The sequence below is a fragment of the Coregonus lavaretus genome, assembly GCF_964263955.1.
Source record: "Coregonus lavaretus genome assembly, chromosome: 34".
Taxonomy (NCBI): Eukaryota; Metazoa; Chordata; class Actinopteri; order Salmoniformes; family Salmonidae; genus Coregonus; species Coregonus lavaretus.
This window is the reverse complement of record NC_140021.1, coordinates 22685556-22829734: the sequence shown is the minus strand read 5'-3', so window position 1 is coordinate 22829734 and position 144179 is coordinate 22685556. Positions and strand designations below refer to the sequence as shown.

The 144179-nt window shown below is 43.8% G+C and overlaps 2 protein-coding genes across 3 annotated transcripts; both read left to right on the top strand.

Moving 5' to 3' along the window:
* Positions 1-18811: 18811 nt before the first annotated feature.
* Positions 18812-51869, top strand: LOC311109370 (kinesin-1 heavy chain-like). The gene is made up of 25 exons (XM_084152223.1): positions 18812-19298; positions 25982-26069; positions 26194-26267; positions 26532-26636; positions 26832-26880; positions 35281-35336; positions 35792-35879; positions 36398-36522; positions 39185-39289; positions 39750-39895; positions 41096-41244; positions 42557-42747; positions 42950-43018; positions 44122-44328; positions 45190-45333; positions 45635-45823; positions 46061-46178; positions 48254-48309; positions 48609-48718; positions 48845-48946; positions 49145-49277; positions 50249-50353; positions 50922-51138; positions 51406-51535; positions 51781-51869. Exons 1-24 carry the CDS (start codon positions 19173-19175, stop codon positions 51522-51524), a joined length of 2871 nt encoding a protein of 956 aa, XP_084008349.1. The 5' UTR covers positions 18812-19172; the 3' UTR covers positions 51525-51535; positions 51781-51869.
* Positions 51870-55544: 3675 nt separating this feature from the next.
* LOC311109447 (rho GTPase-activating protein 12-like) lies at positions 55545-142348 on the top strand. Of its 2 annotated transcripts, XM_084152346.1 has the most exons (17): positions 55545-55766; positions 67725-68582; positions 119842-120114; positions 123788-123931; positions 124231-124311; positions 126336-126461; positions 127019-127096; positions 132926-132987; positions 135542-135623; positions 137112-137315; positions 137648-137750; positions 137890-138009; positions 138155-138253; positions 138460-138537; positions 138756-138890; positions 140415-140520; positions 140827-142348. In XM_084152346.1, exons 2-17 carry the CDS (start codon positions 67770-67772, stop codon positions 140999-141001), a joined length of 2679 nt encoding a protein of 892 aa, XP_084008472.1. In that variant the 5' UTR covers positions 55545-55766; positions 67725-67769; the 3' UTR covers positions 141002-142348. The 2 variants fall into 2 exon arrangements, with proteins under 2 accessions (XP_084008472.1, XP_084008473.1); XM_084152347.1 differs by lacking the exon at positions 127019-127096 and having other exon boundaries at positions 55593-55766.
* Positions 142349-144179: the final 1831 nt, after the last annotated feature.

Sequence of the window (144179 nt, the reverse complement as noted above, 5' to 3'; positions counted from 1 at the left end):
TCTTGCTCTCTCTATCTGCATTTAAAGCACTGACTAAGACCAACAAAGAGGGCTTTTTACTGTTGAGTTTAAATCCAAAAGCATCTCTATAATATCTGCTAGGTAAGCTACTTCCTCCCACCAGTGGTTTTTGAGGTTGTCTGTCTCCCCGTTCATAAAATGCCACCTGCATGCTGCCATTATCTAACATCTCTACACAGGCTCCACTAGTCTACTAGAGATGGCATCTACTTCCCTTTTCCTGAAAAAAGACACAGTTCTTTAAGCCAGACACACTGGTGGTTGGACGTTCTTTCTGTGAAATCCACTTTGCTTCCTCCTCTTAGGAAATCATTGAAGGATAAAAGAAAAGAAAACATGGGAAAAGGTTGAAAAGCAATTTTCTACAAGGACACACGTTTCTCCCCGTCAATGGTCAATCGATGGTACATCATCTTGAAATACAGCATGCAGGTTGAACATAATAATTACCATGATTGCATTGGTGTCACGATCGTCGTAATGAGTGGACCAAGGCGCAGCGTGAAATGCGTACATCTTTTATTGAGTACTATAACAATAACAAAATAACAAAACGAAACGTGAAGTCCTCGGTCATAAACACAAACCTACACGGAACAAGATCCCACAAATGACAAGTGCACAACAGGCTGCCTAAGTATGGTTTCCAATCAGAGACAACAAGACACAGCTGCCTCCGATTGGGAACCACCCCGGCCAACACAGAAACACACGATCTAGAAAGGAACACATAGAAAACAAAACATAGACACTACACATATAAACTAACACCCTGGCTCAACATATAAGAGTCCCCAGAGCCAGGGCGTGACAGTACCCCCCCCCCCCAAAGGCGCGGACTGCGACCGCGCCAACTAAACCCAACAGGGGAGGGGCCGGGTGGGCATTCCGCCTCGGAGGCGGATCCGGCTCCGGGCGTGACCACCACCCTCTAACTACCCCCCCGTAGGGCCCCTGGTCTGGTCTGGCCCCGCTGGCTGGAGCTGGACTGGACATCGGTGGAGCGGATTGCTTAGGCTCCGGTATGGAGCAGCTGACCGGTACCTGACCAGGCACCGGTGAAACAGGCACGGGCTGTGCCGGACTGACGACGCGCACCACTGGCTTGGTGCGGGTAGCAGGAACAGGCCGGACCGGGCTGGCGACGCGCACCACTGGCTTGGTGCGGGGAGCAGGAACAGGCCGGACCGGTCTGGCGACGCGCACCACAGGCTTGGTGCGAGGGGCAGGAACAGGCCGGGCCGGGCAGGCGATGCGCACCACAGGCTTGGTGCGAGGGGCAGGAACAGGCCGGGCCGGGTTGGCGACGCGCACCACAGGCTTGGTGCGAGGGGCAGGAACAGGCCGGGCCGGGCTGGCGACGCGCACCCCAGGCTTGGTGCGAGGGGCAGGAACAGGCCGGGCCGGGCTGGCGACGCGCACCACAGGCTTGGTGCGAGGGGCAGGAACAGGCCGGGCCGGGCTGGCGACGCGCACCACAGGCTTGGTGCGAGGGGCAGGAACAGGCCAGGCCGGGCTGGCGACGCGCATCACAGGCTTGGTGCGAGGGACAGGAACAGGCCGGACCGTACTGGGAACACACACCACTGGCCTTGTGCGGGGATCAGGAACGGGCCGGACCGGACTGGTAACACACCCCAGTACCTCTCGCCGTGCCTCTACACTCTCCTTCCCTCTAATTACCAATGGCCCCCGTAACCTGGTGGCCTTCTCTCCTAGTCCACAATCTCGCCCTGTAGCTGCCTCCAGCAGCCCCGTCGTCCATGCCGTGTGCCCCCCCAATTTTTTTTATTGGGGTTGCCTCTCGCCTGTCCGACGACGGCCCGGTTGGCGCCGCTTCTCCTCTCCTGCCTGGGTCTCCCCCTTCATCGCCCTCCGGTAACGGACGGCCTCCTCCTCCGTTATCCTCCCCCAACCGAGGAGGACATCTACCAACGTTACCTCCGGCGTTTGCTCCTGGAAACGCTGCTTGGTCCTGTTTTGGTGGGATCTGTCACGATCGTTTACTGAAGCGGACCAAGGCGCAGCGTGATAGGCGTACATACTTTTATTGTACTGAATACACGATCTAAATAAAACAAACGATACGTGAAGTCCTAGGTTAATACAAAGCATACCTTACGGAACAAGATCCCACAATACAAAAGTGCCAACAGGCTGCCTAAGTATGGTTCCCAATCAGAGGCAGCTGATTCTCGTTTTCTCTGATTGGGAACCATACTTAGGCAGCCTGTTGGCACTTTTGTATTGTGGGATCTTGTTCCGTAAGGTTTGCTTTGTATTAACCTAGGACTTCACGTATCGTTTGTTTTGTTTAGATCGTGTATTCAGTACAATAAAAGTATGTACGCCTATCACGCTGCGCCTTGGTCCGCTTCAGTAAACGATCGTGACAATTGGTTTATCTGCTGTCTTTGCTGCCAATTTCTTTTTCTTTTGCCTACAAATATTGTAAAGTGCTTTGCATCACCTGTTTATCATCCTGTTCAAGAGTCCTTACATACTTTAACAATAAAACTAAAATCAAAGCAAACTCCGATATATCTAATCCCACTGTATACACTGTACATAAATCAGACTACTTGGGCTCAGCCGAAACTCTGGATACCTGATATAAGATGTGTTCCTATTCACTATGTAGTGCACAAATTCTGACCTATGGTATGGACAGTAAATAGGCAATAGGGTTGTCATTTGTGACGCTTTGATACGTTTCTGTGAAGGTGGTGGACCATGGCATGTGGCATCATGCAGGGAAGAAAGAGCCATTAGAACACATCTGGGGCATGGTATGTGACTACACATGCAGGCACGTGTCAAGCAGGTTGACGTTTATTGTCATGAGTCTTGTTCTGGAGGCAGAACTGAGTGCTTTCCCCTTGTAGGATTAATTGCATGGCCATCTAGCAACAATATCATATTTAGAGTTAGCAAATCTGTTTTGAGTTCCCACTTCCACAGGTGCTAAATATCCTAGGCCAACAGCACAAAAAACATGTAGGCAAATTAATCTCTAAAGAGTCAAAAATAAATGTTGCACATCATAATATATCCATCATGCATTCTCTGAACTAATAGATGAAATAGCTAACTTCCTTCATGTCTTACTTGGCACTGGAAAAAGTCAGTCTAGAGCCCTACCGCTTAGCTACCTTGCTTCAAAGTATAGCCATCTGATATCTGATTCAATGAATGAGGGAATTATTTTATTAGACATTTTGGTTGTAGTCCAATGTCATAGCATAATACCTCCAGGAGAGCTACTGGGTGTGTAGACTTTTGTTCCAGCCCCACTCTAACACACCAGATTCTACAAATCAACTGCTACTTTTTGCCAATATGAGCTCATTTCTGGAGGGGAATATTAGCAGGTGTGTAGCGCACAGACCTCAAAATATGTATTAAATTGCATTCTAAGTGGCATTAGAAAGGTCTTAAAAAGTCTTAAATTCAACTTCATGGAACCTGCAGATACCCTGTAGATTGCCCAGCTGCAAAGTCTAAATTGTAAAAATTCATAAAAACAAAAACTAGCTTTATGGTCTTAATTAAGGGTAGGGTTTGGTATTAGTGTTTGCAGTGTGGTTAGGGTGAGGTTTAAAATCAGATTGTATGACTTTGTGGCAGTGCCAGCTAGTGACCACTCTGCAGAGCTGCCTCCAGTACATGACGTAAAACACTAACCTGCACGTGTCGACAAGGACCACCTAGTCTGTGGTCCTCCAAAGGTCATTGTAACACAGATACACTCAGATCATTAAGGTTACAAAGGTTTCACTGTTCTGCTTGGTTATTTCAGTCAATGTTCTTCAAATCATCATAGACCTAACTGAATAGTAAAAATCAGAAGGCCATTCAATGTAACTTTTATATCTATGAAGCGGTTTGGTGCTGTTGCCAATAAGCAATGAACAGCAGAAATAAATAGGCAGCTTAAGTCAAAAGTATGCATTTTGCCAAACTGCCTCAAAATGTACACAGAAATGCTATTCATAGATTGTGACACAAAGGTTTTGTATGTGTGTTTGTAACACCGGTGCAGCGTGTGTGTGTGTGTGTGTGTGTTTGTGTGTCTGTGTGTGTGTTACACCCACGCAGTTTGGCACAGAAGCTGAGGAGTGCTTGTCCCATATAACCTACTGCTGTGTGACTAAACCTCTCTGGCTTCACTCATCATTCTGTTCTATTCCTTCACAAGATTCTATTCTATTTCCTCTATTTCTTATGCATATTTACTGACAGCTATTTTTTTTAAATAACACCATGGCTGTTCTATTAGTTATTTATGTGATGCATCCCTTACAGAATAATCACATGACATTCACGTGATCTTATTTGAAGTTAATGTGATAACATGTGACAATATGTAAAAGCAACATGTGATAATATGAAACTACACATGTGAAATTATGATCTCATGTGAAATAAAGGTGACAACATGTGATACTATGAAACTACAATTTTGAGAACGTGAAAACATGATCTTGTGAAATAAATAAATGTGACAACATGGGGATGCAAAATTTCACATGTGAAAGTGCATATTCGATTTTCACATGTGAAGGTTTTCACATATGAAAATGCAATTCCACATGTGAGAGTTAAAAACTCTTCTCAACATGGGAAAACAGCTATTTCACATATAAAACTCAGTCACTGACAGACATGGTTGTGTAGCAGGAAGATTGGAATGCTGTGAACTAAGAGGTTGTGAGTTAAAATACCAGGTGAGGACGGGTTGAATAATAATGACTGTTTAAATAAACATACACAATGTAATCATGTATGTCGAAGTGCGAAAAAATGTATGTTGAAAACACTGTATGTTCAAAGCACTGTTTGTGCGCATCCTAACGACTAATCTTTGTTTGCAGGTCATCACCTGTGAATTCTCATGTGAAGAATATTCACATGTGAAAATTTGAATCCACATGTGAAAGGTTATGGGATCACATGTGAAAATATAATCACCTGAAGTGTTCCAAAAACACATGGTTTCACATGATTTCACATGTGGAAATTCATATGTGAAATAAAATGTCACGTGCAAAACGTGGAAATTCACATGGACACATACAAACCAGCTGTGTGTATATCTAATGATCGCTGTAGTGTGTGTGGTTACTGACGTGTAACTAGGATTGCCTGTAGTCCTGGGGGAGAATCCCCCCTTCAACACACACACACGCACGCACACACACACTCCACACACTGCCAGCTGGTGCATCTCACACTCGCATAATCTCTCCTCAATTTGTCACCCCTCCAAATGGCGTTCAGCTGGCTTCCTATCCATTGTGTGTGGTGGGTTGTTTACACAACTCTCCTCTCTCCAGTAGAGTTGATGTCTCTGTCTAAACCCCTGGTCTCTCAGGAGGATGACATTTATTCATGAGCAGCCCATGTGCTGTTCGTAGCTATTATTTGGAGTGATTGTTGGGGTTTGTGTGAGGGTGGGGTAACCAAGAAAAATAGGATTTGGATTTTAAAAATAGAAACACAAATAATAATATGCCATTTAGCAGACGCTTTTATCCAAAGCGACTTACAGTCATGCGTGCATACATTTTTGTGTATGGGTGGTCCCGGGAATCGAACCCACTACCTTGGCGTTACAAGCGCCGTGCTCTACCAGCTGAGCTACAGAGGACCACAAGCCTCATGGTAACACACAACACAGGGATGGCCGAGGCAAGGTGGCTGGTTGGATGATCTACAGTACCAGTCGAAAGTTTGGACACACCTACCCATTCCAGGGTTTTTCTTAATTTTTTCTATTTTCTACATTGTAGTATAATAGTGAAGACATCAAAACTATGAAATAACACATATGGAATCATGTAGTAACCCAAAAAGTGTTAAACAAATCTAAATATATTTTATATTTGAGATTCTTCAAAGTAGCCACATGACAGCTTTGCACACTCTTTGCATTCTCTCAACCAGCTTCATGAGGTAGTCACCTGGAATACGTTTAAATTAACAGGTATGCCTTGTTAAAAGTTATTTTGTGGAATTCCTTTCCTTCTTAATGCGTTTCAGCCAATCAGTTGTGTTGTGACAAGGTAGGGGGGGGGGGGGGGGTATACAGAATATAGCCCTATTTGGTAAAAGACCAAGTCCATATTATGGCAAGAACAGCTCAAATAAGCAAAGAGAAACGACAGTCCATCATTACTTTAAGACATGAAGGTCAGTCAATCCGGAAAGTTTCTTCAAGTGCAGTCGCAAAAACCATCAAGCACTGTGATGAAACTGGCTCTCATTAGGACCACCATAGGAAAGGAAGACCCAGAGTTACCTCTGCTACAGAGGATAAGTTCATTGGAGTTAACTGCACCTCAGATTGCAGCCCAAATAAATGCTTCACAGAGTTCAAGTAACAGACACATCTCAACATCAACTGTTCAGAGGAGACTGCGTGAATCATGCCTTCATGGTCGAATTATTGCAAAGAAACCACTACTAAAGGACACCAATAAAAAGAAGAGACTTGCTTGGGCCAAGAAACATGAGCAATGGACATTAGACCGGTGGAAATATGTCCTTTGGTATGATGAGTCCAAATTTGAGATTTTTGGTTCCAACCTTTGTGAGACGCAGAGTAGGTGAATGGATGATCTCTGCATGTGCGGTTCCCACCGTGAAGCATGGAGGAGGAGGTGTGATGGTGTGGGGGTGCTTTGCTGGTGTGACACTCTCTGTGATTTATTTAGAATTCAAGGCACACTTAACCAGCATGGCTACCACAGCATTCTGCAGTTATACGCCATCCCATCTGGTTTGTGTTTAGTGGGACTATAATTTGTTTTTCAACAGGACAATGACCCAACACACCTCCAGGCTGTGTAAGGGCTATTTGACCAAGAAGGAGAGTGATGGAGTGCTGCATCAGATGACCTGGCCTCCACAATCACCCGACCTCAACCCAATTGAGATGGTTTGGGATGAATCAGACCGCAGAGTGAAGGAAAAGCAGCCAACAAGTGCTCAGCATATCTGGCAACTCCTTCAAGACTGTTGGAAAAGCATTCCAAATGAAGCTGGTTGAGAGAATGCCAAGAGTGTGCAAAGCTGTCATCAAGGCAAAGGGTGGCTACTTCGAAGAATCTAAAATATAACATATATTTTGATTTGTTAAAAAAAAAATTGGTTACTACATGATTCCATGAATGAGTAGGTGTCCAAACTTTAAACTGGTACTGTATGTGTTATGAATGACCGAAGGTGTCTCACTTCAAACTAAGTGTTACAGGACACTACATAAAGTGTCAATAAATAGGTTATTAATGTTCTGCTGATTTATGAAGGTTCTCTCATGATCCACAGGTTACTGTAGGGTGTGAGAGGTATTTAAATGGGTTGATGGACCAGCAAAGCTTGCGTTTGTGTGTGTGTGTCAGAATGTGGTCCTCTGTAGCTCAACTGGTAGAGCACGGCGCTTGTAACGCCAAGGTAGTGGGTTTGATCCCCGGGACCACCCATACACAAAAATGTATGCACGCATGACTGTAAATCGCTTTGGATAAAAGCGTCTGCTAAATGGCATATTATATTATATTATTTGGAGTAGTCCAACCTGAGACTACCGTACCAGGTATTCCTCTTCTGTTCCCATGCTGGAGACCAGGGGTTGATTACAACCTGTTACAATGGTGACAACATTTTGTGGCTGATTTTTTAGCGGGGGACTGGGTGAATGTGTCAAAGACCTGACTGGGCCCAGCAGCGCGCGGTATGGCTCATTTTGGTTGTGTGCATGTTTGAGTACTGAGGAACATGTAACTTGGTTTCAGAAGAAAGACAATTTCAATTTCTTTAGGTTGATTCCATATGTGTTATTTCATAGTTTTGATGTCTTCACTATTATTCTACAATGTAGAATATAGTATAAAATAAAGAAAACCCTTGAATGAGTAGGTGTGTCCAAACTTTTGACTGGTACTGTAGGTATCACAGTCCCTGATCGCCCCTCGCTTTGGTTTGGATGTTTGGCGCCCCCTACGAGGAAGTAACACTCAAGACATGAGAGTGAGGAAACTGACTGAAAGTCACACAATAGCTTGTGTCCAATATTCAACCAAGTTATTGGTAAAGCTATTAGAAGACTGTTGTATTAGTAGCAAGGGGTCTTCTTGTGCGATTCAGTTCAAGCATTTGTGGAATACATCAATCTCCTCTGCCTGCACAGTGCTTGTTGTGTTGGCCAATCAGGTTTTACCACTGAGTAAAGTACATTTTAATCCGTTAACCAATGTCTTAACAAACCACTTAGCGCTAGTCTGGAGCTACCTTATGCTAACCGTGCTAAACTAGACTAGGGCACTAGTACAAATTAGGGCCTGACCAACACTCTAGGCCTCAGCGTCCAATGACCCAGACCTGCACGGAGATTAGGCGTGACCTCTGTTGACCTTTTACCAGATTACACCTGGTTAGCCCATTCAGAAAAGAAGATTGACAAATGACCAATCTGGTTCGCTATTGTTATTACGTGCAGCCCTCATACTTAGAGTCACAGTATCTTGAGGATAGATTACATGAATAAAATGTGCCTTTTCATGGATTGAGCCACATTCAAAGACAGTGTACACAGTCCCATCGATTTTATAGTCTTATTTTACATAGTTCCTAATGACAATGAGCAAGTCTGGGCGAGTTAGAGTGGATCCCCAATCCATGTTGTGATTGTAAACTGATTATTGATCCATCCTGAGATTGAGTGTTTATCTGAACCATTCACTTCACTGGCTACATCTCATGCATATCTCTTAATGAAAAAAAAAACTGTCACCCAATCCAAAAGCTTCTCTTCCAGAATATGTTGTCAAACCCTGATCTGTTTCACCTGTCTTTGTGATTGTCTCCACCCCCCTCCAGGTGTCGCCCATCTTCCCCATTATCCCCAGTGTATTTATACCTGTGTTCTCTGTTTGTCTGTTACCAGTTCGTTTTGTTTCGTCAAGCCTACCAGCGGTTTTCCCCATGCGCCTTTCTTTTTCAAGTTCCTGTTTTCTACTTTTCCTGGTTTTGACCATTCTGCCTGCCCTGAGACTGCCTGCCGTTCTGTACCTTGTCACACCACCCTGGATTATTGACCTCTGCCTGCCCTGACCCTGAGACTGCCTGCCGTTCTGTACCTTTTGGACTCTGATCTAGATTACTGACCTCTGCCTGCCCTTGACCTGTTGTTTGCCTGCCCCCTGTTTTTGTAATAAACTTTTGTTACTTCGACACTGTCTGGGTCTTCTCCTGAAACGTGAAATATGTAGATTGTTTGGTTCTGGAGTCATGTGTCCCCATATTACAGTGGCACGGTTGTCATAATCTTCACATCATAGCTTGTTTAGAAAGGAGTGGTGTTATATTTAACCTGTGTACTGCGTCAAAGTGGGTTAGTAGCCTAGTGGTTAAAAAGGCAAGCCAGCAACAGTTCAAATCCTGCGTCCGACAGGAAGAATCTGCCGGGAAGTGAGCCGGTATCAAATCCTAGATGCCCTTGTGCAAGGCACTTAACCTCCCCACACACAACAGCTCCCTGGGCGTCCAGTGTGACAGACCCTGCACTTCTCCAAAATCGGTGTGTTTTCTGGAGGGGTTGGGTTGAAAGTGGATGTAACAGTTCAGTTGGACCTTGTGTGCAATTGACCAATAAAGTAATCTTTGTGCTGGTGCTTTTTTGCCCGTTTTTGGGATTATGTGTGAACTGATAACGACGAAAGCTGAAATGGAGAGTAACACCATCTTCCTCCCCCATAGTTGAATGTGTTCCCCTTTAAAAAAAAATAAGGATCTGTATCATATGATAGCACAGTTACGTAAAACATTTTTTTATTTGGAGTCCATGTTTCCTTTTCCCTGTGCACAAAAAAGGAACAAAAAGAAGAGTGAGTGAGATGTGGGAATGATGTGAGTCTCACTGTAAATAATATTACTTTCCTACTAGCTACTACCATTGCTTTAAGGCAGGGCTGCCCAACCCTCTTCCTAGAGATCTACCGTCCTGTGGGTTTTCAGTCCAACCCTAACTTAACACACCTGATTCTACTTATTAGCTGCTCTACAAGACCTTAACTAGCTGAATCAGATACGCTAAATTAGGGTTGGACTGAAGACCTACAGGACAGTAGATCTCCAGGAAGAGGGTTGGGCAGCCCTGCTTTAGGGCAATTTGATGGGGAGCATGTTGAAGGAAGCATTGATGAAATGGCCATCCTGAATGAATGGCAGTAATACAAGGCCAACACACATCACATTTATTTCGTACCAATTCAATTTATGTTTTATCCTGCTACAGTATATTCCTTCCTTTTTGGTTGTGATTGAATGGTTTGTGTGGGTGAGGGCTGAGTTCATTCATACTCTCTCTCGCGTTCTCTCTAACACTCTATTCAGAAGGACTGTATGAGCACTGGAGTGTGGTCCTCTGTAACCCTTTGACCCTCATCTCTTTGTATCCTATCCATCCTTCTGAGAGTGAATGTGTGTGTGATTTCCAGCACCATGTGTAACCATTGCCAAGGAAAGAAGTCAGTGTAAGGTCAATGCTCATTAGTGGATCCAGTCTCAACATCACCCTAGGTGCTGTGGCTCGACGTGTATGTGGCTCAGAGACAGTGATTAAGAGAAGAGAAGAGAAGAGAAGAGAAGAGGCTCCACCGGGATGGTCAGCTCTGTGCTGGACCAGAAACCACACCACGCGCAAACACACACATACACAGAAGATCCCCATCTTCTCCATCATAATGCACACCTATGGGTCTCACTTTGGTTGCTGCATCGCTTCATCCAAACTCCCTTAGCTCAGAAATGATACTGTGACAGCATGGCATAAATGTCGCCGTAGCCTGTATGTTATTATTGGCCTTTGCAGTTTTGGTTTGCTGTCTCTTTTCTGTTCTCGTTAATTGTTTCATTGTAGTTCTCTCCTCCTTGTTGGTCACCATGGCAACCGGCACGCATGGGAGCTGCCACACCTGAGCCTGATGAGCTTAACGAGGCTGTGCACCATATAAAAAGGAGCGCCCAGCTCACTTCTGGCTTCTACAGAAGCAACATTGATAGGAGAGGGGGAACTTGGGGCTGGAGAGCTTTAGAAAATGGTGTCCCTTGAGAGGGCAAGAACGAGATGTATGTCAGGAGAAGTGCAATATTATCATAAGGAGATGTATACTTGGAATACGGAGGAGGAATGGCGGGAAAAATATAGGCGGAGGAGGTCAAAGAGAGTGAGGGAGGTAGAGGGTGAGCTTGAATCGGTTCAAGATGGCAGAAAAAAGGGAGATGGTTTGTCGAAGAAGAATGGTAGAAAGTGTAAACAGAGTGAGCCGTATGACAGATCGCGGTCTGGAGGCTAAATAGAATTGAATGAGGGCGAATTATCTGAGACTGCAGGTGTGGTGAGGTTCTCGGAGCCCGAAGCTTGCACCGATGGTCAGGATAAAGATGAGTCTGTGACGGTAAGAGTGACATTTTTGGAGAAAGTGGACCCCTGCCTTTTGGCTGATCCATATATGATTTCAGGGTGGGTAAAAACGGAGTTGGGTGCTGTGGAATCGGTGAAGGTAACCCGAAGTGGTCTTGTGATAAAAGTTTGTTTCTGCTGGTCAGCGGGAGCAGGCGCCAAACTAATGGAGACAAGCTGTGACGTGTTTTGCTCTCAAGAAAAGGGCGCCGTTGAAAAGGAGTGATTACTGGGGTAGCTGTAAATGTGAAAGTGGACCAACCGAAGGGGAAGATTCCTGGTGTTTGTGATGCTTGTCATTTGGTGTGACGCAGACAGGGTGGCGTGAGTGGTGAAACAGTCACTGTCTGTTTTGAGTTTTGATGTTGAGTCTTTGCCCAACAATGTGATGTTAAGATATTTCAGTTATCCCGTACGTGCGTTTGTGCCAAATCCATTACGTTGTTACAGGTGTCAAGCTTATGGTCATGTGGCAGCATTGTGTAGGAGGGAGGTTCCTAGGTGTGAGAAGTGTGCAGAAGGGCATGAGATAAAGGAATGTGTAGTATTGGGGAGAGAAGCGGTATGTGTTAATTGTAGGGGTGCCCATGGGGCTGGGAATCAGAAGTGTCCGGTGCGAGAGAGGCAGGTTGAGGTTACCAGGGTTAGAGTAGTGCAAAGGGTGTTGTATGGTGAGGCAGTGAAGAACGTAGAGGAAGACGGGTCAAGGAGGAGGGATCCTGAGAGGATTCATGTGAGTAGTAGATCTGTGCCAGTACAGAGGGATAGGCCAACGAGTGATATATGCTTCAGTAATATTGGCTTTTTAGCGTTCATAGCAATGGTTATTAACTGTACTGCAGGGATGGAATATAAGTCGCGGGAACATAAAGGTTGTGGTGGCAGCTGCAGAGAAGTATTTGGGTGTACGAGCGTTGACGTCAGAAGAGTTACAGGGTGTGTTGAGCGGTGGTGTCCCATCCTCCCAGGCCGTGAATGTAGGTTTAGATGGCAGGGTATTTTTATTTTTTATTTTTCATGTAAAGTATAAGAGATTTATACCCCAGACTAGTTGGTGGCGCTAATGCAACATTTATTGGTACCAACTGCCGTTAAACCTCATCAAAGACGAATTCTGCATCTGCTGCTGGTGAGAACATCGACCACGACTGGATGTGAGGCCGCCATGCTACTAATCTGCAACCGAGCCATGCTGCCGCCTGGAGGGGGATGGAGGACAGGGCCGAACGATGAGTGCTACGATGCACACCGCCTGCTATTGACCAGATAAGTGACGGTCAATTTCCTGGACTGAGTGAGTGTGTGTTTCTGAGATTGCCCCCCCCCCCGCCTGCTGCTCTGTTCTTTCCCCCTGTGCCAGTTGCGAGGCAGCATGTGCCAACGGTGGCCCAACAAGCGACCGGATGGGTAACCTACGGATGGGCAACCTACTGGCGGCAGCCATCTTGTTCACCTCACCAGCAGCTGGGACTTAATCTTGGGACTGAGTTTTATCTTGTTTGGAGTTTTCAATGTTTGTAACTTTCCCAAGTCTTAAAGTAAAAATGGTTGCCTTTTTAAACTCTCTGTGTGGTGGCCTGGGATCCGTAGAACCTGTTGGGACATAAAACTGTTCTAAATGGGCTGGTAATTACTGTAGACCCAGGCAGAGCGGGTGGGTTAAAGAATGAGATGGCCCTAGTCAAAGGAGGTAAAACACTGATTGATTTCAGCCAAACAGACTTTGGTGTGTGTTTTAAAGGGTTGGCAGAAGACATTTTCTCAGAACCTGATTTCAAGGAATGAGAATAAGAGTCATAGTTCAATTTATAATATTGTTACTAGACTTCAATGATACATTCAGTGTAAATCAATAGAGCTTGCTTGTTCACAATAACACAAAAAAGCAAAAAATTGTACAATTCTGCCTGATACTAATTGAGATGATTTTATACAGTTCTACATAATACTGCAGGGTCTGGGTCAAAGATTGTTAATCTGACAGTAAGGGTTACATAGACTTGTAAACCTGCCCAGCATCCTCAGGCTAGAGCTCCATATGCCATCTAGTGGCCAAAAGGAATACGTTGTACTATTCAAGAGGATGATATAAAAGTATTACTTTTCTGACACAATGTTTGCCTATGGCTATGCTTAATACTCAGTATTATTTTTAGACATCTCCAATCATAATGTTCTTTCACTGACATTTGTATTTGTATTTTAACTTCCATTGACAAGCATTAACTAAGCAAATGTTAATTCTTTGAGAGGTGAAAAGATTGCAATGTGTTCTTCACGATTCTAATAGACACCAGGCAGTCCCAGACAGACAAGTGTAGTTGCATCGTGGCTGTCAGTCATGCTGCTGAGGGTCTGATACCCTTTAGGTCAAGTAATTAACCTACAACAAATTGGAAGCAACAGTAGAATTCCAAGAACACCACAGCCACCATTACCATAGAAACTTTAGATTAATTCAATGGCCGCTGATGCTGTGTGGTACGTGATGCCCACATATTCTCATTTTCTGCGTGTGTGGGTGGTGGGTTGTTCCTTGCGAATGTACAAAACTAAAAATACATTAGGCATACACAAGTCTCCAAACTAAATTCCATTGTACATATAGAATATAATACAATGCAATAAAGTACAATACAATTCAGGTGACAAACTCCCTCTTGTAGACTATCATCTTGTAGTTAGCTGGAAGCTGATTCTTGGAGGACTCAAAATAAACCGTTAAAAATGACAGTGACCAGCAGAGCCTACCCCATTGTTGGGGTTCTGAGATGTACAGTATGTTCTCTGAACTTGTAAAACCAGAATGACTCATCTCTCAGACATACTCTTTTAGTCCTCCAACTGTGATGATGAACCTCTTTAGATGAAAGTCTAGAACATTCTCAATGCCATCTTCTATTATATTAATAGCAAGGTGACTGTCTACCATACCTCTTTGAATCATCCTGTTCAATCATCAGCACATTCTGTTTTCATCCTTTGAAATATTGTGAATTAAAAAATAAAAAAGCGAGTATTTGTGTGCAGCCAGTGTAATGACAGCATGCGTTTGTGTTGTAGTCATTATCAGTGTAGTTTGTATAATTAAGACCAGTGGGACTGCTACACTAATTGGCTGCTGCAGAGGCCCCCCATAATTAAGAGGCTGTTCTGCTAGGAGACGGACAGGATGGCATTCTCACAGACAGGGAGTGTGTGTTTTGGTACAAGCTGGACTGAAGCACATTTGGGTACGTTTTCATTCTAGAATGTGTGTCTGTGTATGTGTGCGTGCGGGCGTGTGTGTGTGTAAATTAAACAATCAACATAAGAATGTCATAATTTCATACCAAATGTAGGTTTCAACTGGGTGGCCCTCAATCTCATTACCATACCTCAGTGAAGGACTGATCCTAACCACAAGGAGGCAGTGTTTGATAATCCTGGTTTGTGTGTTGACAATATATTTCCCATGGGGTTTACCTGGATTCTATATCAGTCAATCTCCAGAACAGACAGTTTAAAAACCCATTTCACCTTCCCAAAGTGATTCCAAATATCCCTAAGGTGAAATCTCCTATAATCCCCACTCATCTCTCTCTGTTGCAGCAGGAAGCAGCTCTCGCCAAGAAAGCCATGGGATACATCCCAATTGTCACCCTATTCCCTACATAGTGCCTTACTTTTGCCCAGATCCCATAGGATTAATATAGGGAATAGGATGCCATTTAGGACAGAACCATGGTTGAAAGCAGTATCTATCTGGGTACGGGGACCACCTGTTCAGTTGGGCCGGTGCCCAAACCCATGTCAACATAGGGCTGGGCACACACTTCAGAGGTGTCAGATGAGAGGGATGCTAATCTAGCTCTCAGATAACAACTGGCTCCATTGATCTTTTCTTAGACTCTCTTTTGTTACCTAAACATTAACATGCCCCTCGAGAAGTTGTCTTTGGACAGCCGCACTGTGTGTGTAAAGGTGTACTGGACAAATCTGGGGTGTACAGAGACAGTGTACAGCACATGGCTTGATGTGTAGAATGTCTTCTTGGCAGTACATTCTTCCATTACCTTCAAAGAGCAGGCCCAGAGCCAGGTTTGTATGTCAGCCATCTCTGTCTAAGGTACTGTGTACAACGTCATCTCTGCACACAGAACCAAACGAGAGACTACAGTGTAGGTAACATGTCTATGCTTTTATATCACCAAGTAAAGCCACTGGAATTAATATTTTAGGTCTGTAGCTGGTATATTACTTGAGAAATAGACACACAAACATAGGCACACATGCATTTACACACACACAAGCATGCAAGCGCACACATCACATACACACATTGGCGTGCACACTCCCACACAAACACAAGCATGCCAGCGGCTGATTGACGAGGGCTGCATTTTCTGAGCTAAACTGACCAAGACTCACCTAAAACAACAACACATAAAACCTCACATAATTCTGCCCAAAAACAATGACAATTTCTCTCAACCAGTGGCATGTGGGCTTTTTAGGTGAGCGCTGATGCCGCCCTGTGATAAGCAGTGCCCACTTTGTCAAAGGCAGGGGCGTCTCTCCAACAGCCACCAACAACAAAAAATCACCTAACATAAATCACGTAGCAGATATAAGATATGGTAGAAAGAAAATGTGGCCTTTTCTGTAGCCTACAGGCTGGAGATAAATTGTATGATAATGTAATGAGACGGACACTTATTACATCATGCAGGTTTCTCCGATCAAACAGCCTAACCTAAATGGCGCTCAATCCCAAAAAAAATGCGCTGTCATGTTAACATACAACATATCCTAAAAACAGGACAGTTCAAAGTAAAATGGACAATATGAAATGGACAATCACAACTGTTGTCCAGGAGTTTCACCCCATTGTCATGATCAGTGGTTTCAAGTTGGTATCGTCAATTTTTGACAAGCTGATCATAGCGAAAAAGAAAACATTTCTGCATTTCCTGCTGTGTAAACACATTGCAAATAGGCTCACGATAACTCCTGATAAAGTTGGGTAGCTGATGTTCAGAGCTTAAATAGCCAAATTGATTAGTCACAGGAATCAGGACTAATAAAGCCAATGCAATGGCCTGTTTTACAAACGGTGGGCCTACCACATGGATGGGCATTCATAAAATTCCATTGCAGGCCATATGGTAGGCTACACCCCAGTAAGCACGAGCCGACGTCTTTTGGGCGTCTTTTTTTGGTCCTGGACAGACGTCTTTTTTGTGTGTTTTACAAACCGTAGGCTTACCACATAGATGGGCATTCATAAAATTCAATTTCAGGCAACACTGTAGGCTACACCCCAGTAAGCATGGACCGACGCCTTTTTGACTTTTTTTTTGGTGCAGTTTCAGACAGGCCTTGATTTCCACATCCACAGACTTTGGTTTTTGGTCTGGTCCGGACCAAATCTGAACCAATCATAGACGTCTATGTTTGGTTCAGATTTGGTGTGGTCCAGACCGGCCTTGATTTAAGGCCACGGACATACATTTTTGGTCTGGTCCGGATTTGGCCCAAACGTAGACCTCTATAAATGACTTACTTTCAACTTTCATTCAGAACCAAAAACGAGCCTGATTTTTTTTGGTCTTGCCTAGGGCGGCAGAACGGCAAGGACCTACCCTGCAGTCTTGTATAACTAACCTTGTGGGGACACACAATTCAGTCACATTCAAAATCCTATTTTCCCTCCTTGTACCTCAGCTGGTAGAGCATGGCGCTTGCAACGCCAGGGTTGTGGGTTCGATTCTCACGGGGGCCAGTATGAAAATGTATGCACTCACTAACTGTAAGTCGCCCTGGATAAGAGCGTCTGCTAAATGACTAAAAACTAAAAAAAAAAAAAATTGCCCTAAACCTAACACTCATCCTTGCCCTAACCCTAAACATAACCCCAAAACATGACCTTAACCCTAAAACTAACCCTAGCTCCTAACCCTCAACCTAATTCTAATTCTAACCCTAACACTAATTCTAACTTGAACCGTAAACCACCTAGAAATAGCATTTGACCAGTTGGTCAAATTTTCGTTCGTTTACTGTTCTTGTTGGGAATTCTGGTGCCCGCAAGTATAGTTAAACACCTCCACACACACCACACACAGTGAGTAAAACAGGTTTTTCGTTTCATTAGTCATAGAGATGTTTGCTCTTCTCTGTGCTTTGTCAAGGGCCACACTGATAATTTGGACATCCCAGACAAACAAGGGTGGATACTCAAATTAAAAACCAGTGTCGTTTTTTTGTGTCATATGAAGGAGTATTTGCATAGGCAAATCCCATTGGAATCTGATTATATATCCTACCCCAGTGGATTAGAGTTTGGCCCCTCTGAAGTCTGGCCTGCCTATCACAGTTGTGATAAGCATTCCTACATCTTGAAATCTGTTCAGCGTGACCACTTGTCTGAGTGTGGTAGTAGCCTACAGTCTTGTAGGACTCGAATAGATTGCATGTAAAGGAAATAATCCAGTATAGTCAGTGACACTGTCCAAATTAGGAATATCAATTAATTAATGGTGGCATGTTCTACAAATTGATACTGACAAAACCTATTGGTTGTAGTTTGTTGATAATTTATGCCGCGTTCATGTGCTAGTCGGAACTAGGAAACTAGGAAAATTCCGACATGCTAAGTGGTTGTAGTTATACACGTGTTGCGTTCAACAAATCAGCAAGTCGGAAATTTACAAGTTTCCTAGTTCCGAATAGTATATGAACGCCGCATAACTGCAGAGGTGACGTCACCGGGTTATTCAGACCACAGATTATCCATTACATTGACCAGATACTCTAGTGCCGCTCTAACAACGAAAATACCATGCATCCACAAATGGAACGCAGTCGAGAGGAGGCAAGATCAGGTGGGACCATTTTAGCCAATGAGAGTGCAGATACGTGAACAACAGGCACAACAGTTTCCACAGTCAATCTTGGTTATATCGTACAAATTACAAACACTTCCTTTTTGGTGTTAATTAGGCAGAAGGTTAGCAGTGTGGATAGGGTTATGTTTAAAATCACATTTAAGAAGATACATTTTAGAAATAGGCGGGGTTTATGACTGTGGCTGCGGTAATAGTGATGACCATGCACAACTCCGATATAAAGTGTTTTTTCTCAAAGTTGCCGGGATGTCACGTGTCCTACTTATATTAATACACTGGTAACAACCGAATCCTTACGAAACTTATATTCGATCAAATAAGATACACGTAGCAAATAAGCCATTTATTTTTTTGTTAACCAAATTCGACACTCATTGACCGCCACACAAAAACTTCTCGCTTGGTGAGCGGAAAAACGCCACCTGCTGGATAAGACAGATTTGGGTGTAGTTATACCTCTCGCTTCGCTTCTTCCTCTCTGTTCAGACCCGCAGACACAGGGGTCCCTCCCGACTCGAAGAGCAAGTCAGAGTACTGTACTGTACAGCGGGGTCGTCAACATGACTTCCATCTTTTGAATGGATGTCCTTTTAAATTAATATTACTGATGAATAGTCAACTTGCTACGTTTTACGAGGAGGGAAGAGATTGACCAAACTCAAGCAGCATTCACTGGGTGCGGCCTCTCTTTGCTTCCAACAGGGCGATCGGGCGCTTCTCCTGTGGTAGCAGTTAGCTAGCTAGCAGCCGCAGGATCTTGTCTGGTGTGACTCCATTCATTCACAGCGGCCGCGAAGATGGTGGACCCGGCGGAGTGCACCATCAAAGTGATGTGCCGTTTTAGGCCATTGAACAAGTCAGAGGTGGAGAGAGGGGATAAATACATACCGAAGTTTACAGGCGAGGATCAAGTGTCTATCTCGGTAAGTTGGCGTTCAAACATTGGCCTACGAAAACAGTCCCCCGGCCTTTGTAATGCTAGCTAGGCTAACGTTAACTAGCTAAGCTTAGCACTAACTAACTAGCTAACGTTAGCTTGCAAAGCTACACCAGCCAAGGGCAAGGGCACTTTATTGTTTTCTCCTTCTCATAATAGCGTTAGCTAGCTATATTGATTTATTACTATCACGTTCAAATAGCTACCATTTCGCATGAATCTCGAATCGATTCACAACACATGACGCCCGCAACACCCTTGCGTGTCAGCTAACTTTAGCCAGCTAACGTTAACTCAGCTAGCTATCTACTGTTTTGCTGTCTAAATTGAACTAGCAGCTAACCAGTTAACTAATGTAATACACGTCCACGGCCTACTTTTATTAATTGACGTGAGCTTAAAGAAGTCTAACTAGTTTGGGAGGGGATGGCCGAACAACTGATTTTGCTATCAATCCTGTATCTTAACTCAGCCCTATTTTCGAAGTTGGCTAGTTAGCTAGTTATGATCGCACAAATGTGGCTAGGTAGCTAACTATCAGTCCCTTGTGCGGTATTGAAATAGTAGCTAGTTACTAACGTTAGCTACCTAGGGATAGCCACGTCGCAGATACTATCGCCTCATTGACAGCTGTCCTTTTTTGGGCGTATTGAATGGGGAATTGTTTAACTAACTAGGCCCGACAATAACTTACTGCAAATTAATTTTTCCATAACTGACTTCAGAGATGGTGGTATAGAGCCGGGGCTTTGTTCTGGAAAACCATTTTGGGTGTAATACTAGGATAGAAAACTTGGAGTCAGGTGATCTCACCTGCTCAGTACACTACCCCACCCCTTCATTGGCCTTGTAAAAAAGGTAAATGACAGCGATCATAACTGCTGGGACAAACTTTATGGACTTCCAAGTTACAAGAATTTACCACAATAAAACCCCAAACAGGTCCCTCAATTCTGTAGCCTAATGATGTTCCTTTTGTAAATGATAAACCGTTTTTGAACAATTCCCAAAGAGATGTGGGTGAATGGAGTTGGAAAACTGGAGGAAAAAGTCCCTACACAGTACCAACAAAGGTGTCAACTGTACTTTAGAAGCCAAGGGTGTGGCATCTGGTCATGGTGACTGGATACATGTCTGTTATGTCATGTGGTTAGGAGGAAAACTCTTGGCCCCAAGCATAACATATGATCCACAGCAGCTTCACTTTTTCTTTGAGAGATAAATTGTCGGCCTTCTTCATACTAAACTAAGAAATGATGAACATTTTCCTTGTCTCTCTCCTATCTCTCTGGAAGTGGAAACTATGTGTCCCAATGACACCCTATTCCCTATATAGTGCACTACTTGTGACCAGGGCCATACCCTATATAGTGCACTATATAGAGAATAGGGTGCCGGGCGCAATTCATGTGTCCCTCAACATTCCTCCCTATGAGAGAGACTTATGTTGTCATTGGCACATTCTATTTTACAGTGTAACTGGGAACAGTTGGATGGATGGATGAGGGGTGTGGCGTTTTTATGGGGGAGGGATATCATGTCATTTGAGTGGGCAGTGAGTACTGGAAACATTTCTTTGTCCAGATTTGTCTTTTAATAGAAGCTCACTATGCTTAGTTCACTTCCTAGTACACCCACCCAGACCTCAGGGCATGAGGCCCAAATGGCGCACTATTCCCTATGAAGTGCACTACTTTTGACCGGGGCTCTGGTCAAAAGTAGGGTTAGACCCACTAGTAGCATTAGCGAGGGTGGAAATCCCTGGGAAGGATACATCATTTGTTGGTGTTGGCCAGTCTCTGCTTTTGCGTTCATTTGAATAACGTTGGCCTCTTTAACCTTTGGTGAGATGTCCAGCTACTGCCTAATCCCATTGGCAACCCTAGTGTTACCCATGGCAACAGACTACCCAAATACTGTACATCAGACATGGCCCATAGACTGACCCAGATGTGCTGGAAGATTGTGGCGTGTGTGTGTGGGGGGGGCTTGCCTAAAACCTGGCATTCCACCTGTTTCTACCAGTCAGCATCATGCTCATTCTAGTTCAACAACCCTTACTCTTCTCCGCTAGGAGCAATGGACTGTGCTTTTCAGAGAAGCAGGTACACAGAGACAAATTGGCCAGTTTATAGTCCAGTAATGGAGGACAACAGAGAGACTGTGGTATAGTATTAGGTCCACAGTCTAAGAGGTTGGTTGGCTGCAGGCACTGGCAGGGTTCAAAACAGTGGAATAGGTTGTGTCACAAATGGCACCGTATTCCCTACATAGTGCACTACTTATGACCAGAGCCAGAGGGATAGGGTGCCATTTGGGACGCTGACATATAAAAGCCTGAGTCAGTCTGATGATGAAGTCATTTCCTTTATGGGTCGTTCCATGTCATTTCAGCAAGCCATGACACCCACCATATCAGATTGTTCTGAAATCATTTCTGTAGTTAGAAATGGATAAGATTAGCATTCCTGCAACATTGTTTTGTTGAACTATAATTTGATCTCTGAGAAATTAAGCTACTTGATTGCACCCAAATTGGCCATTTTTAATTCATAGGATTCATATAATATTACCTAACAGCCGATTTGGACCATCCTACATCCTGATAGTTCCAGGTTCTGAGCACTAGATGGTGCTGTTCCTGCTAATAGGTGCTCTTTTTTTTAAAGAATCCCCCACCCTCAATGTTAAAGGGATAGTTCACCCAAATTACAAAATGACATTTGTTTCCTTAACCTCTAAGCAGTTTATGGACAAGGTATGACAGCAACCCAGGCTTTGGTTTTGTTTACCTGGCCACTGTTTCACAAATCAAAAATGTGGTTTCTATATTAGCATTTTCGTGCTTCATATCCAAATCCTCTATAAGTATCATCATTGACTTACACAATACATATTTAGATAGTTTAGGATAATTTGGACATGAAGCGTCAAAATGCTAATATAGATACCATTGACTTGCATTGGATTTTTGCCACAAATGCTACCAAGTTAGCATTTGAAATGGTGGACAACAAAACCAAAGCATGGATTGCTGTCATACCTTGTCCATAGACTGCTTACAGGGTAAGCAAACCAACATGTAATTTGGGTGAACTATCCTTTTAACATGGGGGGGGGGGACTTAAAAAAATTACCTCACCATCTAGTGGTCAGAACCTGGTAATATCATGATGTTGGATGAGACATAAACCAAACAACTTAAATTACCGATTTCTCTGAGCAGATAAAAACAAAAAAATACAAATTCTCTGGGAATACATTTCTGGGAATGCATACAAGCGGCGGTGGTGGAAAAAGTACCCAATTGTCATACTTTACTAAAAGTAAAGATACCTTAATAGAAAATGACTCAAGTAAAAGTGAGGAATGCTAGTCTTATCTGTTTCTAAGAACGGAAACTATTTCAGAACAATCTGAGACGGTGGGTGTCAATCCTTTTTGAGGTGTTACGACCCTTTATGAGAATGGGCCTGGCGTTCTATCTACTGTTTGGTGCCAGCCCAGTAGGATCAAGTGAGCGTCCCAAATGGCATCCTATTCCTTATGTAGTGCACTATGGGCCCTGGTCAAAGTAGTACACTACATAGGGAATAGGGTGCCATTTGGGAGACCACCAAGGCTTCCTAATAGAATGGCGCAACCCATCACTACTACCATATAAGCCTAGTCCTTGGCTGCCATTTTGTCTGTGCTCACAGGCACATAATCAGAGTGATCATTCAGAATGAGAACACCCCACATTAGTGACAGCAGAAGCATAGATAAGGAGGACTATTTTGGAAGTGCTCAGTAATGGACAGTCCACAGCAGCACAACAAAGGCTGTGTCCCGATTCTCCACCCTTCTCCAGAAGTGTGCCTTTGCACACTTTCCGTCATGGATTTAAAAGCATTGGATTGGTTAAAGCATTGGCTGGGGGCAGTTTCCACCATTGTTAGTCCATGTGAGAAAGTGTACAAGTGCACACTTCGGGAAAAGGGGGAGAATCAGGATGCAGACAAAGATTAAGATCGAGGTAGTCAGACTATTGCCAGGGTTGTAGATGCAGGAACTGTAGTGAATCATTTAGACCTCTACTCCCAGACTAGTCTCATAGACTATACGTAACATAGTAAATGTAAATCCGAGACACTCAAATTAGGATGATATGTTACGTTTGGTATGGTTACATAAGACAGAAGGTTACTTAAGGCAAAAACCAAAGTAGGATGGCTGGTCGGGGTGGGCGTATAATGTGAATGTCTAGCAACCCAAAGGATGCGTGTTCGATCTCATCACAGACAATTTTTGCTACTTTGCAACTACTTGCTACATTTTAACTACTTTGCAACTATTTAGCAGGTTAGCTAACCCTTCTCCTAACCTTGACCCTTTAAGCTAACCCATTAACATAACTCCTAACATTAACCCCTAACACCTAAAGCTAGCTAACGTTAGCATTAGCCACCAAGCCAATGTTAGCAACAACAAATTGGAATTTGTAACATATCATACAGTTTGCAAATTCGTAACATTGTACGTTTTGCAAATTCGTAACATATTGTACGAATTGCAATTCCTAACATATTGTACAAATTGTAATTCCTAACATATAATATGAGATTAATTAATACGTACCATACGAAACGTAACATATCATATTAAATGGAGTGTCTCGGATTTACTTAAAGAATAATATGAAATGCTCTGAGACCACGTTGTTACTCTAACACCATCAAATCATAGCACTTTTTTTTTTGTCACGTGCCGAATACAACAGGTGTAGACCTTACCATGAAATGCTTACTTAGCTCAGCTGGTAGAGCACGGCGCTTGTAACGCCAAGCTAGTGGGTTCGATCCCCGGGACCACCCATACGTAAAAATGTATGCACGCATGACTGTAAGTCGCTTTGGATAAAAGCGTCTGCTAAATGGCATATTATTATTATATTATTACAAGCCCTTAACCAACAATGCAGTTCAAGAAAGAGTTAAGAAAATATTTACTAAATAAACTAAGGTTTAAAAAAAAAAAGTATCACAATAAAATGACAATAACGAGGCTACATACAGGGGGTTCCGGTACCGAGTCAATGTGCGGGGGTACAGGTTAGTCGAGGTAATTTCTACATGTAGGTGTCTATGCATAGATAATAAACAGCGAGTAGCAGCAGTGTAAAAACAAAAAGGGGGGGTGTCAATGTAAATAGTCCGGGTGGCCATTTGATTAATTGTCCAGCAGTCTTATTGCTTGGGGGTAGAAGCTGTTAAGGAGCCTTTTGGTCCTCGACTTGGCGCTCCGGTACCGCTTGTCGTGCGGTAGCAGAGAGAACAGTCTATGACTAGAGTCTTCAACAATTTTTTGGGCCTTCCTCTGACACTGCCGATTATATAGGTCCTGGATGGCAGGAAGCTTGGCCCCAGTGATGTACTGGGCCGAACGGACTACCCTCTGTAGCGCCTTACGGTCGGATGCCGAGCAGTTGCCATACCAGGCGGTGATATAACCGGTCAGGATGCTCTTGATGGTGTAGCTGTAGAACTTTTTGAGGATCTGGGGACCCATGCCAAATCTTTTCAGTCGCCCTGATGGGGGAAAAAGTGTTGTCGAATGTCAGCAGCACAAAACTTTCCACCAAAATAACCTTACAAGTCGCTTTCATTCATGCTGCCAGATAGCCTATGAAAATAATGTTACCCACAAGGACAGCTTCTGTAGGTTTTGATTCCCAGACTGTGTTTTAGCTACTGCGCTGTAGTTTATGTATTTCATTTTATTTCCCCAACTTTTTAATGACTTTCTTTTGACCAGGGAAAGTAGACATTTTCTCATACAGTGTATAGGCTAACTCAACAAAAACAATAGTTCACAACAAAGGGAACATAGGCCTATACAATGATAGAGCGAACGCTGTATCATCCTAAAGAACTCCCTCTAATGTAAGCTGTAGGGATTGATATTGGCGGCTGCTGTCAGATGAATAGCCTGAAGTGCCCTGCTGATCTGTTGTCAGTAAATAAAGCCTTTGCATCTTCCAGAGACACAGAGGGAGGATGTAGATTTTTCCGAGCTGTCTCTGGCCCTTAGTCACACTGAGAAGGGAAGGGAAAGGCCAGGGCTACATCCCAAATGGCACATTATTCCCTATACAGTGCGCTACTTTAGACCAGTTCCCATCAAGTGCACTATATAAGGAATAGGGTGCCATTTGGGACACATCCTTGGTCTAGTGTGCAATGGATCTCTTTACAATACAGCCCATTAGTGGACACAAATTAATTATGAAAGGCTGTGTTTGGACTGAGTTGGTCTAGTGGTGAATACCGTATACTGTAGTGTTTCTCATTGACCTGCTGGACGGCTAATGTCATCTCTTGTGCCTGTTTTGAATACCTGTCTACCGGTATTTCAATTGTTTGTTGATTTGTTAATTATAGAATAATGGTAATTGGTCAAGTATTAAAATGGAGTGTCTAATATATAGGCCTGGCTAGTAGGTTAGGCTATATCAGTCGGCCTATGCTACCACAGAAAATAGGCCTCATGTAAATGTCAACATTTAGAACAAGTGACAGTAATTGTTTCTGTTTGAATATTTTCCCCTATCACTTTTCTTGTCGTTCTTGTAACAAGATACTCTAGGTATCCTTTGTTGCTGATTCACTTTTACCTATTGTCTTACAGGGTAAACCGTTCATGTTTGACCGAGTGTTCGGGTCCAATACGACACAGGAGCAGATGTACAAAGCCTCTGCTCAAATGATTGTTAAAGGTAAGGAAGGATGGATGCAGCGAGCCCAGGTAACTAGCTCTGGTGCTATACCAGCAGTGGAAACCTTTTGGCAGTTTAAAGTCATGGTTTAATAAGTTCTCCATGTCTTTTCCTCTATACACAGATGTGCTTGATGGCTACAATGGGACTATATTTGCCTTTGGGCAGACATCGTCTGGAAAAACGCACACCATGGAGGTGAGAGAGGCCTATACAATACATCCTTCTTAATGCGTTTGGTCAAATGCTTTCAACCAGCGTTGGGGTCAATTCCATTTCAATTCAGTCAATGCAGGAAGGAAACTGAAATTCCAATTCCACATTTTTCTCATAAAAAGGCATTAAGTAATATTGGAATTTAAGTTTACTTCTGGAATTGACGGAATTGAAATTGAATTGACTCCAACCCTGCTTTCAACTCTTGTTCTATGGTTGACGGGAACCTGTCTCTGTCCTGTAAAGGGTAGCCTCCATGACCCGGATGGTATGGGGATCATCCCCAGAATAGTCCAGGACATCTTCAACTACATCTACTCCATGGACGAGAACCTGGAGTTCCATATCAAGGTATGGAGCACTTCAACCACACAGCTGGCCTCAAGTGCTTCTGTTGCGAATTGGAAAAACTTATGACAGAGTATATTCTGTCCGTCCGTCCCTCACTGGGCGCTGACTAGCTAGTTATTCCACATCGGCTACATAATCTTAATAAAAAACACAGCACAGCAGGATTGTTTCTAATCAGAGGTATCTCTGTTGCAGGTTTCATATTTTGAGATTTACCTGGACAGGATCAAGGACCTACTGGATGGTATGTACTGTATGCTGCGGCACAGCAGGCATCCTCATTTGACCATTCTGGAGATATACAGTGCCTTCAGGAAGTATTCATACCCCTTGACTTATTCCACATTTTGTTGTGTTACAGCCTGAATTCTAAATTTGGATTTGAAATACTGAAATGTATTCACACCCTTAAGTCAATACTTTGTAGAAGCACCTTTGGTGGCTATTACAGCTTTGAGTCGTCTTGGGTATGTCTGTATCGGCTTTGCACATCTGGATTTGGGGATTTTCTCAAGCTCTGTTAAGATAGATGGGAAGCGGTGGTGAACAGCAATCTTCAAGTCTTTCCACAGATTTTCAATGGGATTCAAGTCTGGGCTTTGGCTGGGCCACTCAAGGACTTTCACATTTTTGTTCTGAAGCTGTTTCAGCATTGCTTTGGCTGTATGCCTGGGGTCATTGTCCTCTTGGAATGTAAATCTTCACCCCCATTCTAAGGTCATTTGCATTACATTTTACATTACATTTACGTCATTTAGCAGACGCTCTTATCCAGAGCGACTTACAAATTGGTGCATTCACCCTATAGCCAGTGGGATAACCACTTTACAATGTTTATTTTTTTATTTTTATTATTTTTTTATTTTTTTTTGGGGGGGGGGGTAGAAGGATTACTTTATCCTATCCCAGGTATTCCTTAAAGAGGTGGGGTTTCAAATGTCTCCGGAAGGTGGTGAGTGACTCCGCTGTCCTGGCGTCGTGAGGGAGCTTGTTCCACCATTGGGGTGCCAGAGCAGCGAACAGTTTTGACTGGGCTGAGCGGGAACTATGCTTCCGCAGAGGAAGGGGAGCCAGCAGGCCAGAGGTGGATGAACGCAGTGCCCTCGTTTGGGTGTAGGGACTGATCAGAGCCTGAAGGTACGGAGGTGCCGTTCCCCTCACGGCTCCATAGGCAAGCACCATGGTCTTGTAACAGATGCGAGCTTCAACTGGAAGCCAGTGGAGTGTGCGGAGGAGCGGGGTGACGTGAGAGAACTTGGGAAGGTTGAACACCAGACGGGCTGCGGCATTCTGGATGAGTTGTAGGGGTTTAATGGCACAGGCAGGGAGCCCAGCCAACAGCGAGTTGCAGTAATCCAGACGGGAGATGACAAGTGCCTGGATTAGGACCTGTGCCGCTTCCTGTGTAAGGCAGGGTCGTACTCTCCGAATGTTGTAGAGCATGAACCTGCAGGATCGGGTCACCGCCTTGATGTTAGCGGAGAACGACAGGGTGTTGTCCAGGGTCACGCCAAGGCTCTTCGCACTCTGGGAGGAGGACACAACGGAGTTGTCAACCGTGATGGCGAGATCATGGAACGGGCAGTCCTTCCCCGGGAGGAAGAGCAGCTCCGTCTTGCCAAGGTTCAGCTTGAGGTGGTGATCCGTCATCCATACTGATATGTCTGCCAGACATGCAGAGATGCGATTCGCCACCTGGTTATCAGAAGGGGGAAAGGAGAAGATTAGTTGTGTATCGTCTGCGTAGCAATGATAGGAGAGGCCATGTGAGGATATGACAGAGCCAAGTGACTTGGTGTATAGCGAGAATAGGAGAGGGCCTAGAACTGAGCCCTGGGGGACACCAGTGGTGAGAGCACGTGGTGCGGAGACAGCTTCTCGCCACGCCACTTGGTAGGAGCGACCGGTCAGGTAGGACGCAATCCAAGAGTGAGCCGCGCCGGAGATGCCCAGCTCGGAGAGGGTGGAGAGGAGGATCTGATTGTTCACAGTATCAAAGGCAGCAGACAGGTCTAGAAGGACAAGAGCAGAGGAGAGAGAGTTAGCTTTAGCAGTGCGGAGAGCCTCTGTGACACAGAGAAGAGCAGTCTCAGTTGAATGACCAGTCCTGAAACCTGACTGGTTTGGATCAAGAAGGTCATTCTGAGAGAGATAGCAAGAGAGTTGGCTAAAGACGGCACGCTCAATAGTTTTGGAAAGAAAAGAAAGAAGGGATACTGGTCTGTAGTTGTTGACATCAGAGGGATCGAGTGTTGGTTTTTTGAGAAGGGGTGCAACTCTCGCTCTCTTGAAGACGGAAGGGACATAGCCAGCGGTCAGGGATGAGTTGATCAGCGAGGAGAGGTAGGGGAGAAGGTCACCGGAGATGGTCTGGAGAAGAGAGGAGGGGATGGGGTCAAGCGGGCAGGTTGTTGGGCGGCCTGCAGTCACAAGTCGCGAGATTTTATCTGGAGAGAGAGGGGAGAAAGAAGTCAAAGCATAGGGTAGGGCAGTGTGAGCAGGACCAGCAGTGTCATTAGACTTAACAAACGAGGATCGGATGTCGTCAACCTTCTTTTCAAAGTGGTTGACGAAGTCATCCACAGAGAGGGGGGGAAGGGGGGGGGGGGGGATTCAGCAGGGAGGAGAATGTGGCAAAGAGCTTCCTAGGGTTAGAGGCAGATGCTTGGAATTTAGAGTGGTAGAAAGTGGCCTTAGCAGCAGAAACAGATGAAGAAAATGTAGAGAGGAGGGAGTGAAAAGATGCCAGGTCGGCAGGGAGTCTAGTTTTCTTCCATTTCCGCTCAGCTGCCCGGAGCTCTGTTCTGTGAGCTCGCAATGAGTCATCAAGCAACGGAGCTGGAGGGGAGGACCGAGCCGGCCGGGAGGATAGGGGACACAGAGAGTCAAAGGATGCAGAAAGGGAGGAGAGGAGGGTTGAGGAGGCAGAATCAGGAGATTGGAGGGAGAAGGATTGAGCAGAGGGAAGAGATGATAGGATGGAAGAGGAGAGAGTAGTGGGAGAGAGAGAGCGAAGGTTGCGGCAGCGCATTACCATCTGTGTAGGGGCAGAGTGAGTAGTGTTGGAGGAGAGCGAGAGAGAAAAGGATACAAAGTAGTGGTCTGAGACATGGAGGGGAGTTGCAGTGAGATTAGTAGAAGAGCAGCATCTAGTGAAGATGAGGTCAAGCGTATTGCCTGCCTTGTGAGTAGGGGGGGACGGTGAGAGGGTGAGGTCAAAAGAGGAGAGGAGAGGAGTGGAAAGAAGGAGGCAGAGAGAAATGAGTCAAATGTAGACGTAGGGAGGTTTAAATCCCCCAAAACTGTGAGGGGTGAGCCATCCTCAGGAAAGGAGCTTATCAAGGCGTCAAGCTCATTGATGAACTCTCCAAGGGAACCTGGAGGGCGATAGATGACAAGGATATTAAGCTTAAATGGGCTAGTGACTGTGACAGCATGGAATTCAAATGATGAGATAGACAGATGGGTTAGGGGAAAAATTGAGAATGTCCACTTGGGAGAGATGAGGATTCCTGTGCCACCACCCCTCTGACCAGATGCTCTCGGGGTATGCGAGAACACATGGTCAGACGAGGAGAGAGCAGTAGGAGTAGCAGTGTTTTCAGTGGTAATCCATGTTTCCGTCAGCGCCAGGAAGTCGAGGGACTGGAGGGTAGCATAGGCTGGGATGAAGTCAGCCTTGTTGGCAGCAGAACGGCAGTTCCAGAGGCTGCCTGAGACCTGGAACTCCAGGTGTGTGGTGCGTGCAGGGACCACCAGGTTAGAGAGGCAGCAGCCACGCGGTGTGAGGCGTTTGTGTAGCCTGTGCGGAGAGGAGAGAACAGGGATAGGCAGAGGCATAGTTGACAGGCTGTAGCAAATGGCTACAATAATGCAGAGGAGATCGGAATGAAATGAACTAAACATCAGGGAAAGGAGAGAGCGGGCCTCCCTCACCACAACTCCCAAATATAACTCTCCCAACTTCCACCTCAGAGACTATAATTGTTTCACTGAAACACCCAAATAAAACTCTCCCAACATCCACTTTAGAAATTAGAATTGTTGTAAACTACAGCGGTTCAATGTTTCAAGGAATAGACTCAACTTACTTTATTCAGCTAGCTAACTATGACGCCATAGCTAACTAGCATGCTAGCATCCAATAACACACGGTTTAGCACCAATACTTGGTTACAACAAACTACCAATAGTGTGTTAACACACTAAACAGATAATTTGTGTCCGTGTCTAGTTCCTTTCATAACGCAGCAAGAATTAAACGTTGGCTAGCTAGCACAACGATATTGTATTTAGCTGCTACAGTACTGCTACAGTACTGCTAGCTGGTAGTGTTGGCTAGCTAGCAATGGCTGCGGTGTTGACTTTGTTTGAAAAACGGCGTCGCTGCGAACGAATGTAGCTGGCTAGCTAACCTCGATAGTTACTCTATACTACACCTTTATCTTTGATACAAATACAACTATGTAGCTAGCCAACATTACACTAATCAAATCGTTCCATTGTAATGTAATGTGTCATATTACCTGCGGAGCGAAGTACAGCATGACTACTCACCTCGCCTCACCTCGCCCAAATCTGCATTCTGAAGCAGGTTCCCATTAGGGATTTGCCTGTTTTTGGCTCCGTTCATTGTTCGCTTTATCCTTACCAGTCACCCCGTCCCTGCCGCTGAAAAGCATCCCCATAGCATGCTGCTGCCATCACCATGCTTCACGGTAGGAATGGTGTTAGACGGGTGATGAGCTGTGCCTGGTTTTCTCATTCAGGCCAAATATAATTTTTTTGTCTCATCAGACCACAGAATCCTTTGCCTTATGCTCTGTCTTTCACATGCCTTTTTGCAAACTCCAGGCTTGCTGTTGTGCATTTTTCTCAGGAGTGGCTTCCGTCTGGCCACTCTCCCATAAAGCCCAGATTGGTGAAGTGCTGTAGAGACTGTTGTCCTTCTGGCAGGTTCTCCCGGCTCAGCCAAGGAACTCTGTAGTTCTGTCAGAGTGGTCATTGGGTTCTTGGTCATCTCCCTGACCAAAGTCCTTCTTGCCCTTTTGCACAGTTTGGTTGGATGGCCAGCTCTAGGCAGAATATGGGTAGTTCCATATTTTTTCAATTTACCAATGATGGAGACTTTCGAACTTTAAACACTGTAGAAATTGTTTTATACCTTTCCTCAGATATATGCCTCATCAAAATTCTATCTCGGAGATCTACGGACAGTTCCTTGGACTTCATGGTATAGTTTTTCTGCTCTGACATGCACTGTCAACTGTGGGACCTTTATATAGACGGGTGTGTTTCTTTCTAAATCATGTCCAAACAATTGAATTGGCCACAGGTGGACTCCAATCAAATTGTAGTGATATCTCAAGGAAGATCAAAGGAAATTGGATGCACCTGAGCTAGGGCTGTGGCGGTCATGACATGTCAGCCGGTTATTGTCATGCAAAAGACTGCCGATCTCACGGTAATTGACCGTTCATTAACATACATTTACATTTACGTCATTTAGCAGACGCTCTTATCCAGAGCGACTTACAAATTGGTGCATTCACCTTATAGCCAGTGGGATAACCACTTTACAAAAAAAATGTGGGTGGGGTAAGGGGGGGTTAGAAGGATTACTTTATCCTATCCCAGGTGTTCCTTAAAGAGGTGGGGTTTCAAATGTCTCCGGGAGGAGGTGAGTGACTCCGCTGTCCTGGCGTCGTGAGGGAGCTTGTTCCACCATTGGGGTGCCAGGGCAGCGAACAGTTTTGACTGGGCTGAGCGGGAACTGTGCTTCAGCAGAGGTAGGGGAGCCAGCAGGCCAGAGGTGGATGAACGCAATGCCCTCGTTTGGGTGTAGGGACTGATCAGAGCCTGAAGGTACGGAGGTGCCGTTCCCCTCACAGCTCCGTAGGCAAGCACCATGGTCTTGTAGCAGATGTGAGCTTCAACTGGAAGCCAGTGTAGTGTGCGGAGGAGCGGGGTGACGTGAGAGAACTTGGGAAGGTTGAACACCAGACGGGCTGCGGCATTCTGGATGAGTTGTAGGGGTTTAATGGCACAGGCAGGGAGCCCAGCCAACAGCGAGTTGCAGTAATCCAGACGGGAGATGACAAGTGCCTGGATTAGGACCTGTGCCGCTTCCTGTGTAAGGCAGGGTCGTACTCTCCGAATGTTGTAGAGCATGAACTTACAGGATCGGGTCACCGCCTTGATGTTAGCGGAGAACGACAGGGTGTTGTCCAGGGTCACGCCAAGGCTCTTCACACTCTGGGAGGAGGACACAACGGAGTTGTCAACCGTGATGGCGAGATCATGGAACGGGCAGTCCTTCCCCGGGAGGAAGAGCAGCTCCGTCTTGCCAAGGTTCAGCTTGAGGTGGTGATCCGTCATCCATACTGATATGTCTGCCAGACATGCAGAGATGCGATTCGCCACATGGTTATCAGAAGGGGGAAAGGAGAAGATTAGTTGTGTGTCGTCTGCGTAGCAATGATAGGAGAGGCCATGTGAGGATATGACAGAGCCAAGTGACTTGGTGTATAGCGAGAATAGAAGAGGGCCTAGAACTGAGCCCTGGGGGACACCAGTGGTGAGAGCACGTGGTGCAGAGACAGCTTCTCGCCACGCCACTTGGTAGGAGCGACCGGTCAGGTAGGACGCAATCCAAGAGTGAGCCGCGCAGGAGATGCCCAGCTCGGAAAGGGTGGAGAGGAGGATCTGATGGTTCACAGTATCAACGGCAGCAGACAGGTCTAGAAGGACAAGAGCAGAGGAGAGAGAGTTAGCTTTAGCAGTGCGGAGAGCCTCCGTGACACAGAGAAGAGCAGTCTCAGTTGAATGACCAGTCTTGAAACCTGACTGGTTTGGATCAAGAAGGTCATTCTGAGAGAGATAGCAAGAGAGTTGGCTAAAGACGGCACGCTCAATAGTTTTGGAGAGAAAAGAAAGAAGGGATACTGGTCTGTAGTTGTTGACATCAGAGGGATCTAGTGTTGGTTTTTTGAGAAGGGGTGCAACTCTCGCTCTCTTGAAGACGGAAGGGACATAGCCAGCGGTCAAGGATGAGTTGATCAGCGAGGTGAGGTAAGGGAGAAGGTCACCGGAGATGGTCTGGAGAAGAGAGGAGGGGATAGGGTCAAGCGGGCAGGTTGTTGGGCGGCCGGCCGTCACAAGTCGCAAGATTTTATCTGGAGAGAGAGGGGAGAAAGAAGTCAAAGCATAGGGTAGGGCAGTGTGAGCAGGACCAGCAGTGTCATTTGACTTAACAAACGAGGATCGGATGTCGTCAACCTTCTTTTCAAAATGGTTGACGAAGTCATCCACAGAGAGGGAGGAGGGGGGCGGAGAGGGAGGAGGATTCAGCAGGGAGGAGAAGGTGGCAAAGAGCTTCCTAGGGTTAGAGGCAGATGCTTGGAATTTACATCTCCGGGCCTCCACGCAATCAAGCTGCATGCAAGCCGCTGATGCGCACCTTTTAACATCATCATTTAAAAAAAAGTATAATAAATCCATTTCATATACACAATCACAGTAAACCCATTCTTTATTTTAGTTAGGTCTAAAGAAACAATATGATATGAAGAAAATGTATTTCAGTTGAAGAGAATGAGTTGGCTACTGTATGTTATCTGGCTATGCTCCATGCCATAGTCTGTAGGCTTGTTCATTTAGCTGACCAGATGTGCCATTATTTAATATTATCTGATTTTATAGTGAGAAGAATATAATTGAACTTTTGGATATTTTTCCCATTCCGGTGCCAGTGCGCACATGAAGTGGCTATGTTGAGTGTAAATGTGATCATTTGAAACAGGTCCTATATGTTAGATTTTAGAGTTATTTGGCAACTTCAGTTGTGAATGATACAAACCTTAGAATGTTTTAGAAATCAAAACGTATATGGGCTGCATGATGCAACTATAGGCTGTTGATGATTTGAGAAAGTCGCTCTGTTCCTTGCCTGAGGCTGCACAGCTGTTCTCTGAGCAAGTGATTATATTTTCACCCATCATACTATTCTCAATAAAATGTTGTCTTTACTAATATCTAAAATTAGTTTAGATTTAGAATGGCCCATAATCAAATGTGCAGGGCAGGGGGGAAAAAGACACGTCATCTGGATGCACTCGAATAGCGAATGGAGGCTGCACGCTTTCCCACTGTAAATCTGTTATTTCACTCCGCACATCAACCACTGTTTGAGGAGCTGCGTGACAGGTGATATTCCGCCCAAAATCTGTATGGCACTTATCTACTTCCCCAGAGCCAGATGAACTTGTGGATACAATTTTTATGTCTCTGTGTCCAATATGGAGGAAGTTAGAGGTAGTTTCGCGAGCCAATGGTAACTAGCATTAGCACAATAATGGAAGTTTATGCTAGCAGATACCCATAGACTTCCAGTCATTGCGCTAGTGCTAGTTAGCATTTGCGCTGGCGCTAGTTAGCAACTTCCTTCAAACTGCACGCAGAGACATAAAAATGGTATCCATGAGTTCATTGGACTCTGCGGAAGTAGATAAAGGGCCTCCAACACCAAAATCCCAAAGTATCCCTTTAAATGCAGAGCTTGATGATTCCTTGTTACTATGGTGATCAACAACCTGTAATAACTGCAATAATAAAATAACCTTGGTTTTGTTTTTTTCCTCTGCAGTAACAAAGAACAACCTGTCTGTACATGAGGATAAGAACAGGGTGCCCTATGTCAAGGTGAGGCACAGGTTTATTTATGGTCAAGTGAACCAAACATCTATAATGGTACCATAGATTAGATAGATAGATAGATTGATTGATGAACGTTTGGTCAGGGGGATGAATCGATAGAAGACAGATCAGTAGATGTAGATAATGATGGATTGCCTATAGATCAATAGGGAGACTGGTTGTGGGTCACATGGCACGCAATTCCCTTTGTAGTGCACTACTTTTGATATATGGGCGCTAGTCAAATGTAGTGCACTATAGGAAATAGGGTGCTATTTCGGATGCATCCTCTGTGTTGGTTGGAGAAAGTTAAAGAGCTTACAATACCGATCTAACTTCCTGATTGTCCCAGACTTTAATGCCAATGTTATCAAAAAATGTATTCATAATCGCCTCTTTGTCTATGAACGTCTACCATGTCAAATGAAAAGTGGTTCCTTGGTTCTTTGTGTGTCCCCCAGGGGTGTACCGAGCGCTTTGTGTGCAGCCCCGATGAGGTCATGGATACTATTGACGAGGGCAAATCCAACCGGCACGTTGCCGTCACAAGTGAGTCAGTCCAACACTGGGTCTGTTTCAGTCCCTCCTGCTTCTCATGGGTTCATCCTCACAGGCTGGCCTCACAGGATCTCCTGATCAACCAAGACAATCTCACACAGCAGTCCCAGGCTATGTCCTAAATGGCACCCTATTCCCTTGATAGGGACTACTTTTGACCAGGGCCCATAGGGGAATAGGGTACCATTTGGGATGCAAATATAGGGAATAGGATGCAATTACACATCATTACATAATTAGGACCAGGAGTTTTTCTGACCAGGAACCAGGAAAAACTATAGACCCAAGTTATGCTACAGTAAAAGTTTTCTCAAGACAGAGAAATGTAAACATTTGCTGAGCGGTCCAACTGAAAGTGAAACATTACGACACTGATGCTAGTTATCAAAGATGTTCTTGATGGTGACATTTTTTAATGAATAAATGTTGCTTAATTCATAATGGCCATCAAGATCTCTGTTTCTGTTGGCATTAGATGTATTATGTGTTAACGCTCGTGTCTGTTCCAGACATGAACGAGCACAGCTCCAGAAGTCACAGCATCTTCCAGATCAACGTGAAGCAGGAGAACACTGCTACAGAGCAGAAACTCAGCGGCAAGCTCTACCTCGTCGATTTGGCCGGGAGTGAAAAAGTATGTCTCCGTCTTTTATTTTTCTCTCTGTGCCTTCCTTCCTGTGTCCCGATCATTCACCCTTTTTCAGAAGTATTTTTTGCATGGATTTTACAATGGCGGTAACACACTCCAGCCAGTGCTTACGCCAATCCTATGCTTTTAAATGCATGACGGTGAGATTGCATGGTCACACTTCTGGAAAAGGGGTGGGAAATCAGGACGTAGCTTAAGCCAGGGATCATCAACTATATTCAGTCACAGGGTGTTTTTTTCTTTTTTCTTGAGTGGATGTTCAGGGTGCCGGAACATAATTACAAATAATTTGTAGACTACAAATTGACAGCAAGAAACCCAAACAGATATAATACCTGACTAAAACATAATCATTTCAAACCTTGCTTACATTTGTATACAATCATATACAGTATATCTCTCTATTATGCGTGGGAATATAACTTTTTTTTAACTTGTGGGGCCAAATAAAAACGCCCGCGGGCTTCCAGTTGGGGAACCCTGGCATAAGCCTTTCTTTCTTTCTGTCTACTTCTCCTCTGTTTCCTCCCTTTCCCTTCTCCGTCTTAGTGTTTAAGTTCATCACATTCACTTCTGCACAATGCCTGCTTTCTCCTACTGGCACTGTACTGTAGATATAGCCTAACACGCTGCTATTGATTTGAACATTTGGTCACAATTAACAAACTAGCCTACCACATCGAAGGCCATGGATTAGCATCCTGTCCAGGGGGTGTGCTTGTACCTCAAGCTGCCTCACGCTACAGAAACGGGTGATAGGCTTCTGCCCTATAGGCTGTTCTGGCTCGGACAAGGCTACTTACTTGTACCACCACATCTTGGATCGCCTCGAGTCTTTAGCACATCTGTTGTTACTCATTACTCACACGACAACAGCAGTAATCGGTGTATTATTAATCTGATGATAATCCACAGGATGGCATTAAGATCAAGCAAAGCCATTAACATGCTTTGTGGCCCTCTTTCATAATCCGTTTTTGTTACATCAATGTTTGTTGTGGTCTCCTGTATCTTCTTTGTTAAGACTTTAGTGTGTTTTGGCAGCATTATCTACCTTAATCAGGTATGGGCTGTGTACCAAAATGGCACTGTATCCCCTACATAGTGCACATGGCACCCTCAGTGTTTCCCCTAGGATTTTTTTCAGCAGCGGCGGTAAAGGTACCGCAGGGTACCTTTTTAGTAGAAGGTGACTTTTTTTAACAGGACATTCTACTCAAATGCATGAAAATGTAATTATGTTGACACCATCTGAAATATAAGTGATGGGCGCCGCTGCACTATAGGGAGATGAGGAGCAAGCGGTGGCTGTACGCTCGTGGCCCTTATTTGCGCCACTGCTCGCTCATTTTGCAACAAATATACGTTTTAACTTGTCACTCTGACCTTAAAGGAATAGTGTGAGATTTTGGCAATCAAGCTGTTTTTTTTCTGCTTTCCCAGAGTCAGATGAACTCATGGTAACCATTTATTTGGGGTGGCAGGTAGCGTTGGGCCAGTAAAGGTCACTGGTTCGAATCCCCGAGCCAACTAGTTGAAACATCTGTCTGTACCCTTGAGCAAGGCACTTATCCCTAATTAGTCCTGTAAGTCGCTCTGGATAAGAGCGTCTGTTAAATGACTGAAATGCAAATGTGAAAATATTATGTCTGCATGCAGTTTGAAGGTAGTTTCGCAAGCCATTGCTAACTAGCGTTAGCGCAATGACTGGAAGTCTATGGATTCAGCTAGCATGCTAACTGTTCACATGGACTTCCAGTCATTGCGCTAATGCTAGTTAGGACATTTGCTAACGCTTTCTTCAAACTGCACGCAGACATACAAATTGGATCTATGCGTTCATCTGACTTGTGTAAGTAAAGGGGCTTAATTGCTGAAATCAAGCACTAAAAGCACATCTGGCAGAAATAATTAAAGGGGCAGTGCAGTTAAACCTGATATCCTTTTTTTAATGATATTTCCACACAGGTCAAAATAACACTGAAATTGTGAAAATGATAATGCCCTTTTTGTGTAAGAGCTGTTTGAAAAAAAATACTGGAATTTCAGCTTGTTCAGGTGGAATCAAACTTTTTGTCCCTCATCATGACGTCACAATGTGATCTGATTATAATAGACCAATGACTGTTCATCTTGGTAAGGGGGTGGGCTCTACACATCCTATCAGCCAATCAGGGCTGTGTATGTAAATATCTTCAAACTTGTTCAAACGCCCACACGATCAGACTGAGCATTTGAAGGGCCAAAGGAGGCTCAGGGAAATAAATGATCAAATATATTTTAGATTTATTTTCATTAAATAAAAAGTGATTTATTAGACATACAGTGATTTAAACATACAATTACGATGACTGCATGGGGGATATTTGTTTTGTGTGTGGTGGCAACGATTTAGCAGTGGCGGGCACTGCTGCTAAATGAATATAGGGGAAACACTGGCACTCTTTTCCCTATATAGTGTACTACTTTTTACAACAGTAGTGCACTAAATCGGGAATAGGGTGCCATTTAGGATGCAGTCATGTTTATCTTAGAATTTTCAGATCTAATGTGATCTCAAGTGATATGATCTTGTACTAGTGTTGTCATGAGAGCATGTGTGGTTTATTGTGATCTCCTAAAATTGTGTGTGTGTGTGTGTGTGTAGGTGGGTAAAACTGGAGCGGAAGGTGCGGTGCTGGAAGAAGCTAAAAACATCAACAAGTCTCTGTCTGCACTGGGCAACGTCATCTCTGCTCTGGCTGAAGGCTCGGTGAGATGACCGTAACACTCCACTCTGCTCCCTTGGTGCTGGGGAGAATGATTGCGTCCCGAATGGCACCCCTATCCCTTATGTAGTGTACTTTTGAAAAGTAGTGCAGTATGTAGAGAATAGGTGCCATTTGGGACTCAGATGTCAACAAACAGCTGTTCTAGCAATAGGGGAGGAGATGGGGTACATATTGGGAAAAATACATATTTTTCTAACGAGGACATTTTGGACTTATGGGGGGGGGATATGGTAAAATATGCATGTCAAGCACAAAAGCACCACACATCTTACCATAAGTCAAAGATGCGGCAAACGCTTATAAAATGTACGTTTTCAGTGAGTTGGCTAGATTGCACACACAGATCTGGGACCAGGCTTTCATTTATTACCCTCCAGGACAAAGTGATTAGTGTTGTAGATTGACTGTGAAGCTCATGTCCCTCTCCCCTCCTCTCTTCAGACCTATGTCCCATACAGAGACAGTAAGATGACCCGTATCCTGCAGGACTCTCTGGGTGGTAACTGTAGGACCACCATGGTCATCTGTGCCTCGCCCTCCGCCTACAATGAGGCTGAGACCAAGTCCACACTGATGTTCGGACAGAGGTACGCTCTCAGCACCTGGACTGTATATTAGTGGTTCTCAACCTTTTTTGGTTACTGTACCCCCAATAACATTTTAATCTGCCCAAAGTACCCCCTCTATACAACTGATCATTAGGCCTATGTTCTTCGGTCATGGCTAGAAGGGATCCAGCTTTTGTCAAATTAACGTCAGATTTGACTTTTCGTAGCAGGTTAGGTGAACTTATGCTGCAGGTTAGGATAATTAATGAGCGAATTAATGAGTTGCCCTTCGTGCCCGCTCCCATACCCTATAATTCTGTATCTCTTTGTGACTAATTTGTATACAGGAAGACCAGAAAAGCCACATCCCTGATTGGCAGATGGGTGGCAACCCTGATTAGAAGCACCTGCTGCTCATCTGTTCTTTACAAATGCTGTTTTGAATTAAATAAAATTGTACCTACACACTGAAGGCTGTAAAGCCGAAACGTCTGTGTACGCTATCGCTGATGCAGTAAAAAAGTTTAAAACATTGAATAATGAAGTAAACTTTATGCGACATCTTTTTGAGTGCGAACCCATTACACCTCTTTGTTTAGGATAATTAATGTAGCAGGTTAGGAGAATTAGGTTAGTGTTAGCTAAAATGCAAAAAAGAATTGACTTTTGCTGTTAATTTGGCAAAAGCTGGATACCATCTAGCCATGACCATGTTCTTCTGAGTCTTCCCAAGTACCCTGGTGTGGATCGGCCAGGTACCCCCATTTCTACTATTAACTCTGAGTTGAGAAACAATGCTGTAAATGACCCAGAACCAAGAGTGTCCCCGTGTAGCTCAGTTGGTAGAGCATGGCGCTTGCAACGCCAGGGTTGTGGGTTCGTTTCCCACGGGGGGGCCAGTATGAAAAATGTATGCACTCACTAACTGTAAGTCGCTCTGGATAAGAGCGTCTGCTAAATGACTAAAATGTAAATGTAAAAATGTGTTAAAGTCAGTCAGTGGACGGAAGTGTTATAAATGTCAATTGAATGAAGGTACCACAGAATTAAATAGAACGGGTGAATTATTGGTTCTCTATGCTTAGTATGTTAGCCATGGCTGTGATAGCATGAATGTACTGCAGTGAAGTCTGTATGCTTTATGAGTGGTCGGAAGTGGTTGCCTTGCCAAACACACTCCCACTCTGAAAGGTAACCGTTGTTGCTGTAACTTTTGTTGCTGTTGTTGTGTTACCTCAGAGCAAAGACCATTAAGAACACAGTGTGTCTGAATGTGGAGCTGACGGCAGAACAGTGGAAGAAGAAGTATGAAAGAGAAAAGGTGAAGAACACGACCCTGAGGAGCACCGTCACCTGGCTGGAGAACGAACTCAACCGCTGGAGAAACGGTGAGAGAAGAAATACGTAATTATTCAGTTGGTGTTCTAGGATAATTGATTATATCATGAATAACGCTCGTGTACTATTTTAGGATTAAACAGGGTCGCGGAAACCGCGTTTAGAGTAAACCGTTTCCGTTGCAAAATAGTTTGTGACGGTGTGCACTAATAAATACGACCCAGAAAAGTGTTGTGTAGATACCACAGAAGCTGACTTTCTTCTCTAACCAGGGCCTAAAATGAACTTTTATGTCCACCAGCCACTGTGGCAGGTAGATGAAAAAATCTGATTTTTTTTAACAGCCAAAATATTTGTTTGCCATAATTACATTTAAAAATAAACTAAACGGATGATCATGTTTTGTAATGTTTCTAAAACAAGACAAGTAATGTGGTATATTGTTCAATTTTATAAAAATGTTTGTGATCTAAGTCTCTTTAACAAAATGTTCAGATGTCCCTTTAAGGGCGGGAGGTTACTGTGGTAACAGGGCCACTTGAGTCGTGTCATCTGTGACTGTGAGATTTAGGATCTGACTAGGGCGTCTCTTCGCTACCAGTTGAAGCAGCACAATCAAACTAACGTTGAAAAACAACCATACTTGTGAACAAAACGATGTAAATAGCCAAGAAACATGAGGACAAAGTCTCACTTTGTAGACTTTATAGTAAATTAGACCAACTTTTATGCCTGTGCACAGCACCTCCAAAAATGAATCTATCAGCACTTCACTCAGAGCGCACAGCTCTCCCGCCAGGCAGTGTTGCTGCCTGAGGTGGGATGTAGGATTCATATTTCTTTGTGCGATTAGCAGCTTTGAAACAAAACAGCAGAAATACTTTGAAAAAGGCTACTGCAGCATTTTTCTACAATGGATAGCAACTCGCACGTGCTCATACTTAACTTTTGACTATTTTTATTTGCGAATGTAATGCTCGCATTGTAGAGCACTGCAAATTGACCACCTGCCAACGTGTCTTGTAAAATAGACATTCTTACCCGCCAATGCCTAAATCTACCCACATTTGGCGGGTGTTAATTTTATGCCCTGTCTCTAACCCTGTCTGCCTGTGTCCTTGTCTCCCTCCCTCAATCCCCCCCTCCATCCTTGCCCCTCCATCCTTGCCCCTCCATCCCTTCCCCTCCCCTCCCTCCATCCCTTCCCCTCCCCTCCCTCCATCCCTTCCACTCCCCTCCCTCCATCCCTTCCACTCCCCTCCCTCCATCCCTTCCACTCCCCTCCCTCCATCCCTTCCACCCCTCCACCATCCCTGCCACCCCACCCCTCCCTCCCTCATCCCTCTGTGCTGCCTCCTGTAGGTGAGAGTGTGCCGGTGGAGGAGCAGTTTGACAAGGAGAAGGCTAATGCTGAGGTCCAAGCTCTAGACAACGTGGTGAACAATGAGAAGATGGCCCCCTCGCCCAGCATCCCAGGGGTTAAACTGACCGATGCAGAGAAGGAGAAGTGTGAGGCTGAGCTGTCTAAACTCTACAAGCAGCTGGATGATAAGGTAAGGGAGCAGAGCTTAACACTGCAACTCCCTAGATTCTATCTAGACAGTGACGTTGTACACACTGAGGTGCCACAGAGATTTCCATGAGGTAGTCATTTAAAATATTATGTTTTATTGAGGATTTTGGTTTCCCTTGACAACAACACTTTGGTCTCAACAACACCCTTACCATCTCTCTCTCTCTCGCTCTCTCCATCAGGATGATGAGATCAACCAGCAGAGCCAGCTGGCAGAGAAACTGAAGCAGCAGATGCTGGACCAGGAGGAGGTGAGCCCCCCCTACTGCCACACACAGACCCCTGCCGTGCCTCTACTGCCCCCTTGCCGGGCCATTCTGTTAACTAGGCCATCAGTCTGCCTGGACAGGCTCATCAGGGCCAAGAGAGGGGGGTCAGACTGTTAACCCAGACACAGCCGGGTTAAAAAGGCCCCTATCAGCCTACTGCGAGAGCCTGGGGAGAATCGGACATCTAAAGCATGAAACACCGATAGGTACTTATCACAGTGGGAGGCCCTTCCTTCTCTTGCTAGAACAAAAGCGGTACCTGCTGCATGCTGACCCGGTGGAGACGAACCTACCGTTTCTACTTGTCAGTTGCCAACATCTTGACTTTGAGTCAATCAGAGAGCACAAACCCCCACGTGGGGGTGCTGACAAAATAGGGGATTTTCTCCGTACATCCACGGATGAGCTAGTCACACTAAATATGCAATGTAGGCTATGGAATGGTAGCTAGCTAAGTGCACAGATGCAAAGCACAAAACACTAAATACTTCCTCCAAGCTCGCTAACCACTGTAGCTAGTATTGACATAATTAAATCACAATGGATTAGCTAGTTTCCATGAAACAGCTGCCTGTGTTAGCTGCCGAGTTAGTGCAGTGTCCTTAGCTAGCTAGCTTTCTACAAAATAGCAACATTGGCGCAGATAGCTTGGAATCCAGACCAAAAGCGATACGCACGGATAAACATTGCCAAACAACGCTAGTGCCACCTTCTAGTTTGGAGTATTTTAACAAGGCTGAGTGGCTGACGACTTCCAAGGTCTTTGTGGTGTGAACACAAAAGAGATTGACTGCCGACACTCAAACACTTGACAATCCTACAGTGTATCTGAGCTTTAACACTGTCTCTGTCTCAACTCAGCCTTCAGTAGACTGGATTTTAATTACAGATGAATATTCAGAATGAGTAGGGACTTATTAATGGCTACCCCCAGCCCTGGGTTGTGTTCAGTAGGGCACAACGTAGCATAATGTTCTGCAACAAAGCATACATCTTCTTATTAGACAAGATCAGGTAATACCTCCCACCTACCTGTTTCGAAACATTTTCTCCCTACTGAACACCACCCTGTGTTCCTTCTCCAGCTGCTGGCCTCGTCACGTCGTGACCATGACAACTTGCAGGTAGAGCTGAACCGTCTGCAGTCTGAGAACGAGGCGTCCAAGGAGGAGGTGAAGGAGGTGCTGCAGGCCCTGGAGGAGCTGGCTGTTAACTACGACCAGAAGAGCCAGGAGGTGGAGGACAAGACCAAGGAGTTTGAGGCTCTCAGTGAGGAGCTCAACCAGAAATCGGTTGGTTTTATTTTCAGTTACGTGTTACACAATGTTACATGTTGGAAATTTGATACAACTTTCATTTAAAGAAGGAGAAAACAAATTCCTTCACAAACTAAACTCACCTTGGTTGATGACTATGTGCCAACTTTCGCAGGTAGAGCATAAATAGATATGGAGAATAATGAATGACAATATGATATGAACGGAATATATGAAATTATATGAATTTGACGTTTGTACCTGTAACACCCCATAACCCCCCCCCCCCCCCCCCCCCCATTAACCACAGCCACAAAGTCAAAATGGATTATATTGTAAAAATTAATGAAAACAAAAAATCAGAAGAACATTTTTGAAATAGGTGGGGTTTATGACTTTGTGGCTGTGGTAACTAGTGACAACCAGGCACAACTCTGATATAAAGTGTTTTTTGTCAAAGTTACCGGGATGTCTTCTGTCCTACTTCTATCAGTACACACAGCCTAATCATTACCAAACTGCTATTCAATTTTTTTCTTCATCAAATTCGACACTCAATGACCTCCATACATCCAGCTACCTGCTGGAGAAAGATTTTGGGCGTAGTTATCCCTCTTGCTTCTTCCTCTTTGGTCATTCACAAACTTAACTCACCTTGGTTGATCACTATGTGCCAACTATCACAACCTAAGGGGGGGGGGGGAGTACTGCTGGTTTTCTTTGCTCCCTGATTAATTAAAAATGTAAAATGTAATTAATTGATTGTCACTGATTTAGCTAGAGTGTACACAGCTAGTGTCTGAGGTCGGCTGTTGAATCATTAAGTCCCTGATTTAGAAGAAAGTAACGATACCCAGAAGTGTTTTGAAATCAACCTGTACTGTTTGTCCTCCTCAGAGTATCCTGGTGTCCATTGACTCTGAGCTGCAGAAGCTGAAGGAGATGACCAACCACCAGAAGAAGAGGGTCACTGAGATGATGTCATCGCTGCTCAAAGACCTGGTAGAGATCGGCATTGCCGTGGGCAGCAACGACATCAAGGTACGCATCATCATTCAGTGCCACGCCAGCCAGTCATGGAAGGGAAGCCTAGAATTGGGATACTTTTTGGGGATTCCAGGGAAGAGGGGGAGCCTGTGTGGCTCTTATAAGTATCATTTAACCTCATCCCAAACCATACGTAACCTCATCTCAAACCATACATAACCTCATCCCAAACATACGTAACCTCCTCCTAAACTATGCATTAGTTACATTGTCTGATGCATGTCTTTTGCACGGTGACATTTGAGTCTAACATTTGTGCCTTTACCTCGTCTCCTCCCCCTTTCCCGCCTCCCAGCAACACGAGGGCAGTGGTCTGATAGACGAGGAGTTCACGGTGGCTCGTCTGTACATCAGTAAGATGAAGTCAGAGGTGAAGACCATGGTGAAACGCAGCAAGCAGCTGGAGAGCACCCAGGCCGAGAGCAACCAGAAGATGGACGAGAACGAGAAGGAGCTGGCCGCCTGTCAGCTACGCATCTCCCAGGTAACCAACGTCACCTGGAACAAGAGGGCTCGGGAGAGGGTGTCACAGGGTGGCTGTCACTCAAATTAAAATCGAATCACTTCTATTTCAATTCAGTGAATGAAAAGCAATGAGTAACATTTGGATAGAGAATGGGGTTACAGTTTACCTCCTGAATTCACTGAATTGAAATTAAATCTACCCCAACCCTGGTTCCATGTATTGCTCCATTTTCACTTTCTCTCTCTCCCCCTCAAGCACGAGGCTAAGATCAAGTCCCTGACAGAGTACCTTCAGAACGTGGAGCAGAAGAAGAGACAGCTGGAGGAGAACGTAGACTCTCTGAATGAGGAGCTGGTCAAGATCAGCACTCAGGGTGACTACAACCGCTTTAATTTATAATTTATTCATCCTTTATTCAAATAGGAAGACCTGTCCCCAAGAAGGCACATCACACATTCGTTATTGAAATGTGTATTTTTATATATTATTTTTACAAACCGATGGACACATTTGGCTACAGGTTGACACCCAGCTTTTCAACAGCAGGGCTCGACATTCAGGTACATTTTCCAGTGGTACATGGGTCAGTGCCAACTGAAAGCTACTGGCCCGATAATTATTTTAATAATACCGGCCCGGGTCCAGATCTGACTGGAAAGCGAATGGTGTACATCATTTCAATAGCAGGTGATTTTGTCTTTCATTTGTGGGCTGAGCAAGTAGGCTATACAGGGTTCATACAGACATTGGTAAGTCAAATTCAAGGACTTTCAATACATTTTTCAAGTACTTAATTGTAATTTTCAAGGACCTACATTTTATATGTAATTGTTGTAATAGCCTATAGAAAAAAAGTATGCATTACCACTTTAAGAATAATTAATATTTTTATAGGCCTACCCAATGGCATTATGCATTGACGTTCACGTTATTTAAAAATTCTAAAATATGTCAGAATGTGGGCAATGCCTGGCTAAATAGACAGCATGCTCCCGACACAAACACTCTATGAAGCCTGTCCATGTGGTAGCTAGTCAGTCTTGCCATTTGAGATGTTGAAGAGTTATTGAGGGGTTATTGTATCATGTTTTAAAATGAGAAAGCGACCCCAAAAAACGTGTTCCCTTTGTAATAGAACGCTTTGTATGGAAAACCAAGTTGAAGCCAACATTTGACGTCGTCTTGCTCATAATAACTGCAACAGGTTAGCGCAACACCCTTCAATTGAAACGGCGGAAAACAAATGAAAACGGCTACATCTCGCCGTTGAGCCCTGAAATGAAATCACAGAATAGTTATACTGAACAAAAATATAAACGCAACATTCAACGGTTTTACTGAGTTACAGTTCATTTAAGGAAATCAGTCAATTTAAATACATTCCTTAGGCCCTAATCTATGGTTTTCACATAACTGGGCAGAGGCGCAGCCATGGGTGGGCCAGGGAGAGCATAGGCACACACACTGGGAAGCCAGGCCCAGCCAATCAGAATAAGTTTTTCCCCACAAAAGGGCTTTATTACAGACCGAACTACTCCTCAATTTCATCAGCTGTCCAGGTGGCAGGTGAAAAAGCCGGATGTGAAGGTCCTGGCGTGGTTACACATGGTCTGCGTTTCTCTAAAACAAAGTTGGAGGCGGCTTATGGTAGAGAAATTAACATTAATTCTCTGGCAACAGCTCTGGTGGACATTCCTGCAGTCAGCATGCCAATTACATGCTCCCTCAAAACATGAGACATCTGTGGCATTGTGTTGTGACAAAACTGCACATTTTAGAGGGGCCTTTTATTGTCCCCAGCACAAGGTGCACCTGTGTAATGATCATGCTGTTTAATCAGCTTCTTGATATGCCACACTTGTCAGGTGGATGGATTATCTTGGCAAAGGAGAAATGCTCACTAACAGCGATCTTAACAAAATTGTGCACCAAATTTGAGAGAAATATGCTTTTTGTGCGTATGGAAAATGTCTGATCTTTTTATTTCAGCTCATGAAACATGGGATCAACACTTTACATGTTGCGTTTATATTTTTATTCAGTATATTTTGGAGCTGTAGAACTTCTAAATCGGCTACCATAACTTCAATGTCTTTTCAAGGACCCAAATAGCCTAGAGAAAATGTCAGATTTTTAAGGTAGGCTATTCCAAGATTCAACCAATATTTTTTACTTTTTAAATACCTGGTTTGCATACCCATTCTTGCCTTAGTATTTACTGGTAGATATCATAACTTGGAACATCTTTTGAATCAATTTTATATCTTAGATTACAAAACAAAAATCACTGGCCCGAGCGTGCCAAGGACTGGGATGATCGATTGACCCGGAGGGTTTCCAAAACCTCCCCGGGCCAGCGGGCAGCCCTGTATGTCGAGCCCTGAACAGTATAGTGCTATCTAGTGGTGAAATGATTGCTGACACACATCTACTTTTCTCCCCTCACAGAGAAAGTCCAGGCTATGGAGAAGGAGAATGAGGTCCAAACTGCAACTGAAGTAAAGGTAATGACCAACAGTGGATTTCTCCTGACAGGCTATTCTTTCCTCACTTGATAACTGATAATTCCGATTATTCAAACTTTATGTGTTGGTAATCAGTTGTATTTGTGTACAAGATTCTCCATGATTGTATGTTTGAATCCTGTATGGGCCAAATATACTCAATATATATCTTTGTCAAAGGTTACTGCTATGAAAGTCCCTTTAGATAAGTGTCTGCTAAAAATACTATTATTTTGTGTTGGTACTCAGTTTTCATATATTTGTTGGTCACTAGTTGTATATGTGTCCGTTGATCCTAGGAGGCGGTTGAGCATCAGATCCAGTCTCACCGTGAGGCCCATCAGAAACAGATCAGCAGCCTGAGAGACGAGCTGGACAACAAGGAGAAACTCATCACTGAGCTCCAGGAGTAAGGGAACACACGCACAATCATTCCTTGAGGCTCATCGGACACAAAAATGACGTATGGAACAACTGTTCTTTTGTAGTTAGTTGCCGTCTCTGTCTCACTACGTCTGGATCTGTCTCTCTCCAGTCTGAACCAGGAGATCATGCTGGAACAGGAGCGTCTGAGGGTGGAGCACGAGAAGCTCAAGTCCACCGACCAGGAGAAGAGCCGCAAGCTGCACGAGCTCACGTACGTAAACACACATCCAGTTGCCATCGTACACACACAATCGATATTCACACGCTATCAAAAAACAAAAAAAAAGGTGTCCTTAGCTGATTTGCCTGCATAAATAAGAAGAAATACATGACTAATGTCTGCAGCCATATGAACAGCTGTGACGTGGCAATGGGGAATCACTGATCTGGTTTTGTGTGTGTGTTACAGGGTGATGCAGGACAGGAGAGAGCAGGCCAGACAAGACTTGAAGGGGCTGGAGGAGACTGTGGCTAAGGAGCTTCAGACGCTACACAACCTCAGAAAGCTGTTTGTTCAGGACCTGGCTACCAGAGTCAAGAAGGTAAAACGCACTGAGTTAGCTTTTTACAAGCCAGAGATGCACCTTTCCCCCCCCTCATTATCATTTTAGAAAGACCAAGAAGGAACCATATGAATCAGTTACTTTATCAGCCCTGTAATGCACAACGTTCACATATTGCCATTACATTGCAAGAGCGACCGTACCATCATCACCTGGACCGGGACAGTGCGGGACACACATCCTCGTTCAAATCAAATTTGATGTTTCATGTGCCGAATACAACCGGTGTAGACTTTTCCGTTAAATAAAACTGTTCCCTTAACCCTGGCCTGAAGCGCCCCACTTTAGTGTTACCCTGTTGAATGTTTAATGAACCTCCTCAGCAGACAAAAGAGGGAGGCATTGGTAACTAGGTCAGCCTGTAGTTCTCTTCTTCAAAGGTAAAGATTTAAATAAGATGCTGACTGTGTCCCAAATGGCACCCTGTTCTCGTTATAGTGGACTACTTTTGACCAGGGCTCATAGGGTCCAAAGTAGTGCACTATATAGGGAATAGGGTGCCGTTTAGGACGCATCCGCTGTGCTGCTGTGATTCAGATCCTCAGTGACTAGTATGAGGTTCTTCACCAACCCTCGGGCTCCAGGCTCTAGCTGGCTCACATAGATAAGATGGAGAGGAGAGAACGGGTGACCCTGGATCACTGCAATAAGTTAGATTAAAAGTCTCTTATCAGCTCTGAGTCACAAATGTGATATTTGTGGTATTTTATATTTGTTATAAGCTTGTGGTACCACAATTCCACCTTGAAAGTATATGGATCAGTGAAAGGCACAATGTGGTATATTAATTTACTGCTTCCCAGTGATCATTTCAAACTCTTAGCTTGTGGCTTTAATGGAGCCTTTCACAGAAAATGGAGAAGCGTGTGTCTCATAAATGATAAATAAATGGAGTGATTGATAAATGTGCTATAAAAGTAAATGTTCTGTAAAATGTATGTTTTCTGCAGAGCGCTGAGATGGACTCAGATGATACAGGGGGCAGTGCTGCTCAGAAACAGAAGATCTCCTTTCTGGAGAACAACCTGGAACAGCTTACAAAGGTCCACAAACAGGTAAACAAACAAAGAAACACGCACAAATACATCTGATGTTATGAGGTCTTCCATGGCAGAGAAGTATCCTGCTTTGATGGAATGGTATGGTTCACTAAAGTCAGTAAGCAGGTACAGACCATAGAATTAGAATGGTATGGTTCACTAAAGTCAGTAAGCAGGTACAGACCATAGAATTAGAATGGTATGGTTCACTAAAGTCAGTAAGCAGGTACAGACCATAGAATTAGAATCGTATGGTTCACTAAAGTCAGTAAGCAGGTACAGACCATAGAATTAGACTGAGTAGAATGCACGTCCCCATTCATTTCAATGACGCCATAATGGGTTCTATGCCTGTTCATTCCGTGGTACAGATCAGAGCCCTGTATTGTAATGGAAGGCTCTGTTACAGACATGCCAAATTACTCCAAGATACAGGTACTCTTCTGTCAACACAAATGTTCTTCACACATCAAAAAGATACCAAGGACAACTGCAATGTGACTGAAAGAAAGACCAAATTAATTAGTGTGAAACCTGTATGATTGGTCACAGTCTCTGTCTATTCCTCCCTCCCCTCCTCTAGCTGGTGCGTGATAATGCAGACCTGCGCTGTGAGCTTCCTAAACTGGAGAAGCGCCTGCGTGCTACAGCTGAGCGAGTCAAGGCCCTGGAGTCGGCCCTGAAGGAGGCCAAAGAGAACGCCGCACGCGACCGCAAACGCTACCAGCAGGAGGTGGACCGCATCAAAGAGGCCGTCAGGGCCAAGAACATGGCCAGGAGGGGCCACTCTGCTCAGATTGGTGAGGAGAGAGGACACACATAGGCATAAACACACACATATTCATACACACGCAGTCATTAATATTCACACACACACTGATTTAAGAGTTGAATGCTTGCTTTTTATTCCGAAAGATCTGTCCTCTGTTCTGCCTGACATAATGTTTTTGTCTATAATACTGTAAATACATTTACATTACATTTTGGTCTTTTCAGACGCTAAATAGTGATGCCATTAGTGTTCCTTTGATGGTATGTAACCTGTGCTGTGCCTCTGTCCTCCCCAGCCAAACCCATCCGGCCTGGCCAGCCCCCTGTGGCGTCCCCCACCCACCCCAACGTCAACCGGACTGGGCTCTTAAACAACCAGCCCACCGCCATCAGAGGAGGAGGGGCCAAGCAATGAGGGAACAAGAAGTAAGTCGAGGCCTCTCAGAAGACTTTACTGAGCCAGTCTGATGTTCGGTTGGGTAGAAAACGTTTCGAAACCGGGAGGCACTACCTGAATTTGTCCAATAAGAACACAGATACTCGTTTTCCGTGGCATTAATTACTACTGAACACGACCCTGTTTTATAGACAAGCCAGAGATGGCAGCAGAGCTCAAACAAGTCTTGCTTTACCTCCACTCATTTTGTCTTCTTGCTCTCTTTTTCCTTCAGTTGCTGAAGAAGAAGATAAACATAATCACAGAAGATGCAAAGATCACCCACAGGAGCTGGCATTCCACTACACAGAACTTGTCACGTGACATGGGACGATTCTTCCAGTATCAACGTTTATATATATATATATATGACTATATATATGTAAGAAATAGACACAGGCTGTACAGTTCTTTTTCCTGATCCTTTTGTTTTAATGTATGAATGAAATTGATTTCCTTACAAAACAAAACAAAAGACAGAGATCAAACAATAGAATAAAAGTGCAATCTTGGCGCCTGGCGAAATTAACAACAACATGTAACTAATAACGCATACTCGTAGCTCGTCCATTTTATCTATCGCACAGCAGTTTGTCCATTAATGTCCTAATAGGTTTTAGTCTGCACTGTGCCAAGTTGAATGTATGTCGTCGCAGGTTCTCCGAAAAATAAAAATAAGACAAAGTTTGGAAGATCCGCTGAGAAGCATCCTAGCCTGATTATCCATGTACAGTATATCATCAAATTAACCCTCCTGTCTAGATTGATAAAGCTTATTTTAAAGGTATAAAAACACTACTGTCCTCTATTGTACAGTTAGGATGAGCACTAACATATTTTTTTCTTTAACGTTTGTTTCTTACGGAGCTAAAATGCTGTAGTAGAACACATCTTCAGGACCATGCACCTGCGATTGACAGAAAAGGACTCCCAAATGGCATCCTATTCCCTTTATAATGCACTACAAGAGCTTGGTCAAAAGTAGTGCACTAAATAGGGAATAGGGTGCCATTTGAGACGCACCCTGTTGGATAGAACAACTGAGGAGAATGGCAGACATGCAAAAAGAGTGAGATTTTGTCACATTAGAAAATGAAGCTGCTTCAATGTCACGCCTAAGTCCAAGATATCCAGTGGATGTTAATGTACTGTATGATGACATTATAATGGTTGAACTGCAATGTTCCCTAGTACTGTATGTATATCAATATCAGCATATGCAAGCGCTGCATATCCCGTTTGGTAAAATTGAAGAAATGTAACATCTTGGCCTACTGATGTCAATGTTATCACTGAAGAGAAAAGTATGTCAGTGGAAAGATTACTTCTTGGACCACAAAAAAATTGTTCTAGATGCTTGACTATTCTGATCATTGACTGTCCTGATGAATTTGTAAAGTTTATGATGTGTCACTATGCCAGCTATCCCTCCACTCCACCTATCATAAGAAAATATGAAAACGCTCTATTTGGAAGATGACGTTTAAACAAATGTCCTCTGATGAAATTATAGAAATGGGTTGACTTTATTTTCCATTGGTTAGTGTGTAATAGTTTGTGAGAGAACTTGTATGAGCCCCTCACTTTAGACTATGAGTGTCATTGTTTCTTGATGTGTGCACATTTTGTTTCTGTGCCTACTGCCTATGCGTAGTTGTGTGGTTTGGGCATACATTGGAGTGATTCTGTTTTTCTCTTTATTCAACTTTTTTTTCTTCATCTGTGTGTCTGAATCTGTCAACAAAAGTCTTCAGCAGCCCAACTTTTTCATTTTATGACACTGCACACTTGCCTCTTGTATGCAGGCTAACAAGGCAGGGGTTTGCTTGGGGGAGTGGTGAATTGGGATCTGCGTCTACACTCACATGTCCAAACTAGCCAATGCATTGCTTCATTCTAAGTAACCTTGTCTCCTTCTAATAGTGTCTAGTGAACAAGATTACATGCTAATGTGGATATAGGAACGGTGCCTGTCTTGTCCAAGCAGTCACCAATCTTCATAACACCATCCTCCCCTAGCTACAGTCGATAGATGGCATCTGAGTTATTTATTGCTGTGTCAGCAGGATAAACGCTTTAGACGCTGTAATTTTTTTAACTTCCTAAATGGGTTTTTTCTTTTTTTGTTTACCTTTATTGATTTGACTATTTGTATCCATCTCTATCAGAAAATGAAATGATTCAAAACGTTGTCCTTCCTTCCCCTTAATGAGTGTAAAACTCTGAAGCATCTGCAAAGAAAAGACTGTGTTATAGCCCAGTGCTGTACATACCTGACTATTATGAGTGCAATATGGATCAGTTATTGTGAAGAAGGTTTAACAACACAAGGATTAAGTGAGGGAGTGGGACCTGCATTTAAAGCAAATTAAAACAAACAAAAGTCTCCTGACTTTTGGTTGATCATTATCATGATGCGTGATTGGGTTCGATCCCCGGGACCACCCATACGTAAAAATGTATGGGCACATGACTGTAAGTCGCTTTGGATAAAAGCGTCTGCTAAATGGCATATTATTATTATATTTGAAGTTGAAATTTAGCCTGAAGCACTTTTGAAATGTATCTTGGATTATAACTGTAGCTGTCGTAACTGTACCTACCATAAAGGACCGCTCAAATACCGATTCTGCTCTTTTTCTGCAAAAGAAAAACAAACAAGCAAAGCATAACCGGACTTGTTCTGTCTTTGGGTTGTAAACTTAAGTAATCATAATGAAATGATTGTCCGAGAACTCGTGGTCTGGCCAGGTTAGGACGGCCTGCACTGTCTGTGTAAGATGCAAATTGTGTGTGTGTATATTATATAACGGAGATCAAATTGCAGTGAACTGCACATCGTTATCCTCAAGTGCTTTCTGTAGCCTTGTTTCCCAAGATTTTACCCTAGAGATTAAACCAATAAAGTCTCAAAGAGAGAAGTCAGTGCACTACTTACTCGTTTATCGTGGTCAACTTTTTTTCATCAGGAAAGGGAAGGAAACACTCCAACCTTGCTTTCAACGGTCAATGAATTAAGCAGCGAAGTGAAGGAAATTCGGAGGCCAGTGGAAATTGATAAACATTTACATTTACCTGCTTCTTTATTAAAAGTGAATGTTTCCTCTTTGTGGTTTGAGTTTTTACTCACAGAAGGGAGATGCTTGTATTACATGGAAAGTATGGGATCCATATATCATACTGATTGGGTCACGACAACACCCTTGTCTGATAGAATAGTCCACGTAGTTGAAAAATGCTTGTTGCTCATGGCAACGATTGCCCAGCCCTACCAGTAGATTACATGCGTTCAATGGGCCGTAGGATGCACTGGCCCATTCACACCAGCAGAGCGCGCTATGGTACTGTCACACGCTATCAAATAACGGAATCTGATCAGTGAAAGGCAAGCTATTGTACATTTTGGTGATATGGTTTCAGTAATTGTTTTACTTAGCTTTGCCAGGACTGGCTTTTCTTACAAAGAATAGTGATTTATTTTTGGTGAGGATAATTTGGCAAATCCTAATGTGGCAACTCCAAATCCCCCATAATCTATTATTAAATAATTAGATCATTGTGGGGCCGTCTTGAATAGTCTGTCACAGATTTGGTTTGAGATGGTAACCGATGGTGCCTCAAGAAACCGAGACGGTAAATTATGAGCTCTTTCTTTATGGAGCTCAGTCTTGATGATCACCAGACCGGTGATTTGAATTGGTATTTGTATCATCATCACCGGTATTTGAATTGTCAGATTATCATTGCAACTAAAAGATACCCATATCAACCCCATCACGTTACACATGGGATATAGTAGCCTATAGGCTAAACCAATAAACCACATTTGTTACAAATTAAACTGTAATTCGGAACAAATAACATATTTTCAAAATTAAGACTGGTAGAACAGCTTTCAAAGAAAGCCAGTGGTAGCCTATACCCACTGACTATTGACCACGAGAGGGCATGCCAGGAAGCCTATCGTCCATCATAGTTGGCAGACAAACAGACTGGCAGGGTGGGAGAACCGACCAACCCAACGCTCACAAGCGATAGCACCACCGCAGAGTGAAAACGAGGCGGGGGATTGTGAATACTGAATACAGAGTTAGCGTACTCGAGTCGCATACTATCTAGGAGCAGTTTAGACCAATGATATATCTGGAGGAAAAGTTCCGCTGAAAACAACCGCCGTTCGCCAGCTTATTCTTTGAAGAGAAAGAAGATACCGTTAACAAGGTGTGTAGGCTACATCATTCATCGCAAGACCGCGGATAGCTATTGGTTACTTCCAGAGTTACCTTGTTGTAATGCATTGTTGCAAAACGACTGGCTACTTTTGATTCTTCGACCTCGAATTCCTTTACAGAGGGCTGCATTAGAACCTACTGTTGTTGTGGTGTAGTAACATATAACTATATCTATAAACGTGAGCTCTGTGATATTTACGCTACAACGCACACAATCATGGCAAAGGAGGCGGGGGATTGTTTTGTCTCTGGGTGATATTGGGGTGCCAATATTGTTTTGGTTGTACGTGGTTTTCACGTGATACATTGGCTGCATTTTTGTACAACGCATTGGTTTCTTAGCATAGGTAGCCTGCAATTGGTAGGCAAATTATTCCTAACACGTCTAATAGTTCGATATTAATCACATCTGTGTCCAAAATGTTTCATTAAGGGATCATTTTTCCTCAGCTTTGCCTGCACCACTACTAACGTTAATGGCACTTGCCAGACTTTTGTGGTTTCGGGGTCTTTTGTTGACATTGAATATGGATTAAACTCCTTTTGTTGTATTTCAATGGTGCTTTTCCATCTAGACTTACCCCCACACCAGCGGGTCGCCAGTGTTTTATGTTAATTTTAGCTCTAGCGTTATTGTTTCCATCAGGAGTGATGGATAAAAAGACTTGTGGCGAGCAGAATCAACAACCTGCATCATTCAAGACTGTTGCTTTGTGAGACGGTGTTAAAGTTCACAGTTAGCCATTGTTATGTAAATGCAAGCTGAAAAGTACCCAGGACCTTGCCTTGGCTCTAAATCAGAGCAGGTCTGCTAGAGCCTAGTTACATGCTTTTTGGTGTCCATTACTGGGCATTACAGGAAAGCCCATTACAAACCACCGCCATAGATTTTTCAACTAACCTTTTTTTCTTGGCGATACATTATTTCTTCGTTTTTGATTCGGTGAAATGTCCGTTTCCGGTTGCAGGTGGTTCTACAAAAACCAGCGAAAACTCAGATATTTAATCCATGTTTTTGCCTTGCAAAGTTGTTGAATGGAATGCTTCTTTGCACCATTACTTATCCCCATTCACACACGAATTTACAACTAAAATTGATAACATTTGAACAGCAGTAGGCATATATGCACATGTTGTTGGCTACCGCACAGCCTTGGTGACATATGTTATTCTGTTTCCAATAGAACCACTGCGACAAAGGCATGTAGAATCTGTGTTTTGGTGCTTGCGTGGCCAGCGATGCGCAGATGTGTGAAAATAAAAGCATAGTTAATGTTACTTACATAATGATAATCCACCCATCATCGTCAGACCTTAGGAGGGGTCCCCCAGTTTGCAGATTTTTTTCTTTCTAATAATAGGACATATTTTTCTACATAATAATTTTCAGTAATCCATTTAGTGTGTGGCTGTGGATGTATGGAGAGATCATCACAATAAGCAGATGCTTTAGATCAGGGGTGTCAAACAAATTTTGCCCCTGGGGCCGCATTCACTCTTCAACGAGGTCCGGAGGGCTGCACTGAAAACGGGTTATTTTTTCCATCCCCTTCAAAATTTGGAACAATTGTATTTTAGCCATCGTTTTTCGAATTTTCGATTCTCCCTGACTGTCTAGCATTCATTTCGGTGATTATTAGCGAGCTCTGGACACAGTCAATAAACTGTATGAATGTATGCCCCATGGGCCATATGTTTGACACCCCTGCTTTAGATCTTATCATGGGGCGCATATATATCTTATTGGTGCATAGCCTACAGGTGAACTGAACATCAAGATAAGCATGAATAATTCCCTATTATATGCGGTATAAAAGAGGGTAATCAACAAGTAGCCTAGTATTTTGGAGCTCATTCAATAGGGTGAGACCTCCCAAAGGTGAGCCATTGCCATTTTGAAAGGCATTTTTACTTGTCTGCCACGTTTTGATTTTGATCAATAACAGAGCAACAAGTTGGCTCAGTGCCTATTGCTTGAGGACTGACTGTATTTTGTTCTTCTTAGAGCAGAGAGTTTATCTGAGATGGATTTTATTTCCTTGGTTCACAACCAGGCAGCCTGCCACAGAAATTAACGACACATCAGTCGGAGGTTGTGTCCCAAATTGCACCCTATTCCCTGTATACTGCACTACTTTTGACCAGGGCCCATAGGGTAAATAGGGTGCTATTTGGGATGCAGACAGAGAGAGGGGAGTCAGTAGGTTAAAGCCTTCAAAAACACTGTTACTCAAGCTGTCAGTTTGATTGTTTCTCAGAAGTCGGACGTATTTACAGTTAGCTGTAGTTTAGAATGGGGTGATTTATGTGTCGGAAGTAATGCTGTGGCTCTATCACCAGAGTTTTCTTATCTGGGTTTTGAGGTTTGTTGTGGGTTTGATTGACCCCTCTTCCATTGAAGTCATCCATTGGTTCAATTGAGTTGCCAATTGAGTTTTTATAAGAAACATTAATGTGTTGAAAATCCCTAATTGTTTGCATAGTCAACTTACACACAGCTCTGACACACACACTTACCCCACCAGACATGCCACCAGGGGTCTTTTCACAGTCCCCAAATCCAGAACAAATTCAAGAAAGCATACAGTATTATATAGAGCCATTATTGCATGGAACTCAGTTCCATCTCATATTGCTCAAATAAACAGCAAACCTTGTTTCAAAAAACAGATAACGCCTCTTCTCTATGTGACCTAGATAGTTTGTGTGTATGAATTGATATGTAGGCTACGTGTGCCTTTAAAATTGTTTTATGTAGTTCTGTCCTTGAGCTGTTCTTGTCTATTAATGTTCTGTATTTCATGTTTTGTGTCAACCCCAGGAAGAGTAGCTGCTGCTTTTGCAACAGCTAATGGGGATCCTAATAAAATACCAAATACCATGGAAATCTCAGACTAGGAATATTACTGAGAACAACATTTTTGCAACCTTTTGTTACAACTATAGATTAGTTATAAACATAATATTAACATTCACAAGGTCTTTAGATATCTTGACACTGCCTCCTTGGGGAATAGGAGCCTACAGTTGAAGTCGGAAGTTTACATACACTTAGGTTGGAGTCATTAAAACTCGTTTTTCAACCACTCCACAAATTTCTTGTTAACAAACTATACTTTTGGCAAGTCGGTTAGGACATCTACTTTGTGCATGAGACAAGTAATTTTTCCAACAATTGTTTACAGACAGATTATTTCACTTATAATTCACTGTATCACAATTCCAGTGGGGTCAGAAGTTGACATACACTAAGTTGACTGTGCCTTTAAACAACTTGGAAAATTCCAGAAAATGATGTCATGGCTTTAGAAGCTTCTGATAGGCTAATTGACATCATTTGAGTCAATTGGAGGTGTACCTGTGGATATATTTCAAGGACTACCTTCAAACTCAGTGCCTCTTTGCTTGACATCATGGGGAAATCAGCCAAGACCTCAGAAGAAAAATTGTAGACCTCCACAAGTCTGGTTCATTCTTGGGAGCAATTTCCAAACGCCTGAAGGTACCACGTTCATCTGTACAAACAAAAGTTTGCAAGTATAAACACCATGGGACCACGCAGCCATCATACCGCTCAGGAAGGAGACGCGTTCTGTCTCCTAGAGATGAACGTACTTTGGTGCGAAAAGTGCAAATAAATCCCAGAACAGCAGCAAAGGACCTTGTGAAGATGCTGGAGGAAACAGGTACAAAAGTATCTATATCCACAGTAAAACGAGTCCTATATCGACATAACCTGAAAGGCCGCTTAGCAAGGAAGAAGCCACTGCTCCAAAACTGCCATAAAAAAGCCAGACTACGGTTTGCAACTGCACATGGGGACAAAGATCTTACTTTTTGGAGAAATGTCCTCTGGTCTGATGAAACAAAAATAGAACTGTTTGGCCATAATGACCATCGTTATGTCTGTAGCTCAGCTGGTAGAGCACGGCGCTTGTAACGCCAAGGTAGTGGGTTCGATCCCCGGGACCACCCATACACAAAAAATTTATGCACGCATGACTGTAAGTCGCTTTGGATAAAAGCGTCTGCTAAATGGCATATTATTATTATTATTATTATCTCAAGACATCAGTCAGGAAGTTAGAGCTTGGTTGCAAATGGGTCTTCCAAATGGACAATGACCCCAAGCATACTTCCAAAGTTGTGGCAAAATGGCTTAAGGACAACAAAGTCATGGTATTAGAGTGGCCATCACAAGCCCTGACCTCAATCCTATAGAACATTTGTGGGCAGAACTGAAAAAGCGTGTGCAAGCAAGGAGGCCTACAAACCTGACTCAGTTATACCAGCTCTGTCAGGAGGAATGGGCCAAAATTCACCCAACGTATTGTGGGAAGCTTGTGGAAGGCTATCTGAAACGTTTGACCCAAGTTAAACAATTTAAAGGCAACGCTACCAAATACTAATTGAGTGTATATAAACTTCTGACCCACTGGGAATGTGATGAAATAAATAAAAGCTGAAATAAATCATTCTCTCTACTATTATTCTGACATTTCACATTCTTAAAATAAAGTGGTGATCCTAAAACGGGGCATTTTTACTAGGATTAAATGTCATGAATTGTGAAAAACTGAGTTCAAATGTATTTGGCTAAGGTATATGTAAACTTCCGACTTCAACTGTATGTGTAACTCCCTGGAAGGAAGCTGAGGAGAAGTACGCCCGACACAAGGTCCTTGTAAGGGTGTGAAGGAAGAAGCCACTGGGAGACTCAACAGATGGTGCTCCATTCTGCACATAGTACAAAGGAGTATTATATACGGTCATATCATACAGACAATGTGTCACCGTGTGGTGGCGAAGTTGTCAGTCACTTACCAACACTTTGTCCTTTATCGTAGAAACATAATGCCTCGTCCCATTCTCTGTCTACTCTAACCAACACTTACTGTATATCATGCAATACATTACAAGGAACAATATACAAGTTGTCTACAATGCGTACCGTATGGGACGAGGCTACAGAATGCCCAAACAAAATGATTCATCCATCTTAGGAGATGGTGGCATGATGAAAAGCTATGTGAGCCTGTTAGGGAGTGATTGCTGTGGGTATGCAGCACCACTCGTGTTGCGCTTATCTGTAATATGTCTCCAGTCCCACCTCTTTACACCGTATGTGTCTGTCAGTGAGTCAGTCAGGCTCCCCTCTTCACACCCCTAGATGTGCTGGGTAGTGTAAGCTGAAGAGGGAGAGCTCTGGTTCCTGTGTGTGACACGAGAGTACGTGTGACAGAAGTACACATACACTTAAGGCGTCCGCATGCTTCCCAGCCGGAACAGTTTGTGCATACAGTGGGGAGAACAAGTATTACATACACTGCCGATTTTGCAGGTTTTCCTACTTACAAAGCATGTAGAGGTCTGTAATTTTTATCATAGGTACACTTCAGCTGTGAGAGACGGAATCTAAAACAAAAATCCAGAAAATCACATTGTATGATTTTTAAGTAATTAATTTGCATTTCATTGCATGACATAAGTATTTGATACATCAGAAAAGCATAACTTAATATTTGGTACAGAAACCTTTGTTTGCAATTACAGAGATCATGCGTTTCCTGCAGGTCTTGACCAGGTTTGCACACACTGCAGCAGGGATTTTGGCCCACTCCTCCATACAGACCTTCTCCAGATCCTTCAGGTTTCGGGGCTGTCGCTGGGCAATACGGACTTTCAGCTCCCTCCAAAGATTTTCTATTGGGTTCAGGTCTGGAGACTGGCTAGGCCACTCCAGGACCTTGAGATGCTTCTTACGGAGCCACTCCTTAGTTGCCCTGGCTGTGTGTTTCGGGTCGTTGTCATGCTGGAAGACCCAGCCACGACCCATCTTCAATGCTCTTACTGAGGGAAGGAGGTTGTTGGCCAAGATCTTGCGATACATGGCCCCATCCATCCTCCCCTCAATACGGTGCAGTCGTCCTGTCCCCTTTGCAGAAAAGCATCCCCAAAGAATGATGTTTCCATCTCCATGCTTCACGGTTGGGATGGTGTTCTTGGGGTTGTACTCATCCTTCTTCTTCCTCCAAACACGGCGAGTGGAGTTTAGACCAAAAAGCTATATTTTTGTCTCATCAGACCACATGACCTTCTCCCATTCCTCCTCTGGATCATCCAGATGGTCATTGGCAAACTTCAGACGGGCCTGGACATGCGCTGGCTTGAGCAGGGGGACCTTGCGTGCGCTGCAGGATTTTAATCCATGACGGCGTAGTGTGTTACTAATGGTTTTCTTTGAGACTGTGGTCCCAGCTCTCTTCAGGTCATTGACCAGGTCCTGCCGTGTAGTTCTGGGCTGATCCCTCACCTTCCTCATGATCATTGATGCCCCACGAGGTGAGATCTTGCATGGAGCCCCAGACCGAGGATGATTGACCGTCATCTTGAACTTCTTCCATTTTCTAATAATTGCGCCAACAGTTGTTGCCTTCTCACCAAGCTGCTTGCCTATTGTCCTGTAGCCCATCCCAGCCTTGTGCAGGTCTACAATTGTATCCCTGATGTCCTTACACAGCTCTCTGGTCTTGGCCATTGTGGAGAGGTTGGAGTCTGTTTGATTGAGTGTGTGGACAGGTGTCTTTTATACAGGTAACGAGTTCAGACAGGTGCAGTTAATACAGGTAATGAGTGGAGAACAGGAGGGCTTCTTAAAGAAAAACTAACAGGTCTGTGAGAGCCGGAATTCTTACTGGTTGGTAGGTGATCAAATACTTATGTCATGCAATAAAATGCATTTTTTTTTTTTTAAATCATACAATGTTATTTTCTGGATTTTTGTTTTAGATTCCGTCTCTCACAGTTGAAGTGTAGCTATGATAAAAATTACAGACCTCTACATGCTTTGTAAGTAGGAAAGATCTCCTCTGCAAAGACGTCAACATTAATAACCAATTTTTTGAGTTATCTTAGATTAATTCGGACTATTTTGAGGATGTGTATACTGGCTACGGCGTCTCAAAACGGACAAAAAGTACTATTGCTGCTTTTTTCTCATTTTTCAAGTGAAGGTCATTTAAGGGAGTGTGTGAGCACACTCGTTCGGTTCGCCTAGCCGACTTCGGCTAGCCAGCCGAACTGAAGCAGGGCTGGAGCAAAAGCCTGCATCCCCAGTAGCTCTCGTGGACTCTCCAGGAGGATGGTTGACCACCCTGAAACATTACAATTAGAGCCAAATACTTTTTATGTCTTTATAAAATAATTCCCTCATTCAATGAACCAGGGATAAAAAAATATATGCTTGTCCATTCAGACAACTTAAATGTAAAATCTGCTTGTCCAACGATTTTAATATCGAGCCCTGACCTACCAATTAGTTATAGTGATTTTACTGATATACATTTTGTTTTTGAATTAGTAAGTAATTTAAACTCGTGTTCCGTTACCAAATTGGTCATTGCGGGGGTTGCGGGTGTGCGTAGCTGCGTGCTATGCCACTGCTTATAACTAGAAGTTAAGTATAATTATAAGAAATCTAAGATGTGTCAAATAAATTATATCCAGCTCAGGGCTCCAGCTATGCATTTGGTTTGCTAACTTGTAGCTAAGTGGCTAGATGTCAAGATCAAGCTTTTGGTTACAGCAAACCCTGTTGCCTAAATTGTTTTGTGCGTATAATAAAATACAAATATTTTTTTTATTAGAAATAGTGCCCCTTGTGTGCACATTCGGTAATACTGTATACCCCGGTATGGTACAGAAACTGTATGACGGAATGAAGATCTGGATACCGCCCAACCCTACTGTCTCTCTTCTCTCTCCAGTTAATATCACCTCTCAACAGCTTGAGTTTAGAGTTTCAATAAACCGGTAGACCATATATGGCTAAGCTTCCAGGTGACGAACTTAACCATTACATCAGTTTTGTTGACATGAGACCACAGATACAAGTAGCTTGTTAGTGGCTGGAGTGTACAACAGGTCTTTCTCTCTTGACCTTGGGAGGAAACCTTCCCTAACTTAGACTCAATTGATTCTTACAAATATTTAATTAGTTTCAGAAACCACCTGCAGGATGACCCCATATTCTATGATAAGTCAGAGAAGTATTTTGTTTTTTGAAGGCCTGTTGGACATCACTGCTCACTGTCCATTTGAGCTTACAAATGAAACACACAGAGGCATATTTGTATATGTTGGGAATGACAAATCATTGTGGTCTACTGCTACAGTGAGGGGAAAAAAGTATTTGATCCCCTGCTGATTTTGTACGTTTGCCCACTGACAAAGACATGATCAGTCTATAATTTTAATGGTAGATTTATTTGAACAGTGAGAGACAGAATAACAACAACAAAATCCAGAAAAACAAAACATGACTTAGTACTTGGTGGCAAAACCCTTGTTGGCAATCACAGAGGTCAGACATTTCTTGTAGTTGGCCACCAGGTTTTTTATACAGGTAACAAACTGAGATTAGGAGCACTCCCTTTAAGAGTGTGTTCCTAATCTCAGCTCGTTACCTGTATAAAAGACACCTGGGAGCCAGAAATCTTTCTGATTGCGAGGGGGTCAAATACGTATTTCCCTCATTAAAATGCAAATCAATTTATAACATTTTTGACATGCGTTTTTCTGGATGTTTTTGATGTTTTCTGTCTCTCACTGTTCAAATAAACCTACCATAAAAATTATAGACTGATCATTTCTTTGTCAGTGGGCCAAACGTACAAAATCAGCAGGGGATCAAATACTTTTTTCCCTCACTGTATATGTCTATTGCTAATGCAAATCACTATGACCCCTCCTCTATGTCTAAGCCTTTATTATTCAATGGCAGCTGGGGCACCAAACTGACCTATTACTTTTCCAGACCCTTTACTATCATAGACGTACAGTGTGTTTCACAAGTTTGGACAGTACAGTACACTACTGAGTACAGTACATTACAGTACAGTGATTAGAGTACAGTACAATAGTACAGAAAAGTAGAGTATATTGTACTGTACTATAATTACATTTTACATTTTAGTCATTTAGCAGACGCTCTTATCCAGAGCGACTTACAGGAGCAATTAGGGTTAAGTGCCTTGCTCAAGGGCACATCGACAGATTTTTCACCTAGTCGGCTCTGGGATTAGAACCAGCGACCTTTCGGTTACTGGCACAACGCTCTTAACCACCAAGCTACCTGCCTCCCCATCTACTTTACTCAACTCTACTGTGTCTGCTGTGTTGCACTGTGATGTCCAAACTTGTGAAACATGATGAGGAGAATGACATTCATATCCATAATTATGCAGTTCTGTGTAGTACAGATCAGGGACTGTTAACGTAATTATGTTACTGGGTGTAAATCCATTTAACTTACTGTAGTTCAATAACCAAAATAGATTTTTTCAAACTCAAGGTGCCATGTCATAGCTGACACCCCATTATTTATGGAAAACGTGGTCACATAAAAACCTGAGGGAGATTTTACCGTAATTCCGGTAACAAAGTTTGCGTCTGCACAGTTCTTCCACAAAATTATTTTTTGTAAAATGTTCAGTGGAAATTGTTAAAAGTACATTTTACATTTACGTCATTTAGCAGACGCTCTTATCCAGAGCAACTTACAGTTAATGAATGCATCCATGTTTTTTGTCTTTAGTTTTTTTCATACTGGCCCCCCGTGGGAAACGAACCCACATCCCTGCCGGCCAAACCCTCCCCTACATTGGACGACGCTGGACCAATTGTGCGCCGCCCATGGGTCTCCCGGTCGCGGCCGGCTGCGACAGAGCCTGGACTCGAACCAGGATCTCTAGTGGCACAGCTAGCACTGCGATGCAGTGCCTTAGACCACTGCGCCACTCACTCCTTTTCAAATAAAATTAAATGTTATTGGTCATGTACACATATTTTCGCAGATGTTATCGCGGGTGTAGCAAAATGCTTATGTTCCTAGCTCAAACAGTGCAGTAATACCTAACAATACAAAACAATACACTCAAATCCCAAACATTTTAAGAAAGGAATTAAGAAATATAGAAATATTAAAACGAACAATGTTGGAGTCCGGAATATACACTGAGTGTACAAAATCAATAACATTTCAATCAATCAAATTGATTTATAAAGCCCTTTTTACATCAGCAGTGCTTATACAGAAACCCAGCCTAAAACCCCAAAGAGCAAGCAATGCAGATGTAGAAGCACGGTGGCTAGGAAAAACTCCCTAGAAAGGCAGGAACTGAGGAAGAAACCTAGAGAGGAACCAGGCTCTGAGGGGTGGCCAGTCCTCTTTTGGCTGTGCAGGGTGGAGATAAGAGTACATGGCCATTGAGGCCAGATCGTTCTTCAAGATGTTCAAACGTTCATAGATGACCAGCAGGGTCAAATAATAATCACAGTGGTTGTAGAGGGTGCAACAGGTCAGTTGGCTTTTCATAGCCGAGCATTCAGAGGTCAAAACAGCAGGTGCAGTAGAGAGAGGGAGGGGGGAAAGAGAGAAGGAGAGAGAGGGTCGAAAACAGCAGGTCCGGGACAAGGTAGCACGTCCGGGGAACAGGTCAGGGTTCTATAGCTGCAGGCAGAACAGGCTGTAGCTCGGGGGGCTGAGGTCCTGTGCATAGTCCTGTGCATAGTCTGGATTGAGTCAAAGCGTATTCCGTTACCGTGGAATTGCCCTGTAGTAGATCATCCTGATTGGTGTACACTCACTGCTCTGTGGTATAGCCTATTCTCTGTCACTCCCACTCACTCCCAGACCACTGTAAGTACCAGATATCTATTCTTGGTGGGAGGCTGTTGTGTGTGTCCACTCTGCCACAGTGGCTGAATGTTTGCGTTCTTACCCCTTTACATACGAGGGACCATCCTCTATATAAATACAGCACAGACTCACGCCTCAGAAAAGCACCTGCTTTTTCCTGCCTCTTTTTCAGGATGTCAGACAGACTGCAGCGGATGCTATTTAAAGGAGCAGAAAGATAATCTGACACGAGGGAGTCATGGATGGAAGCTACTCTGGCAGGGGAGCCCCTGAACCTTGCGTTGATGTTGATGGGTATTTATAGGTGATATGTCAGGGGATATTCCATGTCAGATACTGTAGATCACTGACAGTGCTTCCAAACCGGAGGAAGACCCAGTCCCAGTTCCCAGTCAAAATACAAGGGGAGGAAACACTAGAGGGACTTGGCTGTCACTAGATGCAGTAAAATGTGAATGAAGAAAGGGATTTTGTGTCATCTGAGAAACCGAAGGAAATAGCTAGCCTCAGTCAGAGCCTTAAATATTCCAAATAAGGATGCGGTTCCAGTAGGCTACGGTTTTGGGTATATTTCTAGTAAACCTATATGAGTAATACTATATGTAACTCTGGCCATTTCAGGCTATATTTAGGACAGTGTTTCTCTCTCTCGCTGCCATTGTCATCTGATCACTAGAAGGCTCTGTATGTGTGTGGGTTCAGGTGATTGGGGTCAGGCTGGCCTCACCTGTGTTCTTCTGAGGTTAGTTGAGGTTTCCGCTGTGGATTTCCTATCCAGTCATATCTGTAACCGCAACCATCTGTTTCTGTTTCTGTGGGTTTAAAGTTCTTTTTGAAAATGAGTGAATTGGCAACTGGATGATCTTCACTTACTGACATATCTGGAAATAGCTTGTGACATGCTAGTGTTGTCTGAGAGAGACTTGTGGAATGATGTCCATAATAAAGTAGGATTTAAAGGCGAGTGTTGTTGTGGTGAGTAGTAGTGTCTGTTAGTGAGTGAGTGCCTTAAAAATACTGTCTTTATGCAGGGTCAGGTTTGTTGGAATGGGATAGGGGGTAGAAATTAAGGCCTTAGCCTGTGATGAAAGAAGGTACCAACCTTGGAGAACAATAATAGTCTTTAGTAGGTTCAAGTTTTAACTTGATTTGTCCCAGAGGGCAATTGGCCTTGGTTTAGCATAAAACCGATAAATAATGCAGTCAAAAATGAAACCTTCCCCTTTCCCTCTTTTCTTCTCCTTGCAGTCTAGCTGATCCCCAGTGAGAGATGTGGATCCCCCCAGCCCTCCAATGCTGAGCACCAATAGAGGTCAAAGGTCAACGAGGTCAGAAGGGGTCAACACCATCATGGCTGACAGAGACGGGCATGGCGGCGGGGTGGATCTGCCCATCATCGCCCCGGGCCAGGTGTACGTGGAGGTGGAGTACGACTATGAGTACACGGCCAAGGATAAGATGATCTCCATCAGGCAGGGGGAGTGCTACATGCTGGTCAGGAAGACCAACGAGGACTGGTGGCAGGTGAGGAAGGAGGAGGGGATGAAAGCCTTCTATGTCCCAGCACAGTACGTCAAGGAAGTGCGCCGGGCGCTCATGCCCCCTCAGAAGCCTCTCGTGTCGGGCGGGATCGGTGGGATGAGTGGGGCGGTCCGTGTGAAGCCTACAGTTCTGGATATCTGTAGAGCGTCCAATGAGAACCTCAACAACAGGCCGCCTCAGGAGATGTCTAGTTTTGGGCGTCCGTCGCCCTCCTCCATGCAGTCTCCCTTTCCGGGGCACGTCACCCCGCCCGGTCTGCCCAAGGACGCCAACCAGAACCCAGGCAGCCCACGGCACAGCAAGCCCCCTGGCGTAGCCGAGCTGGTGCTCCTACACAACAACAATAACCATCACCACAGCAACAACTCCACGTTACCACGGATGCGGGCGGACTCTCCGCCCCCCAGGGCCCCTTACAACCACCATAACAACCACCAGGGGAGTCATGATTCAGACCGGACCCCCTCCTCTTCTGGCGACTCCCCGGGGGAGGGGTCGGAGACGCTTCGGAACGACTCGGAGTCTGGAGATGACCTAAGTAGCAGCTCTACTGAACACATGCAGGTAAGAGACGGTATGATGCTGCTGTGGTTAAATGGGAACCGACACACCCATGATTATTACAACCCTTTCTCTATCCATCATCCTCTTTTCTCCCTGGCTCTCTTTTTCATCCATGTCCCTAGCTAGCTTGAAGACATTAGCTGATGAGTGTCCTTCCCATCCCTCTCCCCCCTCTCTCTCTCTCTCTCGCTCTCCCTCCTGTCAGATAGTGTCAGGTTAGACGTTGATTGATTGAGCGTCTCTCCTCCACTGTCTCCTGCAGAGCTGCCTTCATTCATCAGCCCTCATGGAGAACGCTGTTTTATTCCACCCCATTGCCTTGAATACTTTTGGCCTCATTTGCCAGATCTGACAAGAGCAGCAACAGTTGCTGCAGGTGCTTATTAATAAAGCGTTTTGGGCCGTTAAAGACTAAATGGGGTGTTCATAGCACCACTGTTAAATCTGAGGGTCCTGTAATTGAGTGTGGTTGTAGGACCGACACAGGGAGATATACTGGAGTGATATGCTGGTCCATCAAGCAGGTGTCTGGTTTTGGATGTAGTTGCTGATGAGGTCAGTTTTGAGAGGTAAACCTCAACAGTGGAATATAGTGCTGATGAGTTTGGAGCCTAAACATTCCTTAGTACCAACAGGTCTTTCTCTCAGCAAGAGGGTAGAATGGCTCTGGGAGCCTCCAAGTCTAGAGCAGAGGGCTATGGGAGTCTCAGTTGTGTGTCCGCCTCAGGAACAGCATGTGTGTGACTCACAGACCTCACTGCACCGAGGTTGATCATGTAGGACTCCCCCAATATCATCAGGAGGGGCCCGGATCATCCTGTCTGTCTCTGTCTGAGGTGTAAATGAATGAACCTGTGAATAAAATGACAAGAGGAGTCCCTCCTGTGAAGGAGGTGGTGGTCTACAGAAGGTGCAGATGGATTGTGTAGCATTTTGTGGGTTCTTTCTAAATTCAGGCCAAGGGTAGATTATATGAAGGTTCTTTGTCGAGAAGGAGGCAGAAGGCATCTGAGGAACAAAGAGAGGGACTGGGCTTGAATAGAAACTAGGTAATATCAGCTGAGGATCAGTCGGCTCTGCTCTGTCGCCCCGCTGGCCGTGGGGACCTGTGTGTGTGTATGCAAAGAGTGAGAGCCATGTGCTTAGGGTTAGAGGAGAGAGAGAACGGAACCAATGCAACAGACCATGACAACAAGATTGAATGTTTTTTTGTTAAAATTAGAATATGTGTAAAACAATGATGAAATCCCAACCAGCTGCATGCAAAATTATGTTCTGTGTCTAATTCACCAGAATGAATTTCATGCTTGTCAAATTGGTGACCATAATCATACACATTTACATGTTACTTGTGCATCAAGGGGTTTTTGTCGTAATTATTTTTGACAGAATGTAGTGGCAACTGAGCGTGTGCCTACCCCACGGCAGATTTGGCTCTGCTAGTTAACCGCAGAGCTTGGTCACTGTCTGGTCAGGTGAAACCCACTCCATGTCACTTTGTGGCCAGTTGCCATGCAGGTGATTGGCCCTGCAGTGCAGCCAACCAACCAACACTTTCAATTCCTGTGTCATTGCAGGGTTACAGGAAAGAGGTGTGTGCTAAGCAAATCACTTTGAGCTGAGACAGATGCCTCTCTTCCTCTTTTCTCCTTCTTCCGCCCCCCGCCCCCCCCCCCCCCCTTGCCTTTATCCTTTTCCCTCCATGGGAGAGAGAATCAGGGAATGTGTGTGAGGATTTGTCAGTGACAAGCGAGCCAGTGCCTGAGCCTGTGCCAGCGCCAGCTCGTCTCCCTAGCCTAATTGATTTGTTCAGATCAGTGAATGATAGTAAACCTCTGTGTGTTACCATATTCTCCCTACCCTAATTCCCTTCTCTGTAGGGCTCTGTCAGGCCAGTAGTAGCTATAGGATGGGGTGGCCCACTTTTCTCTGACTGATACACAGCTTGGGTTCGATGGGTTCGATGGGTTCGTTGGCAATGTCACCTCTGAATCCCATTTAGATTCCCCCAACAACCCCCGACCCCCTCCTTGCTCTTCTAAAAGCACAGCTCCTTTGCTCTTAAAGGATTGTCAAAATAAACCTCTTTCCTTACCTCTCAAGACCCTAGACTGGCATCCGTATGGAGTGGTATTTGAGTTCTTTAAAGGACATGATGTGAGCCACCCTGTACTGCGGCCAAGCTGTACCATTTTTAAAGCTTGTTATTTTTCACTTATCCATACTCGGGTTTGTAGGTTATTTTTGTAGCACCCTGTGTATCATATACGAGACCCAATAAACATGATATATCACTATCTGTAGACAGCCTAGCGGTTAAGAGCGTAGACAGCCTAGCGGCAATTTTGAAAAATCTGCCGTTCTGCCCTTGAGCAAGGCAGTTGACCCCCAACAACAACTGCTCCCCGGGCGCCGATGACGTCGATTAAGGCAGAGGGGTTGGGGTTGGTTCAGAGGGATTAAATGTTAAATTCGGTTGAATGCATTCAGTTGTGCAACTGACTAGATATCTCCTTTCCGTTCTCTCTGGGTCTGTGAGATGAGTCATTCTGTCTCTCTCTCTCTCTCTCTCTCTCTCTCTCTCTCTCTCTCTCTCTCTCTCTCTCTCTCTCTCTCTCTCTCTCTCTCTCTCTGTCTCTCTGTCTGTCTGTCTGTCTGTCTGTCTGTCTGTCTGTCTGTCTGTCTGTCTGTCTGTCTGTCTGTCTGTCTGTCTGTGTCTGTCTGTGTCTGTCTGTCTGTCTGTCTGTCTGTCCTCTCCTCTCTCTCAGCAATGCGTCATTGAGTAGAGAGAGAATGAGGTAGACATTGCTTCATGGCTCTGTTGTTTCTGTGGCTTTGCCTTCTGGTGCCAGCCAGGCAGCGGAACTTGTTGGCTGCTTGCCTTGCTCTGCCCAAGACAACCCCCACGCTTTTCTGCCCATCAGACAAAACAATCTCTGAGAGGTGTGAGCATATGTATGTCGTACAATGGCTAAATGTGACCACTATCTTACTCTGTAGCCCGGCTTTCTTGATTGGACTATTCTGCAAGATGCTCTTTGGTTCACAAATTCGTGATTGTATAAATCGATTTATAACTACGCATAACTCTGCGATGCTTTAGGCTAGAAACAAGTGGTCAAATGCCAGAGGAAGACACGACTCTGATGCACATAGGGATATCCTTGACCTTCTTATGTTGAGGAGTCCCATGTTGTGAATGGGAAAAGGGGGGCCCTGAGTAAATACATTTGGGAACCGCTCCTCTACTATAGAAGCCATACCCCTGCCATGTGCACCACCATGCGTATCTAATGCAGGGATAGTAAATGGACTATATTTAGAAGCATGTCTATCAACCCTGAAAATAACCACATATCGCATGTCTTTATGACAGCGACTCCAATGGGAAAGGGCACCACCACTTTGTTGTCTACCGTATATCCTCGACTTCCAGGCTTTGCTCAGGACCACAAATAGCGTATATGACATAACTTGAATAAAACTGTATACAGGAGTAAATCTGTGGAAAAGGAACAGCTGGTGTGAGCTGACCCAAGGTCAGATCTATAAATTCCCGTCTGCCCTTATGTATGCTGTGTTAATCTGCTAGCGGCACTCTCATCTGATCTGGGTGCATCCCAAGTGGCACCCTATTCCCAGGGATCCCAGGGATGCACCCAGATCAGATTAACACAGCGTACATACTGTATGTAGTGCACTGCTTTTGACCAGAACAATATGGGTGCACTACATAGGGAAAAGGGTGCATTTCTCAGACCGAAGGCCAGACAGACACAGACATGGTTGTTTCAAGTACAGTGAAATGCCTTTCTTGTAAGCTCTTTCCCAACAGTGCAGTAATCAATATTAGTACTATAAAATAAAGTAGAACAAAAACACACAAATTATAAATAAGAAGAACACGAAGTAAGTTAGCATGGAGGTGACCAAGAACCCAATGGTCACTCTGACAGCGCTCCAGAGTTCCTCTGTGGAGATGGGAGAACCTTCCAGAAGGACAACCATCTCTGCAGCACTCCACCAATCAGGCCTTTATGGTAGAGTGACCAGACGGAAGCCACTGCTCAGTAAAAGGCACATGACAGCCCGCTTGGAGTTTGCCAAAAGGCACCTAAAGGACTCTCAGACCATGACAAACAAGATTCTCTGGTCTGATGAAACCAAGATTGAATTCCTTTGGCCTGAATGCCAAGCGTCACGTCTGGAGGAAACCAGGCACCGCTCATCACCTGGCCAATACCATCCCTACAGTGAAGCATGGTGGTGGTAGCATCATGTTGTGGGGATGTTTTTCAGAGGCAGGGACTGGGAGACTAGTCAGGATCGAGGGAAAGATGAACGGAGCAAAGTACAGAGAGGTCCTTGATTAAAACCTGCTCCAGAGCGCTCAGGACCTCGGACTGTGGTGAAGGTTCACCTTCCAACAGGACAATGGCCCTAAGCACACAGCCAAGACAACGCAGGAGTGGCTTCGGGACAAGTCTCTGAATGTCCTTGAGTGGCCCAGCCAAAGCCCAGACTTGAACCCTATCGAACATCTCTGGAGAGACCTGAAAATAGACGTGGGGATTACAGACTGGGAGAGGTTGAAAATGACCATGAATATGCCTGCCAGCTGTTCTGTGCATTCTCTGAGAACGCGCCCTGGAATACCGTCTGGCCCTGCTGCCTTGCGAGTGTTGACCTGATTAAAAACCTTATTCACGTCAGCCTCGGAGAGCGAGATCACCCAGTCCCCTGGGTCCGCGGGGGCCCTCATGCATGGCTCTATGTTGTTTTTATCAAAGTGTGCATAAAATGCATTGAGTTTGTCTGGTAGGGAGGCATTGTTGGGCAGATCACGGTTGGGTCTTCCTTTGTAATCTGTAATGGACTGTAGCCCCTGCCACATGCAGCGGGCGTCAGAGCCTCTGTAATAGGATTCCACCTTGTTCCTATATTGTCCTTTTGCTTGTTTGATGGCTCTGCAGAGGTCGTAGCAGGACTTCCTGTACTTGTTCGTATCCTCAGTCGTAGCATCGGGGTTGGCTGCGATAGCCCTGTGTGCGATAGCCCTGTCCTTTAGCTTAGTGCCAACATTGGTGATAATCCATTTGATTGGGGAAGTAGCGAACCTTCATTAATGATGCTGGTGACCGAGTTGGTTAGCTCGTCGATGCTATCGACGGAGTCCCGGAACATATTCCAGTCAGCTCTAGCAAAGCAGTCCTGTAGCATAGCCTCCGATACGGAGGACGCTAGAGTCAGCACACCATTTGCTGTACACCTCTCTCAATTTCCCTGAATTCAATGTCCTGTCCGCTCGGTGAATGGAGAATCCATCGAGTTAGATAGCCATGTTTCAGAAAAGCAGAGAATATTGCAATTACGAGAGTCCCATTGATAGCAATTATCAAGTGACTGTACCTTCAATACACGTACATTGGCCAATAGAATGAAGGGAAGAGATGGCTGGTTTTCCCTTCGCCTTAATCTTGCAAGGACTCCCCCTCTCCTGCCTCTTTTTCGCTGTTTCCTCTTGGGTACTCTGAAACCTGGGTCAGAATTACACAAAGAGCCCAGAGGGGTATCCCACAAAGCACGTTTGAGGAGTTATCGAGGTAACTTTGGTCAACTCTGAGTTCAACTCGGCATAACCGCTGATACGAAAGTGACTCACCGTTCAGCCAGGTAAATGTCTATGGCAACGAATCTTTCAGAACGAACCTACTCCGGGGCAGGCTAACTCAGGGCTAACTCCACTTACCCTGAATGAAGTGTCTGAGCTGTGAGTTGAGGACCAATGAAATCTGATTCCCTCCCTCTTGCAAAGATTACATCATAATCCCCTTCATTTGAGGAAGACGACTGATTTTTAATATTAAATTATATTAATCAAATCAAAATTGTAATGTTAAAATGTATCACATTACACATTTAGCAATGACAGAATGCATTTTAAACTTCACGCAATGTAACACTTTTGTATGAATAATATCGATAGGAGTGAGAAAAAAGGTGCTTGTGCATTGATTAACACATCAAAGCACACCAAAGACAGCATTAACAATAAGTAGTAAAATAAAGACGGCACTTCTAAAAGCCCGTTTCACACCACAGCCTGCTGAATTTGCAAGATAACTTTTCTTTCATTATGATTTCAAATCAAATTGTATTGGTCATGTACACATATTTTCCAGATGTTATCGTGGGTGTAGCGAAATGCGTATGTTCCTAGCTCCAACAGTGCATTAATACCTATAGAAAACAATACACGCAGCCCCCTCATAAAAAGGAATTAAGAAATATAGACATTTTAGAACGAGCAATGTCACCCGAGTCTGGAATATAAATATATATGTATATTATGATGTGTATAGACATTATGGACAGTTTAGAAAAGGTGTGTACAGTAATAGTTATATAGGATGAGCCTTGACTAGAATACAGTATTTACACTGAGTCTACAAAACATTAGGAACACCTTCCTAATATTTAGTTGCAGCCCCTTTTGCCCTCAGAATAGCCTCAATTCGTCAGGGCATGGACTACAAATTGTCAAAAGCGTTCCACATTGATGCCGGCCCATGTTGAGGGGGACGATAGTCATTTAGTTCAGTTACCTTCGCTTTCTTGGGTACAGGAACAATGGTGGACATCTTGAAGCAAGTGGGGACAACAGACTGGGATAGGGAGAGATTGAATATGTCCGTAAATACTCCAGCCAGCTGGTCTGCACATGCTCTGAAGACTTGGCTAGGGATTCCGTCTGGGCCGGCAGCCTTGCAAGGGTTAACACGCTTAAATGTCTTACTCACGTCGGCCACAGACAACGAGAGCTCACAGTCCTCGTGAGCGGCAATTACCTGTGTCGGCGACACTGTGTTTTCCTTGAAGCGGGCGAAGAAGGTGTTTAGCTTGTCCGGGAGCAAGGTGTCGGTGTCCACGACATGGCTGGTTTTCCCTTTATAATCCATGATTGTCTGGAGCCCCTGCCTCTTACTTACTTTCTTTATTTTTTATTTTTAGTCATTTAGCAGACGCTCTTATCCAGAGCGACTTACAGGAGCAATTAGGGTTAAGTGCCTTGCTCAAGGGCACATCGACCGATTTTTCACCTAGTCGGCTCAGGGATTAGAACCAGCAACCTTTCGGTTACTGGCACAATGCTCTTAACCACTAAGCTACCTGCCGCCATACGTCTTGTGTCTGAGCCGTTGAATTACGACTCCACTTTGTCTTTGTACGTCTTTGTTTGATTGCCTTACGGAAGGCATAGCTGGACTGTTTGTACTCGTCCATGTTCCCAGTCACCTTGCCATGGTTAAATGCGGTGGTTCGCGCTTTCAGTTTTGCGCGAATGCTGCCATCTATCCACGGTTTTTGGTTTGGATAAGTTCTAATCGTCACAGTGGGAACAACATCCTCTATGCACTTCCTGATGAACTCCGTCACCGAGTCAGTGTATACGTCAATGTTATTCTCAGAGGCTACCTGGAACATATCCTGGTCCGCGTGGTCAAAACAATCTTGAAGCATATATTCCGATTGGTCAGACCAACACGTGATCTGATTTGCCGAATGGAAGGCAGGGGAAGGCCTTGTAGCAATGGTCAAGAATTCTTGATGAGCGAGTACCGCAGGCGATGTGTTTGAAAAAACTTCGGTAGCGTTTTCCACAGATTTGCTTTATTAAAATCCCCAGCTACAATAAATGCAGCCTCAGGATATGCAGTTTCCAGTTTGCACAAAGTCCAGTGTAGTTCCTTGAGAGTCATCGCGGTGTCTGCGTAAGGGGTAATTTACACGGTCGTGATGATGACCGAAGAGAATTCTCTCAGGAGGTAATGTGGTTGGCATTTGATAGTGAGGTATTCCAGATCGGGAAAAGGACTTGATTTCCTGTATGTAACCACAATCACACCATGAGTAATTAATCATGAAACATACACCTCCGCCTTTCTTTTTCCCTGAGAATTCGTTCTGCCAAGCCGCGCGATGTACGGAGAACCCAGCTGGCTGTATGGATGGGGACAGTACATACGGAGAGAGCCATAATTCTGTGAAACAGAGTATGTTACAGTCCCAGATGTCATTCTGGAAGGAGATCTTCGCCCTGATGGTATGCACGCCTCCCAAGTCGACCTAAAAGCCCACTCCGGATTCCTCTTCTCCGTCGGCGGCATCTTGGATTATCCGGGGGTTACAAACGAAGGATGCAATTCAGGAAAGTCTAATTTCTGGTCTAAATGCTGGTGAGGGACCGCCAATCTAATATCCCAAAGTTATTTTCGGCTGTTGGTAATAATGCAAGAAACATTCTGAGCTAATAATGTAAGAAATAACAACAACAACAAAAATACTGCAAAGTTGGCTCGGAACTAGGAATAGAGCGAACATGTCTTTCGGCGCCATCTTGATTTCAGCACAAATGAAAATGTGTCACTGACTCGCCCATGGATTGATGTCTCAGCATTGTCTCAATGAATAGTTTGGCAATCGATTAGCCATGTGCGACATGCACGCGCAGTTACAATCCTGTTAGCGGCAGGCAGACGAGCAATATCCACCGTTGTAGTACGGATGAATCCTGAACTGGAATGTGAAGATAACTGAAGCTGGTTAGCTTTAGAAAACCCTGAGTAGATCTAGCTTGCTTCGTAGGATACCCCTCTGGGTAGATGAGTCGAAGTTGAAGCCAGAATTGAGGTTAGTAACTGCCGATCTGATGTTTAAAAGTTATTGTCGATCATAAGAAATGATAGCAGATACATTTAGTGCAAAAAAAGTAAAGATAAACGCCAAAAGAATCACAAAATAGCAAACTTCGGTCGGAGCTCGCAAGACGGCAGCCATACAATAGAGCGCCATTTCATCTTATTACATGAGATGGTTGTTTTCCTGTTTGGGTGAATCTGGAGATTAGTGGGTCTGTGAACCAATGACTTACTTACCGTCTGTCCATGAATGACTGGAAAGAGAAACATTACAACAATGTCAATTCATTAAAGATGTAGAAGAACAAAAAGCATCTTGTGAGGGGATGGAAGTCTGCTAGCTAGTGTTGTGCTCTGTCTCTCTCTCTCCCGCTCTGTCTCTCTCGCTTTCTCTCCTCTCTCTTTTTCTCTCATGTGTTATTTGGGCCTACACATTTACCTCAGTCTGTTAGTCGTTTGTTTACAAACTTGTGCAAGGGGAGGCAGGGGAGCAAAGGTTGTGAATGTGAAGCAGGGGCTTAACAGGTTACTGACCGACGTAGCTCACAATGTTGGCGGTGGTTATGGGTAACAGACAGTGCTTCATATTTCACCTTTGAAAAAATAGAACCTCAAAAATATGAATTGCTGTTGTGATAAAGGTACTGCATACTTATAGAAAGCAGGTTGTTTTGTCTGGTCTCTGTAGTAGAAGTCTCTTATAATTTGCCCACTGTTCTGTTAGCCGGCTGAAAAGGAGGCCCCTGCATGTTTTCCAGTGCATACTTGTCATTCCTGCCCCCCCCACCCCCCCACACTTGTAACCTACTGTACAGACCTGGCTGTGGGTCTAGTGCATGGGTAATTCAATGAAGCCCTGCTTATACCTATGATGTGAAGCAGCTAATCTAATATTTGAAGAACAGTGCCGATGCAAAGTTTGGTAACAGACTGACGGCACAAACAGCACAAACCGTCATTATGTTACCAAACTTTCAAGTAAATATGTTTTCGTAAAATTTTCGGAGGAAATTGTTAAAAGGAGTCCTTGTGCATAGAGTTGTATGGATTGTTTGACTTTGCAATCATTGTTTTGTCTTCGCATCACTCTGTTACTGTGGAATTGACCCTGAGCAAATAGTACATAAAAGTCTACAGCTTTTGCTGCTCTTTTTCTCTTTCTTTCTCTCACCCTCTGGTTCTCTTTCTTTCTCTCTCCCTCTGGTTCTCTTACTTTCTCTCTCCCTCTGGTTCTCTTTCTTTCTCTCTCCCTCTGGCTCTCTTTGTCTCCTCTCTCTGTGGTTCTCTCTTTTCTATTTCTCTCTCTTCATCTCTATTTCAATTGATATTTTTATTCTCTCTCTCTCTCTCTCTCTCTATAATAATAATAATAATAATAATATAATATGCCATTTAGCAGACGCTTTTATCCAAAGCGACTTACAGTCATGCGTGCATACATTTTTGTGTATGGGTGGTCCCGGGGATCGAACCCACTACCTTGGCGTTACAAGCGCCGTGCTCTACCAGCTGAGCTACAGTGTGATGATGAATGCTGTTGATAGAGGGTTGTCAGAGGTACTATATGTGAAGGACATGATGCTACTCATAGTAACTGAAAACACCTCCGGCTCCAGGCAGCCTTTATAGTAGGTAGCTAACCTGTTTGGACTTTACTTCATCCTCTCCCAGAGATTTGTGGTTCTGTGCTGAGACAATAGGATTATAGTCTACAGCGCCCTGGGGGGGGTTGAGCCTTTCCTCTCCTTTTGTGTGTGTGTGTGTGCGCCTCCTAGAAGTGAAGCTGATGTATAGATTTCCAGTTTAGCAAGAATCGTGTCTGTTTCATAATGCCTGGGATTTCTGGTAATCCTTTGGTAAGGGAAAGGTTGTAGAGGAGGAGAAAACGCTAGCACCGCTGTGGGGCATTTATTCACCTTTGAATGATTGCAGCGATGAATCTCTTTCACTCATTCTCTCTCTCCCCTACACTCCCTCACTTTCTCCTGTTCGGTTATTCACTCCCTCTCACTCCCTTCATTTTCTCTGTCTGTGTGGGTGTGTGTATGTTTGGAGCTGTGCTGGACTGACTGGGACAGCATGTACCCAGAGGACAAGGTAAGCACCAGAACGAATGAATGAGTGAAAGAGAGTCATCCCTGCTTTTGTCTTTGAATGCTTTTTCCTCACCCCTCTTTCCCTCCCGCCTTCCTCCCCACCTTACCTTCCATCCCTTCATCTGCCTCAGCCACACACCTGATTAAACTAGCTGAGACTAGTGTGTCAACTAGCTAGCATTTGAAAATCAACGCACTGCCTTGCCTTTGTGCCACTGCTGAAATCCTGCTTGCTACTAGTGTTGTTATTTTGGTTGTTGTGGTGTTAGGAAGACTAGTTTCCCTCATCTGTGCAGATTGATAGCCACCGGTTGCTTTTGAGTGTGTGTTTACTGTTTAGTGATGGTGTGAGAAACTGACCCGTACTTTGGCGAGTGAGCAGAGCGGAAGGTAGACTGTGTGTAACTGTGTATGAGAGGATCTCATCTCTCAGGACCCTGTTACATAACCTAGACTTTGTCTGGAACCGTTTGAACAGCTGGTTGTAGTTTCTCTCTCAGAGGCCCATCGTACTGGATCAGTGGACAGGCTACAGGTAGATTCAAGATGCTGCCTGGAGGAGGCTCTATGTTAAAGGGATAGTGGTCCCAACAAATATTACACATTTCTGTTGCGATGGACAATATAGCTAGTTGTATGTATGTATGTATGTATGTATGTAAATACAATGTATTCTTCTTTTTATGGGGTGCACCAGCATATTACCTTGATGTCAGAATTCAGGAGAGTCAATCAGAGATTGGGTTCCTGTCCGGGCGGAGTTAAAAGGTGTTTTGGCTCTGTCAGCTGTAGTGTGGCAAGCGAGCGGTGTTGTGGTGTCGTAGCTACGTTTTCTGATTCCTCACATTACAGCTGAATGTAGTTGGAGGGATCAGAGCAAGCAGAGCGTTCAACAGGAACACTGTCTGTCACTCCCCACAGAGATAGTCTTTGCGTTTCTCTCTATGATATCACAACTCCAGGTTTCAGAATGGGTAAAGGTTTCCCCCACAAATGATCCTCTTGCCTGATTAATATCTGGCACTAAAATCCTGGACTTCCTATCCAATCATTTTAAATGAATGAATCAGCCCAGGGCATGAATAATGTGAATAATATCTGGTGATTTACAATAGATGCGTCCCAAATGGCACCCTATTCCCTATGGGCCCTACATAGGGAATAGGGTGCCATTTGGGACACAACCTATATTACATGTAAAGTCATTTTCCTTCCTAATCTGCCTTGTTCATCCTCTGTCTCAGGATTCAGTCTCCTGTGGGTGGAACTATTTGTCATTTATTTTTTATGTCTGAGCTCTGTTCAGTCCAGGGGTGTGGATGCTGTTTAAAAAAAGAAGAGTATAGTTCGGGTATCCATCCATGTTTTTAATTTCTTATATAAACACACAGTGGTGTGTGTGTCAGTGTTTTATCTTTTGATAGGGTTGTTTTAGCCAGATTGTTCTTTTGTAGGCAACATTTAAACATTCAATAGAATTGACACTTTATTGCCAATCAATCAACAACAAAATACATTTTCCCTCAGCAGCACAACACAGTGTACCAGTTAGCCCCTGAGGTTTCCATGCTGTAGGCTGCCTGCCAGTAGGTAGGTAGGTGCGTGGGCGTCTAGCGTCGAGGGCACATTGTCATTGTCATATGCCAGCGCTAATACTAATTACTGAACATGGCTGCCAAGGAGAGCCAGTCAGAGGGTTAATGTGCTATTTTGTTCTGATTGTGGATGGAAATGAGTCGGTGTTGGATTTATCCAGGCATTGAGATGGCTGTTGATTTTAATGCTCTGAACTTGAAATGTATTGTGTTACTCTAGTAGTACTATACAGTAAAAAAATAAAGATGTATAGATGCGTTTCCAAAAGAGACTGACAATTCAGAAGGTGTATCAAGGTCTCTTTCATGTACAAACACACACAGACATGTTATGAGGTTAGCCAACTCTTCTACTGTGCCATACATGTATGCATATCCGGTGTGGGACCAGGCTATATGTTAGGAGGTGTGGATCTGCTGCTCAGCGGTTCTGTGGTCCAGCTGGTCCCGTGACAGACCAGGCAGCATTATGCTCTGCTGGTCAATCAATGGACCTTCCAGAGAGACTCAGCCCTTTGTCCTTAGAACTTTCCACAACAAGCCACTGTTACTGTTGATGAAGAGAGAGAGACATATTGCATGGCATGGACAAAATGTTCAGAGAGGGTCACTGTCGAATGTTCCAGCGCCTTCTAGTTGCTCTGTGTATAAACAAACTTTCAAACATCACCTAGCTACAACAATCCACATTAAGGTTAACACAACAGTACAGTGCCTAAATAATTGTTACCCAAATGAGGCTGGGTTACAGCAGGGGGTCCAAAAACAAACTTGTGCATACTCACGCACAGACACGCACAGACACACACACACCTCTGTGCCTTCTGGGAATGCCCTGTCAATAAACCTTGTGTAGGCTTCAGGGTAACTCCAATATTTTTTTGTCATTTAGCAGACGCTCTTATCCAGAGCGACTTACAGGAGCAATTAGGGTTAAGTGCCTTGCTCAAGGGCACATCGACAGATTTTTCACCTAGTCGGCTCGGGGATTAGAACCAGCGACCTTTCGGTTACTGGCACAATGCTCTTAACGACTAAGCTACCTGCCGCCCTGGAAGGTGAAGCTGAGGTGGTTTATCTGTCCCATGTGCGTCCCAAATGGCACCCTATTCCACATGTAGTGGACTTCTTTTGACCAGGGCCCATAGTACACTATATAGGGAATAGGGTGCCATTTGGGGCGCAGTCCTTGCTTTCCCCCTGGCAGCAGAGAGAGGAGTAAAGCAAGGCCAAAGGCTGCAAGTGTCCTTGCCTCTTGATTGGAGAAGAGCCACTAACTAGTGTCCATTCACGAAATGGATATTCCCGTGGTAACCGATGTCTCAATGTTCTGTTCACGCTCTGCCGGGCCCTGGAACGCCATTGGTTGTTTGATCACCTTGTTGCTGCAGTGATTGACATGTTGTTGATTACCCCTGTCAGAATGATTAAAGAGTTTTAGTCTTAATGGCTAGACCACCAGCCTTCTACTCATGCACTACTAATAATAGTAGCAGCCTCCTTATGCACTACTAGCACTGTACTATAGTATGTTGATGAAACATCCATAATAGTCTGTCCTCGGTGTCTCTAAAAGCCAATTTATGCTTGATCCTAAAATGTGGTCGAAGGCTCCGTATGGAGGGTGTGACGCGATTGCGGAGCCTCCGGAGGCACGCAGCGGCCAAATTGTGCTCCGTACTGCATCGCCGTGCGCCTCCCAAATTTGTTAACAATGCGGAGGGTTCCATATAGCACCATTTTAGCTTCTCATTGACATGATTGGTTGAAGGTAGGTGGGGGCGGGAGGTCCTGTATAAACACAAACTCACTTCCTTGACAACTTTCTTCACAACAGCTCTACTCAACAGTGCTGCACTGCTCCGCAAAGCGCAATAAGTATGAATGCCCTGACTTCTGCAGAGGCCGAATCACCATAAATGCTGCATGGTCAATGCAGACTTTAAATGTACTTATGCCTTCGTGACATAAGAAGTTCTGTATTAGAGTCTCAATAATGTTTTTGCTGTCCCCTGTTTATTGAGCTCAATCTTCCTGAGCTTTCCATAGCGGTCAGGCTCAGTGGATCGGTATGTTTTCTTTTGCGGAGACGATGTCTCTTCAGCTTGTGACAGTAACATAGGTCCTGTGACCCATTTGGCGTTGGTCGAGAAAGCTGCAGGTGTGTGGGTAGTACCTGAGCTGGTGTCTCCTACGACGACCCATCCAAAGTCCAGTCGCTGTGTGTAGTGGGCGTTGTCAGGACTGTTGCGCTGCTCCTGCACTTTGTGGACTTGGAGGATGTCACATCTGAGTAAGAGAAGTATTTGGGCGTTGAGATTCAAAGCTTGTATGTGGTGAGCCATGAACTTGAGGTGACTGTGATACTGCGCATCCTCTGGGGTCTGTATCACAGCTTTGTTGTCTGGCATGTTGTTGCACTTGATGAGTGTGGGCAGTGTCACTTGTGTCTCTCTGTCTAGAGACTCGGCCAAGGATCCTGTTGCTGTTCTTCCTGAATCCTGTTGCTCCAGCACAGGTTTGAAGGGTGTAAGGTGAGTCTGCTCCTTTGATGTGGAAGAGATCAAATAACTCAGACCTGACCAGGGACCTGTTGCTTTGGTCGTCAATGATTGCATACACCTTTTCTGCTTTGTCTGGGTGGGCTTCTGGGTAGATCTTGACTAGGCAGATTTGGGGCTTTTACCATCTCCACAGACTTCGGTACAAGACGAGGTGACTGCAGGTTGAGTTGTTTCTCCTTGCTCCTCGCCATTCTCTGACAAGGTCCATGGGGCTGGTCAGGTAGAGGGCTGTGACGTGGCTGTCACTCTCGCATTCTCTGCACTTCACGTTTGCCTGACAGCTCTTTGCCAGGTGCTTCAACTCGCAGCATCTAAAGCAGGTGCCATTGTGTTTTAGATACGATTTGCGCTCGTCAAGGGGCTTCATTCTGAATCGTTTCAGAGGATGAGACCGTTGATGAATAGGACATTCTCTGATGACATTTACATTTACATTTTAGTCATTTAGCAGACGCTCTTATCCAGAGCGACTTACAGTTAGTGAATACACATATATATATATATATATATATATATATATATATATATATATATATATATATATATATATTTTTTTTTTTTTCATACTGGTCCCCCGTGGGAATCGAACCCACAACCCTGGCGTTGCAAACGCCATGCTCTATCAACTGAGCTACATCCCTGCCGGCCATTCCCTCCCCTACCCTGGACAACGCTAGGCCAATTGTGCGCTGCCCGTGAGTCTCCCGGTCGCGGCCGGCTGCGACAGAGCCTGTATTCGAACCAGGATCTAGTGGCACAGCTAGCACTGCAATGCAGTGCCTTAGACCACTGTGCCACTCAGGAGACAACACATCACCTGACTCATTGCTTGAACCGTCTGAGTTGTGGGGTTTGGCGAGACTTCTGTCTTGTGAGTGGAGATGTGACCCTTAGTGTAACCCTGTCTCTTAGCTGGCTGCTCCATTTCTGATGGAACTGTGTGAGCTGATGGAAGGATGAAGCTTGGGTCATTCCTCGTGCGTGCGTCTTTGCAGATGAAGTCAGTAAAACATTTAAATGATGGAAAGGCGACCTTGTGTTGTTCTTTTTACTGGGAGCCCTGTGCCAGCAACTTCTCCTGCAGTCTATAGGGCAGTTTCTCAACGATGGGGCAGACACCTCTCTCAGGTATCCAAGTAGCTGACTCCAGGCAGGTAGTCCTCTTTCTTTGCAGACTCTCGTTCCTGTAGTAGATCCCCAAGCTCTCTGTTTCAAGGGGTCTTAGATGTGGATCTTTAGAAAGTTCTCAATCTTGTCAAAAAGAGCTCTCTATGACTCCCGGAGAGCCGTAGCACTCACATTTAGGCCTTATTTAGGCCAAGAGCTGGTTATTTGATGTGTATGGATCTTATTCGCCTTACGTATTCTGTAGACTGGTCTCCTAACCATTTGGGCTCCTCGCTGGTCGTTAGCTGCAGCCCTTTAATGGTGTTGGTGAATGAGGACTTCCAGGCCCAGTAGTTCTCAGCACGATTGTCAAACTTAATGAGCCCAGAGTTCTCGAGTTCGACATACTAAGTACCTTGCGATTTCACTCATGTCTGTTCTGTTGTTGAAGGGTGGCTGTAGTGTGACCCTGTTGTTAGAGGATGTGTGCGGTTGAGCAGGAGGATGATGAACTGCTGGTGGGGGCCTCCCAGGTGGCTGTGCCTTCTGGTCTTCTTCGCCCATTGCGTGTAATAATATAAATAATAATATGCCATTTAGCAGACGCTTTTATCCAAAGCGACTTAGTCATGCGTGCATACATTTTTGTGTATGGGTGGTCCCGGGGATCGAACCCACTACCTTGGCGTTACAAGCGCCGTGCTCTACCAGCTGAGCTACAGAGGACCAGCGTGTGAAGCTTTTGTATCAGGGGATTGCTCTTGTCCAGTGGAAGAGCTGGGATGTTGTGGCCTATCAGGTGTGGGATCTATGTCGAGATTGCAGAGAGGCTGTAGAGGTGGTGTGTAAGACTCAAGACCTGGAGGTGACCGAGCGCTGTTGGGATTTACGTTCTATATAGTCATGAGTATGCTGCATGGCTTCATGGGTGGTGGAGAGAGTTCTGTCTACTGCCTTCTTGTTCGATCTCTGCTGCTGCGTCATAAACTTGAGCCTCAGCGATAGCTGCAGCCAACTCCTTATCTTGCTTTAAAACCATAAACTTAGCTTCCAATTGGGCCTTTCCTACCATAACTACAGATTCTTTGCTGACAAAGGCGATCCGAGCGTGAGAAGACCATGCTTGCAGATGACTCTTGACCCCCTAGATGACTCTTGACCCCCAGGCTACTGATCTTGTCACATATGCTTGGTCCAGCTCTGTGAAGTCTTCAGCATCAATTGTTCTCGTGTTCCTGTTGTCTGCCATCATGTAATGCCGAACCCAACCCAGGTGTGTGAAGCGTGATGATGGAGGTAGAGGGATAGAGGTGCTTGATCTGAAGCTTGCTTTCCTGTATCGCAGTGTCCATACAAGGGACGGGACGATACCAGTATCGTGATACTCATTTTGTGTCGTGGCAAGGAAACAAAACACGAAGCGGATTTAACTTCTGTAGGAGAACAGCCCTAATGTTGGAAACAAACATTATTATGTTGTCATCCAGAGTCACATTTATTTATTTTCCAAGCTATAGCACACAATATTTTACACACAGCAGGTTTTTAAAGGACCAAAGAGTTCGGCCTGCTTCGTGTTATCATTTTTGCCAAGGAAAAAATATTGCGATACTGGTATCATCCCGTGCCTCAGTGTGTCTAACACAAATTAACAGATTGCGAACATTTACTGGTGTTTTCATTGCCTTCATTTCTCCAAATACTTAATTGTTAATAACTGGCTAGAAAGTGTCAATTCCTTGTATAAATGGCTCAAAATAGCATTAGTTAGCATGAACAGACTGTTAAATAGCTAGCCAGCATGAAATGGAGCTATACATTAGCACACAATTAGCCTCCTAACATTAGCCAAAAACAGACTCTATTTATATAAGGTATATGAAATGTAAGCTAATTAAATGCACACTTGTATGTAGTAAGTGATGAACATTGTAAAAACTTACAAGCAAAGCTTTTCCAAGGCACAAAACGGGAGAAGCTGTCTTGACCTCATGGGGGTTTAGAATGAATTACTTCCTGCTAAGTTACAGTTCAACTATGACCTCTGACAGTCATGTGACATGAAAGGCCAATCACAATGTTCTTAGAAATAAAAGGAATTATAATGCAGTGATACAAACACGAATGTCAGAATAATGTGTGACAACATAATGCTGTGTGATGTGTGTCTACACTACGCAAATGTGACATGAGAGGTGGTATTAAGCGTTTCTGGTGTTGTTATGAAAGCTTATGAGTAGTAGGGATGGAAGGTATCCAGATTTTCATACCGTTTCTGTACCATACCGGGGTATAAATGCACACAAGGGGCGCCATATCAAAACAATTTCAGGCAACCAGGATCTTGATCCAAGAGGGGATTGAATGTTTCTAGTCTGGGTACCAGTCTTTTTTAGTTAACATTCCACTCCTTGCCACTCAATGTCATTGCCAAAGAGACTGGCCTTTTGGCAACCTCAACGTTCAATATGCAGCTGGATTTACAGCGTAGTTGCTCCATGGTTGTTGGAAATAGCATAACTATTTTCCATGACAACATGTGGAGCCTCAAATAGAATATGAATTATAACAAAGTCAAAAACAAACATTTAGCTGTTAGCAAAGAGGTTTTGTGGTTGGAATTGCAGTATGCATTTAGGGTGTGTTCGTAAATTCACTCTGGAGTGCCAGAGTGTGCTCTGGGCGTTCGTAAATTCAGAGCTTTGTCAGATTGTCCATTGTACTCTGAGCTTTCAAAGCGCACACTGGACGCTCTGGCCGAGGAGTAGGGTTGATCTCACAACTGCAGTCAAGCACCCAAGCTAACTGGCTAAAGTTGGCTAGCTTGCTAGCTACTTCTAGACACAAATGAGAGAACAGCTAATTTTACTCGCCCTAGCAGAGCTGGTTAGGCTGTTTTCATGTTATCTAGAGCATTGGTGACTGTAACTGTGCTATTGGTAACATTTATTTTTATTTATTTTTGCCGGTCAGACCGTTCATATTAAACTGGTTTTTGCCGGTCATCAGTTGTTCTTCGCTCTGGCAGACTCGGAGTAGATAGCCAGAGTGAATTTACGAATGCACCCTTAGTTTGAGATTTTAGCAACTTTTGACAGACTGATTTCGTCTGGACAAACAAAATGGTTGCTTAGCAATCGGATACCAAACATAAAAAACAAGTGAGTTCCAATATTTGGTTAATTGTTGTGATAGGAGGATAGCTGTGAGGGTTATCGAATCAGGATCAACTCCTGTGTTCTCCTCACTCATTAATGATATAATGTTCATATTTGAAGATTTCAGAAAGGCCAGTCTCTTTGGTAATGACAAGGAGTGGAATGTTAACTAAAGAGACTGGTACTCGGGCTAGAATGTCTCTGCTGTAACTAAGAAGCTTGATCATGACATTTAGCCACTTAGCTAGCAAGTTAGCAAACCAAATGCAAAGCTGGAGCCCTGAGCTGGATATAATTTATTTGACACATCTTAGATTTCTTATAGTTATACTTAACTTCTAGTTATAAGCAGTGGTGTAGCGCGCAGCCCCAGTCGGTATTCGAAATACCTCGGTATACGGTATATCGCCCAAGCCTAATGAGCAGTGAAATTGTAAACAATCCAAGGTCCTTCCTTTAGGCGGTTGTGTTGGTGTGTTTTCACACACACTCTCTCTTGTCTTGCTGTTGCGTGGGCCTTGCACAAGGCCAATATTGGGCAGGTCAGCTTAGTCTGTGCTGAAGTACAGAGGAACCATATGTATTAGGAAATGGATGTGATTCCCCAAATTCATTTGACATAATTAATTAATGGCATGATTAATACATAATTGCCTCAATCTATCACTTTTCCCGTAGGCTGTTGCTAGTCTCTCTCTCTCGCTCACTCGCTCTCTGATTTCCTTGGTAACATAGTTTTTCTCATCACAAGCAATACATATTTGAAGGAAAGTGGGGTCGTTGTTTGGGGTTTGATCTCAATATTGCAGTAGCCTACATTTTTCAGGGATTACACTGTCCTCACAGTTCACTGTTTGACTGATTTGATTGATTCTAGCAGCTCTTCTTAGAGCAGTTATCTGTGTGTGTGTGTGTTATTGGTTGGGGACTTTGTTTGTGTTGATTAGGGCTGGTAAAACTAGGGAGGGAGTGGTCTAATCTACTGAAAAGAGCTGGCTGGTATTACTGGGTGGTTAGGTTCAGGGTAAGCTACTCCCCCAGTCAGTCAGTGTAGGACAGGGGCTTACAGGTCTGCTGCTATGTGCTGGGGCCTAGCCCAGACACCCCAACCCCCACACCCCTCCCTGCCCCCTGCACCCTGGATCCAATCTTCTTACATCTCTGACAGTGGGTACATAGATAAACCAAAACTGGATTAATGGGTAGGGCTTTGTAGCTCCCTGCCTCACCCGACCCCCCACCTCTCTTTCAGTCTCCTCCAGCCCATTCCCTTTGAGTTTATGTTGTTTTAGTATTCCTCATCTCATGTCTTTGACAATGTCTTTGTCCCAAATTACACCATATTCCCTTTATAGTGCACTACTTTTGACCAGGGCCCAAATGGCACCCTATTCCCTAAAGTAGTACATTATATAGGGACACTATTTGTAATAAATCTCTCTGCTCCTCTTTCTGTACATTCACTCTCCTCCCTCTCTTCTCCAAAGCCCCCAGTCTTTCGGGTGCCAGATCAGTTGCCAGTCTGTAAATGTTTATTTTAGTCAGATTGCGAGAGGGCATTGGAGGTCTCCTGGCTGCATAGCAGTCTTCCTGACTTCCATGTCTTCATTGAATTACTTCACTCACAGCACCCTTTTATTCATTCTCTTCCCTCCTTTCTCTTGTGTCTCTTCTTACGGTAATTGAAAGGGGGATAATCTTTCTTTCTCTCGGCTGGCAGGGCCAGAACCCCTCATGATGGCCAATGGAAGAGCTTGTTGTTGGCCAGGACCCCTCCTGGTAGCCAATAGAGTAGTTGTAGCCGGCCAGTGAATCCCCAGGGTCTTAAGAGCCCCCATTGATGTGAATGCAGGGAGGCAGAAACCATGACAGTAAGTGTGTTTAACCACCATTTCTCTCTGTAGAGGCAACATAGGCTAACTTCAGTTGATTATCAGCTAGCTACAGTTGAGAACAGTGGAACTCCAACTAACTTTGGCTGGTGGCATTCCACCCAGCTAGCCCTCGTCCTTTGCCATCCCCTCCCTACAGTAGAGATGCAGTAGAACTCAAACTGCTGGCTGGCTTCTTCAGACCTGGTCCAAGAAAGGAGATAGATTACTGTCACTGCACCTTTAATCTCTTCCCTCTCTACACTCCCTAGGAGTTCTCTGGTCCAAGGTGACAGATTACCGGGTGGCCTGGTTCCTGCCCAGCGGGCACAGAGCCTGCATCCCCAATGGCACCCTATTTCCTATATAGTGCACTACATTCAACCAGAGCCCTGTGGTCACTGAATAGGGATATGTTGCCATTTGGGACGCAGACCCAACTGACTGGTTCCCAGTGCATTGTGGGATGGTACTTGGTAGGGCTGGGAATTGCCAGGGACCTCAAGATATGATATTGTTACGATACTTAGGTGCCGATGCGATATGTATTGCAGTTTGATACAGCTATTTGATGTTACAAACATATTGCTGTAGAGAGACGAGAGGATCATGTTGGCTCACTATTTAAGAAGAAGATGGAGAACAAGCTATAGGATAAAAAATACCTACGTTTTGACGCAGGTAGAGCCGACTATCGCTAGCTAACGCTACCTAGCAAAAAAATACATGTATTTCTTTCAAGTCAATACTTGGAATCAAAGTATCGATATAATATAGTCAAAAAATTATATTGCGATATGCAACGTTATTGATCCCCCATCACTAGTACTTGGCCCAAAAATGTGGATATGTCTGTACGTGCTGCTGTGTTGGACCAGTCGGGACAAAAGGAGCCATTCTAGCTGATGTGGCAGGACGTCCCCACCTGGCTGGTGGAAATGGAATTGGTCCGTACAGAAAGGCTCTCTGTGTCGATCAATTATCCACCCAGGACTGCTCACACGCAGGTCACTTAAAGGACGAGGGAGAGAGAGAGTAGAGAGAGATGCTTGGAGAAGTGCGCGGGAAAAGTGTGTTTGTGAGTTGGAAAATGTGTGTGTACTGTCAGATAGATTGGAGAATGGTGTGTGTGTGTGTGTGTGTGTATCTAACTGTCTAACTGTAGAAAACGGCAAAGAAATAGCCTTGTGTATCTTTTTTATATGGTCCTGGCTATCCTTCTACATCAATGGTTTGATTTCCAAAATGTGATATCACTGGATTGGTCTGAGCTTGAGCTTTGTGTCACTGGCAAAGTAACAGTACAGCGTTTTATCAAGGCTACGGGGTTCAGCTTGTGGTCATGTTATTGTGGGTTTTCTGTATGACATGCATTGCAGCTGTGTTTGCTCACTCGCTCGCACCCGTTTGTGTGTGTGTGTGTGACAGGCAGGGCAGGCCGGCCTTACAGCTGATGATGTCGTTCCCTTTTGAACAAGCCTCCCATGTGACTGCAGCAGCACAGTATGGATGACAGGACAACACTGCTCTGGCCCTAGACTGGGTCTGTACACAGCAGAACAATGGCCTCTCTCTCTCTCTCTGTTCTCTCTCATCGCTCTGCGTGGAGGGATGGATGGATGGATGGATGGAGGGAGTGCTGGTGGCGGCTGGGCCGTGGGACGACTGGATGACCTATGGCCCAGATGAGCAGGACACTGTGCCTTCCTCCATCAGCACAATGCACCTCTGTCACACACACCCTGAGTCATGCTAGGGGGTAACGTTGTAGCAGCCAAGGACAGACTGAAGCATTCGGGGACAGGACAGGGGGGTCCATTCTTCCTCAAAAAGCATTTTTCCTGTAGGATGCCTAGAACTATAGAACTATAAGCTACAATGTTTCATAAGGCATCATGTTTCAGTTGAGAATCCATTATTAAGGAACATCCATCAGTTTTGAGTTTGTAGATCTAATATAAATCATGTAGTGTTAGAGTAGAGAATTTTAACACTCCCATTATACCAATTTGACAAAATATGGCAAGATGGAATTGTGTTTTATTGTACAAGCTTGAAAATCTCATTTCCCCAGCATGTCCTAAACCGCGTGTCCTGGAATCACACTGGCTCCCTCCCTCTGTCCATCTCTCCCTCCATCGTGATAATTCCATTTTCTGTCTGTAAAGGGCAGAGCTGAATGTGTCTGTCGGCTCTGCGATGGCTCTCTGCTATCTGCCTGCGCCAAAAACAGATGCGTGGCTTTAGTCTTCAGTCTGCTGTTCTCTACCAACTAACGCTTTGTCTATCCATCTTCTCCTCCATCCTCACTCCCTCCTCTCTGCCTCAGGTCTCCCTCCATCCCTACATCTCTCCATCCTTTCCCAGTCACCGACATCCGTGATATCTAGTCTAAATGCCATTGCCCAAGCTTGTGAATGTTCATAGATAACCTTTTATGGCATTTATGTTCATGTCAGGGTTGAACTGGTAAAGTGAAAGCACAGAGCTTTTTAACATCCTCTTGATTAGTCATTTTTTAATCATTTGAAACATCACTTATCAGAATAAGGTTTCCTCTGCCTTTCTTCTTTTAAAACCCTTCCTGGTTTGCTGGCTGAAGGCATTCTTCTTCTGTTTTCCTATACTAAAATAATAATAAATAATATGCCATTTAGCAGACTACTAGTGTCTAGTAAATATGCTAAGTAACTAATGCAACAGGAAACAGCTTTAACCAGTCTCTCGCCTCTACTCTACTCTAGACATCAAATGCTGTATCACTTCCTGTCTGAGCTAAAAAAGACTGTGCCACAGTGGCAGTTTGGGGTTTTGTCTCGCCAGATGTTGCCATTTCCCTTTGGGGTGTCTCTCTCATGTTCAAAGTAGCCCAGACCTAGCCTAGTCCCAATACTGTCAACAAAACAACGAGAGAAGAGTTAGTTACAACACATACCGTATGGAACCAGGTAAGATCAGGTCTGACTGGCCACCTGATGTGCCCACCATCTCCATTGTCTGTCAATGTATGAGCCTCATAGGAAAATCATTGGCTCAGTCAGGTTTTCCAGGTACGAAACCTCTTTGTGGCCGAGCCCTAACTCTAGTGGGGATTCAGCCAGCACCGTGGGGATGTACTCAGAGGGTTAATACCAACCAGAGAGCTGTGAATAATTCAGTCAGTTTGGAGGAGCTGTTGCCACATACCCTTACTGAGGGATCCTATAGCACTATGCGGAGGGTGAAGAGGGCCTCTGTGTGTGTGTGTGTGTGTGTGTGTGTGTGTGTGTGTGTGTGTGAGAATGTGCCACTTCAACCTCACACAGGCACCAGGGTGGTAGTTATCTGGGTCACACTGGAAGAGGATCATTCAAATCTGTCATCGGAATCCACACACACACATAATTCACCCAATCTGTGGCGTGCCATCCTCTCAGGTATTTCCTGCCTGTACTTAAAACTGAAATTAAATTGTAAGAGATAAAAGCACAATATTCTCAAAGTGTGTTTGTGTCTGCAGTCGCTCCTAGGCTCTTCTGAGGTAATGACTCGTGTGTTAGAGAGAGAGACCATTGTCCAGCCACATCAAACACAACCACACTACAGGAAAAAAAAGAGGACTGAGCACGCCCCCATTCTCATCGACGGGGCTGTAGTGGAACAGGTTGAGAGCTTCAAGTTCCTTGGTGTCCACATCACCAACGAACTATCATGGTCCAAACACACCAAGACAGTCGTGAAGAGGGCACGACAAAGCCTATTCCCCCTCAGGAGACTAAAAAGATTTGGCATGGGTCCTCAGATCCTCAAAAAATTCTACAGCTGCACCATCGAGAGCATCCTGACTGGTTGCATCACCGCCTGGTATGGCAACTGCTTGGCCTCTGACCGCAAGGCACTACAGAGGGTAGTGCGTACGGCCCAGTACATCACTGGGGCAAAGCTCCCTGCCATCCAGGACCTCTATACCAGGCGGTGTCAGAGGAAGGCCCTCAAAATTGTCAAAGACTCCAGCCACCCTAGTCATAGACTGTTCTCTCTGCTACCGCACGGCAAGCGGTACCGGAGTGCCAAGTCTAGGTCCAAAAGACTTCTCAACAGCTTCTACCCCCAAGCCATAAGACTCCTGAACAGCTAATCATGGCTACCCGGACTATTTGCACTGCCCCCCCACCCCATCCTTTTTACGCTGCTGCTACTCTGTTAAGTATTTATGCATAGTCACTTTAACTCTACCCACATGTACATATTACCTCAACTACCTCAACTAGCCGGTGCCCCCGCACATTGACTATGCAACGGTACCCCCCTGTATATATAGCCTCCCTACTGTCACTTTATTTTACTGTATATATAGCCTCCCTACTGTCACTTTATTTTACTTCTGCTCTTTTTTTCTCAACACTTTTTTGTTGTTGTTTTATACTTACTTTTTTGTTTAAAATAAATGCACTGTTGGTTAAGGGCTGTAAGTAAGCATTTCACTGTAATGTCTGCACCTGTTGTATTCGGCGCATGTGACCAATAAAATTTGATTTGATTTGATTTGATTTACTGCATTTGTCTCTGCCATAGACAATATTATGAAAAATTGAACTGGATGAATGTAGGCCTGCTCTCTCCTACTCCAACACTGCTTAATGTAGACCAGGATTGAGATATCCTCACCCCAAGGCTCCCTAAGACTGGGTAAACATAGAGGTGAGGTGTGCTAGTACTGACAGAAAGACGCACCCTCCCTGGCGGGTAAAGAGAGCAGGAGTAGAACCCTTTGTGGCTAAAGCCTTGTCCAGTCCTGCCCTGTTCAACAGAGAGGGTGTGGTGGGGTGAGCATCAGCTTGGCCGGGTATCCAGACATCTACTGAGGGAAGAGGTTTCTTTAACAGGACCTCTCCCTACCTGAATCAGACATAATTACCTTTTTAGCACTCTTATAATTGCCTTCCTTTTTGCTGCTCAGTATTCATGTTTCAATAGCTTTGAAGGAGTCATGAATCCTAAATGAATCCACAATGTGCTGTCCATCAAACATTCACTCTAGCTGTCAAATCCACATTATGTGCTGGTTAAAAGTTTGACTGGTGGTTTGGTGTATTCTATTAGATACTTCCTGTTTTGTATGTTGACTTAGGCTAGAGGGAGGGTGTGTGGGAGTGTAACAGTGGTCTCAATGTCCTTTTGGGTACTTCGGAATTTCCGGTTTCCCACCTCCGGATTGTGAACAACATTCCAAAGATGGACAGGGATAGAACCTGGGAATGGCAAGTGTCACAGTCGGGATGTTCAGATGTCATTTTCCTGAGTGGACATAGTTTGATTGACTAACCAGACTGTCTATCTGTCAGATAAGCTTAACTGTTTAGTAAATGTTGATAATGAATGTAATCTATCATCACAGTTCTCAGTGTGTTGGTCTTTTTTCTGGACAGATGATCCATTTAAATGGGTGTCAAGCTCAGCCACATGCTTTTGTTTTCATGGCTGGTGCACAGTTGGCAGTAGTATTACACAAATTCCAATGCTAATCTTGATAAGCTTCTCCAACATAAAACCACTGGATTTCTGCCCAATTTGAGGATTGCTGTTTCTGGATGTTATTTGTTAGAAAGGGATAGAAAAGGAGTGAAATGAATAACTTGTTTTTGTGACTACAATTTTTTATGATTGTGGAAACACCTTTAGAGGAGGATTGATGAGAGAGCTATTATTGTTTATCAAAGTTGTTCCTCAAAAGTTTAATTGAAGAGATTATAAGACATATTCCTGGAGTAACATTAGCAGCATGTACGACCACACCCTTAGATTAGGCCTTTTGAGCTATTTCTATTTTGTTGAATTGGAATTAATAACAATAAATAATTGAACAGATTATTCCCAGTTACATTAGGAGGAGCATGTAGTTGTGTGCAGGTGATCAAATGTCCTTCTGTATAACTAAAGCATGTGAACCAGTAACTTTTACCACCTAGGGGTCATAACCTCTGACAGCTGGCAGACCCCACAATATGACCACCCGTTCAGCTTCTCTCTCTCTCTCACCTCCTCTCTCTCTCTCTCTCTCTCTCTCTCTCTCTCTCTCTCTCTCTCTCACCTCCTCTCTCTCTCTCTCTCTCTCTCACCTCCTCTCTCTCTCTCTCTCTCTCTCTCTCACCTCCTCTCTCTCTCTCTCTCTCTCTCACACACCTCCTCTCTCTTTATCTCTCACACCTCTTCTCTCGCTCTCTCTCACCTCTTCTCTCGCTCTCTCACCTCCTCTCTCTCTCTCTCTCTCTCTCTCTCTCTCTCTCTCTCTCTCTCTCACCCCCTCTCTCTCTCACCCCCCCCCTCTCTCTCACCCCCCCCTCTCTCTCTCTCTCACCTTCTCTCTCTCTCTCTCTCTCTCTCTCTCTCTCTCTCTCTCTCTCTCTCACCTTCTCTGTTTCTTACACAAACCCCTGTGGTGACTGAGGTCATTTTGCTAATGAGAGCTCCTATTTAAAGAGAACACAGTGGCTGTAAATAGAAATCTTAAAATCCTTTAATCGGTGGCCGACAGAGGCCCCTTCAGTCTCTGGAACAGTACGACACGCTGGTTGCATGCAAGACTGACCGGGACTGGAGTACTGTTACTGGACTGTGCGAAACAGAGCTGCTGCCTTGGACTTGGACCCAAAAAAGTCTGTTTCTATGTTCGAAACCATGTTCTCCTACCTGAGGACTCCACACTACGTAGTGAGTACATACTATATGCTTTCAGCTGTACCTCTGTAGGCAATGTACACGTTTCTGATCCGTTGGGGCTTAGATGGTGGAGGGGAACGAGAGTGAATTACTTTGTTTTTGCTATAGGGCTGGCCATTGCATTGCAAGCCTATAGGGCTGTTTTGTGTGTTGACAGTGATAGGTATAGGATGTTTCCATTGATATTTGAATACTTTTTGAATCATTTTCTGAGGATATGATAGCTCTTGTTCTGGTATGCTCATGATGAATAAGACTGAGTCATGCAACGGCTGTGTTATTTAACCAGACCAGGGCTATCTGAGGTGAGACTTTATTGTCAGAATCCTTCTCAACTTCAAAAGGAATCCATGTATGATACAAAGAGAGTGGAAGAGAAGAATGGGGGCCCAATGCACTTCAACCTCCAGTAGCTCACTGACATGGATAGGTTTTGTCAGTGGGCAGAGTTGCTGTGTGATATGACTGTGTCTCAAGGTGGCGAGTGTGTGTGTGTGTGTGTGTGTGTGTGTGTTCATTCAGAAGATTCTCAGTTTCCTTTCCTCCACACTGACACACCTGCCATGTGAATACGGATTGAGGAGAGAGTCTATAAATGTTTGTGTCCGTAGATGTCTATAGATGTATCTACATAGTATAAAGGCAGTCTTTGGTCCCCTGGTCCTAGCAGCTGTGAATGAAAACTAGCAGTGCACCCACTGTGGCTTGATAATACCACCCCCCCTTACACACACACACTCCTCTATTCTCTCCAATTAGGAACAAAGTGACTGAATTAATGCGTGACACTTTCTCCTGACACCTCTCCTTTAACAATACCCCTCTCCTCCCTCCATCTCTCTTCTCTCCCTTGTCATTGTCACGCTTTCTCTCTCTCCTGTCATGGGCAGCTGTTCCTCTAGGCAGTCAGGGCTGAATGGCCATTGTTTCCTCTGTACCAAGAGCCCTTGTTATCCAGAACGTAGTTGATGTGCCACACAATCAATAGACTTCTGCCCTATTGTCATAATATCACCATTCCCTCACCGTTACCTCATCACTCCCCCAGTGTCTACTCGGACTGCACCCCTGGTCCCCTGCCACCCACCTCCACAGCCCGCCTTCGGATCTGTCAAAACGGCCAGCATTTTGGGATGCTGAGGAACTGTAACTCACATCAACAGATGTCTCCGACAGGCTCAATAAAGATACAATTATTTAGCAGCAACTAGTAGGCACACCAGAGTCTCTGTGAGAAAATAGTCGTTTTACTCTGCATTTACCATTTTGCCACTTTGAGTGTTTGTTTACATGGTGAGGAATGTGGCTGGATGTAGACCTGTAATAAGGGGTGGAGGTTAGGTTACCAGATACCACAACCCTGGTCTGGTGATTCACCACACTACTGGTGGAAGCTGTTTTACCAACCTCACCTTTGTTTGTTGTGATGCCACATCTGACACTGATGTAGAGTCATTCAGTAGGCCTCAATGTCAGGCTACACATCCTCAGGGTACAGTTAGACTACTGGCTCAACCAACCCAACAACTATAAACAGCCAGAGTCATGGAGGGGAGGAATGCCAAGCCTCAATATTGTGCTACACAGTTGCAAATCTCTTTATGCAGAGAGTTCCATGTATACAGCGAAATTGATACATAGAACACGAGACACAGGCACAGCCAAATGCTGCCATTTGTTGAGACTTGTTTGATGTTTAAAGTGGAACTGACAGCGTTTTAGCAAAATTAAATCGTATGAAAATCTGTTCCTATACACCCCTAGGAAGAATATGATGCCATTGTTTTACATTTTCTGACAAGCGAGCACATAGATATGTTAATTTTCATGTTTTCATACTTTCATAGAATGTTTGGAAAGGACGTAGAGTAAAGCAGTTGTGAAAATTCTATAGCAATATAGAATGGGAAAACGGCCGTGCATTTGGACAATTAATAGACACTGCAGTAAATAAAACCTAATAAAACGTGTTAGTCTTGTCCAGGCCCCGACTCTACACACACCTGTGCGCCATAGCCAATCAGAGCTACAGTAGGCCTATATGCAGATAAGCCATTTGCCACAAGGGCATACCATCATTCACTTTGAACTGGACATTGGTTTACAGACCGTAGCAACAGCACGACTTTAGATAATTAGAAAGCATTCGCCAAAAGCCACAAAATACACCTGAATGGATTTCTGTAAATAACCTGATCAAACAACCATAGACGGTTAGGCTCAGTTGCCTATGCACATCAACAACAACTGTTAGCCAGAGCGAGATGAGCTAAAATCTAACAAGCCAACAGTAGATCAAACCTTTTGAGCTTGTAGATGGTTGTAAAAATTGCACTTATAAACGATGTGAGAATAGGAGCCTGCTTGCCCTTCTGCAGCTTGCCTGCTGATAACAGTCGTTCAAGTTCACCATAGCTAGCTATAGCAAAGTGATTGACATTTCTTGCTAACTAACCAAATGACACCTGAATCTTTAGCTGTAGCCACCAAAAAACAATATGGGGGGGGGGGGGGGGTCGGCCAATCACCCACTCGTCCAATGAAATCCCAAATAAAGTTGGTTTTGTTGTATCTGGGAATTTGATATTTTTTACTAATATTATGATTGTCTGTTAGTTTCATATCTGCAAAGTAGTTAAATTGCTGTCAGTTCGACTTTAACTGAAAAATAATCAGAGCTTTATCTCATAGTACAATGTAAAGGAAGTCACGATATCAGTGCTTGTTTACTTTTAATCTCTTGGATCACTGTTCGACTCGGTCGAAGCCAAGAATTCTGTTGTAGCATGTCATGTGTTTGTGTTGATTTTATATTTGATAAGACTTCAGCCAGATGAAGATGAGAAGCATCAGTTCCCATCTGAGTCTACCCCGCTCATTCTTGGTTTTTAAGGGATACTTTGGTACTTTTATCAACTTCCCCAGAGTCAGATGAACTAGTGGATACCATTTTTATGTCTCTGCGTCCAGTATGAAGGAAGTTAGAGGTAGTTCCGCAAGCCAATGCTAACTAGCGTTAGTGCAATGACTGGAAGTGTATGGCATGCTAGTAGATGCCCATCGACTTCCAGTCGTTGTGTTAACGCTAGTTAGCATTGGCTCGCATAACTTCCTTCATACTGGACACATACAAAAATGGTATCCACTAGTTCATCTGACTCTGGGGAAGTAGATAAAGGGCCTCATTACCAAAATACCAAAGTATCCCTTTATCGCTGATGGATTATAGGAGCTAAGAGTTTCAGCATAGGGAATCATCACACTGTTGACTGGAGTCAAACATCTGAATGACCTTAAGATGAATGCACTAACTGTAAGTCGCTCTGGATAAGAGCGTCTGCTAAATCACAAATGTAAAATGTAAAAATGTACGGACAAGGAGGTCTATGGACACATTCACAAGTAGACAAGAAAAATAGTGTGTGTGTGTGGAGGATGTGCGGACGTGCCCGGATCCTTCCATCTGTTCCGAGCCAAAGGGGTTCTGGGAAATCCTTTTGATGTATGTACAGAGCAGATGGAGCTCACAGGACCGATTTAGGATAAAACAGATCGGTAGCACATTATTGTAACAAATACTTTTCTAACTGTCCTAGAAAATGGAAAGGATTGCTTGTGTTAGGGGGCTGTGGTTAGCTTCTAGATTAGGCTATGGTTATGGGATCTTCTGAAGGGCAATAACACGGTAACAGAATTATGCTTTGACTCAGTTATTTCACTTAAAAATTGAAAAGTTTAACAAACCATACAACTCTATTCACAAAGACTACTTTTACCAATTTCCACTGAATAATTTACAAAAACTAATTTAGTGGAAGAACTGTGCAGATGCAAACTTTGGTAACTACGGTAAAATCTCCCTCAGGTTTTTGTGTGACCACGTTTTCCAAAAACTCTGATGTCTGCAGAAATAATGGGGTGTCAGCTATGACATGGCACCCTGAGTTTGAAAAAAAAGTAATGAAGTGGATTTACACCCGGTAACGGAATTACTGTAAAGGAATTACATCATGGGTCCCTGATATGTTTGGACATCACAGCGAAGCACAGTAGAGTGCAGTACAATACAGCAGAGCAGAGTAGGATAAAGTAGAATTCAGTGCAGTACAGTAAAGTAGTGTAGAGTACAGTACAATATACTGTACTCTACTTTTCTTTACTATACTGTATTGTACTGTATTGTGCTGTGCTGTACTGCACTACTGTATTGTATTGGACTGTACTTACTGTGCTCTAGTCACTGTACTATATTGTACTGTACTGTGCTCTACTCACTGTACTGCACTGTGCTATCCAAACTTGTGAAACATACGTTTATGATATACAGTGGAGAAAAAAAGTATTTAGTCAGCCACCAATTGTGCAAGTTCTCCCACTTAAAAAGATGAGAGAAGCCTGTAATTTTCATCATAGGTACACGTCAACTATGACAGACAAAATGAGGAAAAAAAATCCAGAAAATCACATTGTAGGATTTTTAATGAATTTATTTGCAAATGATGGTGGAAAATAAGTATTTGGTCAATAACAAAAGTTTCTCTATACCCTTTGTTGGCAATGACACAGGTCAAACGTTTTCTGTAAGTCTTCACAAGGTTTTCACACACAGTTGCTGGTATTTTGGCCCATTCCTCCATGCAGATCTCCTCTAGAGCAGTGATGTTTTGGGGCTGTCACTGGGCAACACAGACTTTCAACTCCCTCCAAAGATTTTCTATGGGGTTGAGATCTGGAGACTGGCTAGGCCACTCCAGGACCTTGAAATGCTTTTTACGAAGCCACTCCTTCGTTGCCCGGGCGGTGTGTTTGGGATCATTGTCATGCTGAAAGACCCAGCCACGTTTCATCTTCAATGCCCTTGCTGATGGAAGGAGGTTTTCACTCAAAATCTCACGATACATGGCCCCATTCATTCTTTCCTTTACACAGATTAGTCGTCCTGGTCCCTTTGCAGAAAAACAGCCCCAAAGCATGATGTTTCCACCCCCATGCTTCACAGTAGGTATGGTGTTCTTTGGATGCAACTCAGCATTCTTTGTCCTTCAAACACGACGAGTTGAGTTTTTACCAAAAAGTTATATTTTGGTTTCATCTGACATTCTCCCAATCCTCTTCTGGATCATCCAAATGCACTCTAGCAAACTTCAGACGGGCCTGGACATGTACTGGCTTAAGCAGGGGGACACGTCTGGCACTGCAGGATTTGTGTCCCTGGCGGCGTAATGTGTTACTGATGGTAGGCTTTGTTACTTTGGTCCCAGCTCTCTGCAGGTCATTCACTAGGTCCCCCCGTGTGGTTCTGGGATTTTTGCTCACCATTCTTGTGATCATTTTGACCCCACGGGGTGAGATCTTGCGTGGAGCCCCAGATCGAGGGAGATTATCAGTGGTCTTGTATGTCTTCCATTTCCTAATAATTGCTCCCACAGTTGATTTCTTAAAACCAAGCTGCTTACCTATTGCAGATTCAGTCTTCCCAGCCTGGTGCAGGTCTACAATTTTGTTTCTGGTGTCCTTTGACAGCTCTTTGGTCTTGGCCATAGTGGAGTTTGGAGAGTGACTGTTTGAGGTTGTGGACAGGTGTCTTTTATACTGATAACAAGTTCAAACAGGTGCCATTAATACAGGTAACGAGTGGAGGACAGAGGAGCCTCTTAAAGAAGAAGTTACAGGTCTGTGAGAGCCAGAAATCTTGCTTGTTTGTAGGTGACCAAATACTTATTTTCCACCATAATTTGCAAATAAATTCATTAAAAATCCTATAATGTGATTTTCTGGATTTTTTTTTCTCAATTTGTCTGTCATAGTTGACGTGTACCTATGATGAAAATTACAGGCCTCTCTCATCTTTTTAAGTGGGAGAACTTGCACAATTGGTGGCTGACTAAATACTTTTTTTCCCCACTGTACACCTTTCAAGCCAAGATGTTTTTTCTGGCAACTTCAGCATCCTGACAACTTTTTGCCATCTTTTCTTTATATATGAAAGGTATTGCCGGCGACAAAGCCTCTACTTTTATTTCAGCCAACCGACCTAGTCATGATTGTGTTAAAGTTCTGCCTACAGCTTAGTATGAAATGTAGCCGTAATGCTAAGGCAGCATTGGCACGCACTACGCTCTTAAGCTCTTGATGGTTGCTAGGCAGCGTTGGTTACTACTATCCTCCTGGCAGTTCTAAACTTTGCAAGGAATGTCACTTCACACATCTCTTCGCGTAGCCCACCACATGCACTGTTTTCTTAACCACAACTGCATGGATCCATAAAGAATTACTGTGGGAATAAATATCACTGAATATCACTGAATGGCGAAAATATTGGAATAAAGTATGAAGCAATTGAAAGCATGAAATTGTTGCTTACTGAAACTCCCAAGTCATCCAATTGTTATAATACATTTGAATCAATAGCCTACAAGTGTGTGGTCAACTACACTGAACAAAATTATAAGTGCAACATGCAATAATGTTGTCCCACTCCTCTTCAATGGCTGTGCGAAGCTGATGGATATTGGCAGGAACTGAAACGCTGTCGTACGGGTCGACCCAGAGCATCCCAAACATGCTCAATGGGTGAGTATCTGGTGAGTATGCAGGCCATGGAAGAACTGGGACATTTTCAGCTTCCAGGAATTGTGTACAGATCCTTGTGACATGAGGCCGTGTATTATCATGCTGAAAAATGAGGTGATGTCGGCGGATGAATGGCACGACAATGGGCCTCAGGATCTCCTCACGGTATATCTGTGCATTCAAATTGCCATCGATTTAAAATTCAATTGTGTTCGTTGTCCGTAGTTTATGCCTGCCCATACCGTAACCCCACAGCCACCATGGGGCACTCTGTTCACAACGCTGACATCAGCAAACTCGCCCACACGACGCCATAAATGCTGTCTGCCATCTGCCCGGTACAGTTGAAACCGGGATTCATCCGTGAAGAGCACACTTCTCCAGCGTGCCAGTGGCTATCGAAGGTGAGCATTTTCCCACTGAAGTCGGTTACTACTCCGAAAAGTCAGGTCAAGACCCTGGTGAGGACGATGAGTACGCAGATGAGCTTCCCTGAGACGGTTTCTGACAGTTTGTGCAGAAATTCTTCGGTTATGCAAACCCACAGTTTCATCAGCTGTCCGGTGGCTGGTCTCAGACGATCCGCAGGTGAAGAAGCCGGATATGAAGTTCCTGGGCTGGCATGGTTACACGTGGTCTGCGGTTGTGAGACCGGTTGGACGTACTGCCAAATTCTCTAAAACGACATTGGAGGTGGGTTATGGTAGAGAAATTAACATTAAACTATCTGGCAACAGCTCTGGTGGACATTCGTGCAGTCAGCATTCCAATTGCATGCTCCCTCAAAATTTTAGACATCTGTGGCATTGTGTTGTGGGACAAAACTGCACATTTTAGAGTGGCCTTTCATTGTCCCCAGCACAAGGCTGTGTAAAGATCATGCTGTTTAATCAGCTTTTTGATATGCCACACCAGCCAGGTGGATGGATTATCTTGGCAAAGGAGAAATGCTCACTAACGGGGTTACAAACAAATTTGTGCACAACATGTTAGAGAAATAAGCTTTTTGTGCGAATGGTGGCTGGTCTCAGATGATCCTGCAGATCCCGCAGGTGAAGAAGCCGGATGTGGAGGTCCTGAGCTGGCGTGATTACACGTGGCCTTTTTATTGTCCCCAGCACAAGGTGCATCTCTGTAATTATCATGCTGTTTAATCAGCTTCTTGATATGCCACAGCTGTAAGGTGGATGGATTATCTTGGCATAGGAGAAATGCTCACTACCAGGGATGTAAACACATTTGTGAATGAAATGTTAGAGAAATAAGCTTTTTTGTGCATATGGAACATTTCAGGGATCTTTTATTTCAGCTCATGTAACATGGGACCAACACTTTCATGTTGCGTTTATATCTCTGTTCAGTATGTGTCGTTTAACAAGTGGATTATTTTGCTCTTCAGTCGCTTAGTAGCCCAGCCCTACTCCCGACCAAAAGCCTGTGACTTGTCCTAATCAATCATTCAATCAATGTGATTCTATCTTTATTTTTACATTGAGTTAATTCTCTTGCTGGGCAAATAAGTGGAGATGGTATAGCTCATCTATTAGTTTGCTCATCTATAACTGATCAGAAACATTTAACATGCAATGTAGTCTATATTAAGTATAGTCCTATTATTTTGCTCGATCACGTAAAGGCAACTCTAAAAGCCCACGGAGGTTGGGAAATATGAGACTTGCATGCTTTTGAAAATATAGATTGCTATTATTTTCTATCGGTATCATGATGAAGATATTCTCAATGTAAGATCCTAGGCCTGTTCCCTAACAAAGCAGAGTTAGGGTAAGAAAAATATGAAACGTGGATCAAAAAAGCATGGGCTTGCCTTGGGCTCGGTTTCAAAATATCAAATGTTTTATATGACAGCGGTTCCACACGTTGCCGTGAAAATAAAATATTATTTGTATTTTATTCTGTTATATTTCATTATATTCTATAGCCTATTATAAACTGGGTGGTTCGAACCCTGAATGCTGATTGTCTGAAGTTGTTGGGGCATGGACTCTACAATGTGTCGAAAGCGTCCCACAGGGATGCTGGCCCATGTTGACTCCAATGCTTCCCACAGTTGTGTCAAGTTGGCTGGATGTCCTTTGGGTGGTGGACCATTCTTGATACACACACGAAACTGTTGAGCGTGAAAAGCCCAGCAGCATTGCAGTTCTTGACCCACTCAAACCGGTGTGCCTGGCACCTACTACCATACCCCGTTCAAAGGCACTTTAATCTTTTGTCTCTCCCATTCACACTCAATGGCACACATACTCAATTTATGTCTCAATTGTCTTAAGGCTTAAAAATCCTTCTGTAATCTGTCTCCTCCCCTTCATCTACACTGATTGAAGTGGATTTAACAGGTGACATCAATAAGGGATCATAGCTTTCACCTGGTCAGTCTGTCATGGTAAGAGAAAGTGTTCCTAATGTTTTGTACACTCGTGTATGTGTGTTGATTGTGATCAGGGTAGCCTAAGTGTGTCTATTGATTTCATGTGCATATATGCTGCACAGACCAGTAACATAATTGAACTCAAAATATGCCGTTCTGTTCTTTTGAAAATAAATTGTATTTGTCTTATAATGTTTCTTAGGGACCTGCCTAAAACAAATGAATAATGTTTTCTTTGTGATGGTGTATATTCAATGGATTTATTCAAATAGATGTCCAACCACATCGGCCCACGTCTACTCCCACTCCTAAACTTGCCGGCATGTGCACGGGAGATATAAAAGGCTTATCCCGGCAAGAATGTGGTAAAAATGGGACTGTATGAATTGGGCTCTAAAAACATTGGCAGATTATTATTATTTTTTACAGGCAACATACCGTAAAATCTGTCTGTAAAGGGTATATGATAGACTGGACTGGACCAAATCTGAACCTGTCTGTGGAGAGAGAGAGTGCGAGAGAGAGACTGTTTTAACACTCTAGGTTTGACCACCAGACAACACAAAGACAAAGAAAACAGTTATCAGCTGAATATAACAGTATGCCAGTGGAAGGGAGGACAGTAGCAGGTTTTTATTTAACCTTTATTTAACCAGGTAAGCCAGTTGAGAACAAGTTCTCATTTACAACTGCGACCTGGCCAAGATAAAGCAAAGCAGTGCGATAAAAACAACAACAACACAGTGTTACATATGGGGTAAACAAAACGTACAGTCAATAACACATTAGAAAATCTATATACAGTGTGTGCAAATGTAGTAAATTATGGAGGTAAGGCAATAAATAGGCCATTAGTGCAAAATAATGTATTAACACTGGAATGATAGATGTGCAGAAGATGATGTGCAAATAGAGATACTGGGGTGCAAATGAGCAAAATAAATAACAATATGGGGATGAGGTAGTTGGGTGGGCTAATGACAACTGCTCTAACAACTGATGCTTAAAGTTAGTGAGGGAGATAAGAGTCTCCAGCTTCAGAGATTTTTGCAGTTTGTTCCAGTCATTGGCAGCAGAGAAATGGAAGGAATGGCGGCCAAAGGAGGTGTTGGCTTTGGGGATGACCAGATATACCTGCTGGAGCGCATACTACAGGTGGGTGTTGATATGGTGACCAATGAGCTAAGATAAGGCGGGGATTTGCCTAGCAGTGATTTATAGATGACCTGGAGCCAGTGGGTTTGGCGACGAATATGTAGTGAGGGCCAGCCAACAAGAGCGTACAGGTCACAATGGTGGGTAGTATATGGGGCTTTGATGACTAAACGGATGGCACTGTGATCGACTACATCCAGTTTGCTGAGTAGAGTGTTGGAGGCTATTTTGTAAATGACATCGCTGAAGTCAAGGATCGGTAGGCTAGTCAGTTTTACGAGGGCATGTTTGGCAGCATGAGTGAAGGAGGCTTTGTTGCGAAATAGGAAGCCACATAACTGTGGTTTGTAACTATTATGATTTCCCATTGTAGCCAATGATTTCCCATTGTGGTGTCCTGAATCACTGTGGTCACTAAAGATCCCATGGCACTTATCGTAAGAGTAGGGGTGTTAACCCCGGTGTCATGGCTAAATTCCCAATCTGGCCCTCATACCATCATGGCAGCCTAATCATCCCCAGCTTCCAATTGGCTCATTCATCCCCCCTCCTCTCCCCTGTAACTATTCCCCAGGTCGTTGCTGTAAATGAGAATGTGTTCTCAGGCAACTTAACTGGTAAAATAAGGGTTATATATTTATTTATGTTGTCTTATTTATGTTTTAATTACATATTTGTTTTGGTAATTACAAGTTTTTATCACTTAATAATTCATAAACAAAATTGATATCAGTAAAATCACTATAACTAATTGGTAGGTCTACCATTACTTGTTACTTCTGTGAACTTTCATTATATTCCCTCCTCATGAGGGAGAGTAATTAGAAAATGTCTTAGATATTTGGGATTTTGGTAACTGAATTACAAGGCACAAGGCTATATTTCTTAAACTTACAGAAGGTAAACAATTTCTCCAAAACTAAATATGTGTTGATATTAGTTGGCAAGGGTCTTTATGTCAACATTATTGTGTTTTGATGTATTTTTAATAGTTTTTCTGGTAGATGTTTTCTAAGACCCCTTTTTCATCTGTTTATCCAAAAATCCTTTACTTAAGCCACATTTTTAAGATAGTTGAAAAATGTATCTATGCTGTCATTTCCCAAAAATATAGACTCTTAAGGCATCCCCATGCTTCCCATCCAAAACAGTTTGTGCATATATTATGATGCCATTTTGTTACGTTTTTATTCGTATTTTCAACTAGGAACTAACACTGATAAAACATTTTTCACACTTTTCATCAGCTGTTGTACCATATGAAACAAAACACAGGAAAAACACATTTTGACTGCACTGGGCCTATAAGCAAATCCTATTGACATATTTTCAAAGATAGGAAGTGCTTTTCTAGAGTACATCACAATGTTCTATCCCGCTGGGCACAGACGTCATCGTTGAAATGACGTGGAAACAACATTGATTCCCATTGGGATGTTCCATTATTACCACTGAGAGAGAGATACTATCAGAGACATTAAAGGGGCTTCGGGGGTGTGCTCTTGGAAAAGAGTTGGAAATTGGGGCTCTGCCTCACTCTTCTCTCTCAAACCCCTTCAGAGTGTCGTTACTCTCTGTGGGTCTTCATAAACTGGCTAGATTACCATAGAAGACTGTGTGCATGTGCGTGTGTGCTGTGTCTGTCCGTAAACCGGCTATATTAGAACAGAAGATCAGTGAGGATATTCATAACAGAGTTAAACCAGGGCCAGATGCCAGCAGCAGATATCTCTAATAATAATATTATACAGCCAGACTGGAACTGTGCCTTCATATAGGCTAGGTCTCAAATGGCAGCCTATTCCTATATAGTGCACTAATTTTGACAAGGGCCCATATGGCTTTGGTCAAAAGTAGTGCACTATAGGAAATAGGGTGCCATTTGGGGCGCAACCCTAGTTGCTGTTCATGTGTTCTCCATGTGTTCTGTAGTCTGCACTGCAGGTGTGTACTGGATGTATATGCATTGTATAACCTCAACCTACGAAGATTTGAATTGAGTTGATCTACCACCAAGCTAATGCAAAATGTACCAAAAAATGACTAGTTAAATTACATGTAGTGGAACTGTTGGTCACCATGCTGACCCCTGGTTGATCAATGGGGGACCTGGGCCGGTAATCATAAATTGTCTGAGAGTAGGAGTGCTGATCTGTGACCAGGTCCTTCCTGTCCATATAATCTTATTCATTATTATCTAAATGGCTAAACTGATCCTAGATCAGTACTCCTGCTCTGAGACCCTTTGTGAATACAGGCCCTGATATCATTACATAAACCTGATCGGCCATGTCACCAAATAACCGCCCGCCATTCTGCCCTGCCCCTCGACAGAAGCCCCAGATTGGCCTAGCTGAAACAGTGTAATTAGCCTGAACCAATCACAGCAAGGGCATTAAGGGCGGATTACCCATTAGCTAGCAGCTTAGCTGTCAGCTGTCTGCCTACCCTGACTGGGAGGAATGCTGGTAATTCCAGCTGAAGGCTTTCCTCCTCATGTAGTTAGAGAAAAAATGTGCACGACCGGGAGAAATATCCAGGCTTAAAGAATTTAGTGGCACTAGCTATATCCGGACTGGGTGGATAGGATCACTGTGTTCTGTTGGCACATATAGGCGGCATCCCAAATGGTACCCTATTCCCTACATAGTGCAATACTTTTGACCAGAGCCGTATCGGCCCTGGTCAAACTTAGTGCACTATATAGGGAATAGGGTGCCATTGGGGACATAGACTTAATAAAGGCTATCATGAGCCGTCCAATCTCTCAGTTCTGAATGTGTCCATGTGTTGTGTGGCCTATAGATGTACATTCCTCAGCATTAGCTTCTTCAATCTGGTTCTGTGTGTGGTGTGCAGACTGAACCGCAGACCTAGGCCCGACGGTTGTGTGGTTTAAATGGTCTGTACTTTGTACATGGAAACTTGAGGTGGGGAGAGAGAGAGAGCTTTGGCTATACACTAAATCCATTAAAGAAATTGGATTATTTGTCCCTGTACCATCAGTTCTCAATGTTCTCTCCTCTTGTAAGAAAAAAGAAGAAGACAATGTCACCGAGCTGGAATTGCAAAAGCAAAACAAATTGATCTTGTCATGGTTGTGGCAGGTCATCTGACTCATTGAGCCAGTAGCCATTTATTAGCCCCTGTCCTTTCTGACCCTTTTAAGGAATTCAACCTTAATCCATCATATATTCCTGATAGCTCAGTACATGTGTGAGTAACAGATATTGGCGTGTGTATCTCTGTACTGTCTGTACCTACAGTATATGTCTGTCCGTCCGTCCGATGGGCATTATGGAGGAGTTATGGTCAGAAGATGCAGGGTAGATCACGGAGGCCATTGCCTGGGTCATGTTCATTAGACACCAAATGAAATAAAAGAACAGGAACTAGTTTTGCTACGTTGTGCCCAAATACAACCATGGTTCAAAGTGCAGTGGATGGATAGGACCTATGGATCCTGGTATCGTGACAAGCACAATAGGCTTGTCACGATACCAACATTTTATAAACAATATGTTACCAGGCCAAGTATCACGATACCGAGTAGTATCGCGATACCGCGGTGGAAAAAAATCAGTGGCCAAGGATCCTTGTTCACGTTTTGTAAACGTTCTCTAAAAACCTGTCACTGAAATTCACACTTCTACTCAATACAACACATTGAATTCAACTTCACACTGTTCTGTGTATAATAGAATACTGCATAGAATGGCTGATTTACTCATATTTACAAAGGCCTACCTGTGAATTGGCTGAAGGAATGGGAGGAAGGAATATACATCAGTGGAGGCTGCTGAACAGAGGACGGCTCATCAAATGGCTAGAACGGCGCAAATGGAATGGCATCAAACACATAGAACACATTCCACTCATTCCGCAACAGCCATTACCACGAGCCCGTCCTCCCAAATGAAGGTGCCACCAGCCTCCTGTGATATACATGCATAATGATCTGTATGTCATTGTGTCAGTAAGGGGAAACACTGCATGAAACCTTCTTCAGTTAACAGACACCCACACTCTCCCTTCCTCACACACTCTCATAAACACACACACCACTCTCTCTCTCCCACAAACACACATACACACTCTGCTCCCAACTTTTAAAAGGTTAGGCACTAAACAGAATTTAAGGAGCACCAGAAATAAATGTGTTTTTGATATAGTTTAGTCTACCATTAGGCCTATGTGAATCCTACCTTTTGAAGCACATCTCATGAGTAGCAGACCATTTTCCTTTCTTCCTGTGCCAATCAAATTAGCCTAAACCTACTGTCAAGTTACCAGGTTGTTAGCTAGCTAGATAACATGACTGAACAACATTGTTTGTTATCAAACCAATAATTAGCGACCGGGATTAGTTTCAAACGGCCGGTGACATGGTTTGTGCAATTATATCAAATGCGCACGAATCCCGATAGAAAGAAAATAAGGCACCTCCGGTAATATGGGTCATTTGAAAAAATGTTTTTAGGCTAGAGACAAGCCGTAACAAATGTACAAATCTAACAACAGAAGACTCATCATGGTCTGGGTCTGCATCCTCGCTCGCCACCATGGCAAAATTATATATCTATTTTTTTACTGATGGAGGAATAGACGCGTATAAAGAGCAGACAGAGAGAAGCAGGTGAGTGAGGGCTGGTAGGGGATGCTGCTGGCTGAGGGCTGGTAGGGGATGCTGCTGGCTGAGGGCTGGTAGGGGATGCTGCTGGCTGAGGGCTGGTAGGGGATGCTGCTGGCTGAGGGCTGGTAGGGGATGCTGCTGGCTGAGGGCTGGTAGGGGATGCTGCTGGCTGAGGGCTGGTAGGGGATGCTGCTGGCTGAGGGCTGGTAGGGGATGCTGCTGGCTGAGGGCTGGTAGGGGATGCTGCTGGCTGAGGGCTGGTAGGGGATGCTGCTGGCTGAGGGCTGGTAGGGGATGCTGCTGGCTTAGGGCTGGTAGGGGATGCTGCTGGCTGAGGGCTGGTAGGGGATGCTGCTGGCTGAGGGCTGGTAGGGGATGCTGCTGGCTGAGGGCTGGTAGGGGATGCTGCTGGCTGAGGGCTGGTAGGGGATGCTGCTGGCTGATTCCTGCTGCCACACTTGATATGCGCATGAAAGTGAAGTGGATATTATTGGACCTGCGCATATAAGAGACTAGTGGCTGTTAAATTCAACTGAATTTATAAACCAAACTGACTTTATAAACATTTTAAAACAGGCGCCAGCGGGTTCTTTAGCTCGGTAGGGCAGGTAAAGTCAGTAGTATCATATGAAATGGTACTACTTATTCTAAAATGTTGGTATCATAAGTATCATGACGTTTTGGCACCTTCATATTACCGTGGTACCGGTATACTGTGCAACACTAATGCACTATATAGGGAATAGGGTGCCATCGCTGAAGGGACCCAGGCAGACTCTCTGGCCTGCAGCGAGTTGGGTACCATACAAGTGAGGACTTTTTGGGGACCACAATTGATTCCCATTCAAAATCCTATTTTACCTAACCCTATTCTAACCATAACCCTAAACCCGAACCTCTAAGCCTAAAATAGCCTTTTTCCTAATTAGGACCGGCCAAATGTCCTCACTTGTCCTAATTCTAGTATAGTATAGAACAAGTATAGTAAAACAAAAAAACACACACACACACATTCCTCCAGGGTTGTGGGTTCGATTCCCACGGGGGGCCAGTATGAAAAATGTATGCACTCACTAACTGTAAGTCGCTCTGGATAAGAGCGTCTGCTAAATGACTAAAATGTAAAATTTAGTAAGCTCTTTCTGTGTATAAAGTAGCATGGACATGTTGTTCCAGAAATGAATGCAATGCTTCTTTCTCTAGTTAAGCATGTGCACTACTGGCACACACACACACACACACACACACACACACACACACACACACACACCACAAGGCTCTCGTTAGCAGCCTAGTAACAGGGACTGGTTTGGTTTTTGGAAGGCACCACTGTTCCCAATGCACACAAGCACATATGAGCCAGGACAGAATGGGGGAAATTTCGCTCCAGGCATTCCTCCATCCCTCACTCCATCCTTCATTAATGTTTCACTACATGGCTTTTGAGAAGTGAAGTGAAAAGCCCAATGATCAGACAGACAGAGTGGGGTTTAGACTCACTGGTTAAATGGATCATTGTTCATCGTGTCATGTTGAGAAACCATTACTGGGGGGTCTCTTAAAGCAACACAACGACAAATAGCATCCTATTCCCTATGTAGTAGACTACATTAGACCTGGGCCCATAGGTAAATTCACTATGTAAGGTATAGGGTGCTATTTGGGATGTGACCAGTGTGATGAGAGAGCGCTGCTCTTTTTAACGACAGCTCGTTGAATTCAGTTGTTGTTGGAATGATCATTGGAAATACAATTACATTGCCCTGTTCAGGCAGCCAATACTTACATGCTTTCATTTCAAACCTCAAACAGCCAAGGCTGAAATGAATTGACTGTGCCACATTCTCTGGTTGGGTTGTGTTCCAGACTGGTTAGTATGGATATCTTGGCTTTAGTCTCTCTGAGGCTAGAATCTTGCTGACAGACATTGTGTACGCATGGACGGATGTATTGTATGTAGCACCCTATTCCCTATATAGTACACTACTTTTGACCAGGCTCTGGGTATATAGGGAGAAGGGAACCATTTGGGACGGACCTTGTTCTCTACTAGCAGTAGTTATGAGCGGGGTTGGGGGAGACGTTTGTGGAGTTAGTATTTCTGCAGACAGACAGTGATTACATTTCCTGTGAGGACTATCAGCTCAGGTTTTAAAGGTGAATTGGCTGCTTGTCTGTAAGGACGTGAGACTAGCTAGACTCAATGATCTGTGAAATGGAAAGAAATGAAAGTCTTCGTCCCAACACGGAAAAACACACAGACTCACTTATATCCCCAGATGGGTTCCTCAGAACTTTCCCTTTTAAAATCCCACCAACCTTGGTACATTAGGTCAAATATTCTCTAGCCCGCTCTCTCACTCTCTAGCCCGCGCTCTGTAGCGCGCTCTCTCTCGCACACACGCTCGCTCTCTCTAGCCCGCTGTCTCTCTCTCTGTGTCTGATAGGATTTTCTACAAATTATTAACACCATTTAACATGGTGACCTTTTTAAAAATACTTTCCATGTTTTTAACTTCCTAAGCTGGACAAGTTGCGTGGTGTATTACAGGGTTCCCCAACTGGCAGGTGGCCCGCAGAATATTTTATTTGAGATTCAGAGAGGGGGAGAGAGAGCGCGATTGAGGGGGGGTAAAGAGGAGGTTGGTGGGGGTAAAGAGGAGGTGGGTGGGGGTGTAATGTGAAATATCACAGATGTGATGATGAGGAAATGAGTGAAATGGTCTGACTGATACCCAGTGAGGTGGAAATGTAGGTTCATCTGGTCATATGGCACCGTACCTCCGTACAGTCCTGTGTGTGTGTCCGTAGCATGGGAAAAGGGGCAGAACAGAGGGGCGTTGGCTGAGCATTTTATTGAAGGAGGGAATGAATGGGGGAAAAGGTGATGGTGGGGAGGAAGAATGAATGAGAGATGGAGGAGAAAGGAGAAAGGGAGTGGATGGATGTGCAGTCAGCAGAGAGAAGATTGGATCAATGAATATGAGGTGTGGGGGGAGACATCACCCATCAAACCATGCTCTACTACTCTACTCATCCTTGGGATTTAGTACTAGGTGTGTGCACGCGCATGCGTTCGATGTGTGTGCGTGTGCTTGCTGGTGTGTGTCTGTATCGTCATGGCCACCGAGCGAGAAGCAAATCAGCAGCCCACTCCTCTCTCCACTCTGTCCTCTCCACCTCAGTGACTTTACCCTGCTTTAGTCTAATTGAAAGACCTAGTGTGTCTCGTAACCCGCGTCACAAAGACTTACGGCAACATGCTGAGCTAGCCCCGCTTTACATTAGCTGTTCCTGTGGGACTGATTACAATACACACTGAACGTCTGATATGGGTTACGCCATACCCCCATTTTGCACCAACGAGATTATTTGATACTCTCTCTAAGGGATGGAGTGTATCTGGGTATTGAAATGGAATGGAATGGACTCACTTCTTGTTCATCGGTGTGTGTGTGTGTGTCTTCCCTCGTGTGTCCAGTCCACGTTTGTCTCTGTGAGTAGACATTAATAGGGGGTGACTGGAGCGTTATGTTGGGGGGGGGGGCGCAGCCCGGAAGCGTTGCAATCAGAGGTGTGGGTGGATGATGTGCAACAGAGAGGAAAGAATGTGCTGGAGTGGGTTGCCATGTGTTCAGCCTGCCAGTGATAGACCCTTCCCCCTTCCCCTCAAGCTGCCTTCCTCATGGTGCTAGCTGTGATTGACAGATAGCCCCCCTCCCCATAACCCACCCTGGGCTCCTCTGTAGCCTGAGGAAGACACCAAGTGGTCACAGAGGAGAACTGCAAGAGGGTCTCTCACTGGTCTCTGCTCTTACGCTGACCTGCACGGCATGTCAGTGAGATTGATGACTTCATTTTTATTTAAAGATTACATAGGCTACTACAAGGCAAAGTGATTGGAACAGCACACAGTACACTGTTTCAGCTGTAAAGGTTGGGGAGAGAGATGGAGAGAGACACCTAACTGTAAGTCCCTCTGGATAAGATCTGCTAAATGACTACAATATCAATGGAGATGAGAAAAGGATATATGGATGGAGATGAGAGGGAGGAAGAGCGAAAGGAAATGTAGACTGACATCATGCTGTACCTAAGTGGTCTTTATTAGGCAGATATTGCCCCTAGCTCCATATAGGCTACCATATTGCAACATATTGCCAAATTCTCAATTAACCTCTGACCTCAGAATGAATGTATCATCCCATATCTCCTCCCAGGTGCACCTAGCTACAGGTTGCATCCCAAAAGGGCACCCTATTCCCTACAGAGTACAATACTTTTGACCAGAGCCCTATGGGCCCTGGTCAAATGTAGTGCACTATAAAGGGAATAGGGTGCCATTTGGAATGCAACTACCGTCTGCTACAGCTACAGGGCTGCATAATGCATTCTAATCTGCCTTTCTGGGCCGGTACTGTTACTCACCCTGAGTGGAGAAGAACTCATTTATCAGGGTCTGGGCTGGCGGACAGAGACAAGCCTAGCAAAGACCACTCTGCATCAACAGCAGAACAGTCAGCTTGACTAAAGACCTTGTCAGACCAGTCATGAGAGTTAGAGGTGGCCATAGAGGTCCTATTAAATTACTAGTATTCTAATTCTATGGCAGTGGACCCCACCTCCTAGGTCCCTCTAGCAGTAAATGACCCCTTATATATCCACACGTGCTGTCTGTCATATCTCATTCATTTCATATTCATCTAGCTTGGAGGAATCCGAGTCTGCGACAAGCTGTTAGAGAAGCTAACTCTGAATATGTACAGACAGAACAGTGAGACCTGGCTTGACTCCCTTCAATGTGGTTCAAAAGAAAATGAGTGGATTGTCTTCCTCACAAAGGATAGAGATTCTAAATATGTGGTGGTGGTCATCAATGATTGTAGTTGCCTTGATCCTATCACTAGGGGCCATAATCTCACTATGCACCAGGGGCGGAACAGTTAGGCTACTTCAGGTTAACTGACTGCACTCTGCGGACATATCAGTCTCTCAATCTACCTCTTCATTGGCTGAAAAGGTGAATACCTGAACTCTCTCTCACTCTGACCCACTCCATAGAGGAGCTATGGGGGACTGACTGACTGGCTGGGCAATATCAGCTTAATGGATGGTGATCAGGGTCTTTATCTCCCCTCTGCACATGTTGTTTCTATCACACTGTTGTGAATGTAGAGAGCAGGATAAATATAGTGTCTATATACTCACACCCCGTCCTCAGTCCCTCCCTAACGACTAGTTCATCTGTCAAAACTCAACACTGTGACCTCTCTGGACTCATTGTGACCCAACGTCAGGGCATCGAGACCCTGTTTAATTATGCACACACACACACACACACACACACACACACGCTGTCTGCTAGGAAAGGGAACTCTCACCACCACTTCCTTTTGTGGTCGTGTGTGCGCGTGCAATCATGTGTGTCCGTCTGGCAGAGGGAGAGATCCTATTTCCTCTGGCTTTCTGACCCTGCCAGTATCTCAAGTACCTCTACCTTGCGGGACAGACTTATAGAGCAAGGGAATGAGATAGCAAGCGGGGATAGACTGATAGAGAAAGAGAGGGACAGGAAGAGAGGGGTAACCAAGGGGGTCACTGTATTTGGAGGGCTGCAGCCGTCAGCCATGGTCCCTTTCAGTACGTTTAAAGGCTGCAGCAGGACAGAGGAGGAGGATGATGAGGTGTTTGTCTGCAGCCAAGGAAATAAGGTAACAGACGTATCAGAGATATCTGACAAGGTCTTTAGTTTGTCATAGTTGTGATATAGTAGGTCATACTTGATATCCACTGTCAGCTTTTACTTCAAAATGTAAGATGAAAATGTTTGCATGTTAAAAAATATAATACATAGGCTATTGTCTATTGCTTCATAAAGTATCTTCTTTCATTTGGCTTAAATTGCCTATTTCAGCACTGTGTGGCAAACCTGCCAAGAGCTAAAAACTTGACAGAACTTTATTTAACTCTTACTTCATCCAGTCCATCCCATTTAGCAAATGAGGCCACCTCGTTTCTCTTTGCCTTCACTCTAGTAGTCGGTCTATTTCTGAGTTTGCTTGCTGTAGAGAGAGACCTCTTATTTTACTTCTCAACAGAACAGTGGAGAGAAGGGTAATTAGAATGCAAACAACTTCTTAGGGGAGTGTGTGTGTGTGTTAAGTACATTTCTGGAGTCCTTCCCTGCGGATGTGGACTTAATAATATGAACTCTCAAAATGTTGTGGAGGAGAGAAATACATTCCGTTTAGAAATCACATTGATGTGGTATAGCAGTGAGCACTCTCCAAAAATGTTATTGATTTCTTCCATCCATGGACAAAACGCTGTCTGCATGCTCAAGCTTCCGCCTTCCCTCACTAAAACATTCCTTCTCAGGAAAACACTACAGTTTGTCATTTAACACAGACGGTATTATCCAGCGTGACCTACATTTAGAGCGTTCATCTTAAGATAGCTAGGTGAGACAACCACATATCTCAGTCATCGTAAGTACAATTTCCTTCAATAAAGTAATTATCATAATAAGTCGGTGCTAGTAGGAAAGACAAGTGCAGGTAAATGGGGGTGGCACCATTGGGTTTATTTAATATACATTTTGACCCCTTAACCTTTCCTTGGGGTACTTCATATCACTTTTGGCAGTTGATTTACATAGACTCTTATCATTCAATTCTCATTCTAATTCTCAGTTCCCCTGCTGAGTTTGGCCTTTGACAGCTGAGTTTCAATGTAAAATGTGCCTTACTATTATATGTGCCTTGGGGCTCTTTGACTGACACCCAGCTGCTGGAAATATAGTAGGTCCCCACACGATGTAGCAAATTATCTTTACTGTACTTCACTAGAATCATACACAGACGTTTCGGTTAAGAGCCTTCTTCAGTGCGTCTTAACCCCCAGCTGCCAATGTCTTCTACCAATGCCACAGTCAGAACACTGGATAAGAATGGACAAACAACGGGGCCTCTCCTGGTGCAAAATTCACTCTGTTCCAGCGCAGCTCTACAGGATATTAAATAATTATTTTGGATGATATTCCTATTTTTCCAGGCCCAGCAGGAAGCCCCATCTGTTTCCATTCTAGGGAATGTCTGTCTGGCTGTGCTGTCCGGTGTTTTTACTCAAACTCCCTCCCTCCCTCCTCCCTGTCGCATTTCCTCTTGCATTCTTCACCTGCCAGGTTCTGCTTGTCTTCAATAAAAAGAGAATCCAGAACTAGGCAGCCAGCCTATGGCACTGAGTGCTATATAATGCATCTGTATTGGTCAGGTGCAGACATGGGTCCAAATACATAGGCCTACTGTGTTTAAGGTGTGCTCGATTTAACATGGGAGTTTGCACTTTTGGGACTATTCTATTGGTTCCATTGTACAGTACACACGAAATCAAACACAGCTCAAATATTTGACACTGACAGTATGTGTTTGACCCATGGGGTCTAGTCAGGCGCTTTTCTATCGAGGTCTAGCTACGACCTATGTGATTAATACGGCCACTTTACACAATGTTAGTTTGACCCTTGGCCCACACCAGAGATGGCAGTCTGGTTACCACTACTGTACCTCAACCTCACTATTCTATTCCGAAACCATCATATTTGAGTACATTTGATTCTCAGTAGTCATGGAAATCCTGTCTGTGTTGTTGTATGGGCCAGACTGAGTGGCATGTGAAACTGTTGACGGAGCCAACTTTCAGTTTCCCCCTAACCTTAATATACTAGCGTTTTGTAAATTTCCTCAAAATATAGGTTCACCAGCACTAGGCCAGCACTATGGCACCACTATTATGCAACATGCCTTCTTTCGTTTCTTGTCTTGACAATATATATCATAAACGACAGCTCAGCCAAAAGCCTTGTTTAGAGTCCAATGTTTCCAATGTTTAGAGTCTGAAGGTAGTTTTTAGAGCTTTTGTAGCCTGGAATCCAAATGGAATATCACTCTTTTTAACTATTGTTTCAACTGAGCAATATTCCATTTAAATTCTAGGCTGAGAGGATTGTTTGTCTCCTTTCTGTCAGTGGGTACTTTGGTTTAGAGATTGACGCTTAGCTACTTAAGTGATAGGAAACCCTCCTTCTAGTGCTCTGTATCTTATCTGCCTACACTTCCTCTTTTAAACACCCCTTCAATTCCTCTCACCAGGGTAAGGACCCTCTGTTTTTTCTTCTTGAAATCATTCTCTCGATCTCCTAATGTGGGCATTGTATTTAATCCAATTATGGCCCATCAATGTCCAGTAATGATAAATCTTGAATCTTGTTGTATTGCACAGTAGTTTTTATTTTGAATGTCATGAAAAAAGTCAAGTTTATGCACACGTGTGTGTGTATGGATTTTGCAACAAAATAAGGCATTTGACTGGCCTAACAAAGCATAGCTTGACTATAGTTGAAGTATGTAGGATATATATTGGATACCATGCAGCATTGTTTTGAACAGATGGATAGAGTATGTTTCAACGTCCATCCGTACCACATGTCTGACTGCCAAAGCTGCCCATGCGTCCTCTTTCTACTTCATGCTTTGCTGTTGAGATTATATCACTGTATCTGTGGTCTGAAACTACCCTCTCCCATACTTCTCGCTCTGTAATGTACCTCCATAGTTCTCCATAAACTTCACCTCTCCGGTCAGTGCGTGCTGGGCATGCTACTTTGTTCGAGTTTTTCACAAGCGACTAACCTTTCCTCTCTATCCCTCTCCCCCTTCCAGACGACGTCTCCGGCGGGGCAGGGCCGGCCTGAGTCTCCTGTCTACACCAACCTCCAGGAGCTGAAGATCTCCCAGTCCAGCCTGCCCCCCCTTCCTTCCAGCTCTCCACTGCACATCCTCTGGGACTGGGAGACCCACAAGGACCTCACCGGCAGACACTTCTACTATAACAGAGCCACCGGAGAGCGCACGTGGAAACCGCCCCGCGCACGGGATGCTAGTGGCAGTGCCAGTAGTAGTCGGGGAGACCCCCACGGCACTGGAGAGATGGAGGTAGGTAACACACCTCTTGTGCGCCCCATCAAAACAGACCCACATTCCATTGACTGTCATGCTGTAGCATACTGTCGACACAGTCAGCGCTGAAGTTGAGCTGTAAGGAGAGAGAGAAAAGAGTTTGGTTTGGATCAAACTGAGGAAGTTCAACCCAGCATGTTGACCCCTGCCACTGATCTACAGTCTACCTAATATATCTGGCCCCCTAACGTATCAACAACTGCTCTGAAAGCTGGCCCTGGGTCCTACTGTTTACATTGACATTTTAGACATTTAGCAGACGCTCTTATCCAGAGCGACTTACAATTAGTGCATTCATCTTAAGATAGCTAGGTGGGACAACCACATCACAGTCGTAGTAAGTGTGTGGAGCAGCGGGGTGACAAGGGAGAGGAGAACTTGGGAAGGTTGAACACCAGGCGGGCTGCGGCGTTCTGGATAAGTTGCAGGGGTGGACAAGTGGGGACCCCAGCCAACAGAGTTGCAGTAGTCTAGACGGGATATGACAAGTGCCTGGATTAGGACCTGTGCAGCTTCCTGTGTGAGGAAGGGTCTACTATACGGCTGTTGTAGAGAATGAACCTGTAGGAGCGAGTCACTGCTTTGATGTTGGCAGAGAACAACAGGGTTTTGTCCAGGGTCACGCCAAGCTTCTTTGCGCTCTGGGAGGGGGGACACCATGAAGTTATCTACCGTGATGGAGAAGTCTTTGAGCAGGCAGGCCTTCCCTGGGAGGAAGAGCATCTCCGTCTTGTTCGAGGTTGAGCTTGACGTGCTGGGCTGTCATCCAAGCTGAAAGGGGAAGGAGTTCAGGTGTTGAGGCTAAAGGGAGCGGTCTCGTGACTGGTTTGGTCTGGCCCGGTGGTAGTCCAGGTCCTATTACAGCTCTCCCTGTGTTTTTGAAATGGGGTGAGTGTGACTCTGTGTTAAATGAAACCAGGTCAGGACTGAAGTAGGTTTCAGGCCGACGAGGCCGTACTATATTTAAGTACCAGTTAGAGAGACGCTCTCCAAATATTTATGATTCATCCGATGTAATGCCACAGCTGACAGAAGCACAGATGGAATGCGTTCCAAATGCCACCCTATTCCCAATATAGTGCTATACTTTTGACCAAGGTCTATAGGGCTCTGGTTAAAATTAGTGCACTAAATAGGGAATAGGGTGACATCTGGGACATAATATGTGTCTACTCTGCATGTCACTTTCATATGATACTAATGTGGGAAACCTGAGGGAGAATGTACGGAGAGGAATAGATGATTTCCAACGACTGTAGAAGTTATGTTGTGTTAACTGTGGGCAGTGAAACAAGCTGGTGCTATTTTCATGAGGGCTAGGTAGTAAAATATACCAAGTCAGTAAAATATACCAAGTCAGTAAGAGTATCCTCAGTTTGGGTTTCATGTAGTGTTAGTGGTACAACACTGCCACCATGAGGTGGTTGAGTGTATTGCAACCAGGCAGGAAATATTAGAGTTGTAAATACACACTTATTTCCACAGTTGATCAAGTTCTCCTTTTCCTGGGGATTTAAGCCTTTATGGTGGTGGGATGCATGAATGCATAGTTGGATGTTTTCCTTTTTCAATAAATGTTCTTATTATGGGTACTTGGGCATCATTGATCATTCACTACTAAATCAAATAAATTGGTTCCGTACATATATTTTGCAGATATTTTTGTGGGTGTAGCGAAATGCTTATGTTCCTAGCTCCAACAGTGCAGTAATACCTAACAATACAAAACAATACACGCAAATCCCAAAAATAAAAAGGAATTAAGAAATATCCAGAATATATATATATATATATATATATGTATGATGGTGTGTATAGATATTATGGACCGTATATGAATAGAAAAGGTGTGTCCAGCAGTAGTTATATAGGATGAGCTTTGACTAGAATACAGTGTATACATATGAAGTGGGTACTAGCTTCTCTAAAGGCTCAACTAGAGCCATAGAGATATCAATCTATCTATCAGTCTACAGTGCATTCGGAAAGTATTCAGACCCCTTGACTTTTTCCACATTTTGTTACGTTACAGCCTTATTCTAAAATTGATTAAATTGTTTTTTTTCCCTCATCAATACCCCATAATGACAAAGCTAAAACTGTTTTTTAGAAATTTTTGCAATTAAAATAAATAAATATATAAATATATATATATATATATATATATATATATACTGAAATATCACACTTAAGTATTCAGACCCTTTACTCAGTATGTTGTTGAAGCACCTTTGGCAGCAATTACAGCCTCAAGTCTTCTTGGGTATGACGCTACAAGCTTGGCACACCTGTATTTGGGGAGTTTCTCCCATTCTTCTCTGCAGATCCTCGCAAGCTTTGTCAGGTTGGATGGGGAGCGTCGCTGCACAACTATTTTCAGGTCTCTGGGCTCTGGCTGGGCCACTCAAGGACATTCAGAGACTTGTCCCAAAGCCACTCCTGCATTGTCTTGGCTGTGTGCTTAGGGTCGTTGTCCTGTTGGAAGGTGAACCTTCGCCCCAGTCTGAGGTCCTGAGCGCTCTGGAGCAGGTTTTTATCAAGGATCTCTCTGTACTTTGCTCCGTTCATCTTTCCCTCGATCCTGACTAGTCTCCCAGTCCCTGCCGCTGAAAAACATCCCCACAGCATGATGCTGCCACCACCATGCTTCACCGTAGGGATGGTGCCAGGTTTCCTCCAGACGTGACGCTTGGCATTCAGGCCAAAGAGTTCAATCTTGGTTTCGTCAGACCAGAGAATCTTGTTTCATTTGGTCTGAGAGTCTTTAGGTGCCTTTTGGCAAACTCCAAGCAGACTGTCATGTGCCTTTTACTGAGGAGTGGCTTCCGTCTGGCCACTCTACCATAAAGGCCTGATTGGTGGAGTGCTGCAGAGATGGTTGTCCTTCTGGAAGGTTCTCCCATCTCCACAGAGGAACTCTGGAGCTCTGTCAGAGTGACCATCGGATTCTTGGTCACCTCCCTGACCAAGGCCCTTCTCCCCCGATTGCTCAGTTTGGCCGGACAGCTCTAGGAAGAGTCTTGGTGATTCCAAACTTCTTCCATTTAAGAGTGATGGATGCCACAGTGTTCAAGGGGACCTTCAATGCTGCAGACATATTTTTGGTACCCTTCCCCAGATCTCTGCCTTGACACAATCCTGTCTTGGAGCTCAATTCCTTCGACCTCATGGCTTGGTTTTTGCTCTGACATGCACTGTCAACTGTGGGACCTTATATAGACAGGTGTGTGTCTTTCCAAATCATGTCCAATCAATTGAATTTACCACAGGTGGACTCCAAGTTGTAGAAACATTTAAAGGATGATCAATGGAAACAGGATGGACCTGAGCTAAATTTCAAGTCTCATAGCAAAGGGTCTGAATACTTATGTAAAAAATTTCTAAAAACCTGTTTTTGCTTTGTCATGATGGGGTATTGTGTGTAGATTAATGAGATTTTTTAATTTATTTAATCCATTTTAGAATAAGGCTATAACGTAACAAACTGTGGAAAAAGTAAAGGGGTCTGAATACTTTCCGAATGCACTGTACATATGAAACTGAAAAAAAACCTCTGTTCTCCCCGAATCACAATGGTCTCTTTCTCTCCCTTTCTCCCATCTTTTGTTCCGCCTCCTCCTCTCCTCCTCCTCCCTGCTGCCCCATGCAGCCCCTGTCTTCCGAGGAGAACTGTCACAGCAGCACCTACTCCAGTCAGTCAGACAGTCAGTACGGCTCGCCCCCTAGAGGCTGGTCAGAGGAACTGGACGAACACGGACACACCCTCTATGTCTGTGAATATACTCATGAGAAGGTACTGGGGCTCTCCTTTCCTCCTTTGGTTTCACTCTCTCTGTTTCTCTGTCACTTCTCCCAGGGCTCTGGGTATTGTCACTGGTTCATGGGGTAATGGATCCTAAATCAATAAATTATGCATGTCTATGTACCCATGGCAGGACTGGCTTTGGGACTTTTGGTTGAGAGAAGTTGTTTTTGTTAGTTTCTTTACCTTTATTTGTGAACATTTTACCCTGCTGTTATCTGTGACAAGTAGTGTATTAGCAGTGTATTTCTGAAACTGTGATCAGTGCTGACTAGTGTTTGTGTTTGTAGTGGATAAAGCACGTGGACGAGCAGGGAAGGCCATACTACTACAGTGCTGATGGCTCCAGGTCCGAATGGGAGCTACCCAAAGTAAGTCAACATATCAATGTGTTGTGTTGTGCTGGCTCTGGTTCTGGTTTTACCTCCTATGCAGTGTTTTCCGTAAGCACATGGAGTAGCCAGCCAAATAGAAAAAGTAGCCAGCAAGGGAGTTCCGGGTTGGGAGGGTCCGGGGGGGCATGCCCCCCGCAAATTTGTTTTGCAGAATGAGCTCTATTTTGATTCCATCCGAAATACACAGCTAAATTATTGAATACTTTAATGACTTTACCTCCCAGTTTGGTAAAAATGTGTTGTGGTATTGAGTAGAAAGACATGACTTTACAATAAAAATGACTGAAAATGTATAAATTCAGTGTGTTGGTGTTTTGGATATCGTCTAGGCCGATATGATCAGGACTATTTTCTAAGTAAGAGAACCTTTTTTAACAGTAAACCCGTAATTCTCTTAAACCCGTAATTAAAGTCATATTCACAGTTTTACTGGAAAATATGATTTTTGTTCTTCAAATTACTGCAACGCTGCTGGGCTTTTCACGCTCAACAGTTTCCTGTGTGTATCAAGAATGGACTACCACCCAAAGGGCATCCAGCCAACTTGACACGACTTCGGGAAGCATTGGAGTCAACATGGGCCACCATCTCTGTGGAACGCTTTCGACACCTTGTAGGGTCCATGCACCGACGAATTGAGGCTGTTCTGAGGGCAAAAAGGGGGTGCAACTCAATATTAGGAACGTTTTCCTAATGTTTTATACACTCAGTGTAACTATGTTGTATGATTTATAAATAGCAAAGGGATATAGGAGATGTACTTTATTCAGTCAGTTCGACACCTTTTTATAAACTAGTCAACACTTGCTGTTCGGTCATCAATCAAAGCACGGTAGCCTAAATAGCCTATACGCCCCCACTCTGTGGCTTTATAGGCCTATGAAACACGCAAAAGAAAATAAATGAATGTGCCACAAAACAATAATTAAGTGGATTTCAACTCATCGTTACCACTTCCATTGCATGGGACATGTACATTCGCTCACAAGGTGATGATGAAGAAGCATCATGCTCTCGCTCCTCCGTGAAAATACATTTGACCACAGCGCACAAAAATAACACTGATATCGAGAGGCAGGACAGACAGCAGACTGACAAACCAGCAGTCTTTCCCTGTCATCGCTCACTTTGTGACTGACAGGCGCCTGTCCTATGAATAGATCACTAGAAGATGCATATCGTTCATTCTAGCTGGGGAAGGCTATACGAAGGCTTTTCTGACAAGCGAATTGAAACTTTTAAGTGAAAAGAAGCCTAGTTAATTTATGAAGTGGAAAAAGTAGCCTGCTTACAATGAGTCTGTTATCAGCTTTTTAGCCGACGGTCGGCGCTTATGGAAAACACTGCTATGACACTACGACCTGATGGCACACTTCTTAGTGCCTCAGTCTATTTCCTCCCCGATGATCTACAGTAGTCTTCAGTCTCTGTCACCTGTGGTCCATTGACGGCGTGGAGGTTGTGCACTAATGTACTTGACAGGGACTATTAGTAGCTAGTGACTTTCCTGTAATCTTGTAGGTTTAGCAGGGATCAGACAGGTAGAGAATAGGCATTAGCTTTCGTTTGGCTGGCCAACCGGCGGGCTGAGTGGACGCACGCAGGGATACAGAGAGACAGACACACATACTGTAGATACAGATAAGCTGGGTGAAATGGTATCCTTTAGCAATCCTGGATTAATACACATGCGGGGAGCTCCTTCTCTCAGAGTAGGGTCCTACTGATGGGTGACTGATGATACGCTGGGCCATGAGAGGAGAGGTATGAAGAGGAGATACTGGATACATGCCAAGCCAGAGATCTTCTGGGACCTTTACTTTGTCATCTGATCAGTGGAGGATAACGAGTTAACCCTGGACCACTATTTCTCTCACCCTCACCCACCCCCCCTCTCTCTCTTTCTCTCTCTCTCTCGCTCGCTCGCTCTCTTTCTGTCCTGCTCTGACGTTCTCCACGGTCTCGCTCCCCTGTCTCCCTCCCTCTCTCCCTCCCTCCAGTACAACGTGTCTCCTCCCCAGCCAGGCGATCCCCCCAAAAGTCGTAGTCTGGAGCGGAAACAGCCAGACCCCATCGTCCTGACCAAGTGGAGACACAGCACCTACGTACTAGACCTCAATGACAAGGTAAGACCACATGCTCTCTGTCTATGTGTACAGTAACCTTCTTTCAGCAACTCCATGTTTACTGTTGTCAATTCGGGTCAATACCATTTCAATACAGTCAATTCCGTAACTAAATTGAAATTCCAATTTTCCTCATTGATTTTCAATGAATTGAATGAATTGAATGGAACGGCCCCCAACCCTGGTTGTCACCAATCACCACTTGTTTTGATGCTGTAAATAAGTTTGACGCTTCTCTGTAAGACTGTTCTTGAACCCTATCGAAGCCGTCTGGTCAGTAGTTATTCTGGTCAGTACAACAGGGGGTCAGTCTGGCCAGCATGTGGTCACTTCACATCCTCTTGGCCTTCTTTGGGTCTCAGTGAGTTTAATCCCTGAATACCTCATTGACAAATCCCAGTCACATGCAATGTTGGCTAAACCATGCTCTCCAAACATTCTCCTTGGGACTAGTCCATTTGTTCCATTGTACCTGGAAAAGTGAATCAGGTGCAGCCTTAGTATTTGAACATATTTGACGGATGTATTTGACCCAGGTCTTTGTGGTTCTGTTCCAGTTCTCTTTCAAAAAATGCAGGCGCTTTGACTCAAGCCATCACATGGGGAGAGCTGGTCGCACTCTTTACCGTGGTAAAGTTAGTATCCCCCGCTCTCACGCCTCCCCTCTTACCCCGCTTCCACCAATCCAGAGCGGAAATTATCAGATACCTACCTAATTGATGATTTAAACCAAAAAAGCAGTGTATGAGGTTGCCTCGCTAAATCTTGATCCTGAATCAATTCCTTTACTCAATAAAATATGCTGTGTTGATCTCTGTCTGTCTGTGAGTCAAACCAAATCATTTAGAGAATACCTTTGACTATACCTTGAAAGTGAAACAAAGCCTTTAACTAACATATTTCCTTTTTTTTTTTTTTTTTTTTTACACAACCACTTCACAATAGCCTTTGCCAGTTTGACATCAGACAATCTGCCTTAAGTACCCAATGGTGCATCACTCTAGCTCACAGGTGTCAAACTCATTCCACGGCGGGACGAGTGTCTGTGAGTTTTCGCTACTCCCTTGTACTAGATTGATTAATTAAGGTCACTAATTAGTAAGGAACTCCCCACACCTGGTTGTCTAGGGCTTAATTGAACATAAAAACCAAAAACCTGCAGACACTAGGCCCTCCATGGAATGATTTTGTCACCCCTGCTCTAGCTACTATGGAAGATTTCTGCTCCAGATTCTTGATACATTTTCTCTTCCTCACCAACTAACCATAATCTAACCAGCCTCTTCATCCTACCTTCTCTAGTCTCCATCATCATCATCATGTTGACCTTGTTCTTTATCACTCTGTCTGTAGGAGTGTGGCCCTACAGCCCCCAAGCAGAGTTCTCCTGACTTTGACTCCTGTTAGTTTTCCCTGGCTTTGACTCCACAACATGCAACATCCATCTAACATTTGATATCTCCTCTCTCTGGACACAATTGGTGCGTTCGTAATTTCACTCTGGCCATCTCCTCCGATTTCAGAGCACTCTCGTCCGAGTGTGCCAGAGCACAGAATAACTGATGAATTTACGAATGCTCAACACCCGTTGAATATGGCTGGTGTCGGTAAACGTTGGCAAAAAAGCGTAATTAAATTGTTGCCAGCAGCACAGCTACAGTCACCAACACTCTGGTTAACATGAAAACAACCTAACCAGCTCTGCAAGGGCAAGGAAAATGTTCAGAGTGAGGTGTCTGGAAGTAGCTAGCAAACTAGCCAATGTTAGCAAGTTCGCTTGGGTGCTTGACTGCAGTTGTAAGGTCAGAACGCTCGGATCAACCCTACTCCTCGGCCAGAGCGTCCAGTGTGCGCTCTGAATGCTCCGAGAGCAAAACGCTATGAATTTACGAACGGACAATCTGACAACACTCTGAATTTACGAATGCCCAGAGCGCACTCTGGCACTCCAGATTGAATTTACAAACACATCCAATGTCTCACCAATGTGACATCACCATGTAACTGAACAGCAGCAGTTAGGATGATTTTGTTTTTAGTGAACAGTTTGGTTGTTTCAATACAGTGCTGTGTTCTCCACATCTGTTTTTCCTTTGAGAAGATTGTTTGATTTTGATATTTTGAGAGATTGATCAACCTGGATCTGAAAGCCAACTAGTCTACTAAAGCCTTGTTCACATTGGCAGTTTGAAGTGAATCTGTTCTTTTTCCTGCAGTCTGAACAGCCAAAAAGCACATGGAATCAAATATTTCAAGACACATTTCAAACCACCTTCGTAGGTGGTTTCAAATCAGATACAAATCTGATTCCTGGCCATGTGACTTGTCTGAACGGTCAAATCTGATTTATTTGCCATCAAGTGGTTTTTAGACTGTTATTCAGCATATCTGGTTGCTTGCTAGCTACTCTTCTGACAGCTTGACAAGAACATGTGGTAGCTAACTAGCTTTAGTGAATGTGCTAGAAAGCTAAACTTCTACCTAGCTAGCTAGTTGACTGCTGTGGCTAGCAGTTGGATCATGTTATCCTTTGAGGCTTTTAAAGTGTTCTTACCCTATGATTTTGAACATTCAAAGCAAATGGGAAACGTCCATGGCAGGCATTGTTGTCACCTTAGGTTGCTACATAACTTCTGAGTGATAGGAAGCACGAGCACCACCACCGACAGTCAGTAGTCCAAAACTGATTTAAAAAACGAAACTGATTTGAGCATCAAGGCCTGCAGTGTGAACAGGTTTAAGTCGTCTTGATCATCTGGCAAGAAACAAGAAGCAGCAAGGGCAGGGTTGAGGGGCTAGGACATAAGGACAACAAGGAGGAAAAATAGAGGATAAAACCAACAGATATATATATATATATATATATATATATATATATATATATATATATATATATATATATATATATATATATATACACTACCGTTCAAAAGTTGCAATTTCTTTGTCCATTAAAATAACATAAAATTTAACCGAAATACAGTGTACAGTGGGGAAAAAAAGTATTTAGTCAGCCACCAATTGTGCAAGTTCTCCCACTTAAAAAGATGAGAGAGGCCTGTAATTTTCATCATAGGTACACTTCAACTATGACAGACAAAATGAGAAAAATAAATCCTGAAAATCACATTGTAGGATTTTTAATGAATTTATTTGCAAATTATGGTGGAAAATAAGTATTTGGTCAATAACAAAAGTTTCTCAATACTTTGTTATATGCCCTTTGTTGGCAATGACACAGGTCAAACGTTTTCTGTAAGTCTTCACAAGGTGTTCACACACTGTTGCTGGTATTTTAGCCCATTCCTCCATGCAGATCTCCTCTAGAGCAGTGATGTTTTGGGGCTGTCGCTGGGCAACACGGACTTTCAACTCCCTCCAAAGATTTTCTATGGCGTTGAGATCTGGAGACTGGCTAGGCCACTCCAGGACCTTGAAATGCTTCTTATGAAGCCACTCCTTCATTGCCCGGGCGGTGTGTTTGGGATCATTGTCATGCTGAAAGACCCAGCCACGTTTCATCTTCAATGCCCTTGCTGATGGAAGGAGGTTTTCACTCAAAATCTCACGATACATGGCCCCATTCATTCTTTCCTTTACACGGATCAGTCGTCCTGGTCCCTTTGCAGAAAAACAGCCCCAAAGCATGATGTTTTCACCCCAATGCTTCACAGTAGGTATGGTGTTCTTTGGATGCAACTCAGCATTCTTTGTCCTCCAAACACAACGAGTTGAGTTTTTACCAAAAAGTTATATTTTGGTTTCATCTGACCATATGACATTCTCCCAATCCTCTTCTGGATCATCCAAATGCACTCTAGCAAACTTCAGATGGGCCTGGACATGTACTGGCTTAAGCAGGGGGGCACTGCAGGATTTGAGTCCCTGGCGGCGTAGTGTGTTACTGATGGATCGGCTTCGTTACTTTGGTCCCAGCTCTCTGCAGGTCATTCACTAGGTCCCCCCGTGTGGTTCTGGGATTTTTGCTCACCGTTCTTGTGATCATTTTGACCCCACAGGGTGAGATCTTGCGTGGAGCCCCAGATCGAGGGAGATTATCGGTCTTGTATGTCTTCCATTTCCTAATAATTGCTCCCACAGTTGATTTCTTCAAACCAAGCTGCTTACCTATTGCAGATTCAGTCTTCCCAGCCTGGTGCAGGTCTACAATTTTGTTTCTGGTGTCCTTTGACAGCTCTTTGGTCTTGGCCACAGTGGAGTTTGGAGTGTGACTGTTTGAGGTTGTGGACAGGTGTCTTTTATACTGATAACAAGTTCAAACAGGTGCCATTAATACAGGTAACGAGTGGAGGACAGAGGAGCCTCTTAAAGAAGAAGTTACAGGTCTGTGAGAGCCAGGAATCTTGCTTGTTTGTAGGTGACCAAATACTTATTTTCCACCATAATTTGCAAATAAATTCATTAAAAATCCTACAATGTGATTTTCTGGAAAATAAATGCTCAATTTGTCTGTCATAGTTGACGTGTACCTATGATGAAAATTACAGGCCTCTCTCATCTTTTTAAGTGGGAGAACTTGCACAATTGGTGGCTGACTAAATACTTTTTTTCCCCACTGTACATTTACATTTACATTTTAGTCATTTAGCAGACGCTCTTATCCAGAGCGACTTACAGTTAGTGAATACATATTTTTTTTATACTGGCCCCCCGTGGGAATCGAACCCACAACCCCTGGCGTTGCAAACGCCATGCTCTATCAACTGAGCTACATCCCTGCCGGCCATTCCCTCCCCTACCCTGAATGACGCTGGGCCAATTGTGCGGCGCCCATGAGTCTCCCGGTCGCGGCCGGCTGCGACAGAGCCTGTAGACATTGTTAATGTTGTAAATGGCTATTGTAGCTGAAAACAGTTTACTTTTTATGGAATATCTATATAGACGTACAGAGGCCCATTATCAGCAACCATCAGTCCTGTGGTCCAATGGCATGTTGTGTTTGCTAATCCATGCTTATCATTTAAAAAGGCAAATTGATCATTAGAAAACCCTTTTGCAATTATGTTAGCACAGCTGAAAAATATTCCTAATCCTGGAGTCGCCTCTTCACTGTTGACGTTGAGACTGGTGTTTTGCGGGTACTATTTAATGAAGCTGCCAGTTGAGGACCTGTGAGGAATCTGTTTCTCAAACTAGACACTCTAATGTATTTGTCCTCTTGCTCAGTTGTGCACCGGGGCCTCCCACTCCACTTTCTATTCTGGTTAGAGACAGTTTGCGCTGTTCTGTGAAGGGAGTAGTACACAACGTTGTACGAGATCTTCCGTTTCTTGGCAATTTCTCGCATGGAATAGCCTTCATTTCTCAGAACAAGAATAGACTGATGAGTTTCAGAAGAAAGTTCTTTGTTTCTGGCCATTTTGAGCCTGTAATCGAACCCACAATTGCTGATGCTCCAGATACTCAACTAGTCTCAAGAAGGCCAGTTTTATTGCTTCTTTAATCAGCACAACAGTTTTCAGCTGTGCTAACATAATTGCAAAAGGGTTTTCTAATGATCAATTAGCCTTTTAAAATAATAAACTTGGATTAGCAAACACAACGTGCCATTGGAACACAGGACTGATGGTTGCTGATAATGGGCCTCTGTACGCCTATGTAGATATTACATTAAAAATCAGCCGTTTACAGCTACAATAGACATTTACAACATTAACAATGTCTACACTGTATTTCTGATCTATTTGATGTTATTTTAATGGACAAAATAAAATTGCTTTTCTTTCGAAATCAAGGAAATGTCTAAGTGATCCCAAAAAGTGACAACTTTACGAACTTAAATATAAATTTAACGGTATTGAAATCATACCGTTGGTAATTTGAAAAACCCTGGTATGCGGTATAAAATATATATCGCCCAAACCTCTTTCTTTCTCTCCAGCATGTGTTCTTTCTGTCTCTATCTGCTACCGTAGCCAACTTCCTTTTCTAATGTCCAATCTCCTTTAGTAAATGTTGTGTTTCTCTGTTACGGTAATGTCTGTCACCTTGTGGGATGATTGATCACGAACCGTTTGAATCAGTAGATTGTGTGTCTGTGTCAAACCATGTCTGTTTGCATGGGCATCACACCCATTTCACTGCCCCATTTCTTCTAGGACTTTTTGTGTGTGTGTGTGTGTGTGTGTGAGAGTGAGTGTCTTTGTGTCATTGTGTTTGCATGTGTGTACATCAGTACATGTGTGTGTTAGTGTGTGCTCAAGGCATGAGTCTCATTATGTTGTTATAATCTTTTTTCTGTATCTCACGGCCGCTGGCTGTGTTTTCCTTCTCCCCTGCTGTGTGGGTGTGGGTGTGGGTGTGGGTTTGTGGTGTGTGTGTGTGTGTGTGTGTGTGTGTGTGTGTGTGTGTGTGTGTGTGTGTGTGTGTGTGTGTGTGTGTGTGTGTGCGTAAACCTCCTGGGTCTGACTGTGTTAATGTCTCCTGTCTGTCTCCCTCCACAGCCCTCTGAGAAGTGTGGAGTCCTCAACGTCACCAAAATCACTGAGAATGGCAAGAAAGTCCGGTAAGCCATATTGTACAAAGATCATGTAGATTAGATTAGAAAAACATTATAATTATCTTATGGGGAAGTTAGAGGACAATACAGCATCATACAGACAAACAAAACATTGTCATTGATTCATTTTTTTAAATAATGGACAGACTGATGGTTGATAAATGGTTGTGTTGGGGCTAGAGTTGCAAATTGAGGGTATATTATTGGAAACTTTAAGTTTACCAGTAAACTACCAGAATTTTGGTATCTTTCAAAGATTGTATGTAATCTATTACAATACATCTAGTGGCTGTTTGGGGTAATTTAGATTATCACATGTGTCTGTAATAATCTCTGGCCCTCTGTGTGGCCTTATCACATAAAATAATTAAATAACAAATTTGAATGACAAAGCTGTAAAGCATCCTAATTAATAGGGCTGACACCATTTAGTCGACTGGCCGATTGTTTGGTCGATAGGCTGGTGGTTGACCAAGATTTTTATAGTCGAGCAGTAGCAAAAAAATAAAATAAAATAAATATATAATGGTGTACAAGAAACCGGTCTGATTCGCGCCTGTCTGAGTGGACTGATCCATTGTGGATGCCCTGGGGATGGCACAGTCCATCAGTCCAAGACATGTGCTACTTAAATTGTATATGGTTATATTATGTAAGAACAATGGTGAAACACAAAAAATATATATATTATATAATTTTATAACAAATGCGCTTTCTCTCGCGTTGGATAGTGGTCGCTGTCCGCAGTTCTGAAACACATCAGTGCGCTGTTGAATTGGCGCCTTTTCCTAGACCATGTTGCTATGTGCATAATAGCAAAGTTAACCAGCATATTGGTGTTGAGAACAATGCGGCAGAGGCAGCAGCAGAGTTAGGAGACGAAAAAACAGCCCTTGCCTTAATTGTCTAAGAAAAGTGAGGCGAGAGGAAACCCCAACTTAATTAGGTCTATAATCAATAGCCTAACTGTTAAATGTGCCTGGCTTTATAAATCATCAATATATATATACAGAAAAAGGCAGATCCTGCTTCTGTTGCCTGTTTGAGTGTTTGGTTGATAGCCTACTGATTCCGTGAGCAACAATACTCACGCAAAAATTTCACAAATTCTGCTGTTTTTTATTGGCTATGCTGTAATAAAGGCTTTACACTTTATTTCGTTAGACCAGCCTCTGATATTATTTGTAATTTATTTAGTGTTGGTCGAAAGAACAGACGACTCTTGATCGACAAATATTTTTTTTAGTCAGGGACAGCCCTACTAAATCTAAACCATCAACTTAGTGAATACCATTGTTGTTAATATGAGGGTTTCAGCATGAAATATCTGTATTATTATTTTTATTTTTTAAATTTACACACTTATTTATTTTACTATGTCAGTATGTATGTGTTGTCAATGTTTTAGCGTCAAACTAGTGGCAGTTGTGAAAATAAATCTATAGTTGGGATTGTTGGAGAGTTCATTTAAAATAATGCCATTGTTGATTAGATGCTTTTTTCATTAATTAGCTATTTTCTCTTGAAACATATGGTATATCGCAGGTTTTCCCAAACTAGGGTTCGCCTGATATGAAAATGGGGTTGCGAGAGATAGTTTGAGCTTGGTTCATAGAACCGTGGTTACCTCAGTAACCTCCGGTAGCCGCTCGATGCGGTTGTAATAAACAGTTCGGTTTCTTTTTTCTTCCTACAAATACAAATTCAGTGACCCCATCACTGAAAGATAAGACTCTCAGGAACACGTACGTACTGTTTCCCTCTACTATTCATTAGAACCTAGTGGACAAGACCATGCACTAAATCAGACTAGAGGTAAAATAACATATTTTCTACACAGAAGATCATACAGCATTATTGCCTGATGATCATCTGAACTTCCCAGTACCTTTCTGATGCATTTCAGTCACTTCAAATCATACTTTCTTCAGATTGAAATACTGTTAAAAAAAATATACTGTCAGACTGATTTGTAATAGACTGTCATAGGCCAAATTTAAAAAAGTAAACATTTGCCGTCCTGTGTGGCTCCGTTGGTAAAGCATGGTGCATGCAACGCCAGGGTTGTGGGTTTGATTCCCACGGGGGAGCAGTACGGGAAAAAGTACAAAAATGTATGCACTCACTACTGTAAGTCACTCTGGATAAGAGCGTCTACTAAATGACTAAAATGTAAAAATAAATAAAAATGGAAATGATTACATAACTTTCTTTACATGGTGGGGTCGAAAAATGTTTTTATCTCAAAACGGGGTCGCGGGCCAAAAAAGTTTGGGAACCCCTGGTCTATCTACTAGAAACTCATGGACAATATGTTCACAGATATAAAAACTGAATACTATATATGATTTTTTTTTTTACAAGTTATTCAAGTAAACATTACCAAAGTAACGATAGATTATCATATATTTTCTTTTAATTACCAAAATTACTGAAGATTCCGGTAACTTTGGTAAATTACCAGTAGCTTTGCAACCCAAGTTGGGACTGGTTGATAAATGGTTGTTCTGACGTGGTTGATGGTTTTATAAATGGTTGTGTTGTGACATGGTTCTAACAGGAAGAACTGGACATCTTCGTGGACAGTATTACAGGGCTCCTCACTGCTCTTCGCTAAAGGACAGGGGAGTGGCACCAGCTGGGTACGTACCCCATCAGCCGCCTTGTTAGGAACCGTCTTGGGTTAAAAAATGTGGCAGAGTTTGTACAGTTGACAGTTAATTTTTTCTAAAATCAAATTAGAGCTGAATACCTCCCCTACTTTTCCAATAACCTGCAGGAGTTTTTAGTGCCTAAGAACTACCTGGTTGGCTGTCTATCTCCATTTAGTAGTAGTGCACCATACCTCTTCCTATCTGCTCTTTAGTTTCCCTTCTTCTCTCATCTGTCTGTGACTCTTTATTTCTCATTTGCCGTTCTTCCCTCACCTTCTCCTCTCTTACTCTCTCGTTTTCCTCTCCTTCCTCCTCTCCTCTTTCCTCTCCTCATCCAAAGCCGTCCTACCGTAGTGGCTCCATCCCTGAGCTGCTGCTCACTCTGCTGGCCAACTGGAAGCGTTCGGTCAAGCCCCGCCCAGCTGTCTCCTATGTCCACTCTGTCCATGGGCGTGCCCCAGCTGCCACTGTATGTCTCCTCTGTCCCTGTGCATGTGTTCCATTTGTCCCTCTGCCTGTCCGTCATGCTCACACTATCCCCCCGCCCTATCCCCTGCCTGCTGCTCATAACCTAACCTGATTGGTTGACCAAGGGATTTCGGAAGGAACTTTGAGTTTGAGGCATGCGTTTTCTCTGGGTTATCCCCCCCCCCCCCCGCCACATCTATTTCCATGGGCACAAGCACTGTTCATGACACAAACTGTTCACACCCCTCTTGTTGGTGGAGATAATTTTGCAGGTTGAAAGCTTATTTCCTGCAATTCTACACATTTTGTCATGGGGTGCAAAGAACATTTTGCAGTTGTAAAGCACATTTTCTTGCAATTCTATACATTTTGCCATGTCTAATGTGTATTCATGTGATATTTGAGTGACTAAAAATTACAACAATATCTGTGGGCTAAAAAACCTAAATAAAAAAACTTTAGCTGACATGGGCTAGTTGATCTGAACATTTCTGACAAGTTCTAAATAGCTCTCTAAGGTATGCAATGACTAACATGACAACTTTCAAAGCCGGACTGAGTTCCTTAAAATGAAACATATTGTTGTTATTATTATTATAATATTTATTTATTTTAAAAATGGGGGGGGGACCCCGCCCCCCCCTTGCTGACCCCTCTGGGGGTTTGGCCTAGATAAAGGTGTTGTTGATATGCATACAATACTAACCTACTGAGTACCAAAAAAATGAGATAACAGTTGAACTTCCTCATAATACTGTACTAAATGTCCAGCTTGCAACACAGTGGTGTGAATACGATCACCCGTGTTTATCTTCAAGTCAACGTAGCACTTAATAACTACGTATAACTATAACACAGTAACTTGTAACAACACTGCTTTGGTTGTTTTTAATGCGTCTTGAAATAACTGTGAAAAATATTCATTAAAGATTTACCACTATTACTATCCTTGAGCTGGAAACCCAGCTCTCATCTGATTTGTCTGAATGTTGAATTATTTCCTTGTAGAAGTTTGTGGGTAACCAGTCAAAGCCGGAGTTCACTGTGGATCTCAGAGGGGGGTCAGTGGATTGGGCATCCAAGGATAAGTCCAGCAAGAAGCACGTTATTGAACTGAAGACCCGTCAGGGGACAGAGCTGCTGATCCAATCAGAAATCGACAGCGTCATCAACGACTGGTACCGAACCCTGACAGACACCATCAGCACACATGTGAGTGGACCTCTCTCTCTTCAGTCCAGAGCGTAGTAACTACCACACCTGTATTTCCCAAGTCATAATCAAATCCTGCGCTAGCTTGCTCGGTTTAGATGTCCGTCAGAGGGACTAGTAAAGTACAGTACAAGCCAATTACGCTCTATAATCTCTGTAATGAGGGTCTTCTGAAAATGCATTTAGTTTTTATCTGTTTAGGTCCAGGTTGACTTCCCTAACGGATGTTGTGTGTGTGTGTGTGTGTGTGTGTGTGTGTGTGTGTGTGTGTGTGTGTGTGTGTGTGTGTGTGTGTGTGTGTGTGTGTGTGTGTGTGTGTGTGTGTGGGACAGGCATGGGAGTCAGATGAGGCCATAGAGGAGGACATGCCTGAGTCCCCCGGGGCAGAGAAACAAGACAAGGAGAAAGACCACCGAGACACCAAGAAAAACAGAGGTGCCTTGACTTAATACGCTGTGTGTGTGTGTGAGAGAGTGTGTGGGTGTCTTTGTGCGTTTTAGTGATCTAAGAAGGTATTGTCACCAAATTCCCTCTTTAGTACCCATTTAGTCATTTTCCCTCCATATGGTTTCAGCGATGAAGACGTCTATCAGTATGGACTCCTCTGACCAGAAGAAGACTAGAGTGAAGCTGAAGAAGTTCCTGACCCGCCGACCCACCTACCAGGCCGTCAAGGACAAGGGCTACATTAAAGGTATGGATGGAGATTTGGTTATGGGTTCCGAGACTTACGGACTTATGGACTTACAGCTGTCCTCAACTAGAGGAAGCTAAGCGTAGTGATAAAACCCTTGATAACGAAACATTGTCATTTGACGTCGCTCTGTGTTGTCTCTCAGACCAGGTGTTTGGCTGCAGTCTGAGCAGCCTGTGTCAGAGGGAGAACACGTCAGTGCCCAGCTTTGTCACCACGTGCATCGACCACGTGGAGAACACAGGTACGAGCCATCCATCTCTGTCCCTTTATATGGTCCCGCTCTCTGTCTTTTTAATTGTGATTAGAATTTTTCCAGAGAAAGATGTCAAGATTTTTGTATTGATATTTGTGTGCTCAGTCACGAACATGAATTCTAATGCTGTTTCTCTGTCTGTCTGTCTTTCTGTCTGTCTCTATCTCTCCATCTCCCTCTACCTTCTTCTACAGGTCTGAGTATAGATGGCATATACAGAGTGAGTGGGAACCTAGCGGTGATACAAAAGCTGCGCTTCGCTGTGAATCACGGTAGGGCTTTTCTCCCTTCAATGATATAATATGATGTTATAGCTTTTTACAGTAGCTTTGGTACATGGTTAGTGACGAAGTAACTGGAGATATAGTCATTTTGTAAAGAAGTTTCGGTGTCAGTCAGTCCAACAGTAACTTGTGTTGTGATACTCGATTCTTGAACAGACCGTGATATCTTGTCTTAAAGCTTGCCTGACTGTGTCTCTGTTTCCCAGATGAAAAGTTAGAGCTGGATGACAGTAAGTGGGAGGACATCCACGTCACCACGGGAGCCCTGAAGATGTTCTTCAGAGAGCTGCCTGAACCACTCTTCACCTACGACTCCTTCAACGACTTTATCAATGCCATCAGTGAGTAGTAACATACTTAACTACACTGTAACACACTTTACTGTGCTGTATAACACTGTACTTTACTGTATGCTTGTCCTATTGAGACACTGTTTCTAATAGTTAAATTAAGGTTTGATGGTTTGCCTAAAGACAATGGCCATTAAGACATTGACTTCATGCTCAATTTACCACTTGGTTTAGGTGATTCCAAATATTTGCTGTTTGAAATGTGTCCACAAGATGGCGCCCTAGTCAATTAGGATAATGTCAATCGGGTTATTTCAAAAAAAAAATTGGGGAGGGGAGGGGGGGACACAAAATACTCTAAAAACACCAGCAAATCAGCTCCAAGTGATTTTAATTTTGGAAATCTGTTCCAAAGTATTCCCATGCATAATTAAGCAATAAGGCACAAGAGGCAGTGCTGTATCATGAATACAGTTACAGGTAAATGGCGTTGTTTTATTTACCTGTGACTGTCTGTATTCATGATACAGCACTGCCTCACGTGACTTATTGGTTTTACAAAACTGTTACCAACATATTAAAATAACAATGAATTAAACATTTTCATTAAAACGTTATTTTGATAAGTAAATTCATACAATTTCATTCTTCCACCAGAAAAATCTGGTTGTTAGTTATTTTGGTCATGTTGCTACAGATGTGACCCAGTCCTTAATTAGTTTTTCATAGTTGCTGTGCAAAAGGACTGGTCGTCCGTTCTAAACAAAATGTTTGCTATGCAGGCTGGATAACGTTATTGTCACTAGCCAACTTCAAGTAACTGAGTAACGTCAAACATTGAACCTGGAATGACAGTACACTAGCTGCATTTTCATTTGTTTGAACTTTTTTTCTATTGGCATTTACTTGGATATGTCCAGGATAATGAAGGTGATGCGTGATTTCGCCTGGCTCAAAAAAAAATGTATAGTCTCATCTGGGCACAGTTCATTCTCTATGGTACAGAGATCGACATTCAAAAGTGAAACATTGTTCCCGAGGTCGGACAGGCAAAAAGCAAGGTTTATAATAACCCCCGCTGTACCAAACTAAATGCTAGGCTGGAAGCAAGGGAAAATAATGTGCGAGTTGAGATAAATACAAGAGATGATTCATACAGCAACATGAACATGATACTCTTATGAGACACAGTGATCATTTTCAGATGGAACTGTAAGCAGACCTAGTGTGACTGTGATGGCCAATACAACATGACTAGGAACGCTGCTTGTCCAATCAGCATCCAGGGTCCAAACAACCAGTTTTATAATAGAGAGATATATGTGATCGTATACAAATGTAAGCAAGATTTGAAATGATTATGTTTTAGTCAAATGTTATATCTGTTTGGGATTCTTGCAGTCAATTTGAAGTATAAAAATTATTTGTAATTATGTTCCGGCCCCCTGACCATCCATCCGCTCAAGAAAAAATCGCCCCGTGGCTAAATCTAGTTAATAATGATCCCTGATGTAAATGCTGTGTTTTTCCTTATGCAGTGAAACTAATGGTGTTTTACTTTTCCCTCTCTTCCAGAATGCTCGGATTACAAGCAGCGAGTAAATGTAATAAAAGACTTAATCAAGCAGTTGCCAAAACCGAATCACGACACAATGCAATGCCTCTTCAAACATCTCAGAAGGTAAGGAAAAAGCATGCAACATTTCGGCTAAAATGCGATATTACCCAAAGTATTTTGATCGCATTTTGCATATTGTGTTTTTCGAATACTAGCAGTAGGTTACATAATACATGTAGAGTTTTGTCTCCAGTGTGTACCTGAACCCTTTGTTGACCAACCAACATATGTAATGTGTTTCCTAAATGATAGGCCTATCTCACCATAACGGACCATAGGGCAGTTCGGGAAAATGCCAGATGGGCTGGTCCATCTTTAGCCCAGTGGGCCTGTCTAAATTGTCGTCCTCTCCTTCCTGTCTCTCTCCAGGGTGATTGACCATGGAGAGGCCAACCGTATGACGACCCAGAGCGTAGCGATCGTCTTCGGCCCCACCCTGCTCAGACCTGAGACCGAGACGGGGAACATCGCTGTTCACATGGTCTATCAGAACCAGATTGTTGAGCTCATCTTACTGGAGTACGAGAACATCTTCGGCAGGTAGAAAATAAACACCTGATGAAGAGACCTGAGAAAGAGGATGGTCTGGTGACTGGTCGGACCCAATTCTGCTTATTTTTGTGACTGAAACATTGCTGCTGTGGACCAAGCAATTTAAAGAAAGAAAAACAAAAATGTAATTATTGTTCATTTGATAATAAGATTAATAAAGGAAGCTAGTGAACGACTTTGCACTTAACATTTTGAGAGAGCTGAGTATGATGTAAATAAATACAGATTTAATTCCCTTTGGTTGCCATGCCTGCTGCGAGTAGCAGAGCGGAGCCATTGCTTCAAGAGGAGGGTGTTGATTGGTTGGTTAGTTGGTTGGTGAGCTGGCTGGATCTAAGACCGTGTCGTCATTGCCATGACGACAGACGGAGTGCAGTGTGAATGGCGTGGATGGATCTCCCTCGATGTGATGTGATCCAGTGGATTTGAGTATTCAGGGTATAACTGTGTTTTACACTGGATTCCTATGGCCAGTATTAAGTACATGCGACATAAAACAAGAGCTTGGTGAATAAGACTAATTGTTTTGGACTGGAGTGGAACTGAAGAAGAGTATTGTGGGATACATTGATGTGGCCCACCGGAGTGACTTCCTCCTTTCTCTGATGACATCAAGACACATTAACTGGCACAGCGCACTCCAGATCATTCAAACAGCAACAACTACCCACTGAATTACTGGCTGGATGGTCTCTCCCTCTCTGTCAAATCAATGGAAGCCTATATCCTGCTACTACCATGTGGTATAGTAAAGACCAAGCTTGGTTGTGTGTATTAAGACTACTCTCATTGCTTTGTGTTTGAATAATAATAAGCTGAACCTCTGAACTGTATATTCTCAGTGTTGTGGAACATTGACCTCTGACTAGGGCTGTTGTGGTGATCCTATTACTGCCACACCTGCAGTCATGAGTCATGACCACAGTCAAATTCCTTGTGACCATTGGTCAAGGTCATCTCATTTTATGCACTCTGGACATGCTTTTGTAGTACACAACTTGCTAACTACCATCAGGTTGTAATGGCCTGGTACTCTGGGCTCTATTGTCTCTCTAACCACTCTGGCATTAATGCAAATGCGATCGAAAAATCACATCAAACACTTATCATCAAAACAGTAGGCCTATACAGTGTAGTACTTTTAAAACTCACCGCACTGTGATGATCAGTTTGAAGAAAGAAGTTCCACAGCCGGTTGAAACAGTGTAAAACATGGTTGTTGTGGATGTTATTTCAAAGCCTAACACAACGAAATGGACAGCGCTTTCTAAGGTGATGATTAATTCAAGACACCATATGCATATTAGAGCTTATGCATAGTCTTATGAGCCCAAGCCCGAAAAAAAAAAATAAACGGAATAAAATTATGATCTTGCCTTTATACAATACATAGCCTAACACATATTACCATGGCAGAAAAACATAAAAGAAAACAGATTTAAGATTTATTTGGTACATAATTGGTCTAGCCTTTGAGTGTGGACTGCATTATTATGCATACTGGATGGACTGGTTACGTTATGGTACGCTCCAAAATGTATATCCATGAGTCTGGGAGAGAACGTATAGCCCTAGGCGATGCTGTTGGTCCATTGATTGTGCAGGGCGGCTTACAGTTAGCCTACAATTATTGATTTTGTATTTGATTTTGAATAGCCTAGTAAAGGGGAATTGTTTATATTTTCATAATTACTAGGGTGACATATTACATTTAGCTATACAGAATATCTCACCACCATGCGTTTCCATCTCCTCCTCTCTCCTTTATTATTTTCTCGAGCGCGTAGACGGGCTGTCAACAGTTTTGTGTAATATGTTTCCTTGCGATGTTCCCGAACAGATTTCACTTGGTTTCCCAAGTGAAGCACTGGGTAGCTGCAGGAACAAGGTTGGAGAGCCCATGGCATACAGAGTTTGAGCGGAATATCACCTGTCGGGCAGCGATAACATGCTCCTCAAACAATGGTTGATGCGTGAAGTGAAATAAGTGTTTTTATATTTATTTATCAGCTGCTCATATTAAGCACAGCTCCGCTAGAAAACCTTATGTAGCCTACAAAACGGACCGTCGGGAAAGCGTGCTGACCCATTTGCTATTCAGGTGCATAAAGATGACATGTATTTTTTCCCCTGCACCTGTTCCTGCCCATTTGATAGTGGGCCATTATAAATCGAAACTAATTTTACATATTAGTAAAGACAATATTACATTGAGAATAGTCTGATGGGTGAAAAATATGATCACCTGATGAGAGAACAGCTGTGCAGCCTGAGGCAAGGAACAGAGCAAGCTTTTTTTTGTACTTTCTCAAATCATCAATAGCCTGTAGTCGCACCATATATGTTTTGATTTCTAAGACATTCTAAGGTTTGTATCATTCACAACTGAAGTTGCCAAATAACTCTCAATCTAGCATATAGGACCGGTTTCAAATGATCACTTTTATGCTCAACATAGCCATTTCATATGCGCACTCGCGCAGTAATGGGAAAAATATCCTTTCTATATTATTCAGCTAAGTTCAATTATATTCTTCTTACTATAAAATCATATAAAATAATGGCACAGGACTTATAAGCATATCTTGTCAGCTAAATGAACAAGCCTACAGCCTATGGCATGGAGCATAGCCAGATAACTAAAATACAGTAGGCCAACTCATATTCTGTTCTTCTCAAATACATTTTCTTCATATCATAATATTTCTTTAGACCTGACTAAAATAAATAATGGATTTATTGTGATGGTGTATATTAAATTGATTTATTCTACTTTTTTAAATGTCTATGTTCCAAAGGCATGCATCAGCTTTTATGCTGGAGGCCTGGAGATGCAAAATGTGTTTATGTTAATTTCGGTCAATTACCGTGAGATGGGCAGGCTTTTGCATGACAATAACCGGCTGACAAAATTTCATGACCGCCACAGCCCTACCTCTGACTTCTGTGATGTTATTGTATGTGCAGTATAAAGCCCCAGTGGTATGGATGAATACAGTATCAGTATTAAATATGGGGTCTCTTGGAGGGGACCCCTGGATCAACTGGATGGGACATTACTCATATGTTTTGCTTATATTTCCCCTACTTTATAATGACAAAATAATTAACCATCAAATTCATCCCAGGGAAATGCCACTCTATTCCATATACTGTATACTGCATTACTT

What these genes read in the sequence shown, in the direction of transcription:
- LOC311109447 (XM_084152346.1), top strand. Translation starts at nt 67,770, where the DNA reads ATGCTGAGCACCAATAGAGGTCAAAGGTCAACGAGGTCAGAAGGGGTC. An exon ending in GCTCTACTGAACACATGCAG is followed by an intron (nt 68,583 to 119,841) that starts GTAAGAGACGGT and finishes TCCCCCTTCCAG; the next exon opens with ACGACGTCTCCGGCGGGGCA. An exon ending in GCGCTTCGCTGTGAATCACG is followed by an intron (nt 138,538 to 138,755) that starts GTAGGGCTTTTC and finishes TCTGTTTCCCAG; the next exon opens with ATGAAAAGTTAGAGCTGGAT.
- LOC311109370 (XM_084152223.1), top strand. Translation starts at nt 19,173, where the DNA reads ATGGTGGACCCGGCGGAGTGCACCATCAAAGTGATGTGCCGTTTTAGG. An exon ending in AGGAGCTCAACCAGAAATCG is followed by an intron (nt 44,329 to 45,189) that starts GTTGGTTTTATT and finishes TGTCCTCCTCAG; the next exon opens with AGTATCCTGGTGTCCATTGA. An exon ending in CTCATCACTGAGCTCCAGGA is followed by an intron (nt 48,719 to 48,844) that starts GTAAGGGAACAC and finishes GTCTCTCTCCAG; the next exon opens with TCTGAACCAGGAGATCATGC.